Source organism: Phaseolus vulgaris, chromosome 11 (genome assembly GCF_051622355.1).
Source record: "Phaseolus vulgaris cultivar YP4 chromosome 11, ASM5162235v1, whole genome shotgun sequence".
NCBI classification, from domain to species: Eukaryota; Viridiplantae; Streptophyta; class Magnoliopsida; order Fabales; family Fabaceae; genus Phaseolus; species Phaseolus vulgaris.
The window spans coordinates 45,139,897-45,284,075 of record NC_143508.1 but is presented as its reverse complement, the minus strand read 5'-3'; the positions used below and the strand labels follow the sequence as shown (position 1 = coordinate 45,284,075).

General features: G+C 32.6%; 10 protein-coding genes and 2 pseudogenes across 18 annotated transcripts in view; 7 read left to right on the top strand and 5 right to left on the bottom strand.

The window, feature by feature from the left end:
- Nucleotides 1-5,730, bottom strand: part of LOC137824545 (putative beta-1,3-galactosyltransferase 14) — a 6,445-nt gene extending 715 nt beyond the window's left edge. Inside the window, exons 1-6 of the mRNA XM_068630213.2 lie at nucleotides 5,201-5,730; nucleotides 3,028-3,180; nucleotides 2,870-2,952; nucleotides 2,656-2,755; nucleotides 735-848; nucleotides 94-236 (exon numbers count right to left, since the gene is read on the bottom strand). Of these exons, the coding sequence (XP_068486314.1) occupies nucleotides 94-236; nucleotides 735-848; nucleotides 2,656-2,755; nucleotides 2,870-2,952; nucleotides 3,028-3,180; nucleotides 5,201-5,562 (955 nt within the window). The 5' untranslated portion in view covers nucleotides 5,563-5,730. The remainder of the gene's footprint in view (nucleotides 1-93; nucleotides 237-734; nucleotides 849-2,655; nucleotides 2,756-2,869; nucleotides 2,953-3,027; nucleotides 3,181-5,200) is intronic.
- A 12,451-nt stretch (nucleotides 5,731-18,181) lies between these two features.
- LOC137808535 (uncharacterized) lies at nucleotides 18,182-22,109 on the top strand (the record flags this gene model as incomplete). The annotated part of the gene is made up of 2 exons (XM_068609700.2): nucleotides 18,182-21,881; nucleotides 22,030-22,109. Coding segments are annotated over 2 exons (3,780 nt in total), but the record flags the coding sequence as incomplete, so codon positions are not given.
- A 3,836-nt stretch (nucleotides 22,110-25,945) lies between these two features.
- LOC137823036 (cold-responsive protein kinase 1) lies at nucleotides 25,946-30,038 on the bottom strand. 2 transcript variants are annotated; one of them, XM_068628141.2, is made up of 7 exons: nucleotides 29,848-30,038; nucleotides 29,204-29,314; nucleotides 28,761-28,876; nucleotides 28,235-28,445; nucleotides 27,913-28,150; nucleotides 27,619-27,769; nucleotides 25,946-26,747 (listed from the first exon to the last, which is right to left on the bottom strand). In XM_068628141.2, the coding sequence occupies exons 2-7, from the start codon at nucleotides 29,274-29,276 to the stop codon at nucleotides 26,367-26,369; spliced, it is 1,170 nt and encodes a 389-aa protein (XP_068484242.1). In that variant the 5' UTR covers nucleotides 29,277-29,314; nucleotides 29,848-30,038; the 3' UTR covers nucleotides 25,946-26,366. The 2 variants fall into 2 exon arrangements, with proteins under 2 accessions (XP_068484242.1, XP_090153577.1); XM_090297451.1 differs by lacking the exon at nucleotides 29,848-30,038 and having other exon boundaries at nucleotides 29,204-29,478.
- Nucleotides 30,039-42,303: 12,265 nt separating this feature from the next.
- CYP703A2 (cytochrome P450, family 703, subfamily A, polypeptide 2) lies at nucleotides 42,304-45,198 on the top strand. Its single transcript, XM_068633746.2, has 2 exons — nucleotides 42,304-43,340; nucleotides 44,401-45,198. The coding sequence occupies exons 1-2, from the start codon at nucleotides 42,411-42,413 to the stop codon at nucleotides 45,073-45,075; spliced, it is 1,605 nt and encodes a 534-aa protein (XP_068489847.1). The 5' UTR covers nucleotides 42,304-42,410; the 3' UTR covers nucleotides 45,076-45,198.
- Nucleotides 45,199-45,259: 61 nt separating this feature from the next.
- Nucleotides 45,260-49,423, bottom strand: LOC137827566 (histone-lysine N-methyltransferase, H3 lysine-79 specific-like protein). 3 transcript variants are annotated; one of them, XM_068633760.1, is made up of 6 exons: nucleotides 49,282-49,419; nucleotides 48,796-49,184; nucleotides 48,496-48,548; nucleotides 48,214-48,251; nucleotides 46,861-47,473; nucleotides 45,260-45,647 (listed from the first exon to the last, which is right to left on the bottom strand). In XM_068633760.1, the coding sequence occupies exons 2-6, from the start codon at nucleotides 49,172-49,174 to the stop codon at nucleotides 45,465-45,467; spliced, it is 1,266 nt and encodes a 421-aa protein (XP_068489861.1). In that variant the 5' UTR covers nucleotides 49,175-49,184; nucleotides 49,282-49,419; the 3' UTR covers nucleotides 45,260-45,464. The 3 variants fall into 3 exon arrangements, with proteins under 3 accessions (XP_068489861.1, XP_090153614.1, XP_090153613.1); XM_090297488.1 differs by having other exon boundaries at nucleotides 48,486-48,548; nucleotides 49,282-49,384; XM_090297487.1 differs by having other exon boundaries at nucleotides 48,486-48,548; nucleotides 48,796-49,423.
- A 10,548-nt stretch (nucleotides 49,424-59,971) lies between these two features.
- LOC150023282 (uncharacterized) lies at nucleotides 59,972-61,346 on the top strand (annotated as a pseudogene).
- Nucleotides 61,347-67,220: 5,874 nt separating this feature from the next.
- LOC137828357 (RNA-binding (RRM/RBD/RNP motifs) family protein) lies at nucleotides 67,221-71,808 on the top strand. Of its 5 annotated transcripts, XR_011083864.2 has the most exons (3): nucleotides 67,243-68,689; nucleotides 71,367-71,709; nucleotides 71,750-71,808. XR_011083864.2 is itself a non-coding variant. In XM_068634891.2 (2 exons), the coding sequence occupies exon 1, from the start codon at nucleotides 67,369-67,371 to the stop codon at nucleotides 68,683-68,685; it is 1,317 nt and encodes a 438-aa protein (XP_068490992.2). In that variant the 5' UTR covers nucleotides 67,221-67,368; the 3' UTR covers nucleotides 68,686-68,689; nucleotides 69,566-69,905. The 5 variants fall into 5 exon arrangements, 4 of the variants coding, with proteins under 4 accessions (XP_068490992.2, XP_068491042.2, XP_068491031.2 ...); XM_068634891.2 differs by lacking the exons at nucleotides 71,367-71,709; nucleotides 71,750-71,808 and adding an exon at nucleotides 69,566-69,905 and having other exon boundaries at nucleotides 67,221-68,689; XM_068634941.2 differs by lacking the exons at nucleotides 71,367-71,709; nucleotides 71,750-71,808 and adding an exon at nucleotides 70,036-70,284 and having other exon boundaries at nucleotides 67,223-68,689.
- Nucleotides 71,809-90,303: 18,495 nt separating this feature from the next.
- LOC137824846 (uncharacterized) lies at nucleotides 90,304-95,037 on the top strand. Of its 2 annotated transcripts, none has more exons than XM_068630534.2 (5): nucleotides 90,304-90,529; nucleotides 91,526-91,698; nucleotides 92,183-93,623; nucleotides 94,215-94,402; nucleotides 94,696-95,037. In XM_068630534.2, exons 2-5 carry the CDS (start codon nucleotides 91,603-91,605, stop codon nucleotides 94,894-94,896), a joined length of 1,926 nt encoding a protein of 641 aa, XP_068486635.1. In that variant the 5' UTR covers nucleotides 90,304-90,529; nucleotides 91,526-91,602; the 3' UTR covers nucleotides 94,897-95,037. The 2 variants fall into 2 exon arrangements, with proteins under 2 accessions (XP_068486635.1, XP_068486628.1); XM_068630527.2 differs by having other exon boundaries at nucleotides 90,346-90,841.
- On the bottom strand, nucleotides 94,967-98,508 carry TBL31 (trichome birefringence-like protein (DUF828)). Its single transcript, XM_068630546.2, has 5 exons — nucleotides 98,054-98,508; nucleotides 97,582-97,753; nucleotides 96,756-96,955; nucleotides 96,516-96,662; nucleotides 94,967-95,644 (listed from the first exon to the last, which is right to left on the bottom strand). The coding sequence occupies exons 1-5, from the start codon at nucleotides 98,473-98,475 to the stop codon at nucleotides 95,290-95,292; spliced, it is 1,296 nt and encodes a 431-aa protein (XP_068486647.1). The 5' UTR covers nucleotides 98,476-98,508; the 3' UTR covers nucleotides 94,967-95,289.
- A 7,139-nt stretch (nucleotides 98,509-105,647) lies between these two features.
- Nucleotides 105,648-107,253, top strand: LOC150023281 (uncharacterized; annotated as a pseudogene).
- A 6,988-nt stretch (nucleotides 107,254-114,241) lies between these two features.
- Nucleotides 114,242-119,075, top strand: MMDH1 (Lactate/malate dehydrogenase family protein). The gene is made up of 7 exons (XM_068630754.1): nucleotides 114,242-114,666; nucleotides 115,574-115,747; nucleotides 116,924-117,092; nucleotides 117,388-117,449; nucleotides 117,556-117,677; nucleotides 117,833-117,950; nucleotides 118,640-119,075. The coding sequence occupies exons 1-7, from the start codon at nucleotides 114,412-114,414 to the stop codon at nucleotides 118,775-118,777; spliced, it is 1,038 nt and encodes a 345-aa protein (XP_068486855.1). The 5' UTR covers nucleotides 114,242-114,411; the 3' UTR covers nucleotides 118,778-119,075.
- A 14,602-nt stretch (nucleotides 119,076-133,677) lies between these two features.
- On the bottom strand, nucleotides 133,678-135,437 carry LOC137828317 (VQ motif-containing protein 4). Its single transcript, XM_068634838.1, has one exon. The coding sequence runs from the start codon at nucleotides 135,264-135,266 to the stop codon at nucleotides 134,583-134,585; it is 684 nt and encodes a 227-aa protein (XP_068490939.1). The 5' UTR covers nucleotides 135,267-135,437; the 3' UTR covers nucleotides 133,678-134,582.
- Between the last annotated feature and the right edge of the window lie 8,742 nt (nucleotides 135,438-144,179).

Here is a 144,179-nt window from a genome sequence, read left to right as displayed (position 1 = left end):
ATTTCGTACTTTTAAGGTTTTCCTAGAAAATTCTGTCTAACAAAGCACCAAATACTGATGCTGTAAAATCATGGCGCAAAGAGAAACACCCACCTGAACACTTTGGAATATCCCACACAGCAACAGATGTGGCTGTACAGTCTGTGGCACAAAGTTCATGATTATTCTCATGGTTGACATTCATAGCTAGCATCCAAGCTCCAATAGTAACATCTTCATTGCTGAACATCCGGAAACTGTGAAACAATGCAAAAGCATTATATTGAAGTGGGAAAGAGGGTACGTACGTATTGAACAAGGTCCATATCATCATCACTTTTATCCATTGTAACCTCCAGTCCTTTACATTAAGATAAAATTTAAGACCTCAACCTCCAAAGTATGATATTGTTTAGATAACAAAGAGTTTAGCTCCCAATCATTGGCACCAGTGAGACAACTAACAATACTAGGCAAAGATTAGGGCAGTATCTCAACTATTTTTTTATTGAGATTAGAAACAGAAATTATCCAACCCAAGCACACAAATATCTCCAGGCATTTTGTTTTCCTAATGCATTGCATACCTGCTTATAAATGGATAGGCCCAAAAAACGTAAGTTCTATATCTAAACATCAACGAGTGTATCAAAGTATTACTTCCCACAGTGCCCAATAGATTACACGAGAGATTTGTGATTGTACTCCCCTGAAGGTTATGTGGCCATGCAAGTTCTGGAGAAAAGAATACTTGCCTGTCATTCCTAAGAGCAACCAAGCTTGAGACAACATCAGTAGAAAGAGCATAAATAGGACCATAAGCGTGAAGAAAATACTCCTTTCCAAGCAAATTCGACAATGGTTCATACCTACAAGATTTTATCAGGATGAGTACTCCATAAGAAAAAGTCAATAAAATGCTGGTTATAAGTTGAGGCCTTAACTGTAACAATGCCGAGAGCCTAGATAACACGCTACATTAGCATTACAACCCAAAAAGATAACGTTTTTGAATAGTGATCATTAGGACTAAAACAAAATTGGTAATGAAGAGTAACATTAAAAGGTGTGAAATTGTTTCAATCTCGTAATTTTATGATCATTTATTGGGGATCAAGTTTACATCCAACAACCAAGCCTTATCCCATCACGTGGGATTAAGTACAAAAAATGTCATTCCCCAACAACAGCCTCTATCATTAAACCATAAAAGAGCAATTCATTGAGCAAATATTTTATTTTAATAGAGTAGACAAAGTATAATACATATAGTTTGAAGACAGTTTTTATATTTTGGTGGATATTACTATTTAAGAAGTTTTATCTGTTGTTATAAAATGCAAATTAAAGATGAAAACAAAAAATAGTTGAATTCCACAATGATTTTAATAACATCCCGTGATTTAAATTATATATTTATTTTGATTCAACCACAGTGAATGACATACTTCCAAGTTTTGGATGAAAGTATATGTGTTTCGTTGGCATCATTCTCCAACCTGATTCTTAGAACCCCACACCCCAACAAAAGGAAGGCATGAGAAAAAGAAAAACTACAAACAAAATTGTTAAAAATTTCGGGGCTTGTTTAATTACTGCTTTTGAAAAGGTTCGTCGTCCCCATGCAGATGATTAAAACCAAGGTTATCAAATCACAATTAAAATCATGAATGTCCAAACTAACCATTATTCATAAAGTATATCACACTGTAAGATTCAAAGACAAGATGGAAAATAACTTCAAATATATCATATTAATGATGGTATCCTCCGTGTATTTTACGCTAGAAATAGAAAAAACTAAGACATAAGTCTTTATAAGTCATAGTGATTGAAGTTTCTATTTCAAAAGATTTAAAATAGTAATGGAACAACCAAATAGAGTACATAAAATGAATGATGTGAAACCCTGCTTAAAAAGAATGAAAACAGAGCAACAAAATAATCAAATAGGGTGCACTTTCAGTAGTGCTTCTTCAGTTCCTTTTGTTTATCAATTTAAATACATATACATATACATATACATACATACATATATATACATATGTGTGTGTGTATACACACACACACACACCTTTTCAGTTTCATTAATAGAAATAGTGAAAACACAAAAGTAAAAATAACTAATTGCTGAATTGTGTGGTTTGTATCTACATATGAAATTGCATTGCTTTATACATGTATCAGACAAGTCAAAGTCATTTGAAATTCATTCCATGATACATGTAACTAGCCACCCATAAAACAGCTAATTGTAAGATAACAAGCATGATTAAAACTAAAATCTACTTGCAAACTTTACATTAATTCTCTTGCAATAGTAATTGTTCATTTGTAAATCTAACAACTAAACAGTATTAATAATATATATTTCTATCTCAGGCAAATAGCCCCATCAAGTAAAGACATCAAAAGTTCTATACATTACTCTTGTTTCATCATTGGAGCATGGTAGTTGAGTCGAGATACAAGTGGTGTATCGGAGAGCTGATAGTCTGAATCGTGAATCATAAACATTAAAAAATGTAATGGTGTGTAATTTACTAATGACATATTTTTTTTATTTCTCCTGTGTAAAATTGTGCCATGCTGAAAGTGCGGAATTAGGAAAATTAATCTATACAGAATCAAACTAAAATTTTGACGATAAACTAAACTCATCAAAACAAAACTAACCATTTGAGTTTTGGATCAGTGAAAACAGGTCCTTTTTTCATACATCCTATGTATGTCTGAGGATGAGATCGTTCTTTGGCCAGTAGCAATGATAGACGATCTGACGATAAATTAAAAATATGTGCATAAATCTTTATTAGAATTGTAAAATGTCATCACATAAAGGAAGTTCTTCAACGTATTTGGCACAATAAGCATTAAAAGATAAAATCACCTGGCCTTAAATATATGTCATCATCAGCTTTGACATAAAAATCAGCATCAAAAAGGGCATAAGCTGCTTTGAAGAAAGCTAACCTGTGATGAATGAATTTTAAATTTAGCAACACGCTACAGATAAAATGCAAGAATTTAGTCATTCTCAGCACACACGTTTTGTATGGGAGCTTACTGTACTCCTCTTGGATATCCAACAAAATGAAATCATCATATTCTGCTACTTCCTTATGAAGTGCAGACATCTTTCCTCTGTTACTTGTTCTACCAATGATAAACCTAAAAGCCAACCCAGTGGCTTCTTCCAAGCTGCAAGCAACAGTCAGTTATTAAAAATGACAGTACCAACTTCCTCCACTGTCAAACCCAACTTCCCTCAAAATACCCAACCCACCAACAAAATACAATCACCTACTTTACATAACTTCAAACACTGCAATCTACAATAGATATTGAGCCGGATCTAAATCAAGCCAGATAAACACAGACGAGAACCTAGGATGACTCATGAAACATTCAATTCATACCAAAGATGTGGAACATTCAGAAACAATTCTAAAAATAAGCCTTGCAAACCAGTAATACTTTCATACAATAAAATACAGATAATCATCACCGCCATCCATTTTCACTTTCCTTTTCACCCTCTCCATTATTATACATTAATATCAATGTTGTAAAATCCAAATATAAATTATGAGTTTCACTCCAAAAAGGATCATGGTTCGTGTACATTTCCAAAACTATAGCTGTGTATACAGATACTTAAAACAGGGCTTAAATATATTAAAAGTCCCTAAAAGTATGACTTTTATGGTTTAGTCCCTGTAAGAATTTCTTAGTTTTTAATCCCTAAAATTTACAAAAATCACATGCCTCTAGTCCATGCTGAAGGACCAAAACCATATCATATTTGTTAAATTAAAAAATGAATAAAAACATTTGATGAACTAAAACAAAGAATATATCTTGAACCATTAAAAGCAGAAAAAAAATACATATTTACAATATCATATTTATTTTTTTAAAAAGAAACTTTTCTTTTATACTTCTACATTTTAGAAGAAAAAGAAATTGTAATTATTTGATGTTTATGTGTTGTTTGATGGTCGTCCTTAAGAAAGCAAAAATGTCACCCCACTCCGAATCCAAATACAAATGTTTGATATTAGACTTCACATTTCTGAATTCTTAACATTTGTGCCCCTAAACAATTTCCCTAAAGAGAATTAGTAACATCACCGTAAAAAACTTTGTTCTCTCACATCAAAACTTAAAGAAAAACAAAACAAACAACAGACAAAACCATTCACTCCTCTCAAAACCCTATGACTAAAAATAAAATACTTAAATGCAATTTTGATCCTCCATATGTTTATTTGTACAATTTTGGTCCCCGTACTTCTAATTGAGTGATTTTGTAACAAAATTTGCTATCATCAACCACATCGTACTTAATTAACAGACTGATACAAGTTAAAAATCTTTCTTTTCTCAATAAAACTATTCAAACCATGGATGACTACAATGTGGACAAGGGAGGTGAAAAAACTCCCATAATCTCTAAGATGCGTCAAGTGTTGTCTCTACATCATCAGTTAATAGCAGCAATCCCTCAATCCAAAAATGATAGTCTTTTCATACATTATTAATAACAACAATAAATATGTTACTTATTCAAACAATTTTATTATACTAATGTCATTCTTCTCAATAAAGACATTACTTTTATTCGTTGCAAAAGCAAAACATTCTCTTCAATACTTGGGAGCAAATTAAGAATAAAATAAATGAAAACTAAGAACATAAGTTCATTTGACTTTTTTTTCTAGACTAAAACCACAGACTTCCCATGTTCGACCTTAGTAGAAACAAACAACTCTTTGTCAGACTTTACTTATCTTTCGGTCGAGTATAGTCTTAGCCAAAACCCTGGGATACTGGTGAATCATATCCATGGACCAAAAAACACGACACTCATCCTGGGAAAGATGAACTAGATGTAATTGTTTGCTAATTTCATGACTGTCGAGATATGAGACAAATGGAGGCAACCAATTTTAATCAATGAAAACATTCTAACACTGAAATCGCTCAATTAAACATATACTAACAAAATTTGCATAAATGCAAAAGAACACCAAAACTGTGAACAACTACAACCACAACAACCACAACACAAAAAGCCTTATATGATTGATGAGGTGGACTAAAGGGACGAAACGGCACTATTTGGCAGAGTTAAAAAGCAAAGCTTGAGGACAAAAACTGCATTTAAGCTAAAATACACAATTGGAGAGGAGTTAGAAGAGATAAAGCGAACAAATACCGTTGAAGGCCTTGGTGATCAGAGGGAAACCACGTCTTCCTCAACGCCTCTCTTCTCCCAGCGGATCCAAACCCCGTTTGAATGCCCACAAAGCCCATGACCTTGTGCCTCTCGCCATCGCCGACACCGACAGCGGCGTTGGCATTGGCATTGGCGGCGTGTTCCCAGACGACGCGCACCGATCGGGGGTGCACGTTGATGCAGCGGTTGTGGCGAATCTGGGCGATTAAGGAGACGACGGCGAAGAGGAAGAGGATGAGGAGGGCGGAGAGGAGGAGAAGAGAGAGGGTGGATCTGCGCGTGGCGAAGGGCGAGGGGTAGCGCGCGTAGGGGAGGGCGTAGGACTTGGGGGAAGAAGGCATGGCTCAGGGAATGTTGTGAAGGTTGAAGAAGGTACGTTCATGGCACACAACAATGAATGAAGACTCATTTTGTTCTTAGAGACTAGAGACTAAGAACACTCACCATAACGCTTATGCTTCTCACTTTTTTATTTTTTTTTTCATTACACCTAAATAACTTTCCTTCCTATCAAAATTATTAAATGAATATACATAGGTAAAAATAATATACAAATTTATTATTTAAAGGTTTTATATTAAGATATTATAAAATTTTGGATTTAAAAAAAAAATCCAACTTTAGTGCTTCTTAATATGATCATACCCAGTTTTTTTTTTAATTAGAGTAGTAAAAATGGCAATAAAAAATGTTGATTAGATGCCAAGAGTTCGTTTAGAGTTTGAGAATGTTTAAAAAGCATAGGAATTTTGGAATTAAGATTACACTCAAGTCAACATATAGAACCTTACTGATAATTTAAATTAAACACTGGATGATGAGAGTAAACACATGTTAATAAAAATATAGTATTGTTTTAGATCATAAAATTGTGTTTGGTAAAAGCATTTTGGAGTTATGTTTATTCATAGTAAGATTATTTTTTGAATTCTTTTTGAAAATGTGATCATATAATTAGTTATGTAAGAATATTATAATAGTTGGACAGTAATATTACTACCACATAAAGTAGGAAGAAAAGAAGAAGAAAAATAGAAGAAAGAGTGGTTGAATTATGTTTTAATTAAATTTTTTTAAAAATTGTAAATATTGTATAATATGTAATCTTCATATGATAGTTTTATTTATTTATGAAGTAAATAGACTATAGTTCTTGTGTCCCAAAGATTACAAAAGATAAAATAAGAAACTTCCATTAAAAATTTGAGTAGGATGTTGTTAAAACTAGGTTAGTGTATAGGAGAATAACCTCTAGTAGATATGAAATATATAAAGCAATATATATTGGTTATTGGTTCGTTTGTCGTAAGAAACTACATTAATTTTGAGTTAATAAATAAAATTTAATTAGCAGATTAATGTTGCAAAGTACACTTTGAGTATTTTTTAGGTTCATAGTTATTTCTAACTAATTCATTGAGTATTATTTGACCTAATAATCTTATGATTAACTTTTTGAGTATTTTTTTTCCACAAGCTACTCTTAACTTGATAAAGTATTATTTCTTAAGTCACTCCTAACTCAATGAGTTTTCTTTTAGATCAGAGCACTCCTAGTTGGCGTTGACCCAGTTAAAGAGTATTATTTCTCAAACCACTCATGGCTCGATTAAGTATTTTTGACCAAGTCATTCCTACTGGCTAAAGAGTATTCTTTAGCAAGTCACTCCTGACTAAACGAGTATTCTTTACCAAATCATTTTTTATTATACGAGTATTCTTTATGCTTCTACTAGACACTCCTAATTACTCCATCGATTATTGTTTGTGAAATAGTTGTTGAACCAAGTGGAGTTCAATGTTTTGAAGAATCCAAATCCTTTGAAGGATGATGAAGCCTCTGCTTTGCTTGATGCTGTTGTGCTGGTTTTAGCCTTGTTCTGGAGTAGTTTAATGTTGTAATCAACACTTAGGTTAAATCTCAAAGCAATTAGCATCTCAATTTTAACAAAGCAAAATGTTTTACAAACTAAGTTGAAACAACCGATTGTTTTGTCGAAACAACCGATTGTTTACACTTAGGTGTTTTGAGAAAGTTTGAAAACTGTTTTTGAATGGTGGATTTTGTTAAGTAACAAAACAACCGATTGATTCGAAGAAACAATCGATTGTTTGTTTCAAAACCATAACAGAAAAACTATTTTCTTTGACTGAGCTTTAAATGCTTTAACTGAATACGCTCCAATCATTAAATGTTTTGACCAATCTATTTTAAATGCAATTAAGAGTTTGTTAAGATTTGATAACAAACTATATTCTTAGATATATTCTAAAAAATAGTTTTTGATATATTAAGAATCTTGAAACAAAGTTTTCATCTAAGAGTTTTTCAAATATTTCTGAGATTGCAAAAGAGCTGAGAGATTGATCAAGGTGCTGAATAGGGATTCTCTTGTATTGATTTCAGATATTCATCTGTAACAAGTGTAATCTGTGTAAACTGCTGAACAATTTTGTTTGTGTGTGTTGTTGAGATTGGTTGTGTGTTCTTGAGGTGTTCAAGATCAACAATCTTAGTGTTGGCCAAGTAGAGTGTGTTTCTTGAGGTTTTCAAGGTCATTCTCTTGGTTGTGGTGTAAGTGATCAAGTGGTGATTGCTTAGTGGATATCCTCAGGGTTTCTGAGAAGACTGAACGTAGCTCTTGTTTGGAGTGAACCAGTATAAACAACTGTGTACAATTTCTCTATCCCTATCTCTTTAATTCAGTTTGATATTTTGGAACTGGTATAAACAACCGATTGTTTTTCCAACTTTGTGCTTTTGCTATTTGTTTTGGAAAAACCGAATCTGTGATCAAGGATCTTTCAAAGAAGTTTCATTCTAAGTTTAAAAGTTTTCAAAAATCCCCCTTAAACAATTCACCCCCCCCCCTCTCGTTTAAGGCCATATATTCTAACAATTGGCATCAAGAGCTTGGTTCTTGAAAGTTATTCAAGTTGATCCAAAAATCTTTTTTCTATGGCTGGAAAACTATCTTTTGAGGAGGGTGCTTCAATCTACAAACCACCTTTATTCTGTGGATTGAATTACAAGTTTTGGGAAGCAAGAATGAAAATCTTTATTGAATCTATTGATCAAAGAATTTGGGACTCAATTGAGAATGGTCTTTACATTCCAAAGTTCAAAAAGGAAAATCCTTTCTTTACAAAACCTTTGTCCAAATGGGCAGATGATGAATGTAAGATGGCTCAGCTTGATAAGTCTGCCCAAAATATTATAGCTTCTGCACTAGAAACTAATGAATTTTTCAGAATATCAAAGTGCAAAACTGCTAAGGAAATGTGGGAGACACTCAAAGCTGCTCATGAACCAAAGGAAGCAATGACAAAGAGTCAAGCAAGAAGAAAGAAAAGGCAAAATAAGAAAAGCCTCAATCTTTGCTTAATGTCCAGAAGGGAAGATGACTCATGTAGTGTAAGTTCATCAAACTCTCCAAACTCTGAAAATTATGGTCAATTGCTTCAAGCCTTTCAAGAAACTCATGAAGAAGCCAACCGATTGGCTCTCTTGAACAATCGGTTGAAAGAAAAGAATAGATGGCTTGAAAACAGAGTAAAGGCACTGGAAGAGGATTTAGAAAACTCAAAAATGGATTTTGAAAATCTGGAAATCATTTACAAAAAGTCCTCCTGCAAGTGTGATACTCTAGTTTGTGAAAATTGCGAAAATCTTGAAAAGAAGGTCCACTATCTTGTTAAAACAGTGGATAAGCTTTCTAAAGGCCAATCTAACTTTGAGAGTGTGCTAGCATCTCAAAATTGTGTTTTTGGAAAATCTGGATTGGGTTTTAATCCACAAAACAAGCAAGATAGATTTTCAAAATCATTTTAAAAAATGCCAGAAAAACAATCGATTGGACCATCGAAACAACCGATTGTTACATGCTTCTATTGCATGAAAAGAGGTCATTCTGTGCGATTCTGTAAAATCAGAAAACATGTTGTTCCTAAAGGGCTTATGAAGTGGATTCCCAAGAAAAATAAAGCTTGTATTGATGAGTATAAACCAAATGGACCCACATTCATAAGGGGACCAAACCTATGTACTTGATAATCTTTTTGTAGGACATCTTGGAGGAAAGAAAACATCTTTGGTACTTGGACAGTGGATGCTCCAAGCATATGACAGGGGACAAATCAAAGTTCCTGAGAATATCCTTCAAGTAAGAGGGTTATGTCACCTATGGAGACAACAACAAAAGAAGAATACTTGGAAGAGGATCCATAGGAGATGAAAGAATCTTGGTGATTCATGATGTGCTCTTTGTTGAAGGCCTAAAGCATAATCTTCTGAGTATTAGCCAACTATGTGACAAGGGATATCAAGTAATGTTCAAGACAAACACATGTGAAATCTGTCTACCCAACACCAAAGAGGTAATGTTGGTAGGTAAGAGAGTTAATAATGTGTATCTTCTAGATATCTCTACACCATGTTCAATTGGATGTCTTCTATCCAAGCAAGATGAATCTTGGCTTTGGCATAGAAGAATTCCTCATATTCACATGAATCATTTGAACAAGCTAATATCAAAAGATCTTATGATTGGGCTGCCAAAACTCAAGTTTGAGAGGGATCACATTTGTGAAGCTTGCCAAAAGGGGAAACAAGTGAAGAGTTCTTTTAAAACCAAAAATCTTGTCTCTTCATTGAGACCTCTTGAACTCCTTCACATGGATCTCTTTGGACCCTCTAGAACTATGAGTCTTGGTGGAAATTATTATGCTCCTGTTATTGTTGATGATTTCTCTAGGTACATTTGGACTTTGTTCTTGGAATCAAAGAGTGATGCCTTTGCTGCATTCAAAAAGCTAGCAAGAAGGCTTCAAAACACAAAGAACAACAACATTGGCTCCATAAGAAGTGACCATGGAGGAGAATTCCAAAATGAGAAGTTTGCAAAGTTCTGTGAGAAGTTAGGAATCCTACACAATTTCTCTGCTCCAAGAACACCACAGCAGAATGGAGTTGTAGAGAGGAAGAACATATCTCTTGAAGAGCTTGCAAGGACAATGCTTAGTTAATCATCACTTCCTAAGTATTTTTGGGCAGATGCAGTGAGCACCTCTTGCTATGTAATGAATAGGGTGTTTATAAGGCCCATCTTGAAGAAAACCCCATATGAGCTGTTCAATGGAAGGAAGCCTAACATCAGTCACCTCAAAGTTTTTGGTTGTAGCTGTTTTGTTCTCATCAGTTTGGAGAAGCTAGATATCTATGCAGAAAAACAACCGGTTGATTCGCAGAAACAACCGATTGAAATTCTGCAACAGAGTGAGCTGCCCAAAGAATGGAGGATTCCTAGAGATCTGTCAGTGGATAACATCATAGGGCAGATAAAGGGAGGTGTCTCCACACGTAGCTCTATCTCAAACTACTGCAGGCACACAACTTTTGTTTCTCAAATTGAACCAAAGTCAATTGAGGAAGCTCTCAAGGATGAGAAGTGGGTTGAAGCTATGCATGAAGAGCTAAATCAATTTGAAAGAAATGAGGTATGGTTTCTTGTCCCTAAAACTAATGAAATGAATATTATTGGTTCGAAATGGGTTTTCAGGAACAAGCTAGATGAGGATGGAGTGATCACTAGAAACAAAGCAAGGCTAGTTGTCAAAGGCTACAATCAAGAGGATGGCATAGACTATGGTGAAACCTTTGCTCCTGTGGCTAGATTGGAAGCTGTGAGGCTGTTGCTGGCCTTTGCATGTATGAGTGGCTTCAAACTCTTCCAAATGGATGTAAAGAGTGCCTTCTTGAATGGCTACATCAATGAGGAAGTCTATGTAGATCAACCACCGGGTTTTGAAGATCACAAGTTTCCTAATCATGTCTTCAAGTTGAAGAAAGCTTTGTATGGTCTGAAACAAGCTCCAAGGCAGTGGTATGAGAGGCTTAGCAACTTTCTGTTATCTCATGGTTATGAAAGAGGAATGGTAGACAAGACTCTCTTCATCAAAAAGTCTAATGCAGAAATTATTCTTGTGCAAATCTATGTTGATGACATCATCTTTGGTGCTACACAAGATAGGCTATGGGAAGAATTTTTGACTGCAATGAAAGGTGAGTTTGAAATGTCTATGATGGGAGAACTATCTTTTTTTCTTGGATTGCAGGTTAAACAAACAAAGGATGGGATCTTCCTAAGTCAATCAAAGTATTGCAAGGAAATTCTCAAAAAGTTTGACATGGAGAATTGCAAAGAGGCAAGCACTCCAATGCCATCAAGCTGCTATATGGATGCAAATGTTGCTGGAAAGAGTATAGATCAAACAAAATACAGAGGTTTGATTGGATCATTGCTTTATCTAACAGCAAGTAGACCGGACAGCATGTTTGCGGTGTGTCTATGTGCAAGATATCAAGCAAATCCTAAGGAGTCACACTTCAAAGCTGCAAAAAGGATTCTGAAGTATCTCAAAGGAACATCTTCTGTAGGACTATGGTATCCTTCTCATTCTCCAATACATTTAATTGGTTATTCAGATTTTGATTTTGCAGGTTGCAAGCTAGATAGAAAAAGCACAAGTGGCACTTGTCACCTTCTTGGCTCAAGCCTAATCTCATGGCATAGCAAGAAGCAAGCATGTGTTGCTCTTTCTACTGCTGAGGCAGAATATATAGCTGCTGGTAGCTGCTGTGCACGGATCCTATGGCTCAAGCAACAACTTGCAGATTTCGGTTTACAAATCAGCAAAGTTCCTTTGATGTGTGATAACACAAGTGCAATAAATCTTACCAAAAATCAAATTCAGCACTCAAGGACAAAACATATTGAGATAAGACATCATTTCATCAGAGATCATGTGCAAAATGGGAACTGTGAAGTGAAGTTTGTGGAGACCAAACTGCAGCTAGCTGACATCTTCACAAAGCCTTTGCCAAAAGAGAGGTTTTTCTTCTTGAGAAATGAGTTAGGTATTCTTGATCTTAATAATCTCTCTTAAATTTATTTTTAATACATATTAAAGTCTATTTGTGAAGACAAATAGGGGGAGAATTATTGGTTCTTGTATATCTATGTCTTATATGCATATTTAAATCTCTGAATTTAAAATTGCTTTCTGCTGCTGATAGAAACAACCGATTGTTTATTATGCTTAATGAGTGAAATCCAACTTGCTACTGTAAGAAGCTTTGGATAGTATGAATGCTTTCTCTGCAGGAATTGCTTCAGATTTAATCAGTACAACACAAGCACCAGGGATTTGTCTTCATCAAATAGGGGGAGATTGTTGAACCAAGTGGAGTTCAATGTTTTGAAGAATCCAAATCCTTTGAAGGATGATGAAGCCTCTGCTTTGCTTGATGTTGCTGTGCTGGTTTTAGCCTTGTTCTGGAGTAGTTTAATGTTGTAATCAACAGTTAGGTTAAATCTCAAAGCAATTAGCATTTCAATTTTAACAAAGCAAAATGTTTTACAAACTAAGTTGAAACAACCGATTGTTTTGTCGAAACAACCGATTGTTTACACTTAGGTGTTTTGAGAAAGTTTGAAAACTGTTTTTGAATGGTGGATTTTGTTAAGTAACAAAACAACCGATTGATTCGAAGAAACAATCGATTGTTTGTTTTAAAACCATAACAGAAAAATTGTTTTCTTTGACTGAGCTTTAAATGCTTTAACTGAATACGCTCCAGTCATTAAATGTTTTGACCAATCTATTTTAAATGCAATTAAGAGTTTGTTAAGATTTGATAACAAACTATATTCTTAGATATATTCTAAAAAACAGTTTTTGATATATTAAGAATCTTGAAACAAAGTTTTCATCTAAGAGTTTTTCAAATATTTCTGAGATTGCAAAAGAGCTGAGAGATTGATCAAGGTGCTGAATAGGGATTCTCTTGTATTGATTTCAGATATTCATCTGTAACAAGTGTAATCTGTGTAAACTGCTGAACAATTTTGTTTGTGTGTGTTGTTGAGATTGGTTGTGTGTTCTTGAGGTGTTCAAGATCAACAATCTTAGTGTTGGCCAAGTAGAGTGTGTTTCTTGAGGTTTTCAAGGTCATTCTCTTGGTTGTGGTGTAAGTGATCAAGTGGTGATTGCTTAGTGGATATCCTCAGGGTTTCTGAGAAGACTGGACATAGCTCTTGTTTGGAGTGAACCAGTATAAACAACTGTGTACAATTTCTCTATCCCTATCTCTTTAATCCAGTTTGATATTTTGGAACTGGTATAAACAACCGATTGTTTTGTTAAAACACCCGATTGTTTTTCCAGCTTTGTGCTTTTGCTATTTGTTTTGGAAAAATTGAATCTATGATCAAGGTTCTTTCAAAGAAGTTTCATTCTAAGTTTAAAAGTTTTCAAAAATCCCCCTTAAACAATTCACCCCCCTCTCGTTTAAGGCCATATATTCTAACAATAGTCACTCACTCCTGACTAAGGTTGGAAGGTTAATTGTTTATATGATCATAAAATCATTGTGTTTGCGTATTAGGAATTGGTTTTGTCATACAACCAATACAAGGTATGGAAGTCCTCTTCTAGTACATATCATTGATTTAACTCTCTTTGAGGATATACTCAGGATCCCATCTTACCAGAAATTTCAAATTAAACCCCTTGAATCTACACACATCATCAATATTGTTAATGTCAGTGCTAGTGATCTAGAAACCCTTTGGCATTTTCGATTAGGTCATATTTCAAATAAATGTATTGGTGTTATCAAGAATAAATTTCCTTTTGTTAAATATAACAAATCTTTTGTTTGTGATGTTTGTCATTTTGGAAAGCAAAAAAGACTTTCTTTTTCTATTAGTACATCTAAATCGAAAAAATGTTTTGATTTGATTCATGTAGATATTTGGGGACCATACTCAATACCATCAATTCATGGCTATAAATATTTCTTGACCATAGTTGATGACTATTCGAGGTACACATGGATTTTTTTTTTTTTTGAAACAAAAATCTGAAGTTGTTAAGGTTTTGGAACATTTTTGTTATTTTTGTTCAAACACAGTTTGAGACAACAATAAAAATAATAAGAAGTGATAACGGAACTGAGTTTGTCATGACTAATTTTTTTGTCAGTAAATGAATAATACATCAAACATCATGTGTCAATACTCCACAACAAAATAGTATAGTTGAAAGGAAACATGGTCATTTATTAGATGTAGCAAGAGCTCTTATGCTACAATCTCATTTACCCAAAATTTATTGGTCATATTTAGTGATACAAGTTGCGCATATTATAAACATGCTTCCCACACCTGTTTTAAACTATTCTTCTCCTCGTGAAATGCTTTTCAAACTGATGAGATTTTAATGGATTAAAGGTGTTTGGTTCTTTATGTTATGCTAGCACTTTGTCAACAAATAGAAGAAAATTTGATCCAAGAGCATCAAAATGTGTTTTTATTAGTTGTCCAAGGGGGACAAAAGGATACATTTTGTTGAATATTCAATCAAGAGAAATTTTTGTGTCTAGGGATGTTGTCTTTTATGAACATGTTTTCCGTACCAAAGGGTTCAAGATACTAGTAATGAAACTAACAGTCCCAATATTGATGATCAAATTTTGTTTGCTGAAGATTAATCTTTCTTAAGTCAGCCATCACAAGTCATTCTTGCACCTTGTGATAATGCACCTTGTGATAATGTTGAAAATAGCAGTGATAATAATTGTGAGTCACAAATTGAGGTTTCAGACGTAAATTGTTCCCATATAGACCAAAACCTCAATGAAAATCATGATATAGAACAAAGTTTTGAATCAGATCCATCTGTCCGAATGAGCACAAGAATAAAAAGACCACCTGACTATTTAAAGGATTATCATTGTAATCTTAATGTTTTCAGTACATCTTCAAGAGTTAAATATCCTTTGAATTCTGTTTTTTCTTATAGCAATTTATCACCTTCTTACAAATCTTTTGTTATGTCTCTTTCTTCACATGTTGAGCCAAACACTTATTCTGAACCTGTGAAACATGACTGTTGGAGAAAAGCTATACAATGTGAGATATCTGCTTTAGAGTCAAATCAAACTTGGGAGACTGCTCTTCTGCCTAAGAACAAAGATGTCATAGGTTGCAAATGGGTATTCAAAATAAAATATAAGGCTGATGGGACAATTGAAAGGTATAAAGCAAGGTTAGTGGCAAAGGGATATACACAAACAGAAGGCATCGACTACCTTGATACTTTCTCTCCAGTAGCAAAGATGACCACCATAAGGTTGCTTCTTTCTTTAGCTTCTATTTATAATTGGGAATTGAAACAATTAGACATAAACAATGCCTTTTTACATGGAGATTTGAAAGAAGAAGCATACATGGTTGCTCCTCCTGGATTGACTTCTATTCCACTAGGAAAAGTTTGTAAACTAAAAAGGGCTTTATATGGTCTTAAGCAAGCTAGCAGAGAATGGTTTGCCAAACTGTCATCATTTTTGCTTTCTATAGGATATAGTCAATCTATGAATGATCATTCCTTGTTCATTAATTCTTCTGAAGGATCTTTTACAGCATTATTGGTATATGTGGATGATATAATATTGATAGGAAATGATAAAGAAGAGATTGCTCGAATCAAACAAGCCTTGAATCAAACATTCAAGATTAAAGATCTTGGAAATTTAAGATATTTTCTTGGTCTAGAAGTAGCAAGAAGTAAGACAGGAATAATGGTAAATCAAAGGAAATATGCATTGGAATTATTAACAGATGCAGATCTTTTAACTTGCAAACCTGCACCCACTCCTATTGATAATCATGAGAAATTCTCTTATGGAAGTGTTCCTTTCACAGATATTCAAGCCTACAGAAGATTGATTGGAAGACTTATGTATCTCACTAATACCCGACCTGACATAACATTTTTTGTGCAACAACTTTCTCAATTTCTTGCTAAGCCTACAATTGCTCACTATAATGCAGCGATTAGAATTCTCGGATATATCAAAGGGGCTCCAAGTCTTGGTCTATTTTTCTCTTCCACTATCTCTGTTCATCTGAAAGCCTTTTGTGATAGTGATTGGGGAACCTGTAGTGATTCAAGACAATCAGTGACTGGTTTTAGTGTGTATCTTGGGAATTCTCTCATATCTTGGAAATCAAATAAGCAAGGAACAATACCAAAGAGTTCTTGTGAAGCTGAATATAGGGCAATGGCCACTGTTACATGTGAAATTCAATGGCTAACTTATCTTCTTCAAGATTTCATTTCAAAGTTCCTTTTGAGCAACCATATTTTTTATACTGTGACAATGACTCAGCAAGATACATTGCAGCAAATCCAGTGTTTCACGAGCGTACAAAACATATAGAAATAGATTGTCACGTGGTCCGGAAAAAATTAAAGAAGGGTCTCATCCATTTGCTTCCCATTTCCACCACAGAGCAACTGGGTGGAAATGGGAAGCTTTAAGTCCTCAATCTTTTAAGAATATTTGTTCCAAGCTGGGTCTCATCAATATTTGCTCCTCAACTTGTGGCGGGTATTAAAGGATACGGATACTAGAGTTATAGAAAGATCCTAATATTAATTGGGTGTCTTTTCTAATTATCAGTTGTTTGTTTCTCTTTATAGAGAAGAAGAATTTGATGTCTTTTCTAATTATCAGTTGTTGTTTCTCTGTACAGAGGTGAATAACCTTTATTTTGTCTTGTGTGTTATGATTCTAGTATTTAATTATTGATTTTTTTTCCTCTTTAGTTAAACCTATAATGAGTGAGTGTACTACTTGTATATATTCAGACCATTTGTTTTTTATTTGTATATAAGAAAGAAGAGATATTCATTCTTATATCCTTTGTCTTCAGTCTTCAGGTTTACTCTTTTGTTCATCTCTGTTCTCTTTTGTTCATCTCTATTCTATTTTGTAATAACGTGTTCCCTTAATTTGCTGGATGAACACCCCGAGTGTTCTCCATAAAGCTTATTGAGATTCAGAAATTCTAGACATCTTTTGGCATAGTACAAACATGTATGCTTGTTTCTTCTTCTTGATAAGATGGAAGATAAATTGGATAAAGATAAATTGTTGTATAGTTTGAAACAATACAGTTTCAACCAATCTCCATATGCACATTATTAATTCTTTCTCCTAATTGAAAAGTGTGGCTAAGTCTGATATGGTGATTAGTTGGAACAATCGGAAAAGAACATTTTAAAAAGAACAAAAGATTCCTTGTTCTCATCACTTACTGTACCGGTCCGCACCGGACGACCGCAGGATACTCATGGTAAAATCATCACAAAACCCTGCGTCTTATACGACTCTTCGTCCTTCCATGACCTCTAGCCGGACGAACGAGTGGTTTATGTCGAATAAATCTAATTTAATCCGGAACGTGGTTACACGTGTAGAAAAGAGCAGTTATAACAACCATTGACGAAGTAAAAACACGTCCTCTAAACCACTCCCCTGGTTTTCAGGAAACCACCAGGCACGACCCAAAGACCACTAAGCATGTCTCTAACCATCAACTGATTGGCCCACATGGCCAAGGCCCAGGTCAACCTACTAAAGGGACTTCTGAAAAGGGGGGAAAGGTACGTTTTCCATACTATCAGAGAATTCTCACTTGAGCACCATCGCTGACTTGAGCGTCGGAGTGCAATCGCAGGTACCCCCGCCGGCCGACCGAAGCACGCGAAGAGAAAGAAGACTTGAAGAATAGGACAACCAAGAGTGAAGAAGACACCTTGTATCGACGTGGATCAACATTACTCAGTCCCCAATATCCATACAGGTACAATTGGCGCCCACCGTGGGGCCCGAGTAATCATTATTCCCAGACCCAAGGATCCCAACGCTTGAAGATGGACTCAACGGCAAACAACAACAATGATATCTCCGAAGAGCATAGGACCATACTCCAAACCCTCCAGATTCAGATGCAGGAGTTACTCCAAAAAGGAGTCATCGATCAACTTCGCCAGGATGAAGAAAGGAAAAGACGAGAAGAAGAGCGTCAACAACACGCAGAGGAGATAACACAATTGAAAGAACAGAACAAGAGATTGTTGGATAGACTTGAGCAATCTGAACGCGAAGGGCATTCACGTGCACCTTCTCCATCACCGTTCCAATCAGGAACAAGAACAATAGCCCAGGCTATACCTCACACGTCACTCGTTCAACACACCCGTCAGAGTGCAAAGCCAGTAACCCCAAACGAGGTAGCAAACCCGAAAGGCCATCCGTTCACTGATGACATCATAGCCACTCCTCTCCCTGACAAGTGGAGGGGCCTAACGATAAACCTTTATGACGGTTCCACAGACCCAGACGAACATCTGAATATATTTAGAACTCAAATGACCCTTTACACAACCGACCGAACGGTATGGTGTAAAGTCTTCCCCACCTCTCTCAGGGAAGGCCCCCTTGGATGGTTTTCGGACCTTCCACCCAATTCCATTGCAAGCTTCGACGCTTTGGAATTGAAGTTCACCACGCAATACGCCACAAGTAGACCTCATCGGACATCCTCCATGTCTCTTCTAAATGTCAAACAAGAAAGGGGAGAATCATTGAGAACATTCATGAACAGATTTAGCAAAGTGTGTATGAACATTCGTAATCTTAATCCAGAAATAGCCATGCATCATTTGGTCTCGGCCATACTACCAGGAAGGTTCACTGAAAGCCTTATCAAACGACCTCCGTGCAATATGGATGAATTAAGAACAAGAGCAACAAAGTTCATGCAGATAGAAGAACATATTGACTATCATCGAAAAACTTATGCTGAGAACACGGACAATAGCAAAGGAATTCGTCCCCCCACAATACCGACCGACCGAGAACGACATCGCCCCAATAGGGGACCCCGTTTCCACAACTACACTCCCTTGATTGTACCAAGGGGTAAGGTTCTCGACGAAGCACTGCAGATTGAATTGATTCCGACATTGAGGCCATCACAAACCCCTCCCAATGCCGACACCAATAAACGTTGCCAATACCATCGTAACTATGGCCACACGACCGAAGGATGCCAAGCACTGAAAGATAAAATTGAAGAGCTCGTCCAGGCCGGTCATCTGCGCAAGTTCGTGAAAACCACCATCACTGCACCCAGGTCACCCCAGCGTGATCATGATCCCCGCGAACGTTCGGGACGAAGAGACGACCGTGACAACCACTATCGTTCAAACAGAAGAAAAAGAAGCGAAAGTCCGATCAGACGAACGAGGCCTAAAAGCGAAAGCCCTGAACGTAGAAGTCGAACTAAACAAAAAGTTCGCACAGTCATCAATACAATCGCTGGACCGGTGTCGCTCGGTCAGCCCCCTCAAGAAATTAATTACATTGCAGGTGGCTTTGCGGGTGGAGGATGCTCTAATTCGGCAAGGAAAAAACATTTGAGGGCAATTCAATCCGTTCATTCGACTCCCACACAACGCCGACCGCATATACCACCAATCACTTTCACTGACGAAGACTTCACAGCAATCGATCCATCTCAAGATGACCCCATGGTAATAACTGTGGAGATAGATAAATTTGCAATTGCAAAAGTTTTGGTAGATCAGGGTAGCTCGGTCGACATCCTATATTGGGAAACGTTTAAGAAGATGAAGATTCCAGAAGCAGAGATACAACCCTACAACGAGCAGATAGTTGGTTTCTCAGGGGAAAGAGTGGATACGAAAGGATTTATCGATCTATACACCACGTTCGGGGATGATTACCTCAGCAAGACCATCAACATACGATATCTACTCGTTAATGCCAATACATCGTACAATATTTTGCTCGGTCGACCATCTATCAACAGATTGAAAGCCATTGTCTCAACTCCTCATTTAGCTATGAAGTTCCCCTCGGTCAATGGAGACATAGCAACCGTACATATAGACCAGAAGACAGCACGAGAGTGTTATGTAGCTAGCCTGAAGGTGGAGCCGACCCGAAGGCTTTATACCACGTCAGCCGAACGGACCACAGAGCGAAGAGGTCGGTCAACAGAAAGACGCTCCAGAGGAAGAGAATCTAGAAGACACTTGGTCGCTTTAGTCGATCTAGATCCTCGACTGGATGATCCCCGAATGGAAGTAGGAGAAGATCTTCAACCCATATTCCTTCGGGACAAAGACCGGAAAACATACATGGGAACATCCCTCAAACCAGACGACCGAGAGACGATCGGTAAAACATTAACAAAGAACGCTGATCTTTTCGCCTGGACGGCTGCAGACATGCCAGGGGTAAAATCAGATGTGATTACCCATCGATTGTCTGTTTATACAGAGGCCAGGCCGATCGCTCAAAAGAAAAGGAAACTAGGTGAAGAACGGCGGAAAGCCGCACGAGAAGAAACCGAGAAGCTAATTCAAGCTGGTTTTATTCAAAAGGCCCACTATACGACATGGCTAGCCAATGTAGTGATGGTAAAAAAGACGAATGGAAAATGGAGAATGTGTGTAGACTACACAGACCTTAACAAAGCGTGCCCAAAGGACTCGTATCCTCTACCTACTATCGACCGGCTGGTCGACGGTGCAGCCGGTCATCAAATCCTAAGTTTCCTTGATGCTTATTCAGGTTACAATCAAATACAAATGTACCACCGTGATCGAGAAAAAACCGCGTTTAGAACAGATTCTGATAATTTCTTCTATGAAGTCATGCCGTTCGGCCTCAAGAATGCAGGAGCCACATACCAACGACTCATGGATCACGTATTCCACGACATGATCGGTCGGAATGTAGAAGTATACGTTGACGACATCGTCGTCAAATCAGACTCTTGCGAACAACATGTTTCTGACTTAAAAGAGGTTTTTCAAGCCTTGCGTCAATACCGCATGCGTTTAAACCCGGAGAAGTGCGCGTTCGGCGTAGAAGGGGGGAAGTTCTTAGGCTTCATGCTCACACATCGGGGTATAGAGGCTAATCCAGAAAAATGCAAGGCAATCACCGAAATGCGAAGTCCCAACGGACTCAAAGAGATCCAGAGACTAGTCGGCCGTCTCACTTCGTTGTCTCGATTCGTACCTAAGCTTGCCGAACGAACGAGACCCATCATAAAACTTCTGAAGAAGACAAGTAAATTTGAATGGACAGATGAATGTGAACAAAATTTCCAACAGTTAAAAGCATTTCTGGCATCTCCACCGGTCATCCAGAAACCGAACGCACGGGAACCCATTGTGGTCTACCTCGCCGTCTCCAATGAAGCGGTGAGTTCCGCAATGGTACAAGAAATTAAAGCGGAAGAACGACCGGTATATTTTGTAAGTCGAGTCTTACATGACGCAGAAACCCGGTACCAAATGGTCGAAAAAGTTGCCTTCGCTTTGGTCATCACCGCACGACGGATGCGGATGTATTTCCAAAATCACAAGGTCATTGTTAGGACTAACTATCCCATTATGAAGATTCTCACCAAACCTGACCTCGCCGGACGAATGATAGGTTGGGCAGTCGAACTGTCAGAATTCCACATCAAATACCAACCCAGGGGAGCCATCAAGTCCCAAGCCCTCGCCGACTTCACAGCAGAACTCACTCCCTATCTGACCGAACGGACTCCCCGATGGACACTATACGTAGATGGGTCATCTAACAGTCGTTCGTCCGGAGCAGGAGTTGTACTTGAAGGACCAGGGGAGATTGTTGTCGAACAAGCCATGAAATTTGAATTTAAAACTTCCAATAATCAAGCCGAATACGAAGCTATAATCGCAGGTTTGCATCTGGCGATTGAATTGGAGGTAACAAATATAACTTGTAAAAGCGACTCCCGTCTAGTCGTCGGACAGCTTACAGGGGAGTATGAGGTAAGAGAAACATTACTCCAACAGTATTTTCATTTCGTAAAAAATCTTCTAAACAGGTTCAAAGAAATCTCCTTCCAACACGTACGGAGGGAAAATAATACTAGGGCGGATACTCTATCGAGATTGGCTACCCTAAAAAAGAAAGGCGCCCACCGGTCGGCCATACACGTGACCCTGGCTAAACCAAGTGGGCGACTGACACCCAACCTAACTGGATGACTCCCATAAAACAATATCTTACCGATGGTGTATGCGATCCACATTTGGAGAAAACGATGAAGTTACAAGCCGCCCGATACATACTGATTGGCGAAGATCTTTACAGGAGAGGGTATTCCCGTCCCCTCCTAAAATGCCTTGGTCCAGAACAAGTCACTTATGTAATGACCGAGTTACACGAAGGGATATGCGGAACCCATTCAGGAGCGCGGACTATGTCCGCCAAAATTCTAAGAGCAGGATACTACTGGCCGACCTTACAAGGAGACTGCACTGAATACGTTCAAAAGTGCGTGAAATGTCAAGAGTTCGGCACCCTATTGCACCAAAAACCAGAGCATTTGCACTACATCCTATCCCCTTGGCCGTTCGTGAAATGGGGAATGGATATTATCGGACCTTTCACACCCGGAAAAGGGCAATGCAAGTTCCTACTGGTGGGTATAGATTACTTTACCAAATGGATTGAGGCTGAACCACTAACAGCCATCACCGCCCGGAACGTACAAAGCTTTGTGTGGAAAAACATTGTCTGCAGGTTCGGCCTACCTCAGATCATTATCACAGACAACGGTCGACAGTTCACCGACCGTGGGCTAGCTGAATTCTATGAGAAACTTCACATCAAACATATAACGAGTTCGGTCGAACACCCTCAAACCAACGGTCAGGCGGAAGCCGCCAACAAAGTTATTCTCAATGAGTTAAAGAAGAGACTTGGCCCGTCCAAGGGAAATTGGACTGAAGAATTGTTAGAGGTTCTGTGGGCTTGTACTCCCCAGTCAACAACTCAAGAAACACCTTATAGCCTGACGTACGGCACAGAAGCCATGATTCCGGTCGAAATCGGCGAGCCTTCACTACGCCGACAGACGTTAGACCTAGACTTAAACAAGGAAAGTCTACTAGTCGGCCTCGACCTCATCAATGAATTAAGGGACAAATGCAAGATAAGGGAAGAAGCATGCAAGATACGAGCAGCACGAAGGTACAACTCCAAAGTGAAGCCACGAAGCTATCAGAAAGGAGATCTAGTTTGGCGCATGCGCAGCGACGCCCGAAAGGACGGAGGAAAGTTTTCAAGCAATTGGGAAGGTCCGTTCCGCATCTCCGACACAGCAACAGGAGGAGCTTATTACTTAGAATATTTGTCAGGAAAATCTGCACCGAGAACGTGGAATGCCACGCATCTCAAATTCTATTACAGTTGATGAATAAACTTAGTGCACTCTTTCCTCGCTCGGTAGTTTTATCCCTAAGGAGGGTTTTCTACCGAGAAGGTTTTAACGAGGCACTTTAAATCACCAATCTTGGTCAGAAATTCAGTTAATTCACCGTTCATTCGGTCGGAATACATAACGAAAGTTATCCGAATTATAACTTAAACGTTATTCACCAATCTTGGTCAGAAATTCAATTAATTCACCGTTCATTCGGTCGGAATACATAACGAAAGTTATCCGAATTATAACTTAAACGTTATTCACCAATCTTGGTCAGAAATTCAATTAATTCACCGTTCATTCGGTCGAAATACATAACGAAAGTTATCCGAATTATAACTTAAACGTTATTCACCAACCTTGGTCAGAAATCGAAATTATTTATGCCTCGTTCGGCATCAGAATTATTCAGAATTATTTATGCCTCGTCCGGCATCAGAATTATCTTATTACTTTAATGTAATCAGAATTATTTATGCCTCGTCCGGCATCAGAATTATCTTATTACTTTAAGGTAATCCGAATTATTTATGCCTCGTCCGGCATCCGAATTATCTATTAATTCATTAACCGTGCGTTCGGCTAGAATATATAACGAATTATAACTTCAACGTTATTCACCAACCTTGGTCAGAAATCGAAATTATTTATTAATTAACCGTTCATTCGGTCGAGATTATATAACTACGGCTATCCGAATCATATACTTCTTCAAAACCCGGATCTATGCTCACAACAATCTCTGCAACATAAACACGAAAGTAAGAAACAGATACGCTATTAGCCGAACGACCGCAAGAAGAAGGTGCTCACCTTTTAGTTCCGCCTACTGCTTGGACGACCCATAAAGAGCTATCAGTTCCCACGTAGGGAGCCTACACGGTAGTTGATTCACGACCATCAAAATTTCTTGGTCGATGGGAGACAAAGATTCCCAAAGCCGATGGTCAAGAGAGGTGGGATTCTCCGTCCAATAGAATGGAAATTTTGTGCCTCCAGCAGCATTATAGAATAGATTTCGTGCGCCAAGTGTACCGGTCCGCACCGGACGACCGCAGGATATTCATGGTAAAATCATCACAAAACCCTGCGTCTTATACGACTCTTCGTCCTTCCATGACCTCTAGCCGGACGAACGAGTGGTTTATGTCGAATAAATCTAATTTAATCCAGAACGTGGTTACACGTGTAGAAAACCCCTGCGTCTCATACGACTCTTCGTCCTTCCATGACCTCGAGCCTGGGGGGCAAGTGTACCGGTCCGCACCGGACGACCGCAGGATACTCATGGTAAAATCATCACAAAACCCTGCGTCTTATACGACTCTTCGTCCTTCCATGACCTCTAGCCGGACGAACGAGTGGTTTATGTCGAATAAATCTAATTTAATCCGGAACGTGGTTACACGTGTAGAAAAGAGCAGTTATAACAACCATTGACGAAGTAAAAACACGTCCTCTAAACCACTCCCCTGGTTTTCAGGAAACCACCAGGCACGACCCAAAGACCACTAAGCATGTCTCTAACCATCAACTGATTGGCCCACATGGCCAAGGCCCAGGTCAACCTACTAAAGGGACTTCTGAAAAGGGGGGAAAGGTACGTTTTCCATACTATCAGAGAATTCTCACTTGAGCACCATCGCTGACTTGAGCGTCGGAGTGCAATCGCAGGTACCCCCGCCGGCCGACCGAAGCACGCGAAGAGAAAGAAGACTTGAAGAATAGGACAACCAAGAGTGAAGAAGACACCTTGTATCGACGTGGATCAACATTACTCAGTCCCCAATATCCATACAGGTACAACTTACGATTAAAAGAAAAATGCATAGACAATGTTTTGCTGGATAATGGAGGAGTTTTGGTTGAAGTATATTGGCGTGGAGATCACACCACTTGTTTTGACTTAGTTCATCACCCTGCAATTATTTTAGGCATCATTTTCCAACCATGTTAATGTCCTTGAAGTTTCTCTTTCTCTTGCTGTCAAGGAAAGTCTAGCTATTCAAACTCCAAAATTTATTATGAGGATTTTCATTTTAATAAATCTAGGCACTTCAAGTCCTACATCCACGAAAAGTCAACAAAAATATTATTATTCCATATGTAATTTTTCTAGCAAAAACTGCAAACCTTCTCATGTAATTTTCCTGAAATAAATTCTTGCACAACTTTTCAAGAATAAGTTGTGAATCTGTCAAAAATTACAAATCCTCTTCTACAGCTATTCAAGTCCCATATACACTCAAGAAAAACTTATTGAATTGTGGTGACAACACTTATATGAACTCTTTATTTTGTTAGTATGTTTTTACTTTTCTTTTATTAGCTTGAGAGCTTTTAGTACTATGATCTCCTTCACCATGTGTAAATTTAGTGTACAATTACTATATTAAGTCAAGACAGGTAATGATTAGGAAACGAGTGTTGAAATTCTTAGCCATTTATATAACTAAAACGAGTTCATTTTGCATTAACTGGAATAAAGAATTTTCATTATACAAATGTTGACAGTACAACACACGAATCATGTCAGAATCAAATATTAAACTCAATTATGAGCATAATAATACAATCAGAAAGTCACAGAAAAATAATGCAAATCTACATTTGAGAAGATCCTTGAGAGGATTACAATTTGCATACTAAAGGGAAGTGTGACATACGAGCCAGCATTGTTCTTAAGCAAAGACCACCAGCATAAGAGCCACAAAAAACCAAGCCAAAAATAAACAATGCCCTGATTCAAAATACTACGGTATTATGGCCTAGATAGATCAAAAAGTTTGCCCAACCGATGGATTACAATATTGAACTCATGACAATTGATTAATATAGAATGAGAAGAAAATATTAGACAACAAATTTACACTCTGCTTTGTAGCCAAAAAAGGCAGCAAAGATTTCTTCAGAATGAGGGGGGGAATCAAGGCTACCTTGTGACAATCAAATTAATTGCTTCGATCATATATTGCTGTGAAGGTCATGGTAGCAAAAGAGCTCATGGTTTCTGAAGAAGATGACTCATCTTGCTTCCCTTCAGCCAACAAAAAATTACCTTTCTCTTCAGACTTGCCCTTTTGTTTCCCTGCACTTTTGGCTTCCACAAATTCAAATATCATGCCTGGTTTTGTCACATTCTCCTCATTCAAATCTTTTTCACCTAAAAGCATTTCAAGCACAGTGGACATAGAGGGCCGGAGGTGAGGAGAATCCTGAGTGCAAAGGAGACCAATTTTACAAAATCTGATTGCCTCCTCAATATTGAAGTCTCCATCTAGAAAAGCATCCACCAATTTTTCTGTCTCCCCACCCTCATACAAATCCCAAGCCTGTAAGACACATCGACTTTTGAGTTTCCATCCACTTAATGGTGATGATGAACATTAATATCCTCTTACTACCACTAACCCCACATCCATTTTCAATTCAAATTCAAAGATATTCATGAGAAGGATCTATAAGCTATGCTGTTTGATCCAAGCTCTTTAAACCATATAAAGTTTCAAAATTTTGAGGAAATATGATTTTTCACTCCCTATTGATCCCAGGTTAAGTATGCCTTAGTTGTACAAATTTACATTACAAGAGCTCATTCTGTTATGATGGCTACATTGCATCTATTGAAAATGTCTTATTGCAAGCATAGTAACAAGTTTCTTAGCAAACAGTCATAGTCATGTTCATGTATGCTTGCTTATTAATAACCGTGAAAATGAACAGTGAAACTATAATCTATAGAGACAGAATCAACCATGTTACTTAAACAAATATAACTTGTTTCCCGTAGAGTGTAGCAGCTCTAGGCCAAAAACCAAGAGGTTTCACCCATAAGCCCATCTTCTTAGTTGGAACTTTAATGTCAACATGTTAATCCTCTTTCTTAATGTGTATGAAATAGTTAACACGAATTAAAAAGACTACCACAAGAAAAGAGGAAATGATTTATTTTGGGATGAACACAAGGTCTGATATGGCTTCTCCTATTTTCATTTATCTTTAATTATCGACAAATTTTTTAAAGATTGTTACCAGTTAAGTTTCAGAAAGTCAAGATGGGAAACAGATGTGGCTGCTTCGCCACTGATAGAGGGAAGAAGAAAATGAAGTGCCATTGAAAGAGCATAAAAAATAAATCCTCAACTGCATCTAATTGCTTTTACCTGTTCAACATTTTTATTAAGGAAGGTAGTTACTACTTACCCTTGTGAGAAGATACTGTTCTTCATCAGGTAAACGTCTATTTGTGTTAGGCCTTCCGCTAACAATTTCTAATAATAAAACTCCAAAGCTATAAACATCTGATTTTCTAGTCACTTGATTTCGGATTGCATATTCAGGTGCTAGATAACCACTACAATACCAAATCAGGAGAACGAATAAGAACAAGATGAGGGAAAAAAATGCTAATAAACCTGAAAATTCTAAAAATCTGCAATTTCACAATATGAGCTAATTGAAAAAGTGCAGCAATTGAAGACAAACTGGTGAGCTTACGCTGTTCCAGCAACACGTGTACTGATATGGGTCAGGTTTGGTGGAATAAGCTTTGCAAGCCCAAAATCTGAAATTTTTGGCTGGAGATCTTTGTCGAGTAGTACATTGCTTGCTTTTATGTCTCTGTGGATAATTTGTGGCCGAACCTCTTCATGAAGGAATGCAAGGCCCCGGGCAACACCTACACAAATGTTCCTTCTTGTAGACCAACTGAATTGGATGCTACTGTGGCCTGAACCTGTAAACTCACAAGGATTAGTTCATAATTAAGATAGTTCTTTTAACAATCCATACTCATACCACATGACAACGATTCAATTACCAATAAGTGTTTGTGCTAGGCTGTTATTCTCGAGATAGCCATATACCAAAATCCTGTGCTTGCCTTCCACACAACATCCATGCAACTTAACCAGATTCTCGTGCTCTATACTAGAAATCACCTTGATTTCTGTCAAAAACTCTCGGACCCCTTGTCTTGATTCAGCTGATAAAACCTTTATAGCTACCTGAGAACCATTTCTCAGCTTTCCCTGAACCATGGAGAAAGCTATCAGTCACTGAAATAGAAAAGTATAGAAAGAAGCGTAACACATGCTTTTATTTAAACTCATGATAAACTTCTGCATAAGTACTTATAGAAGAAGAAAGTAAAATGCATTGAGTTTCTCCATAAGCTATAAAAGTTAAGTGCACAAGTGTTAGGTAGCTCCTGGAAAAAACTCAATTAATTTTACCTTCTTAGTTTCGTTTCCTACAAAAGCTTATTGAGAATTTATCCAATCAGAACCTTAGTAGGTCTAAGAAATCTTCATAAATTCTAGATGATACCATATTGCTGCAATCACCTTATAGACTTCTCCAAAACCTCCCTGCCCTATCTTGTTTGCAGGACTAAAACCTGCGGTGGCATTTCGCAGTTCCTTGTAAGTGTAGATATTGACATTCTGAATTTCTGAAACATCTGTTGCAGCATATACATAGTAACTTGATTAAAATACGGAACATTTTGATCATATCAATGTTTTGTACATACTGTAAAAACAAAGCATATAAAAAATTGGCTCATGCTTCTGAGTATTGTAACAGTCTCCACCTACCCAAACCCTTTTCAAAAACAAAGATTCAAGTAATAAAAAAAAAGGAGGGGGACCCTAAAACTGGATTATTATGTTTTGTAGTTTATGGAAACACCAACAAGGACCAAGTCTTGGAACAATTCAATTGAATAAATAATTTCACAAAATCAGAAGCTCATCCATGGAAGACTACATGATATATTAAAGTATACCTAAATCAACTCCGGTCAATCGAGTGTCTGAGGAAGATCCTTTCTTTCTGAAAAGATGAAAGCAACAAGTCATCAGAGTAACCCTCCTGCTCCAATTGATCAAACCTAGTGCTGTAAATGTGAAATAGATAACTGAGAATCCTCTTGAAATCTCTCAAAATCTCCAACCCCTCAAAGGGTTCCTCAGAAAACAAAAATCCTGTTCAATTTTTAGCAGCAGTTGCAGGGAACTTCTGCTACTGAGATAATATGCAATTAAAGAAATATCTTTGCATACAAACACTCCTATCAAAGAATAATGAACAACATTCAACCCTAAAAAGTAATATTAAACATTAGTTATTCTAACCAACACGAAAAACCAAGATCCAAAGTCAATCCTTTGTTTCTTTCTTTATGAAAAGTCAACCTGGCTTATTTCTTTGCGTAACAAAGTAAAATAACATTCCATAGCTATCACACTCTTCAATTGTGCTCACAAAAACTCGAAAATGATAGAAGGGTATATCCTATATGACATATGCAACAATTAAATATACGAAACTGCAACAAACTACAATCTTAACAACTCTAAGAACCAAATCTAACTTCCTTCCCACATTTCTTATCAAATGAAATTGAACTATAACCATAGATAAACCTACATGAAGAAGAAAACCAGTTTTCTCAAACCAAGTCTTTGAAGATGTGATTTATTATAGAGAGAGAGAGAGAGAGATAGAGAGAGACAGAGACAGAGAAACCATGTTTCTTCTGTGAAGTTATGAGCTTGTTTTTAAAGCATGGAAATATGAAAGTATTTAGTTGCAAAATTAGAATAATACTTAGTAAACTTGGACTTGGACTCTGTCATAAGGGTCTATATACAAAAAATTTAATTTAGTCTAATTTTATAAAATTTACTTTAAGCACTTTTCTCTCCATATTGTTATTAATTAATACTAATATAACAAATAGAAAAATAATTATGACACAATATATTGTTAATTATGTAAATATTTTTAAATATAACAAATGCATCTTTCTATTGAGAGATTAGAACTCAACCTATTTTTCTCACCTCCAAGTTTTACTAGTCAATCTTATATTTCATTAGAAGAATATTATTATATGAATGGAAATCAAATTAATGTATTTATTGATCATATTTTAATTTGTACAATAGACCCATTAGACTAGCTGAAAGGGTGTTAGAATAACTCTTTTTTCTATATTAAACTCTAGAGTTTAATTATTAGATTACAGATTCGCATTGAACATGAGGGTTAAAACTTTAAAACAATTTGTTTTTGTACAACCGAGTATCAAATACACCTAGACTTATGGTCCACCAATCCTGATTTTATCAGACATTTGATAGGTACTCAGTTTCTTGGCAAATAATTTTGGTGGCTATAATCCAGATATTATACTCAGACATCCTAAGTTGGTCTTAAGATATTAATTATTTCACTACAAGAAAATCATGAAATAGAAATCAATTTGTAGAAACTAAAATAATTAGTTGTAATAGTAACTAAATTAGAGACCATTTTAGAAACTAAAAAGAAATTTGGTTTCTAAATTAGTTTCTACTATTTTCTATTATTGTTAAATAGTTTCTAAATTGGTATCTAATTAGCAACCAAAGTTTTTGCTACCAAATTTAGAAACTAAATAATTGGTAGTTAAAACCTTAGTTGCTAATTAGATACTAATTTAGAAACTATTTAACAATAATAGAAACTAATTTAGAAACCAATTTTTTTTTTAGTTTCTAAAATGGTCTCTATTTTAGTTCTTATTGTAACTAATTATTTTGGTCTCTAAAAATTGGTTTCTATTTCATAATTTTTTTTGTAGTGTTTGTAAAACATGATTAAGACTTAACAATGTAATTAAATAAGTATTAGGTGTGGACTTAACTTAAGATAATATTTGTTTTTAAGGAAAAACTATAAATAAAAAAAGCACATGAAGAGAAGTAATGAATATCTAACATTGAACTTATAAGTTGAATATAATCACATCTTGACTGTAGTGTTAGAGTGTTTTTACATGTAATTTAACTCTTTTTTTTAAAAACAAGAAAAAGAGTGGCCGAAAGTTTGAAGAGCCTAATAAAAAATATACCATTTTGTAAAAACAGTTTTAATTAAAATATATGTTTTCAAAGTATATAGAAATTTTCGTTATAAGATGTGAAAATATTTTATTTTTTCTAAAATTTAACTTTCATTTTATGTCATAAAATGCAGAAAAGTGCCGTAGAATTTTCAAAAAAAATCTAACTTTTATCTTAACATACCATTATAATTTAGGATGGTGATATTTTGACACTTAAAAAAATAACTATTTAACAATTTAAATTGTTAATAAATTAAAATATTTTTTATTTTTAAATTAGAATACTAATACATGCTATTCAAACTGCTTTGGTTGCTGAGTTTTATGGAGTTATACATGCTATGGAGGAAACTCAAAAGATGGGACTTACTAATGTTTGGCTTGAATGTGATTCGGTCTTGGTTTGTGTTGCGTTTACTGCTAGGACTAATGTTCCGTGGATGCTTCGTAATCGATGGAATACTTGTCTTAATTACTGTGGGACAATCAGGTTTAAGGTTACTCATATTTTTCGGGAGGGGAATGCATGTGTTGATAAGTTGGCTAATTTAGGGTTCATTCATAGAGAATCATTTCATTGGTATAATAGACTTCCATCTAGTCTGTTCTTAAAATTCTTTATATATAAGTATAGTCTACCTATGTATAGTTTTTGTTAACATGTGGGTTTTGGTCTAATCCCCATATTTTTGTATTTTCTTTCTTTTTCTTTTTTTTAATAATATTTTTTTCATGTGATGGCAGATGATTATTGTTACTTGAGGTGTCAGCCTTGCTGAGATGTCAAGTTGCATAGTAATACCTAACATGAAAACTTTTATAAAAAAAAATAAAAATAGAATACTAATAAATATTATTATATTGTCAAAGTAGGTTATTGATTACGTGTTTTTTTTAGTGAGAAACTATATTTTTTCTATAATTTTTGTGACTAAGTAGACATAACTAACAATTGTTCCACATGCCCCTTTCCTTCTACATTCCTTTACCCTTATTAAGGTTTACGACTTGTAACAACACGTTTATTCCACGCATTTCTTCGATAATATATAACCAAATTTTTCTATATGTAATTTATAGAAGGGAAATTATTTTAAAAAATAAAATCAGTTTTAATAAGTTAAAATTAATTGATACAAAAAATTAAAATAACAATTTAAATAAGTAATATTAGAGAATTTATGTAGAGTTATTCCTCATTTTCTCTTCTTATTTTTATCTTAGTCTAACAGCAATACACAATTACTTTTTTCTTTTTTTTTTATCAGCAGCAATACACAATTACTTATTAGTTATTTATTTTCTTCCTAGAGTTATTTTCGGAGTGAATTGGTTTCTCCTAATATATATATATATATATATATATATATATATATAATTATAATTTAATAATGGATTATATATATATATATATATTCTAATTGTAATAATAATAATAATTATTATTATTATTATTATCAATTAAAATCACAATTGGTTTTTATTTGAATAAAATTTACAGAAATGTGGTTTTAATGTTTTTTGTTTAAATGTAAGGGGAAAAAGGTTTTCATGTGAAAAAGAACATGTATGAAAAAAAGAAAAATGTTGAAAAATTATTATAAGTTAAAATATTTTTATAAGATAAAAAAAACTACTAAATATTAGTTTATGTCTTGAACAAGCTGAAATGTAGTAAAAAAGGAATTTAAAAAAAATATCTAAATCTCAATTGTTTCAAACAAGCAGAAATATAGGAAAATTAAATTAAATGATAAATAAAAATATTATTATGCCTCTATTCCAACAATCAAAATCGATAATTGGGCACAGAAATTAATTTTGCAGATATAATTTGCAAAAAATAAATTTTATTTCTGCACAATCGTTTTTTCATAGAAATTTAACATCTTCGATCATTAAAAATATTGATTCCAGTATACTAAATTTGATAATGAAGAATTGTCAAATTCATTATTTATATTTATATATCTATACCTATATATAAAGGGATTCATGTTAAATGCTCTTAATTTTTTTTCTTATTTTATCCTTATATTAATATTTAATTTTATTATTGTATTATGGTCATTGTGTCATTTTTTTATTCTCCTCTTAATTGTTTTTAATTTTTTTCTCATTTTATCCTTATATTAATATTTAATTTTATTATTGTATTATGGTCATTGTGCCCTTTTATCTATATATAAAGGGATTCCCCTCTTAACTGCTCTTAATTTTTTTTCCTATTTTATCCTTATATTAATATTTAATTTTATTATTGTATTATGGTCATTGTGTCATTTTTTATTTTTCTCTTAATTGCTCTTAATTTTTTTCCCATTTTATCCTTATATTAATATTTAATTTTATTATTGTATTTGGTCATTGTGCCCTTTCTTATTTTTCTACAATATTTGGTATACGTAATGGAGCGGTTTTGAATTGAAAGAGAGGTGAAAAAGCGGTATTGAATTGAAAGAGGAGTGATTATGAATTGAAAGAGATAATTTATTTTGAAAATTAATTGCATAATAAGAGAGTGTATGTTGTATGAGAGAGAAATAAATTTAATAAAATATTTGAAATAAATGGAGCAACTCTTTGAATTGAAAAAGATAATTTATTTTGAAAATTAATTGCATAATGAGAGGGAGGGTTTGTTTTATGAAAGAGAAATAAATATTAAGAAATGTGAGTAGTGATTATTACTGAGCGGTTACGACTTTCTTCATTAGTTTTCACCGTCACCATTTACATCCACTTTCTTACGAATGAGTAGTTTTCACCAGTTACATTCACTCCCTTATAAGAAGTAGTTGAGCGGTTATCACTCTCTTCCACTTCCTTATAAGGAGTAGTTTTTCACCGTTGCATCCAAAGAAAAAAAAATGCTCATAAATTTTGACACATTTTGAACCCTCTTCCTTCACGCTCCATGTTCTTCTCTTACTCTCACCCATCTTAGTCCCTATTCAATCACCACTATACAACAACAATCACTTCCTCCTTTTCGCACTTCCCAAAGCGTTCGAAGCAGAGACGTGTCTCATTTTTTTAGGATTTCAACATTTTTGTTTCTATTGCTTTCTTAATTTTTTTTTTATATTCTTGTATGAATCCTAAGCCCAGCTTTGCGGACGAAGTTTTTATGTCTACGGGTGCTTTGATCTATTAGATATTACATAAGTTGGAAGTTTGGTAATTTGTATTTAGTTTATTATTTTATTTTTTTCAACTTCTTTGCCATAGAAGATGTGGATTCAATTGATATGGTGATAGATTCTACAACTTCCAACATACAACCATTTGCATTATGTTTTGACATTGTTTGCTGGTCCATTTTTTTTAAACCTTAATTTTAATCTTGATAACCTTATAAAGTTCAATATTACACCCAAGTTAAATCAAAATTTAATATTCAAAAACAATAAAATGGAAATATAAAAAAATTAACATAAAATTTTAATAAAACTATTATCCTGCATTTAGATAATTTACATATCTTCTTATATAAATTAATATTTATTAAAATTATATAAATATATAAATAATAAAAATGAAAAAATACGAATACACAGAAAGGTCGTGCCTGTGTTTCTGCTCGTTTATATAAAGGATATAACTCTTTGTAACTACTTTTTAATAACTCTTTTGTAACTACTTTTTAATAAGACTGTTTTATTATTTATCTTATATATAAAAGATAAACTTTTTCGTGTGATTTTTCAATGAAGCTTTTTACTTTCTATTAAATTAAAATATTTATGTTATTTGAGGAAATACATAATTGCATAATATATATAATAATTATTGCATAATCTCTCATCTAAAAAATAGTTATTTAATTTTCACTTTTTTCCTTACAAATACATTTATTTTTATATTTTTATATTTTAACACATACGTGAAAGCCCGTGTATTTATATTAGTATATTAAAAAATAAAAATAAAAAGATTAAATAATAAAAGTTTTGATATAGTAAGTTACTGGTGAATATAATTCGGAGAGTGTAAATAAAATTGTGGAAGAAAAGTAATAGGTTAAGAAAATAGTTATATGAGTAAAATACAACATACGTACACTAAAATTAAGAAAAATTTATTAAAATAATAATTTTGGTACTTTTTTTTTAAATGGGTAAAAAATTAAAAAATAATACTTAAATGAATAAGTACATAGAAGCATTAATTCAAACCGAAAAAGTCTTGCTCTCATCTGAAAAGTCTTGCTCTCATTTACAATTTTGATATTCACCATTATTATACTTGTTAAGAAGTCGTGCTTATATATAAACTTTTAATTTATTTTGATAGAAGTCGTACTTTTAAATATAATTTCTATTTTTTTTATATATAAAAGTTGTGTTTTTACGATTTTTAATTTTTCAAGAAGTTATGTTACCATGTACGATTTTTAATTTATTTTATAACAACTTTTAATTTATTTTTTATTGAAGTTGTGTTTTCACACATGACATCCAATTTTTAATAATATTTCTATGTAGTTATTTCTATTTTGTGTTATGGTTAATTTTAAATTTTATTTAATATTATTTATTTTAATGATAATAAGTTATTTTTAAAAAAATTATATAACATTATTTATTTTAGAAATAGTTTTTTTCCATAACTATTTAAATTATATTTCTTATGGAGAAAATAAACAATATTGAGAAAATAAGATTACACAATAACTAAAAAAATATATATTAGTGAAGACACAAATATTATAACATAGATTTTAATTGTTTATATGAACAATTTTCTTGATTATGGATTTTGTTTCAACGAAAAGAAAGTGGTTGACATTCTTGACTATTTGTGTGTCAAAAATAAAATTTAAACTTATTTAAAAAGAAAAATAATTCTCATATTGAATAAGATGAAATCAAATTTTATAAGCTTTATAATTTGTTTGTTGTCTATAAACGAGGTCAACAAATGTGTGAATGACAAGAGGTAATAATACGATTATGATTTTCGAAACGTGACGAGGAAAATGCAGCAGCACCAAGAGTATACAAATGATCGGTGGTGAGCAAGAGAAAAAGGGAAAACGATCGTGAAGAACACGGGATAAGAATGCAGAGAGATAAAGTGAAAGAGTAAAGTAGAAAGAGATATTGTATTATTATTAGTATTCCTGTTTGAATAAGGTACAAAACAGGTAATATAAAGGAAAATGAAAAGAAACAAAAAAGGCATGGGTTATAAAAGAACAAGGCCCAAAGTAAAAGGGTTACACAAAGTAAAATAGGGCCCAAGAAGAAGCCCAGCAATAAGATTAAAACCCTCCCTTAAGCTTGGAATATATATTCTTCATTCCAGTTTGGACTTAAGATTTTTGAAAACAGCAAGGGCCAGGGGTTTAGTTAGAATATTTGCAGTTTGCATGGCAAAAGAAATAGGAAGCAATTTGAGGAGACTGGTATTAAGTTTTTCTTTTACAATATGACAATCGATCTCAATGTGTTTGGTTCTCTCGTGGAAAACCTGGTTGGATGCGATTTGAATGGTTAACTGATTATCGCAATAGAAAGTGGTTGGTGAAGTGAAGACGAGACCAAGGTCTTGAAGAATGTAAGTTAACCACTGAAGCTCACAAGTAGTAGCTGCTAGAGCTCTATATTCTGCTTCAGAGGAGCTCTTAGAAATTGTTTGTTGCTTCTTGGATTTCCAGGCGATCAGAGACTCGCACAAAAAAACAGAGAAATCAGTTATAGATTTTCGAGAGTCAGGACAAGTGGCCCAATCTGAGTCACTATAATCTTTTAAATGAATAGGACTACGGCTAGAAAGAAAAATACCAAAACCAGGGTTGCTTTTGAGATACCTTAATATTTTGAAAGCAGCTTGTTGATGAAACTTGGTGGGTGCAGAGACAAATTGACTGAGATTGTTAATGTTGAAGGCAATGTCAGGTCTAGTGTTTGTAAGGTAGATTAATCGCCCAATAAGTTTGTGGTATGCTGAGGTTTCGTCTCTATTGAGAGGAATACCTTCAATTGATGAGAGGTGGGAAGAATGCGTCATAGGTGTAGGCATAGGTGCACAGTCTTGCATACCCGTTTCATGAAGAAGATTAATAGTGTATTTTCGTTGACTAAGATGAATTCTAGAATTGTTGCGGGCTACCTTGAGGCCTAAGAAGTAGGTGAGATCACCCAAATTCTTAATCTTGAAAGTCTGGTCCAACATGTTGGTTATATTAAGAATCTCGGCATGATCATTCCTAGTAAGCACAATATCATCCACATAAACAAGAATAATAGTAGTGTCAATGTCATGACGTTTTAAGAATAAAGAATGATCAGCTGAAGATAAAATGTAGTTTTGTGAAATTAAGAAAGTTGACAGTTTTTCATACCATTGCCTTCCAGCTTGCTTAAGGCCATAGAGAGACTGCTGAAGTTTACAAACATTGTTGTTAGGAAAAAGAAGTCCAAGGGGAGGCTGCATGTAAACCTCTTTATGCAAGTCTCCATGTAGGAATGCATTATTAACATCCAATTGTGTAAGAGACCAGTTATGAGCAGCATCGAGAGAAAGGATGAGACGAAGAGTAGTTAATTTTGCAACTGGTGCAAAAGTATCCAAGAAATCAAGACCTTCCAACTGAGTGTAACCTTTGGCAACCAAGCATGCCTTGTAACGACCTACAGTCCCATATGATTTGTATTTAATTTTATAAATCCATCTACAACCAATAGTCTTCTTACCAGGTGGAAGGGAAGTAAGTTGCCATGTTTGATTGGCGTCAAGAGCATCTAATTCAGCTTTCATTGCTTGCTGCCAGCAGGTTTATTTGAATGTTTCATTATAGTTGTGTGGCTCCATATGGGATGAAATAGAAAGAATCATATGCTTAAAACTAGGTGATAAAGCATGGTATGAAACCTAATTGCTAAGGGGATAGTGAGAACTTACATTGTGTACAGCTGGCAAATCAGTTTGAAAATCTTCTAAATAAGCTAGAGGTCTCCTTGATTTTATTGAACACCGAGGGGGAGGATCAACAACATTTTCAACATTGGTGGTGGCAATAGTTTTAGCAGTATAAGATGTAGTGGAAAAAGAGATATCACATTTTGAATCATAATTGGGAGGCAGAGGTAAAGACAAATTATTTGGACTCTATTGAACATCAGTAGTTAATTAATATGGAAAATTAGTTTCATGAAAAATAACATGCCTTGAAACCTCAATTTTATGATTTTTAAGATTAAGAAAAATACAACCTTTGGTGTGATGTCAGAAACCAAGGAAAACACCACGAACAAAACGTGCATCTAATTTTTTTTCTATGTGAAGTGAGAGTGTTAGAGTAGCATAAACACCAAAAAACACGTAAATTTGAAAGAGCACAAAGATTACCATTTAGTTTTTCATAAGAAGAAGAATTTTGTAAAAGGGAAGTAGGAGTACAATTAATTAAGAAAGTTGCATGTTGTACAGCAAAGTTCCAAAACAAGTGAGGTAAATGAGCTTGAAAAAGTAAGTCACGAGTCACATTTAAAAGATGTTGATGTTTGCGTTCAACATGCCATTTTGTTCAGGGGTTTCAACACAGGTGGTTTGATGAACTATACCTTTAGCAAAAAAAAAATATTTCATAGCAAATTTAGCACCATTATCAGTTCTAATAGTTTGAATAGTAGCTTTAAAGTGGTTTTCAATATAAGCAACAAAACTAACTATATGATTACGAACTTCAGATTTATTGTGCAAAAAAAATGGTCCATGTAAAGCAAGAGAAATCATCCACAATAGTTAAAAAATAACGGAAACCTTGCATAGAAATGACAAAACACGGACCCCAAATATCCATGTGAATAAACTCAAAAGATTTTGAAGAACAGGATTTGTTTAAAGTAAAAGGAAGTTTTTTCTGTTTGGCGAGATGACAAGTATCACAAACATCAAACTTCTTAGCAAAAATATAAGGGCATTTAGTGCTCAAAACCATCAATCTTTCATTTGAAACATGTCCCATTCTATGATGCCACAAATTTATGTCCTTAACAGTACAATGTAAAGCAGGAACAATATGAGGTGGAATAGTATTTTTAAAAGTAGAATGTTCAAAAACATACAATCCAGCTCTAGCATCAACTAAACCAATCCTCTTTTTGGTTTGAGTGTTCTGTATCACACAGTTTATGGATGAAAAAATTAAATTGCGGTTAAGATTAGAACACAATCTAGAGGTGAAAATCAAATTAAAAGAAATTTGGGGAATATACAAAACATTAGTAAGGTAGAATTTTAGATTAAAGACAATAGTACCAAATTTTTAGCAAAAACATTTTGGCCATTTGGTAAACTAATTTGAATAGGTGTTATACTTTTATACGTATTAAAAGCAGATAAAGAGGTGCAAACATGATATGTTGCCCCTAAATCTAAAATCCAGTAATTTCCAATTTTTTTTATACTATTGAAACCATAAATGTTACCCGTGGGAGATTGGTATGTTGCTTTGTGTGAGATAAGCAGTGAAGGATCCCACCTAGTTCACATGAGTTGGATTTGCTGGATTGCTGTAGGAATGTTGCCTGAGCAGTTCAGACAACACTTGATATTGTTGTCCAGTGAGGTGAAAATCTCTATTTTCCTGTTTCTTTTGAGAATGCTCGGAAACAACTTCATCAGTAGTAACAACATTATTAACTTGAGCAGTTTTACCATTATAGAATTTATACCCAGGAGGTATCCATGCTTTTTGTAACAAGTGTCAACCGTATGACCATTTCTACCAGTGAGTACATGTTTTTCTGTTATTTTTATAAGTTCTATTATCTTGTCCGGGAAAATCGACTTTACAAAAACACACATTCTCAATGTGGCCATTTTTTCCACAAAAAGTACAAACACCAAGAACACTATTTCGATTGGAATTAACACTACTAATATTGGTCACAGAGAAGTTGTTAGCTAGTTGACGTTCTTGCTGAGCCACCAAAGAAAAAATCTTGGGAATGGGTGGTATAGGTTCCATTAAAAGGACATGAGACTTGATGTTATGATATTGTTCATTTAACCCACACAAGAATTGCATAGCATGATCCTCACATTTTCTTTGACTAATAATCAAAGCAACAGAGTAAGTACATTTTGTTTGACATACACACACAGGATTAGGTCTGAAATTGTCTAGTTCATCCCAAATGATTCTAAGTTTAGTAAAATATTCTGTAACCGAAAAATCTCCCTGATTTAAAGTGACTACTTCAGATCCCAGGTCAGAAATTCTAGAAAGATCTCCTTGGGAATATCTAGTTTTTAAATCGATCCAGACATCTATGGTCATATCCATTCATATTATACTCTGTCTAATAGAAGTAGAGACAAAATGCACTAACCAAGAAACAACCATGTTGTTACACCTTTGCCAAGCTGAATACGTTGGATGGTTCTTGGCTGGGCAGGGATGTGAACCCAGAATGAACTCCACTTTGTTCTTCGCACTCAGTGTCGTCACCATTGATCTGCTCTAAGAATTATAGTTTGTAGAGTCGAGCACCGATGACACCCAAGGGGGCAACAAGATTTTCATTGAGATGTAGGTAAGGAAAATTATTCGTCGATTGGCTTTGTTGATCAGATTGTGTTTGTTACTGTGAATCTTCTTCTGTCATACCTAAAAAAATAAAGAAAGAAATTAGGGCAAGAAAACAAGAAATCAATTAAGAGAAAGAAATTTCAGAGTGCACATCAAAGCTCTTCAAAAAGAAGAGCTCTGATACCATAATACTATTATGATTTCTGAAACGCGATGAGGAAAAATGCAGCGACACCAAGAGTATACAAGCAATCGGTGGTGAGCAAGAGAAAAAAGGAAAAACGAACGTGAAGAACACGGGGTAAGAATGCAGAGAGATAAAATGGAAAAGTAAAGTAGAAAGAGAAATTGTATTATTATTATTATTCCTGTTTGAATAAAGTACAGAAAAGGTAATATAAAGGAAAATGAAAAGAAACAAAAGAGGCATGGGCTAAAAGAAACAAGACCCATAGTAAAAGGATTACACATAGTAAAATAGGATCCAAGAAGAAGCCCAACGATTAACAAGAGGAATAATAATTATGTGAGAACAAGGTAGTTGAAAAACTTTAAATTCTCGGTAAAAAAAAAAAAAAATTGTCTTATCTATTGTAACTGAATGTAAACAAATTCACAAATAAAAACATGATGCATAATTATAAAGTTTAATTAATAGAGGAAGAGTTTATTTTAAACTTGATAACAAATAAAAAAAATATGGTTGAAACTTTCCAGATATAATGTTAGGTAAAAGTGTGATTGTTTTAAAATTTAAGAAAAAACACCAAGGAATATGATTTTTTTTATAGTGCCTATAAATTATTATATATAACTCATGAGATAGAGAGGACAAATGAAATAAATTATCAATTAATGTTTAAGCATATTTTCATTTCCCAAAGTAGATATTACAAATATATCTATCACGAATAATATGAGTAAACTTATTGTATGTGAATGTTTTCTTAATTAAATATTTTATTATTAATTACATTATAAGATATGAGTTTTTATCTAATGATTGAGAAATTATATTAATAGATTGAGCTAAAAAATGATTTGAAATTCAATATCTAAGTTATAACATATTTTATCTCTCCAAAATATATAATTATAAAATTACGAATTTTCAAAGTACTAAAATATTATTTAACTCGAATATGTCTTGATTTCACAACCAAATGAAGATCATGCATTGCAATGATTCACAAAAGTTGAAGAAATGCAAAATTTATGTCTGTGACACAATCATCATGCACATGATGTCCTACCCAACCTACACCAATCTTTCACCTTAAAAGAAAATAGTGTTCTCAACAACAAACCAATAAAATAAAACAACAAACAAGAATACAACAAGAACACATGAAGATTGTGAACTATTAAACTACCTAACTAGTTTCATCATCTAAAATATGATATAAAAAGCTTCAAATCATGACTGAAAACAGGGCAACCATTGAATCCAATGTTTGCAAAATGCATCTCAAGATCATTGAAAACAAAGGGTGTGCTTGAGACAGAGCATTTTTTCTTAGATAAAAACACTTGACATTAGACATTAGACATTAGAAAATGGTTTTGACAACGTTTATCTCAGCCATGTTCCTAGCTGCACTAGCCTCTAAAATCATTCGACATTGGCTTGTGAGAAAATCTCTTTTTGGTCACAAGAACAAAGGGCTTCCTCCAGGCCCACCAAAGTGGCCCATTGTTGGGAACCTCCTCCAATTAGGTCAACTTCCACATAGAGACTTGGCATCTTTGTGTGAGAAATATGGACCCTTGGTGTACCTAAAATTGGGGAACATTGATGCCATAACCACCAATGATCCTAACATTATACATGAAATTCTTGTTTCCCAAGATGATGTTTTTGCCTCAAGACCAAACACTCTTGCAGCAGTTCATTTAGCATATGGGTGTGGTGATGTTGCATTGGCCCCTTTGGGTCCCCATTGGAAGAGAATGAGAAGAATTTGCATGGAACATTTGTTAACAACAAAGAGGCTTGAGTCCTTCTCCAAACACCGTTTGGAGGAAGCCCAACACCTTGTCAAGGATGTTTTGGGCCGGGCCGAATATGAGAGGCCCATTAACTTGAGGGAGGTTTTGGGTGCTTTCTCAATGAACAATGTGACTAGAATGTTGTTGGGAAAACAATATTTTGGGTCTAAATCTTCAGGCCCAGAAGAGGCTATGGAGTTCATGCACATAACCCATGAGTTGTTTTGGTTGCTGGGTGTGATATATTTGGGTGACTACTTGCCAATGTGGAGGTGGGTTGATCCTTATGGGTGTGAAAAGAAAATGAGGGAGGTGGAAAAAAGAGTGGATGATTTTCATTCCAAGATTATTGAAGAGCATAGAAGGGTTAGGGAATGTAAGAAGATGAGAAGAGAAGAGGGTGATGGAGACATGGATTTTGTGGATGTTTTACTATCTCTACCAGGTGAAGATGGAAAAGAGCACATGGATGATGTTGAAATCAAAGCCTTGATTCAGGTATCTTCATAATTAATTTTCTTTTTTATGCTTATTTTTGTTGTTGTTTATTTATAAATACACATAATGGGAAGGAAGGGATAAGATAAACTATTGTATAATAATAATGGGAACTTATCATGAACAATTTTAAATGTAGATCTTTCTAGCTATATTTCCAATCACATTGAATAAATTCTTACATACTTTATACTTTGAAACATTAAACGCATTTGATCTAGTATTTCTTTACAAAATATCATTATAACTAAATTTCAAATACACTACTAATTCTTATAAATATCAATTTATTTTATTTTAGTATCCCAATTTTTTTTTAATTGATTTTGAAAGTTCTGAATTTAAAAAAGTGTTCTTTGACATTGATAAAAATAATTAGGAATGACAAAGTGCTAGTCCACCATCATTTAGGTACGACAAGTCAATTTTATGAACTCATCAATCCAGCAGGTCGTAAACAAGGTAGGATGCGTTAGTCTGCCCTTCTTTATTTTTGACACTTCTGAAGAGGAATTTTATGCTTTTGAAATTAAAATTGGTAGTGATCAATGTTTTATATAAAACTTTATTTACATTATTTTTTTATACTTAATTTGATTCATTGAAGTATTGTTGATATTTACTTTATTTTGTTAGACATTAGACATTATTTGATTAAAATATTAAAGTTTAATTCAATTTTAGTGTTTTTTTTTTTATTATCCAAAAAGTGATATCAATAACTAAAATCAAGTGAATAGATCCAAACAAAAAAATTACAAAAAAAAAACTTTATTTTGAAAAGTAATGAATCAATCCGTCGTGACCCACCTTGTAACGGAACGAATTACTAATTTCAACCCGTATAACATTGACTCACTTGTTTTGTCATCCCTAAACATAGCATTATCTAATAACAATTATGTCATAAAATATATTGAAAAAATATACTATTGTAGTTATATTAGAGTCATTTCCTGTAAAAAGATATATGATTATAAAAAATAAACACTAAAGATACACTATCACATTAATTATTAACCAAAAATAATAAATACTTAACGTAATGAAAATTGTTTAGGACATGATAGCTGCAGCAACAGACACTTCAGCAGTAACGAACGAATGGGCCATGGCAGAGGTAATCAAACACCCAAACATTCTCCAAAAAGTCCAACAAGAACTGGACTCTGTGGTTGGCCCAAACAGAATGGTGTTAGAATCAGACTTGCCCCACCTTAATTACCTGCGCTGCGTCGTACGTGAAACCTTCCGCATGCACCCCGCAGGGCCGTTCCTCATTCCGCACGAGTCTCTCCGCGCCACCACAATCAACGGCTACCACATCCCCGCCAAGACACGTGTCTTCATCAACACCCATGGGCTGGGCCGCAACACGGAGATCTGGGACAACGTGGGGGAGTTCAGGCCCGAGAGACACTGGCCCAGTAATGGGGGCAGGGTTGAGATTAGTCATGGCGTTGACTTCAAGATTTTGCCTTTTAGTGCTGGAAAACGAAAGTGCCCTGGTGCACCCCTTGGGCTCAATTTGGTTTTGATGGCTTTGGCTACACTCTTTCACTGCTTTCAGTGGACCCCACCAAAGGGCTTAAACCCCCAAGACATTGATACTACTGAGGTTTATGGAATGACCATGCCCAAGGCTAACCCTCTCTTTGCTGTTGCTGTTCCAAGGTTGCCAAAACATTTGTATGATTCATGTAACAATGTTTCTAATTTGGAATCATTTTCTTAGCTTGGTGGAGTTGGGATAAATAAGTTTAATCAAAAGAAAAATGTATTTGTTTTATTTTATTTAGACTTTTAATTGTTGTAACTTTGTTTCTTTATATTTTATCAAGTTTTTAAATTATTTACATGGCATTGAGAGGGAGAAAGAGAGATCAAGATAACTTTGAACAGAAACAGAGAAAAAGAGATAAGAGGAAATGAAATGGAATTGAAAGTTGAGTTCAAATTACTCAGACCAAGTTTCCTATTCTACAACCAACAAACTACCAGTATTGGTTAACTTGTTCTACAGATACCTACCTCATAAGCTACTGTTTCAACAAAGAAACTATAATACATATATAAACATCCAAGTGAATGAAGCAGCATGATGAAAAGGGATTCAAGGTTCCCTTATGTATGTAGTTTGCCCTTTCTGTCTCTAGCAGCTTGGATCTGATCAGCTAGTGATACTTCTTTCTGCATTTTTTCTCTCTTGATAAGCTCTAAATCCAATTTATTCTGGGCTGGAAAAATGCAATTAAAAGTGTCTTCCTCTCTAGCTAAGTCACCATTGGTGTTCTCACTTTTGTGAATCTAAATACAAGATAAATATGGCATCATTACAAGCAAAGAGGCATAAATAAAAATAGGTTCAATTGAAAATTTGGTTCCTTACACCATCTCACATAATTTTTCATTTGTCCTTATATATGAAATAACCTCCACATTTTAGTTTCTACATTTGACATCGTTTCTTGTTTTTAGTCCCTATGTGAAAACAATTTATATTACATTTTGATCCTTATATAAAAAAATTCTGCATTTGGGTCAATGGTGTCCCTATATTAGATAAATCGTTTTTCATTTTCGTCCCTATATGAAAAAAATTCTTACATTGAAATACGCAATAGTAATAATTTGTAAAAGAAAATTCATGTAATGGCCAAAATATTTTTTCATGCAAGGACTAAAACGAAAAATGTCTTGTATAAGTTCTAAGTATATTATTTAACCATAAGAGTATAACAAGGGGCTTGGCTTATAATATTGGAATGAAAGTGTTGGAGATCCTAGACTAGAAATATGATCAAATAATAGAATATAAGTGGCTACAAACTTTACATTACTAGCCGGTTTTGTGAGATTGAACTAGGCATAGACTTACTTTCTATGATGGTATCAAAGTCTATCTTAACAAGATTTTTGATAGACCTATCGTACCACTCACTATCTGCACATATCAAATCCCATATTCAAGATATCTAATCCTAAATATGAGGGGGTTCGGAGATCTCGTATCAACAAGAAATACATGGTCAAGTAACAGTTATAGTATATAAGTAGGAATAATGGTCATCTTACTGGCCAATTTTGTAAAGATTTTGAATAATTGACTTAGGCCTAAATCCACTTTCTAAGAGACAAAATAATTAAGGTCATTATAAACAGCTACATAGCATAGATGCTTTTAAGAGCTATACTACACATCACTCTAAATGACATTTTCATACTACTTTCTAAATGGCTTATTCCTTATTTAATTGAGCTCCTCTCTCTCCCTGGTCTAAAGACCTATTACAGGATGTGTTCTAAGTTTCTACTGATAATACAGTGAAAAGTGTTTTTAATTGACAAAGCAACAAATTAAATACCGGATTTAACAACTAGAGTTTCTTATTTTTGTACTCTAACAGAAGAAACTTACAGACATTCTCCTCTATCTTTCAAATGATCTAGGATTGTGTAGCTTAGCCAATGTGTTGCATTCATATATGCGATCAATAAAAGAGGAAAAACAAAACCTTACCTTAGTTGATGGATTGCAGGGTCTGAACTCTTGAGTAACTTCCAAGGAAGCTTTGCCTTCCTTAGTATTTTCGCAGTGATGGCTCTTTATATTTCCTTTTACTTTAGCCCTCTCTTGACGCTCTTTTCTCTTTCGAGTGAGGATGACCCTTTTAATTGCTTTTATCCGAGCTGCTTTCTCTGCTTTTACCCTTGCCAACTCTTTTTTCTTTGCCTTTTCTGCAGTACGCTGAAATTGACGCAGGCGAATCATTTCTTCTTGTATCCTTTCATAGCTGTCCCAGTCAAGTTCTTGTTCCCCACTCCCTCCTTTCTTAGCTGCTTTGGCTATGTTTTCCCTCCATATTAGGATGATATTCTTTGCTCCAGTAACTGCCATCAGCTTTTCTCTTTGCTTTTCCCTGGCCAGCATAAGTTGATGGAGCTCTAACTGTTGTCTTATCTTATGGTAGCTATCCCAATCTAGCTCTTCCTGACCAATCCCTCCTTTCTTGGCTGCATTTGCAATGCTTTGTGTCCATGAAAGCAAAAAATCCTCCCTTAACCGTTTTGACTTCAGCCGCTCATGCCAAACACGTCTCAGTGAATCGCTTATCTTTGCCTTGGTTCGATAACTGCAGGAAGGTTGACACTTAATGAATATCATAGAATGCATAGCCAACGGCTACTCATTTAATATTCATTCCATAGACAAGATTAAATACAACCAAAAAAAATTTGTTGAACACTACCTACCAATGAGTGCAAAATATATTTGAGAGTGTGTACCATAAAGATATGTAACTTTCAGGTGCATTGAGACTGAAAGTATGACGATAATAATCTCAAAAAACAGTGTAGAAATCTCAGATATTACTCAGTACTTACAGGAGAGCAACATGTATGACAGAAATGAGAGTAAATAATGTAGAATGACCTCAATTGTTAGACATATGAATTCATATATTATTTAGTCAGACAAACAGAAATAAATAAGAAATCAAGACATCATATATCTTTAAACAGACATATTATAATCTAAGAAATAAACATTTTGTTTCTCTAAGCTAAGTAACATACAATTCGATGCCATTTTGACAACCTTACTGCCTATACTTTCCGACCACAATTGTGTAAGGTAGAAACTTCCACATGACCCAAGTCTTCAATCTCAATAACTTATAGTCTCCATTCTTCCCCCCTTTTCTGAATCAACAAAGGAGTAGGAATACTCTTCTTTGGTTAACTCATCCACGGTATTTTATTTCCCATTGATAAACTATAATTTTTCCATGGTTGAACATTACATTCTTCTTTGAGGAAGCATACAGAAAAACAGAAAAAATTATTAGATTACCATGACAGATATGTTTACCTATGAGGATGGGGATGTTCAGCCATCTTCTTCCTTACCTGAAATTTGGTCAAGGAGAGAAAGGAAATAAGTAAATATTAGTTACATGGTAATTGAGCTACCTAGCAACAGAAAAACTATGTTGTAAGGTGGCTAGAATTTGGTTAATTATATGAAGAAATGAAGGAACCTAAAACAAAATTATAACAGCTAAAATCACTGGAACAATAAGCTAGTCAAATTGAAAACACTTGTAAAAGGAGGAAACACTCCAAAAACTAAATGACTCTTACTTGACTTCACCTTAGGATCCCTCAAAGCCTCTACAGTTCTTTGCCTGATTCGCTCCCGGGTCTCTGCATTGTGTCCGGAATCACAATCACTTACAAAAAAACTAACCAACTACATGGTACACACAAGGCTTTAAAAGACTGTCTGCAACCACGATTTTGGCCACAACATCAAGGATTTTCAGGGTTCATGACTACAATTATGGCCACATCGACCACATTTGTCCACAATATAAAGAATCATTACAAAAACCCATTACCACAATTTAAAACCTTGGATACACACATCAATGTCAATTGAAACATAAACTACCTGCACTGTGTTTCTTTCCTTTGTTCCAAGGAACTTTCCCACTGTTTGCCAGCCCTATTCTCATTCTTCTAATCCTCTCCTTGAGCACCTCCTCACTGAGGGAGTCACCAAAGCCAACCACTTCATCCCCATTGTCCAAATAATCAGAGTGATCAACAACAGCCTCTGAGGGGTCCCCATCACCACCATTACTGAGTTGAAGCTCCTCAATGGGGAGGACCCTTTGGGAGGAACAAACAAAGGTCAACTTTGAGGGTGCAGCCCTGGGCAGAGGAAGCACTTGCAATATTGCTGGAGGGTGAAATGAACAAGTGCAATCCACCATGGTGGGTAAAAGAAGGCGTGAGTCAGTGTTGGAAATGTGGAATGAAACGAACATGGCTCTCACACTGACACAAGAAATTCAAGTTCAAAACTTTATAAGAAAAAGTCAGAAAGTTGTTAACTTTTGCATATGTTTATACAATATACAATCTAATCACATACACAACAAATGGGGTGTGTTAAATCCAAGTCAAAAAGAGAAGGAGAAAGGGAAAGAGATTAGGAGTGGAGTATGAGCGTTGAAGCTGTGGATGAGAACATGAATGAAAGGGAGATGAGAGCTCTAATCCTATCAAACCTAACCAATCAACTTTTTCAGTGGGTTTTTGCCTACAAAGGTGTCCATTTTTTTTTTTTATTTTTTTTTTTAGGGTTCATGTTTTCTAAAATAGTCAGTAGTTTGATTTGAACAATTTTGTGTTAGTTCTCAGTGCTAAATTTCATTTGAACTTTTCTAAAATTAATAAATTAAAATAATATAAAAGATTAAAAATCAAATTTCATAGTTGAATAATCAAATCTAAATTTTAAAAAATATTTCTTGTATTTCTATATTATTTTAAGAAAATGTAAACATTAAAATATAAAATAACATAAAGTACAATCGTTTTTTATTGTTAAATTTGATTTTGCATTTGTTTCTTGGATAGGTTTTCTAACATATAAGAACATAGATGATTTAAAATGTTACTATATGGTTTTCACCTAAGACAAGTTTGACTAAGTAGGTGGAGAGCATACTACACAAAAATGAAATATATAAGGTTTTAACACTAGGGTGACACTAAGTTACATGGAACATCACTCTTTAGAAGAATGGATGTCTAGTGAGAATGACGATTCTATTATCAAAATTTTAGGGAGCTTAACAATTAAATCTTTAGATTTTAAAACTCGTTTTTTTATATTCGGAAACTCTTGCTTCTTAAATTAACTTTCTACTAATTAAAACTACCTAGAAAAAAGCATTTGAGGGTTGAAACCCTATTATGCAGTCTAAGATGATGGATTGTGGAAGTTAAATGGACTGGCAGCTAAATGAATAGGAGTTTGCACCGAGAATGATAGATTTTTGTGAGGAATTGGAGTAATTTTGGTGCTAGGAAGTAGAAAGAGGTTTGACCAACTTTTTAAGGTTTACTAGACCTTGAAGGCTCTTTAACAATAGGAGATTTGAGAGATAATGAGTATCGAATTCACAGTTATTCAATATTTGAAAATATTTATAAATCTAAATATAATGTGAGTCTCACCTATTTATAGATGAAGATGGGGTAGCTTGCTCCTTGAACTATCGTAAGTTTTTTATTTTCTATAAGCAAAATTCCAAATTTTTGCTTCAATTTTAAATATCATTCAATAATTGAGTTGCAACTACTGCGAAGATCTTCATAGGAAAGACCATCCTCTTCTTTGTCATTAGACGAATAAATAGATGTTAGAAAAATCAGGAAGGCGATAACTTTGTCTAAACACTAGTGCAAAAAACGCATACTACAACGACTTTCTAGGTCGGTCAAACGAGAATCGATGTAAACAAAAATGCGGTGCATTTTGAAAATATTTGGTACAATTACACTGGTTCGATGGTCCAACAGGTAATATACTGGTCTAACACTTAATTTTTTTTAAAACTTTTTTTTTTTGTGTTAGCATGGTATATTACATCGGCTAGATAGCCCAACCGGTGTAATATATCACGCTCCCACTTAAAAAAATATAAACCTTTTCTTTTGTTTGAGCAGCATATATTACACTGATGGATGACCCAACTAGTGTAATATGTACCATTCTGAGTAAAAAAAATATATATTACACCAGTGTAATGTATATTTTTAACCTGTTTTCAAGCTCGCGCCTCACTGCTCATTCGCGCTACTACTTTTTTTACTCCATTTTGCTCTTTCGTCTTCCACCGCCGTTGTTCCTTCACGCTTTCATTCTCGCTTCTTTGCCTTCGTTTTCATTCTTGCTTCTTTGCTACTCTAGTGTGCCTCCATTTTTCTTCCTCCACCGCTGCCCTCAACTTCGTTCATCTCCTCTCCATTCACCACCCCTTCAAAAATTTCTTTCTTCTTTGCGGCCATCACTCTTGCTCTTCGGTGCCACCGTTCTTCCTCTTCAGTGCCACCGTTCTCCCTCTTCGTTTCCACCAATCCTTTCGTCGTTGTGCCTCCATTATCGCGCCACATTGCCCTTGTTTCGCAACCACAGCTCCTCCGTTCACGCTCCAAGGTGAGTTTTTTATTTTCAAATTTTGTAATTTTATTTTTAATTTTTAATTTGTAATTTTAATTTTAATATTAGTTTTAATTTTAATTTTAGTTTTAGTTTTAATTTTAATTATTAATATATTTTTAATTATTTTTATAGATAATTTTTTTCCTGCTTGCTTTCACTACCGCCACCACAGCTCATCAGTTCACACTATAAGTTAGTTTTTTTTTTTTCAAACATGTTAATTTTAAATTTAATTATCAATTTAGTTCACAATTATTTATATAGATGATTAATATTATTTGTATTTGAAATATATTATATTATGTTGAACGTCTTGGTATTGGATTCAGGGGTGATTGACCCTCGACAATTTGTTTTTTTTTTTTATCAACAATAAGGATTGAATAACAGGAACCACTTAAGGGATGGTTCAACCCTTATACATACCTATATAATAGGAACCCTCGACAATTTGTAATATGTTTTATAATGTATTATGTTTGGGATATAATGTTGCTTTAATTTTTATATGTTGAACGCTTTGGTATTGGGTACAAGGGGTGATCAACCCTCGACAATTTGTATTTTGTTTACATAAACTAAAAATTAGTTGATATTGATAGATTAGTTTTTCTATTACATAGTATTAGTCATGGATCGAAGTTGGATAAATGAGAGTCATATCAGTAGTGTATGAAAATGACGTCAAAAAATTTCTACTTTGCTCAACGGAATGTAGAAGCTGTAAATGGAATATACTTTTGCCCATGTGTTAATTGTGTGAATGGGAGATTATTAGAAATTAGGTTGATAAGAGAACATGTTCTATGTGATGGTTTCTTGAAGAATTATATAAAGTGGATATGGCATAGGGATTTTGTAGACGTAACACCTCTATCTGATAGTTAATATTCTAATATACATTTTGAAGATCACATGGAGGACATGATTCGTGATATTGGAGAAGATAGTTTCCAGCAAGCACATATGTGTGATTCATTGAAAGATGATTCTAAAACACCTCTTTATCCTGGTTGTTCAAGTTTCACACGTTTGCCAGCAATATTAAAATTAATTAATATTAAGGCAAGAAATGGGTGGACCGATAAAAGTTTCACTGAGTTGCTCAAGTTGTTGCATGAAATGCTTCCAAAAGATAATACATTGTCCACCTGTCATTATGAGGCGAAGAAGATATTGTGTCCGATGGGTATGGAGTACATGCATGTGCAAATGATTGCATATTGTATAGAATTTTTTTGAATCATTGCACAAGTGTCCAAGATGCAGGGTATCATGATACAAAGTGAAGGATGACGAGAGTGAGGAAAATTATGTGAAAAAGGGTCCTTCTGCAAAAGCATTATGGTATCTTCCAATCATTCCGCAATTTAAACGTTTGTTTGCCAATGTTAATGATGCAAAAAACCTCAGGTGGCATGCAAATGGAAAAAAATCTAATGGATTATTATGTGATAAATGCCAATGTGTAGTTTTTATGATTGAGAAAATTGAACACTTTGGAACTTAATTGTTGCTTAATGTAAGAAAATTACCCTAATATGAGAATTATTGAAACTGATTATATATTTTGAACCAAGAAACAAATGAAGAAATTTAATCTCAATTTTTGTCTAAATTGTAGATGAATATGAAGCATTGAAAGAAAGAAAGCAAAAACTTAATTAGATCACAAGAAGATTTAGCTCAAGCTTAAACTGTCCAGATTTGATTAGAGGTGCAGTACTAATCTAGCTCAGGCTAGAATTGCTAGCTCAAGCTAAAAATGCATCGAAAGATCTAACTTAAGCTAAATTGGCTCGCTTGAGCTAAAGTTCAATATATAAATTTTGGAACAAGGTGAAAACAAAAGCAGTGGAAAAATATTGAATTTTTATAGAGGGAGATTAGTGAGAGAAGAAAATGAGAACTCTATTCTAAGAGAAGAACTTGCTCTGATCAGCCCTTCTTATGCAATCCAGATCAAGAATGAAGATTGGAGGAGTTGTCATGAGTGGCTAAGTGATTTCTAACTTGGGATTGAATGTAATCTACTTTGATCAAATGTATTCTTGGTGATATATATATATATACATATATATATATATATATAATTCTTTTTTCTACTTGTTCTTGGTATTTTCGTTTCATGCGTATTGCTTGATTCTATCTGATCAATGGAGTCTTGATTTTGATCCTTAAATTTAACTGGAAAGTACTTTTAAGGATCTGAAATAGACGAAAATACTTGATAACTTGTAATGCTAGGAATAGATTCCAGGTTATTGATTGCATCATAATTTTGTTCCTAAAGTTGGATGATTTGTTAAATACCTGAGGAATCAGTGTTTGAGAAATTATCTTATGAATTTCATCTGTGAGGAATCAAGGTGAATGACTTTAAATTAAGCCTCAAGAATAAGTAGTTTTTAGTATTATGTATTGTATTATTCCAAAATACAGATGATTGAAATAGACTTAATTCAATCCCAAGTATCTTTATCTATATTTGATAAGTTATTTTTGTTTTTGGTTGAATCAAACCCTAAACCTTTGAGTTACTTGTGAAATCTTTAATTTGGTTATGAACAAGTTCTCAACAATTATTTTCTATACTTAATGAGTTTTATAATAGAACATCTTAATTAGAGTTGTTCCATGTAGGTTCAACATTCGTACTTTAAAGAGTACTATATTACATTTGATTCGGTACACTTGCCGGGAAAAATCAACATTATGACATGTTGTCGATTCACCGCAATGGAAGAAAATTGATTCTTTGTTTCCTGAGTTTAGGAGTGATCCAAGAAATCTTAGACTTAGTCTTGCAACAAATGGTATGAATCCTTACGATAATTTAAGTAGAAAACATAGTTTGTGGTCAGTGTTAGTCATTATTTATAATTTTATCATATTGGTTGTGTATGAAGAGAAAATATATGATGTTGTCTATGATGATATCAGAACCAAGACAATCTGGAAATGACATTGATGTTTACTTAAGTCCATTGATCGAATACTTGAAGCTTTTATGGGATCAAGGAGTTGAAGTATTTGATGCATATGAGAAGGTCAATTTCAATTTGCGGACATTGTTATTTTGCACCATTAAGGATTTTCCAGCATATGCGAATTTGAGCGGTTATAGTGTTAAAGGACATAGTGCTTGCTCGATATGTGAAGAGAACACAAGTTACCATCAACTGAAATATGGGAGGAAAACTTTTTACATTGGGCATCGAAGGTTTCTAAAGTGTAATCATCTTTATCGTAGGTTAAAAAAAGCTTTTAATGGATCTCAGGAGGACAAAATTGCACCTCCACCCTTCATTGACGAGGAAGTGTACAACCGATTCTGTAATGTGAATGTGACTTTTGGAAAAACATTGTGAAAAACATATGGAAGAAGAAATCTAGGGATGGCAAAGCGGGGCGGGCCATGCGGGCCGGCCCGCGGCCCGCAGGTAAAAAACGCGGGGCGGGATGACCTTTTCAACCCGCTAACCCGCATTAGCCCGCAACCCGCGCGGGCCAGTTGCGGGGCGGGGCGGGCTGGCCCGCAAACCCGCAAGAAAAAAATATTGACACTTAATAGCAACAGAGCAACCTAAACTGGGTCATGCCAATTAAATCAATTTCAAACACGATAAAGGAGCAAGACACCAGTTAGAGAAGGAGAAGTAAGCAGAGGGTATTTTAGAAGTTACCGATGACCAAACCATCAATTGAGCCAAAAGTTATCTTATTTTTATTGTATTATTTTTATGAAAAATTAATTAATTAATTGTCATTGTTTTAATATATGCAGATGACGGGGAAGATTATAATTACGAAAAAATGGATGAAGGTTCTACTAAGGTGGCATCCAATGTTATTGAAATGGAAGAATGTCAATAATGTTTATGTTTAATGCTTTTGAATTAATGTTTATGTTTAATGTTTTGGAATTAGGTATTTTTAATGTTTTGAAAGTGGAAGAATAGTGATATTTGATATTTATCTTAATGTTTTGATGTTTGACTATATTTGAAAAGGAAGGAAAAAAAATTAGGTTTGATAATAACAAATATATAGGTTTAATTTGACAATTTTTTAATAACAAAATGTAAAAAAATAAATATTTAATTTAAAAAAAAAAAGAACGCGGGCTGGCCCGCAAACCTGCGGGCCAGCTCTTATGCGGGGCGGGTCGGGAATTCTAGCCCGCAATAACTTTGCGGGGCGGGCCAACCCGTCCCGCATTTTTGCGGGCCAAACGCGGGGCGGGCCAATGCGGGGCGGGCTGGCCCGCTTTGCCATCCCTAAAGAAATCCATATTCTTTGAACTTCCATATTGGTCAAAGTTAGATGTTAGACATTGCATAAATGTAATGCATGTGAAAAAAAAATGTTTGTGATAGTATAATTCGCACGTTGTTGAATATTAAAGGAAATATGAAAGATAATATAAATGCTCGTAAAGATCTAGGTTAGATGGGTGTTCGTTTGGAGTTGCAGTCACAACCACATGGTAAACGAACATATTTGCTTCCAGCATGTCATACTTTGTCAAAATTTGAAAAGTTAAGTTTTTGCAAGTGTTTGTGGGGAGTTAAAGTACCACAAGGATACTCTTCAAATATTAAAAGTTTTGTGTCGATGCAAGATTTGAAACTTATGGGCTTAAAATCTCATGATTGTCATGTTCTCATGCAAGTCCTTCTCCAGTTGCTACTCGTGGAATTTTACCAAAAAATGTTAGACAAATTATCACTCGCCTATGCATATTCTTCAATGCTATTTGTAGAAAAATTATCGATCCTAATAGCTTAGATGAATTAGAAAATGAAGCTATCATTATATTGTATCAACTAGAGATGTATTTTCCTCCTTCATTTTTTGACATCATAGTGAAAATTAACAATGCTATCCACTCACTAACTTGTATCACTCGACTATTTAGTAAAAGAGGGAAGAATTGCAATGCACTCAAGAAAGATTTGCACTCTAAAAACAAAGTTCTACAGTTGGTAGCAACACCTCAAGTGAAATATGACAAAACTCTTACACTTGCTCACCAAAGATCCCTACAACAAAACTTAAGAAAATTTGAAGGACAAGCAAGAAAAGCTCAAAAGAAAGAACGCTAAACCAAATGGGAAAAGGATAGTGACAAAACTTTGAGAAGACAAACAAGAAAAACACTTTAAAATAATACTGAAAGAAACTTACTTAGACTTTTAACTATGAAGTTTTTTTTTCTTAGAAATTGTAAAAGCAAGAAAGATAAAATTCCACAAATATGAAAACAATTTGCCACATAAAAAGAATCATTTTTTTTGTAATTTTGAACTTGGAAAGTGAATTGCACTAACTTTGTTTTATTTTTTTGTCTTTGCTTTTGTTTTATGGATACAAAATGTCCATAATCTTGGCATGCATATTTTAATTCACTTTCAATTTTCACAAATAGATTGGGATTTAATTCATATGATCACTTGAATTCTTTGTTTGGAACTAAATCAACCACTTACTCAAACAACTTCTAATTTGATTTTAGCTCTTCACAATTAAAATCAAAATAAGTAGAGTGGATTTAAGACTCCTAGAACACTAAGAACATATGACTCAAGAAAAAGATGTAAGGAAAAAAAATTAACACAAAATAAAATTCAAAAGCGGAATTTAAAGTACTTAATGAATAAAAAGCGGAATTGTAAATGACAAGGAAAATAAAGGCGGAATTGAAATTGCTTGAAGGTAAAAGCAATAATTTAAATGTGCTAGAAATTAAAGGGTCGAAATCAACTCAAAGCAAATAAGCACAAAATAACCATGCTCTGAATACCACATTATATGAGTTGATTTTATGATTGCACATTTTAATTGGTTGCTCTTGTTGATGATTTTTTATTTTTATCAATGCAAGGTGAGAACTCAAAGAAGATCCCCATTGGACACGAACTTAACCAAGTGGTTAAATAAGTGTGAAGGTTCACTTCAGAAGGGCAAAGAGAAAAGGAAATTATAAGGTGACAATGATGCATCAGAATTAGAGACAAGGAACAAATAAAGAAGCAGAACAGAGTAAAGAACAAATTAAAGAGAAGAAGACATATATGGAAGGGAGGTGGTGCAAAATAAAGAGTAAAAAAGGAAGGGGTGAAGAAAGCTTATGGGAAGATGAAGTCACGTCACTTGGAGCAGAGGGACTCCAAGATGAGTGATGCAAGAGTCGTCATTTGAGATATTACCCACTTAAGATAAGACTCAAATAACTATAGCTGCCACTTGAGATATTACCTACCCAAGATAAGACCCAACATGAACTCACAAGTCTCACAAAATCACTTATGTAGAGTTTCTTTACTATTCAAATTCAAGTTGTCAATGCATGAGGCAAGACACCCTATTTATAGAAATGACTACCTTGGTGGGCAAGAAAGGGGAAGGGTAAAAGAGTCATATGAAGGAGGGTGGCCAAGGAGGGTTGACCAAGGTCAAAACCGCCCCTTGGCTAGGTCTTCTAGAAGGTAGGGCAATCTTCCTAATCCTAAATGCCTTGTCTTGAAAAAATGGGCTTGATACAAGCCTACTTCACTAATTACACTCCCTTTTATGCCATGTGAACTTACTCTAGCCTATTTTGCTATTTAGACCCCCAAAGTGAGTCCAATTTATTTACAAACATGTTTTTTTCTTTTAAGAAGATCATAAGAAAGAACATTTGGTGTTCAGGTCTATGCTCAACTCTTCTTTTGGTAAGGTTCGTCTGATATTTGATGGGGTCTTGACTTGATTGCTGAGATGATTGCTCACAGTGTGAATTATCTCTTGAGTCCTTCGTCATCTTCTTGGCTACTTGGATTGTATCAGTCCAGGCATGAAACAATGTGTGAAGGTAAAAGCACACGAGGTGTGAGGGTGGTTTAGAAAGACCAACATGAAGTTATCCAAGCACATTTGTATATTTTGAACAACACCGATGATGCTCTTCGTTATATAGATGCACACAAGATGTTGTTAAAGTCAATGAACCCTCGTGCAAATGAGAAATGGTTGTTGACTGAGTATAACAAGACCTTCTTGAAATGGTTTAAAGATAAAATTGGTCAAGAAGATTCTAATATTGAGGAATTGAAATGGTTAAAACAAGGACCTAACTTTGATGCAATAACATGGACTGGGTACGATATTATTATGATGTCTTTTTATAGAAAGACTGAAGATGAAAAAAGTACCATGCAGAATAGCAGTGTTACCCTTAAGGCAGAGCCTATGCACTTTACTAGTTCTAAAGACAATAATCTTATTGTGGCTACTCTAAGTTACTTTGGAGTAATTGAAGAAACGTGGGAGGTTGACTACGCCAAATTTGTAGTGCCTGTATTTAAGTGTAAATGGGTTAATTTGTAGATGATTTAAGTTTTACTTTGGTTGATCTTACAAAGAGCATGGAGGGAAGATCCTTTCATTATGGCTTACCAAGCAAAACAAGTATTTTATGTGATAGATCCTTCTAATGAAAGGTTGTCAATTGTCATACATGGGAGAACTGAACATGATGTTCATCCACATGATGACTCAAGGGTCCAATCTGTGGAGAAATCTTCATTCTCAAGACAATTACCTCCTTTGAATAACGAAAATGATGTAGATGAAGTACATGCTACAACGCATGATCACAATGAAGGAATATGGGAGAACATTTTAACACTTCCATAATAGAAATCAAGTATTTTTTTTATTAGCTTTTATATTTAAAATTAATTTGTTTTATTTAATTTAAATATATATCTTAAACTTGTTTTTATTCTTTGTAGGTCGATCACATGACTGAGTCATCAAGGAAGACTAGGGATCCAACATGACTGAGAATTCTTGTGATCAGGCGTATAGGTAGTAATAAGGTTCCAGTTCAAATAAACATTCAAACTGACAAGGTATCACACCCTAATCAGACTCAATTTGTAAGTTATTTGGGAGTCTTAGCTCGATCTAAGTTCTCTATCTTGACCCCTGACTGGAACCACGTATCAGAAGTAGACAAGAATCTCATATGGAAGGATATTTGAGTAAGTTATTTATTTAAATGTTATTAAATTATTTGTCTATTGAATTTACATACTTTAATGATTTTTTTTATTATAATTTGTAGACAAATTGAGTTTGAGACTTCGAATTTGGTTCAGAGCAAAATAATGTCTTCAGTAACTACAAAAATGGAGGCAATTCAAGATAAATTTGACAACTCATTACATCTTTGGTAAATACAAGGACAAGTCTCCTTGTGAAAATTATTCTATAGATGAAGAGACATGGTCTCAATTTGTTCAAAGTCGAATGGATCCCAAACGGGAGTTTGGTGAACATTTCATTATATATGTTATTAAATCTTATCATGGAATTCATAATTTATGTGTACGATGTACTTACAAGAAAAGAGGAAGAAATCTCAGATGATTGCACAAAAAAATGCTATCCCCAACAGACTGTCTCGGGGAGGTTATGATTTGTTTTAGAGAGAAGAATAATAGAAGAAAAGTTAAAAAGACAACAAGCAAAATTTGGTTATGCTGAACTTATCTATCCTCCATCCCCTCTTAGTCAATATGAGAAATGAAAGTTGGCTAGAACTAAACCAGGGGACTATATGACATATGAGAAATCATTAGAGATTTCTCAGCGTATTGTAAGTTCATAATTACTTGTCATATTTTTAGTGTTACAAACTTATCATTATATATTATTATATTAACACATTGTATTATTTTTTATAGAATGAGCTAGTGGAGCAAAGATCATAGGGAAGTTTTGTTCCGAAAGGTCGAGATGACATCTTGACCGTGGCCATTGGCATTGAAGAACACCCTGAGCGTGTTCGCACGACTAGTTTTGGTGTTGGTGTTAGATAATATTTAGATTAGTTTCTCGACCTAGTTTTTCTGAAAATGCCAGTTAACAGATGATGAATCAATTAGCTGCACAATTGATAGAGAGACTGGTTGGACAACTGACTAAGAGCATAAAAGAACAAGTTACTCAAGAGTTAATAGCTGAATTCGAGCAAAGATATAATCCAGTTGAACCAATGGATGTAATTTATGCTTGTGGTTGAGCTAACACCAAAAGTAGTTGTGATATGGAGGACTTTGAAGATGATAACACTGAATCCTCTTATCAGTGCAAGTTATGTGTTGATTAAAATCCTCCTCGTGTAGTGGCCATTGGCAGAGTGTATCCAGAATGTTCAACCATCCACATCGTGCCCATGCATAATGATTTTTCTTGAGTGGTGGTTGTAAAAGTTAGAGATGCATCTGTTGCAGTTTCAGTGCCCACATCAAAGGTTAATACAGTGGTGGAGAGGCATTTAGAACATTTATTGCATGGCCTACACATATGATAAAGACCATTTTAAAAAATTATCAGGTATATTTCATTAAGGGTTATTAGTGTTAAAGTGGTTTTTAGATTTATACTTTATATTTATTATTATGTTTTACAGGACTCTGCTATGAGACAAAATGAACCAATTGTGTTCCTTTAAGCCCTCAAATCCAACCACAAGTCCAACCGTATGTGAACCCAATCCAAGAGTTGGTTGGGGTTTCACATCAAATGTTTTAAAATTCTTGTATGATTCCTTGGGATGCCACATTATTTGGGGTTGATAATGGTGGTATAATATTGTACATAACCATGCAAGATGTCTTTGAAATCATCTAGGGTAATCAATTGTTGAACATTGCAGTTATTCAATTATGGATGATGTAAGTACCTTTAATAATTACATGTTATTTATTCTAATGATGTTTCATGAATCGTGTCACTCATATTTATATTAACAATGTAGGTATATAAATCAAATAATTATCAACATGGAAAATTTTGATACTTATGGTTTCCTTAAGCCCCAATCCATACAGAAGTCTGGGAATAAAAAACTTAATTGTCAGACTTACATTCAAAGATGGATTCAAACATCAAGAAAAATGTTTTATTTTGCTCCTTTTATAAATGGGTAAGTAAAACTTGTTACATTTAAAATTTACATAATTATAAAAATGACTAATGAAATGTTTTATAGTAGGTCTCACTGTCAATTGATGCTTATTTGCCCCATTGACAACTCTGTTGTCTGGTTTTGTTCACTGCATAGAAAAACCGAGTCAAGATATGAAGATTGTAGTACAAAAATATGTTATTGTAAGTCATATAATTTATTGTGAATTACTAATGATTTTTATTTTTTTCGTGCAATCAATGTATGCAGTGTCTTACGGGTATGTCCACTTCATCATCACAAACTCTAGGTTGGATTTATCCTAAGGTTATTCACTTCTTCATTAAAACTATTAAGTTTTACTTTTTTAGTTCAATTAAATTAATTGTTAATGATATTTCATTATAGTGTAATAAGCAACAAGGAAACTTTGAATTTAGTTATTATGTGATGCATTGGATGTAAATCATAGCACGTGTGAGGATTATAGACTCTGGGGAGCAGGTATTATGTGATTTTAAATGATCTAACTTCTCATTATGGATATTTAAAGTTAGTATGAACACTAATATACTCATACATTTCTCAGCTTTTTGAAGATTTCGCGCCACTAAGCACAAAAAGTCTTTGAAGAAATTCGCCAGGAATGGGTTAAGTACTTTCTACAAGTTAGAAATCAAAACATGCAATGATTTGTAACATGCAATGATTTGTAACTTTCTAACATATGTACATTTTCATTAGATGTAAATTATACAATTTTGATTAGTTTCAATAGCAATCTTTATATTTCTCTGCATATACAAATCAATATGGCTAGTATTATGGTTTTTTTATATTTATAGGTTTGTAAATTTGAGAAAAAGCATATTTTATTAAATTTATAAAAAAAACTGACACATTTTACACCGATTATGACCATAATCGGTGTAATATAGGGCTCAATTCACTAAAAAATGTGCTTTAGAGACACATATTACATCGGTTATTACCTTAACCGGTGTAATATGTGACCTCGATCATAATTCAAATTTGGCTGTATATTACAGGGATTACTCGAGCCAACCGGGTAATATAAGAGCTTAAAATGTGCAATGGGTAAGCTGACATATATGAGCTTACCCATTGGACATTTTAAGCCCCTATATTACACCGGTTGGCTCGAGTAACCTGTATAAGATGGGGCTACATATAACATCGGTGGCTTAATCGATGTTATATGTAATTCACATTTTACAATGCCCACATCTGCACCGGTGTAAAATGGCTCATAGAACTTATGTAAAATGTCATTTATGCACTAGTGAAATAACAAATCATGTAAAACACAACTGTTGTGTCTCTTAAATGATACAACACTCAACAATCTAGTTTTGTTTTTCATTTAACATGGAACAAATATAATCAGACGATAAGCGAATAGAAGTAAGCTAACATCGTACTTAACATAAGCATATATGCTTATTCTGTGTTATAGGGAATGTCCATCTATCAAAGAGATTCGTTAAAGGTATAAACTAAAATCGACATGAAAGATCTCTTGGATTTCGAGTTGTTTTTTTTCAAAAAATCCCTTACATTGAGCATTGACAACTCTAGAAAGATTGTCTACCTCGTATGAAAAAAAATTAGGCCAAGGCATACCTCCCAGGAAAAGATAACCATATTCAGTTATTAAGTAGATTACGTAAAAGAATAATAAAGCATTTAATGTTGTATGGAGTGCATTTAATGCATCATACTCAATCAAGTTCGTCAGACGCAAAAAGGACATCTAAAAAGAGTTGAAGCTATTCAATGACTATAAATAAATCCATAGAATACTTTCTTCAAAGCATATATAAAGTAACTCAAAGAGAAGAAGAAAGTGAAAGACTACAAACACTTCTAAAATTTTCGAGCCAACAAACAACTTCAAGAGAGCACTATTACTATTCATTTCAGTAAGCTAGAAGAAAGTATCAATCTTATATCCATCAACAAAAGGTCAACCTCTCTAGTTAGCAAAAGAACGTGATAATTTGATCTCCACTTAAGCAACCTCTACATCCAGGAGTGGTTGTTTTGCAAATAATACTCGGTTATTAGTTAGGAGTGGCTATTGTTCAAAGAATACTTATTTAAGCTAGAAGTCGCTTATGAAAGAATACTTGTCTAAGCTAGAAGTGGCTTGTGGAAAGAATACTTGAACGAGAGCAACAAAAAGTGACTTGTGAAAGAATATTTGAATGGGGCAACCATGAGTGGCTGCAAGTTGAAAGAATATTCGTTAAGCTATGAGTGACTTATGTTAAGAATACTCATTAAGTTAAAAGCGCATTGTGTCAAGAATACTTGTTACGCATGGAGTGTCTTGGATCAAGAATACTCAAGGGGTTATCCAGGAGTCACTTTGGTAAAAAATACTCAAGGGGTTAGCCAAAAGTGGCTATGTGCCCAAATAATTCTCACTTTGTTCTTGCAGTATTAGTATGCTTATTAGAACTCAATATGCTACTTAAGAAAGAAATAAACGTAATCTATTGTGACAAACAAATCAATATAAAAATGTTGTGTGAATTCTTTTTTTTCTGTACTTCTCTATACTACACTTTACTTGTATTTGTATCAACATAGAAGGAAAGTTGTGACATCCATAATTTTACCCATATATAATGAAATAAAAGTAAAACAAGCAATATCTAATTACAAATAACATATACTACTTTCTCATATGTGTATCTCAAAAGAAATATCCCTCTTCATAGGGATTTAATATATACATCAAAAATTTTAACAACAAAACAAAACATTCAAATAAAACTATCTCATTCTCCAGCTGCTCATTAAGGAGCTCTATTACCTGCAATCTTATCTACTCCCGTGTAAAACATGATCATCACAGATAAAGAAACAAACACAAACAAATAACAGGGTAAGCTATCTATATAAAAAGTTTTGATATAATTTAAATTTCAAATTAATAAGCATAATTCATCAATTCTCATATGATTTCTCAAACAAAAAAGTGTCTATTACATTCATAAAATTCATCTTTCATATGTGAGACTTTTACTGACTCACAACACATAGACACTTGACTCTACTTCCGGAAGACTCGTGTATTGAAATTAGCATCCAGAGACCTACACCTGTCATACTACTGATGTGAAACCCACACAACCATGCACATAATTATATCAATATCTCATCATCTCATCATCTTCATATGACAGGGTAAATCCATTTGATATGCTCTGATAAGTTCTTTCAAACCTCAGACTTAGCCAAATGGACCTCCTTCGACTCTCACCAACTGATTAACTTCATCTATGTGATTTCATTATATCAGTAGAGTCAGGATCGTCTCATTCACAGGACACTCACAAATCAATACACCCTAATAACAATCTCAACATGGTATTTCCTTTCCTGAAAATACTACGTCTTGATCACACTTGAACCTCATTACATACATCATTTAACATATCAATGCACCACTCAATCACTTCATATTTAAACTTTCTAAACAATCCAAATATATCTCAAACTTTACTTAAACACATAATTAATTCCAAATATATGCTCTTTAAATCAATCATCATCTGAAATCACACAACCACTTCTCATCAAACATCTCACTTAAGTAATTCAACAAAATATTCAAAAAGAACAGTTCAACTCATTTATATTATCATTCAAACACTTTCAATTCTCAATCACAAACACTTTCAACAAATTATTCACCTTAAAATCAATATAAAAGATTCAAAATCAACCATTCCAGTCAATATATTACTTTACTCTTCAAAAGAGACAATCCTGCAAGCAAAAACAAACGTCACCTCCACATCCAAAATCTTCTAACCTAGGGTTTTATTGAAATTAATAAGACTAGCTTCCCTGAACTTTAGCTAATGCCTCCAAATCTACCCAAAAGCTTAAAGGTAATTAACCTGCACCATAGAGTCCTAATCAAAATCTAACTATATAACTAGGACCTTGAGTTAACAAAGATTAACCCTAAAACTAAAAGAGTCACATGTAAAACTCATGTAGAGACAGCCCTATCATGTTCAAAATTTGACTCAAAGAAAAGGACCAAAAATGAACTTACTCTGTTTAGGATTTTGATCGGGCAGTTCATTGCCAGGAGTCCAATGACAAACTCCGATCGTCAAACTGATAACCGAGGATGTCAGAATCATAGAGAGAAGGAGAGGAAAGGAAAAGGGTACAAGGCAGTCGCTGCTAGGAGTCTAACGACGTACTCTGATCGTCAAACAGATGAACGAGGAGATCAGAATCTTAGAGAGAAGGGAGAGAAATGAAAATAGAAACTTTTAGAGAGATGGTGGTTATTTTAAAATGAAACCTGAATAACTGAATTTTCTATTTATATGTCATTTTCTTTTAATAATAAAATATTCAGGTATCATTTAAAATATACCACTTTTACTCTAAGGTTATTTTCTAGATCCTTACAAAAGTCGTTGAGTGAACAAGTGCAACTAAAATGTTTAAACAAGCATATTTGTTATGTACTAAAGTTGAATTTCTTACACTTTATCAAATAGATTTACTATTAATGGATTATTCATACATACATAACCTTTGTTTGATTTACTTCACAACCACTTGACATATAAAACTATCATCTTAATATTTCCCAAAACAGACAACATTTGTGAAAAGTGCCTACAAGTTTTCAAAAACACAATTCAACTTTCTCTTCTTATTTTCTTTTCTTTTCATAATATATATATACACATATATATATATTTATATATATATATTTATATATATATATATATATATTAGAATTTATGTAATTTAATATAAATAAGCTAATGTTTTTCAATGGGTAGTACTAGCCTACTACTTCAACTAATTCATTAAGTGATCAGAATTTTAAAAATAGGTTTAATTAAGTTCCAAGTCTCTCATAAATTTGAGTGTTTTCAATTGAGTTCTATTATTTATTTATTTATTATGTACTTCAATTTTTTATATTTTTAATTGAATCCTTGACGTTTAATTTTTAATTAACTGGGTGACGTGGTTGTTATCTTGTTTTGTCATTTTGCTTACTTGTCTCCCCGTGTTAATATATGTGAGGTTTTGTGGTCAATATAAAACGATATTACGATTAATGTAAAATGACAAGTAACTTTCATTGCTTTCATTGAAAACATGGTGGCTAACAAAAGGTTGTTATTCTCACTTACATCAATGGTGGTAGGGATGATTGTCCCTTAATCGTTGTACAATGATCTTATTATCCATCACATCTTTAATAAAAATAATAAAAATATTTTTTTAACAATAATATTATTTTATATTAATTATAAAATCTCACATTTTGTTAATGTTAAGATAACATAACAATCATGTCGTTAAAAAAATATTAAACAGTTGAGACTGAATTAAAAAATATAAAATTATTGAGTATTCAATAGAAAAAATAAATAATAAAAATTCAATGAAAAATACTTTAATTTATAAAAGACTTAAAATTTAAATCGATTTATCATATTTTATACTTTTGTTAGAAATCTCCATAAAAAGTTTTACATGCATTTAATTTTTATTACTATTTATTAATTTAATTAATTCTTGATGATATCTTAAATAAATACGCTAAATTTAAGATTCAAAAAAATCAAACTAAAAAAATTATGTAAATATAAAATTAAACCAAAAGCATGAACTTCTTAAAATCAAGAATCTAAGATTGTAAAAGAAATTGTTACTTTACCTAATTTGTTAGTAATATATTTGAAAGTGTTATCCAATGCATTAATATATGTGTTGAATATTTTTGAATAAAAATATTTTAAAAATCTTACATTGAACGCAACCCAAACACAGCCAGTGTCTACTGGGCCTATAAAAAGGCCCAACATTCACTACGGGTATATATTCCCAAATATCTTTTTCTTTTTTCTCTCTTCACTCAGTATCAGTCTCTCTTTCCAAGAAGAGCGCCAAATTAGGGTTAGGTTAGGGTTTAACCGTTCCTACACTCCATCTTCAATCTCTTCTAAATTCCAATCCCAATCGCAATGGATCTGACCAAGAAGCGCAAGCTTGATGAGAACGGTTTCGGTGATTCTGACCCGCTTAAACTCTCTCCCTCCGAGGCGCGTAAGCTCATCGAGCGCTTCACCCCGGAGCAGCTCCTCGACATCCTCCAGGACGCGGTGGCGCGCCACGCCGACGTGCTCGCCTCCGTGCGCGCCGTCGCGGACCCCGATGTGTCGCAGCGGAAACTTTTCGTACGCGGCCTCGGGTGGGACACTACCACCGACGGGCTACGCTCGCTTTTCTCCGCATACGGCGAGCTTGAGGAGGCTGTTGTAATCGTCGACAAGGCAACCGGCAAGTCCAAGGGCTACGGTTTCGTCACCTTCCGCCACGTGGACGGCGCGATCCTCGCCCTGCGAGAACCCAGCAAGCGCATCGACGGGCGAGTGACCGTCACGCAGCTGGCTGCCGCGGGAAACTCCGCGTCAAACGCTAACGCTGCTGATGTTGCGCTAAGGAAGATCTACGTGGCCAACGTGCCGCCGGACCTCCCGGCTGATAAGCTCCTCGCGCATTTTTCTGTGTATGGTGAGATCGAAGAGGGACCGTTAGGGTTTGATAAACAAACTGGAAAATCAAAAGGGTTTGCGCTTTTTGTTTACAAGACTCCTGAAGGGGCTCAAGCTGCGTTATTAGATCCTGTGAAAACTGTGGAAGGAAGGCAATTGAGTTGTAAATTGGCGATAACGGATGGGAAGCAGGGGAAGCGAGCCGGACCAGATTCGGGTCAGGCGCATGGGAATGTTCAGCACGGTCATGGGGATGGAGTGGGGGCTGGAATGGGGATGCCTCCTGCGGCAGGGTCTGGACCGGGCCAGTATGGCGGCCCGCAGTATGGAGGACCGGTTGCGTTGGGTTCGTATGGTGGTTTTGGTGGACAGCCTCCGTTGGGTAACCATAATCATCCTCTGAATTCGTCCAATCCCGTACCCGGTTCAATGGCCGGTGCTGGAGGATACGGTGCTGGGATGGGTGGGCCTTATGGTGGATATGGTGGGCCGGGCTCGACGGGCTTTGGTGCTGCAGGTGGGTTAGGAGGAGCTGTTGGAGGTGCCGGTGTTGGTGGTGCGCTTGGAGGAGCTGGTGGGGGTCTTAGTGGTGGTGCTGGTTCTTTGTATAGATTGCCGGGTTCTGGGGCTATGCCTGCAAGCGGTGGAGGATATCCGGAGGGTGGTCATTATGGTTTATCAGCTTCGGCTGGATACCAGAACCAGCATCATCCTCCTTCTGGTGCTTCTCCTGTGCCTAGAGTTCCACCTGGTTCGATGTATCCGAATGTGCCTCCGTACTACTAAAGAGGTAAAATTGTTTGTTCATGTTTCTGAAATTCTTTGAAGGTTGTGTGGTTGAAATGCAATTAGTTCATATGTTTTCTTTTCCGTTATATTTCTGTGTGGACTGCTTGGTTTTTAATGTGTCTATCTGTTCGGTGTGTATGTTATGAATACTGTTGGTTTTCTTTTGCCTTGTTTTAATTTTTGATTGTGTATTGTTCATGTTTTTTAGACCGAAACATACTTAAATGATTTGTGTTGTTGGGGATCATGTTGCAGATTTGTGGTTGTGAACCGAACATTGAATACTGTGATTCTCTTATGCAACACTAGCTTGCTAAATTCAATATTGATAGTTCGTGAGCTTGTGATGAGATGCATATCAATGAAATCTAGCGTGTAATTCAACTCAGCCTTCTAATTTGTTCTGTTTTATATTATTCTTTTTGTTTTTTTATTATGTTTTGATTACTATACGTGAATGAAAGTTTATTAGGTGCTGGTTTAATTTATGTTCCAAATAACTTGGATTATCATATGTGGCCTGATATTGCAGTTTGATCGTTTTGCTAGCACTCATCTTGTTTGTAGTTTTTTGTATTCTTTTGTTTGTCTTCCCCAGCTTCTCTATTAATATTATGTTGTTGCATATGTTTTGTATTTGTGTTTTCACTTTGCATTCATAATTTCGTGGTGGTTGTGTTTGTTTATTGATCTTACAAACTATATTGTTGGTTACGCATACATGGTACCTTGACATGGGCTGTTTGTTCATGTAGTTCTGACAAAAGGGTGAGCAATGATTTGTTTTTTTTTTCTTTTCTTGTTTTTATATTATAATAATGCTCTTTGGATGATGGTTGTGAAATGATGAATTGAGTTGGATGGATGTTTGATTCAGGTGTATCATCGCTTATTGGGTGCAGATGCTTTGTGCCTCTGGTGATTGCGTGAATTGCAGACTATGTACTCTGGTGTAATGAATGTGTTAGCCTGTTCTTTTACAGTCTCTTGACTTCATCTGTCCCCCTTTTAAGCCTTGATTCATATGAATGTTATTAGTTAAAACCAGTTGAGATAGACTAGTTTTGTACTTTTAGATGGATCATCTGGGCTGTTACAGCCTTTGTTTTAATTATATAGTTCTGGATTATGGTAATTTTATTAGCTGAGTTTGTACTTAGTCACATTTTCCTGTGGTTAGTTTTAACAAAAGTTGCTCAATGCTGCGGTTGTTTCAATTGTTTATGTTTACAATATTTTCTAATGCAGTGTTTTAGTCATGTTGATTTGATGCTATGGTATTCTCATAATTTACTTTATATAATGTTTGTCAGGTTGTAATAATTTACTTTATATAATGTTTGTCAGGTTGTAAGTGAAATGGCGTCAGCAAGTGTATAATTATTTTCTAACGGAGTGTTTATACTGTATATTTGATGCGTGGCTATCTAATAATTATCATTGTAAAATGCAAGTAATGTAACTATAGTGGCGTTCACAATTTCTAGTGGTATATCAATTTTCTCATCCAATAAGCAATATAGTAATATTTCTTTCTTACACTGGGGATTGTAAACATGTTCTGGTAATTTATAATAGTGACCATTTTACTCAAAAGCTATGCCTGGAATACTCGTTGTATCTTTGCAAAATAATTCTGATAATGGGAATTGGTGATGTTCTCTGAAGCATGTGTATTTCATTGTCAATGGAACCCATACTAAAACGCTTGTGGGTAAACCAATTACGTTTGCTTTATTTTAAAAAAAATTATGACTGATGAGATTAGATGTTATTTGGGATACACCAGTGTTTACTTTCAGTGCTGGTTAAATAATTTTCTTTCCAAATAAAGTAAATTTTTAGGGATTGTCTTCCCCTCTCAATATATCCGTGTTTGTTTCTCAACTTTATCAATTGCTTGTGAAATGTAAGATGCAAGTTTATTAACTTCTTATCTTATATTATATATTATATGTTTTCACGACAATATTCCAATATTTTAAATTGTTCAATAATAATAAAATCTTATCCCACCAGTTAAAGTCAATTTCATGGATCTGATGACATTAATGGACTTGGATAAAAGCCTTATTTTTATTGATATTAATATCCTTGTTTTCCTTTTACCCCATATAAGTTTATCTGGTTTTATGGTGGTATAAAAAACATAATCTTTGAGCTTGGTCGTTATTTTGTTGTCATAAGTAACCTTAAATATTTTTCTCCATTTTAGCCACTCAGCATGTATGCTGTGAGTGACATTTTCATGTTTTTTTTCCATCATTAATATTGATTCCTGTTACTTGAAATTTCTGGTATTACATCATCTCCAATTTTCATTATTGGTATTATTAAGCTTTTAATATTTTATATTCTTTAGTTAAATTAGTAACATGTTGATTTAGCTATATTTTTTTTAAATTGCTACATTTTGTATGTTTATCATTGTTATGTAGCTATACTTCTTAATTTTAACATTGTATGTTAGTGCATTTAATATTTTATCATTGTTAATATAGCTATACTTAATTTTTTTAAGATCATATATAGCTTTTTCTAATTACATCCTGCCAGTCATTAAATCTTGGTACTGTCCATATTTAACTTAAGTAGGCTTTGGATGTATCTCTACTGTTTTGTATTTCCCATTTCTGGGCACTTGAATGGAATTACTACTCTTTGTCTAATTGTATCAGGCGTGTGCTGTATGAATTTATTGTCAGGAGAGTGGCGAGTTATTTCACTAGATGGCTGTTCACTGTCAGTGGTTGCTTATACTCTTGAAATCTACTTAATTTTAATCTGTAGTTCTCTTACTCCTTTAATATTGTGCATTATCGTCTTTTCATTGTCTGGCTTTGAGTAAGTGTCTGTCAGACCACCTTGTACCCAGTGTTGGTTTGTGAAATTGCGAACTCCAAGGAATTGATGCTGTTATTTCTCATCTTATAGGATTTAGATTGTTTTTGTGGTTGATGACGAAGGCCTTAGCATCATCTTCTGTGTATTGGCATGAGATTATTGACTGCTAATGTGGAGGCTGGATGAAGAACATACTGTTTTGCACTCTTTACTTTAGCCAGATATTTTGTTTATAACGACAAAGAAGCTTGATATTGATGAACATCATTGCTTTCTTATGTTTTTGCTTCTCTTCGTAACCCAAATCCTTTTAATATATGGTTTGGCAAACAATGAATTCTTAAGTCTAACAAGATTAGAAGTGGCATAAGTTCTTTTCTTGACAAGGGTCCAGGGGTTATTGGATCAATCATTCGGGCAGGATTAACTTGCATTTTCAAGAGGTTGATTCCAGAGTTGAACCAAAAACAATGCTATCCTAAATCTACGAGGATGACATTTCTCAATTCTTAATAGCAGTTTGATCTTTTGGATATGGATTATGCATCCATTCTTTGTTTTCTCTGGAACTGAGCCTGGCTTACCCAACTATTTTGATTCTTCTATACCCTTTCCTTCCAAATTATGCTGTAGCATGCATAATTGCATATTTGTAGAATTTGTTTGATGCTTCTTTATATATTCTTACTAATTTTGTGTTGTGCTTTCTACTCTATCTTCAACCTTTTGGGTGATGGTTGCTTTGACGAATCTTGGCTGATGCTTGCTTTTTCGAATCTTATGTTGTGGTCCTTACATATCGGTACTTTATCCAAATTTTAACATTCTTTGCGTTAGATTAATAATATGCAGCTTTGAAATATAAGACAGATTATTTATGTCGAATTTCATGTTCTGTACTATTTCTTTTCCTTTAGGATACTCATACCTGATTATTCGCAGTACTTTTATTTGATTAACCGGCTTCATTTGCGTTGAATTGAAAAAACGTCTCTATCATTAATCTTGTAAACCATTGTGCAGATAATGTTATTTTTAATATTTAATTTAGTTATAGAGATATATATTGTATATTGAGTAGGAATCCCTAAACAGAAGAAAATAAGTTGTACTGTACTAATCACTGTCATTGGCTGTATTTCTGGTTAAATGTTGCTCCACTCAACATGTTGGTTGCGTACATCTGGTTGGTTGGTTGAGCGTCATGTGGCGGAGCATAACTGAGTAATTGAAGTAAGAAACAGTCAGTGGCCCCGTATCAGTATCAATCTTCAAACATTGTTCCTGTTGAAGAATTGATAATGCGTTCTCAGACTTCTGGTAGCGGAGGGCATAGTGCTGCACCTGTCCTAATTCTGACATCTGACATTTCCTTAACTTATTAATGGAATTAATGAGTATTGCCACTTTGTTTTATATCATAAAATATTATTTGAGGCCTTTTTTATATTTCATTTTAATTTATGATGCATTGTGCTTGATGTAGGCCCTACCGAATCCTGGGGAACATTACTCAACATTCTCCATGTAGGATGAAATTTAACTTTTAAATTTTAAATCCTTAATTTCAATATGGTAATTAATTTTTATTATATGTAAAGTGTATTTTAAAAGTTCTTATGAAAGTAAGCTTTGGATATTTTTTGATTTTAACGATAATTACAAATTCAATTAAAATGGTATTATATTTAAGCATGTTTAAATAATGAGAAAGGAAAGAGCGGTGAGAAATAATAAAGGAAAAGATAAAGTAATGAGAGAGAAGTGACAGAGAAAGGAGAATTTTAAGAAACTAAAGAGAGTGTGGATAAGAAACTAAAGCCTGAACGATTTTAAAAAATTGGGGGTATTTACAGAGAAAAATTAAAATTGGGTTTCTTTCGTTATGATTGTCTTGGGTTTATTCATTCGTTTCTACTCTTCAGTTTCCCCATTTTGTCTCGGTAGTGTTGAAGGCGTGGTGTATTGTTTGCTGTGTGGTTAATGTTTGTTGTTTGTCATAATGCAAAACAAAAAATTCAAATGATTACATATGTTGATGTGGATAATTATATTTTAACATTATAATTGTTAATTATATGTGAAAAAGTTTTTTTTATGTGTCTTCCAGTTGTGGTGGTTGATGTTGGTGATGGAGGACATCTAATAGAATTCTCTTCTTTCTTGTTAGTTTTGTAAATAAATTTTTAAAAAATTACAAAAAATATTACAAAGAAGTAGAATATTTTGTATAGTAGATTTCTTGTGTAAAAAGTATGAGTACAGTGGACCTTCAATTAGGGTAAATTGGATGGTTAAAATCCTAGTTCCTAAATCAATTTTATCATCCTAATTAGTCTTAATTGGAGAGTCAAAAACTCTACAAAAGAGGTCAACATATGACGAATCACCACATGGCCAAGAACAAATCTACCAAAGTTTATTACTTATAAAGGTTTGATACAAAAAATTGTTGGATGTGGAACTAGAGAATGTGTAACTGCACCTTGTACAATTTAGTTCCACATCAACAAGTATAAGGAGCTTATGCATTTTTAAATAAGACCTCTTCCTTCCTCTTAAATTTAGTTTGAATTAAACTTGAATTGACTATATTATTTTTCTTGTCTCTTTGTTTTTTAAAGTTATTAAAAATGAGAGTATTCTTCTAAATTCATTCCTTGAAAGTGAGGGTCTCTAGTGAGCCTTGGAGTGTCTTCCATGGGTTGGGTTGTTTGTTGGTAGAATAATTGTGGTTACTGAAACTAAGTAATCATATCTTCAATACTACAGTGGTTAAGTACATATGAAATGTAAAGATTTTATATTATTTTTTATTACGTCTTTCAACAATATTACATTACAATTGTTATCTGATTGTCAAATTCCTATCTCAACAAAACATTTTTTAAAATAGAAAACAAAGGTAAGAGACGAGAGAGTGAGGGAGACGTTTGGAGGTAGGAAAAAAGGCATATGAAAGTATAGGGTAAATTAAATTTAGACATGAAATTTGAAATTTTATAATTTTAAATATAAATAAAATTATTATTTCAATACTTTTAAATTTTTAGTTTTTTAACTAAAAACTAAATTTTATTTTCTTTAACTAAAACAAGAATTTTTTTTATGTCATTTATTTAAACAATATATTTTATGACAAAACGTTTTAAATTTTCCGAAAAAGTTTATTCGCCTTATTAAAATTTTTAAGCCTAACATATTATCTTATATAAATTACATTTTTTATTTGTATTATTTGTAAATAAAAACATGATTATGAACGCATACAATAATTTTTTAATACAGATCTTATCATATCATGATTCTCTCACACAATCATACCATGAAGGAATAGACACTTACCTTGATCCATGAGTGATCCTACTTGAGCAATTACTTTATCTCCTTTGTCCCAATCTATCTCTTAGCAATTCCGTTTTTGTCACACACTTTCATGATGGTTATCAGTGAGACAACTATTATTTGTAGAGAAAGAACTCTATAACCTTTGGTTCCCAATCTCCATCAGATGTAGGTTTTCCATTAGGTATATCATCAGATATATATTTCTCACATTAACCAATGGACCCTTTATTATATTATTATTAAATCATATTTGGGTCCAAAGTCCAAACTCTAAGTCATGTGAGTCACTTTATAGAAATTAATTTACATAATTTCTTACATTCTCCCACTTGACTCATATGAGTTATAATACTTTCATGATTTAATAATTACATAAATGTGCATTTAAAAGGTCTTACATAAATTGGTTCTATCATTAATCAAGATCAATGATACAAAAATAATAAGAGTCATGGCGGTTACATGTCATTTCAATCAACACATTTCCTTCCATGTACTACTATATCATTCTTTCTCCTTGATATGACTTTATAGTGAGAAATCCATAATAGGTTCAAGCATAATGTCATTTTTCATCAATAACAACATAATTTGTTTTCCACAACATAATTTACATGCATATACATAAAGTAGAAAACATAAATTTCAGAAACTTTATTTATCAATAAGCTCAGAGTGTCAAATAAGCATTAGTAACAACATTCATCATTCACTAGTAGACATAATGCCCATATTTACAACATGACCAATAAATGTTTTGGGCGGTAACCTTTTTGTTAAAGGGTCAGCAATCATAAGATCAGTGCTAATATGTTTTATTGACACTCTATGTTTCTGAACTTCTTCTTTAACGACAAAGTATTTCAATTCCATATGTTTAACACCTTTGGAATACTTGTCGTTTTTAGAAAAGAAGACAGCTGCAGGGTTATCACAATAAATTCTCAGTGGCTTGAGAATACTATCAACTATTCCAAGTCCTGAAACAAAATTCTGCAACCAATTAGCCTGAACTGTGGCCTCAAAGCATGCCACAAATTCAACCTCCATGGTGGATGCATCAATGACTGTCTGCTTCACACTTTTCCATGAAATCGCTCCTCCGGCTAAAAGATACACATAACCAAATGTAGACTTTCGTGTATCCACACAGCCAGCAAAATCTGAATATGTATATCCAATCACCTCAAGATGATTAAATCTTTTATGAGTAAGCATGTGATCCTTTGTTCCTTGCAAGTATCTTAAAACTTTCTTTGCAGCTTTCCAATGATCCAATCCTGGATTACTCTGGTATCTTCCAAGCATACCAACTGCAAAACTAATTTCTGGTCGTGTACAAGTTTGAGCATACATTAAACTCCCAACAATAGATGCATAAGGTATATTCTCCATCTGTTTCCGTTCCAAATCATTCTTTGGACATTGCATGAGACTAAATTTGTCTCCTTTCTATATTGGAACATGAGATGTTGAACATTTATCCATTATGAATCTCTCTAAAACTTTGTTCATATATGCTTTCTGAGACAAACCTAATAGTCCTTGTGATCTATCACAGAATATTTCTATTCCTATTACATAGTATGCCTCACCCATATCTTTCATCTCAAAGTTATTAGAGAGAAACTTCTTAGTCTCACTTAATAGACCAAGATCATTAGTTGCAGGCAAGATATCATCAACATACAGAATCAGGAATATAAACTTGCTCCCACTGACCTTCAGATATATACACCGATCAACGATGTTTTCCTTAAATTCAAAAGACACAATAGTATCATTGAACTTAAGATACCATTGTCTAGAAGCCTGTTTAAGCTCGTATATTGATTTCTTAAGTTTACACACCATGTGTTCCTTTCCTTCTTCAATGAACCCCACTGGTTGGTCCATATAAACATCCTCTTCTAAATCCCCATTCAGAAAGGCAGTTTTGACATCCATCTAATGCAACTCAAGATCATAATGAGCTACTAATGTCATGATAATTCTAAAGTAATCTTTCTTAGAAACAGGTGAAAATGTTTCCTTATAATCAATGCCATCCTTTTGAGTAAAACCTTTGGCAACAAGTCGGGCCTTGTAACGTTCGATATTTCCATGAGAGTCACATTTAGTCTTAAAGACCCATTTACACCCAACTCTCTTGCATCCTTTTGGAAATTCTATAAGGTCCCATACATCATTCTGTGTCATTGATTTAAGCTCATCTTTCATAGCATCTAACCACTTATCAAAATTATCATCATTGATGGCGTCTGAAATGAAACTGGATCATTATCAACACTTAAGTCATTTTCTGACTCTTGTAGATAAATCACATAATCATTCGAAATAGCAAACCTTCTTTCTCTTTGAGATCTTCTTAATACTATTTCTTGTGGTTGTTCTACTACAGGTTCATTGTTAACTTCATGATCATTAATTTGTTGTTCTTCTTCATCGTTGAGTGGTTCAACTACATTAGGAACAACAATACTTGAAGTAGAGGTACTAGTTAAAGGAACTTGTACTCTAACTTCCTTAATCTCCACATTTTGTGAAGTATCACTCCCACTGGTTTCATCATTTTCAATGAACCTTGCATTTCCAGATTCAACAATTCTTGTGCTATGGGTAGGACAGTAAAACATATACCCTTTCGAATTTGCTGGATAACCAATGAAATATCCACTAATTGTTCTTGCATCCATTTTCTTTTCTTGCAGATTGTATATTCTAACTTATGCCTGACACCCCCAAACATGCAGGTGTCTCAAACTGGGTTTCCTTCCTGTCCACAATTCAAAAGGTGTTTTTTGAACTGCCTTACTAGGAACCCTGTTCAACAAATACATGGCAGATTTTAAAGCATGCATCCACAATGAAACAGGTACAGTTGACTTACTTAACATGCTCCTAACCATATCCATTAAGGTTCGATTACGCCTTTCTGAAACACCATTTTGTTGTGGTGTACCTGACATTGTGTATTGAGTACAAATACCACGTCTCTCAAGGAACTTAGCAAACGGACCAGGGTGTTGTCCACTTTCATCATACTTTCCATAATATTCACCACCTCTAGCTGACCTGACAATTTTCACCTTTCTGTCTAATTACCTTTCCACTTCATTTATATAAACTTCTAAGGCATTCACTGCTTGCGATTTTTCATGCAGTAAATAGACATAACCATAACATGAAAAATCATCAATAAAGGTGATAAAATACCTTTCTTTATTGAAAGAACTTGCATAAAAAGGTCCACATATATCAGTGTGTATAATTTCAAGAAGCTGAGTACTTCTTGTGGCTCATTTCTTTGTGTGTTTTGTTTGTTTTCCTTTAATACAATCCACACATACATTCAAATCAGTAAAATCCAAACTTGGAAGTATTTCATTCTTTACTAATCTTTCCATCCTTTCTTTGGAAATATGTCCCAAACGTTTGTGCCACAAGAAAGCAGAACATTCATTCACCAAACTACGTTTAGTGCCAACATTATGATGCGAGGTCATAAGAGTTTCGGCATATAGATTATCGAGATTTAATCTATATAATCCATCATAAAGAGTACCAGATCCAATCAAATAGGTACACTGATATAAACTGAAACAACCATTCCCAAATTTAAAAGAGTATCCGGCAACATCAAGTTTAGACAATGAAACTAAATTCCTAGATATACTAGGTACATAAAAAGTATCCATTAAGTCTAAATAAAATCCAGTGTCGAGGATTAACCGATAAGTCCCGACTGCTTCCACTGGAACCTTCTCTCTATTTCCCATGAAGAAAAACTTTTCATTTGGCTTTATGGTTCGGGTTGAAAGGAATCCCTGCATCATATTAGAAACATGAGTTGTGCATCCAGAATCAATCCACCAAGAATTATGTGGAACTTCAATTAAGTTTGATTCAAAACATACATAATAAACATTATGCTTACCCTTCTTTTCGAACCAAGCCTTACGTTTCAGACAATCCTTTTGAAAATGTCCAGCTTTCTTGCAGAATTGACATTTGTCATTCATCTTCTGGAGCTTGGTACAGGACTCATTTATCTTCAGTGGTATTTTACCCTTTCCATGTTTCTTGAAGAATTTCTTTCCAGCTCCCTGATTGTTCACATAATGTATGGAGTGGTTTCCTCAATTCTTCAATCTAGTCTCTTCCTGAACTAACATGCTATGCAATTCATGCATATTCCATTTATCTTTCATAGTGTTATAGTTCATCTAGAAAGGACCATACTCAGACGATAAAGAGTTCAAAATGAACTGTACGAGAAAATTATCATCCACTGCCATTCCAGAGAGTTAAGTCTTGCCGCAATATTAGTCATTTTAATGACATGTTTGTGCATAGTACGAGAACCATCAAATTTCATGGTGATTAATGTACTCATTAATGTCCCAACAAGAGACTTATCAGCTGTTTGGGAGTGCTCTTCCACAAACTTCATGAATTCTTTTGCATTCTCGGTTTCGAGAAGAGCAGACTTCATATTGTTTACTATGCTCATTCACATAAACATCAGGCTAAGTCTATTTGACTTTTCCCAAGCCCTATAATGAGCTTTCTCCTCATTGCTACTATCATCAGTAATAGCAGCAGGTTTCTCGATTCGAATGGCCAAATCAAGATCCAATACACCTAAGTGAAATTGAACTTTTTCACTCCAGTCAGAAAAATTTAGACCATTAAAGATTGGAATAGACGTAGCTTGCAAATGTAAGACTACAGGAACAGATACTGCAATCACACATGCTTAACATTAATACTTCGAGTCATAAACTAAACATACAATACAGATTTAGAAAACATTATATGTATACTAATGTTCTCTTTTGGGAGATCCATTACTACACAAAACATAATGATGCTAATAGTATTAACTTTATTTGGCAAGATATATGCATTAAATAGAAACACTTGTTATCTTTGGATATACAAGTAAAACTAATAACACATACTCACTACCAACAATCATATCCATTAATTATAAGGACAACTAATCAACCTTTGGGTGATCCAAAAATGTCTTATAATAATGAATTCCATTTACCCATATTTAAATAATTTAGCATCCATTCTATAGGTAATTGAAATAAAATTTATCAGTAATCTAGAATTAAATAAAACTTAAAGATTTGATCACTTTGGTGATTACAAATCTATCATACAAATAATTCCATAAATAATATCATTAATTGAAATAAAATTCATCCATAATTTGGAATTAAATAAAACATAAAGATTTGATCACTTTGGTGATTACAAATCTATCATACAAATAATTCCAAAATCATAATTTAAAAAATTAATACATAAAGCGGAAAAATTAATTTTCCATTTATCTTCATCAGATGTAGGTTTTCCATTAGGTATATCATCAGATATATATTTCTCACATTAACCAATGGACCCTTTATTCTATTATTATTAAATCATATTTGGGCCCAAAGCCCAAACTCTAAGTCATGTGAGTCACTTTATAGAAATTAATTTACATAATTTCTTACATTATTATCATACAAATTTTATTATAATGGTTTTATAAAGTGTTCTAGTTTTAACTCTATCTTATAAAATTAATTTACAAAGTGGATTTCTATTTATATGTTATATTTTGGCATTATTATTGATAAATATGAGATTTGATTTTTCCTCCTTTACATCATTCACCTTCGAGACTTCTTACAATTATAACATGATGAATAAGTTTTTTAATGAATTTAGAATAATCTTTAATATAATCTCACCTTCAAGACTTCTTACAAGTATAACATGGTGGATGACCTAAGTATAACATGATGAATAAGTTTTTTAATGGATTTAGGATAATCTTTAATATAATCTCACAAAGTAATTTAGACTTAATTTAATCTTATAAATTAGTTTGTTATAAGGTTTTCTCTCCCTTATGTACTGTAATGTAGTCATATTTTTAGTTGATGTGAGATATCAAACACACCCATTATGTTTAGAACTGAACATCTGAAATTAAATTTGTGGTGGTTCAATAATGAGTTGTACAATTGGTCAAAAAACTTCTAAGATAAACTTTGATATCAACTTTAGAGAGTTGCATATGCTAACTCAACTCTTTAAAATAAACTTACGCGGTAAAGATTGCTTTTACTTATACAATGTAGTATTAATTGATGTGAGACTATTGGGAATTTAAATTTAACTTTACAAAATTGAATTGTAAGGTGAAATTTGTAGTCACTTTATATTATAATTATAATTTAACTATTTGATGTGAGATCTCTAACAAATATGTTAAAATTATATATTTTTATTTTAATTATTAAACATGTGGAAAGTGTGATTTGATTGTACTCTATCATGGTTTAGAGCTCATCTAGATAAGAAATTCCAAACTTTCCTTTGTGATCTGGATGACTGTCTTGCATTAGTTAGAATAATAAAATTTGATTCTTGCTTTCCTTGCTAATCTTATTCTTCTTATCTCAAGCTTATACATAGGAATTAAAACATGACTATTATGTATGTTAATAGAGAGATTAATGTAGTTGTTGATAATTTCCTTGCCAATAATGATGCTAGACAAATCTCTTTCTTTATTTTTTTTAATAACTTCCCTTCCCTTCCTTACTACTCTTCTTAAGGATATTGTAAAATGATTTATTATGTTTATCTTCCATAGTAGAGCAAATTGATCTTATAAAAGATTAAACTTATAAAATGACACACAAGTAAATTTATATCTTATTTAATGATCTTAATTTCCTTGCTAGTAAGTAATTTATTTTGGTGTGTTATATATAACTATATATATGTGTGTTATTTTTAATTAATCTTTTAATGTGTGTTACATGTAATGAATTTTACATTTGATGGAATGTTATAGCACAACTTTATAACTTAACAACTTTACTTGTTTAAAGCATTGTAGAAGTTAATTCTCATAATAAATCTCCTTTTTAGGATAGTGAAAATTATAATTATGAAATGTAAAAGAGATAAGGAGAAATAGAGATACACAAAATATTTTATACTAGTTTTTCTAACAAAGCAAACTATGTTCAGTTCTCAATCAACATATTGAGTTCCACTAAGTAGACTAATGCTAATAAGTTATAAACAAGTATTATTTTGGCTCGTAGCCACTCTTTGCTAACCTACATGAGCATTGTATTGGATTGTAGCCATTTCTGGCTAACTTGTTGATTATTTGTTAGGTTCATAGCCACTCCTAGCTAATCTATTCGAGTATTCTTTGGAACACAACCACTCTTGACTAAAACCAAGTTTTTTTTGGAATGTAGCCAATTCTAGCTAAAATGTGTATTCTTTGACACACAATCACTCCTGACGAGTATTTTTTTGGAACGTAGCCATTCTTGACTAACATGTTTAAGAGTATTATTTGAACAACAAACATTTTTATCTAATAATAGAGTATTCTTTATCAAATAACCATTTCTAGCTAAGATAAAGGATTTATCTGAATAGTGATCAACATATCAGAGGGTTGCTCACTAGAGAGGGATACCGTCTTTCGACGTATACAAGATTTATGCACTTTTTCTAGTTTGCTAAGTGAACACAAAAACTATTCTCTATGAATCTTGTTGGCGCAAAAATTTGAGCAACGTATAATGTTTTGCACTTAATTAATTTCAGAACTTAATTAAAATCATAGGTGTTGGAAATTTCCCAAACAAACTATAATGATAAGTGGTTTTTAGAGATAAAGTGAGTGAAAGATCAATAAAATTGCAAAATCATATAAACCATAATTGATTAAACACAATGTTTTTTTTATATAGAAAGTTTATATTTTACAATGTTCACATTAGAACATAAAAAAGGAAACAAAGTAAATATGTTGGGTTTTACAATCATAGAATCATTATTTTATTACATGTGTTTGAAAATGTTCTATAATAAAGAGATGAAAAGCTTAAAGATACCAAGGTCATGCATAAAAGCTTTCAATCATTAGAAAGTCAAGGGAAGAATTGCGAAATCTATAAAGATGATAAAGATTGTTTGCAAAGGATTAAAAAGAAGCAAGATTTAAGCAACAATAATATTGAAGAAATCATATAAATGATTCAAGTTGAATGTGAAGAACACACAAGAGCTACACAATTTTTCTAAGTACTCATAAGTTTGTTAAATGTTCTTTATGAATGAGATAAACCTTTGTATTTGTATTTATTCACTTTGTGAAGTAAATCTTGTGAGTTTAAACTATCCACTCTTTGAGAGTTATCTTTGCATATTTTGAGATCTCATATTTAGAGAGAAATTAAAATGGGATAATCAAGAGTGATTTGTGCACTCATAATAACCAAAAGTGATCTGTGTACTCCTTGTAATCGTTGATTGATTGTTGAAACTTCTTAAGTTGTCTTAAAGGAAGATTTGAATATAATATGTGAGTTTATTCATCAAATTAGAGCTATTCATTATTCACATTAAGAATTTAGTCTTTATGGAGGTAAATTCACAACATTGAATAATGCTACGTTGTGTCATAGAACCAGTCAAAATTCAATCCATAAGGGTCAAATTTCACTTAGTTTTTCTATTTTTTATTTTAAAAACTTTTAAAAGATTTAAAATAAATAAATATAAAATAGTAATTAAAAATAAACCGATAATAGAAAATGTTGAATATAATAATTTTTTTTAGGTTGTGTAATTTAATTTAGAATATAAATTAATATAATAATGTTTTATATACAAATTAAAAGAAACATAGAAGACAAATATAAAATTGCATTATGTTATACTTATTATTATTGATCACATAAATTTAAAATAATATTACAATTCTTTAAAAATGCAATAACAAGTATAAAATTATTAAAAATTTGTAGTAGTTTGAAATAAAAATATATATTTTACTTTTGTTTGTTTTAAAAATAAAATGAAATATTAAATATTAATAAAAAGTAGGATAAATAAAAAATATTTTAATCGTGTTTACCATGAATTAAATTATTTAATCATATTTTTTTAAGAAATAAAATTCATAAGAAGTTAAATAATTTAGTTATATTAAAATAAATATAATGATAATAACTTATATGTAAAGTATTGAAATAATATAGTAAGAATTGTGTTATAAGATGATGTTAAAATAATATTATAATATAAAAATAGTATTTTAATTTAACAATTATTTAGCCTAAAATATAGTATAAAATAAAGTGGCGTGATTAAAATTAAGGATTAATTTAAAATAAGAAAGCTAAGTTAAATTGGTGTGAATAAAATATTTGGTGTAAGGATTACCAATAAAATATCCCAGTTCATTAAATAAAAAATATCTACTTTTAATTTATTTGTATTATTATACATATATATTTTTAATAATAAAAATATTATGTTTAACATAATACAAAATAAAATAAAATAACATAAGAATCAAATAAAAACTTTAAATAATTAGAAATTAGTGAATATATCACATCACTATCATAGGAAAATAAAATAACAAAATTATAAATTATTAAAGAGATGGGTGCGTAATTAAAATAAATTAAATGACACAAATATAAATAAATAAATAGAATGTATTTGAAAATTAAATGAGATAATTACAAATGAATAAATAAAATGAATAAATAGAACCATATGAAATGACATAATATAAATAAATAAATAGGATTATTTCACAATTAGAGATTAAATAAAATAATTATAAATAAATAAACAATATCAATATGCAAGTAGAGATTAATTAAATTATATAAATATAAGTAAATAAACAATATCAATATTTAAGTGAAGATAAATTAAATTACGTAAATATAAATATATAAACAGATCAATGCATAATTGAAGATTAAATTAAATAACCACAAGTTCTTTTAGAAGGTTAAAATTTCTCACAATTCCTTATTACAAACTCTCTCCCTTTCCTTCCCCTCTCTCTAATAAACGGTGAAACAAGACAAACAAATTTGGAATATAATATTAATTTTTTTGACCGAAGAACATTTAGCTTTGATGACCAATTAATGGAGATCTCCTTGGCTCCATGAAATGTTCTTCGGTGCTAATGGAAAAGGAGATGAACTGGTTGTGGAGATGGAGTGTAATTGAGTGGGTTAGGATGCACAATAGTGGAGAATGAAGGAGATTGGTGTGCAATGAAGAGGTTAGGCCAACGTCATGCAGTTCGGCTAGATCACTCACAATTGATAACAAAAAAATATAGAGACTTTGAAGAGAAATGAAATTTTTTTTGGCAGCATTTCTATTCTCAAATTCCAGTTTGAATTTTATGTACAAGAGATCCTTTTATAGGATAAAAATCTTGCAAAGAAAGCTTCAAACCCTAACCTAGTCCTACCTTGTGGAGAAAGTTTGTCAATATTCTCTCAACTTACAAGTTGACTTGTGGCAAAGGTAACTAGTAGCCCAAGCTTCAAATACTCTCCAATGAGAGAGTGACAAGTGGCACATGGAAGATGGCGTCACCAAACCCTAATCTAACACTAACAAGGTAGGTTATTTACCTTAGCTTGGAACCAACTTTCTATCATAGGGTTAAGTTATTTAACCTAAACTATTCATAACTCAAATACAAGGTCCAAATAATTTATGAAACTTTTACGACAAGTGTATTGAGTCAAAAGTAATAGTTTGTATCTAAGGACAAATATTGAAACCACAAGGAACAATTATTTAAAATCCTAATAAATTCACTAAGTTTAATAATATGCACAACAATTTGATTTGAAAGATATTGACATGAGTTTGCATGAAAATTAAATAAAAGCAAAGTAAATGATTTGGATGAGTCAATTGGGAAAATTGGGAATGAGGTTAATCCTTCTTACTTGTTTGTAGTTTCAATGAATAAAAACATATAACATTTCATCTTGATTGACATTGATGCACATATAAAAATCATTCATAAGAATTCCTCACATATACAAAATTATTAAGAGAGTCTTCTAAATATCGATTCCTCACATATTTTTAAAAACTCCTTATCATTATGAAAAAATGTTATAAAACAATTAACCTTTCAAATCTATTCCTAGCATTCAAATATGTTAAACATTCTCATTTAGGTAAGATACTCAGAAGTACTTTCTAGTCTAATCTAAAGATCCAAATCATGAATAATTTCAAGTTTTTGAGAATAAAATGATAATACCAATCATCAATCAAGAATTAAATATTATAAATAAATATCACCTCAATACATAAGAGTTTGAACAAGTTACTCACAATCCCAAAGGAAAGAATTAGCCACTCATATTGGCCATTACAAGCATGAAAAGTAAGAAAAAATTATCCAAGGTGTTTCTCATTGGCGGCTCTGCCTCTTCTAGGGTTTTTTTCATCTCTCCATATCCTCCGAATGATGTCTACGATTATGCCTCACGCCTTCTATTTAACCTATTTAGGTTTGGACTAAGTGACATCTCGCTTAAACGAGATATTTCTTGCTTAAGCGAGTTTTACGAGAAGAAACCCAACTTCACTGGAGTGAACTCGCTTAAGCGAGCCTTGGACGAGTTTTCAATGCCCCACTTTGTCTTTTCTTTTTGTCTTCAATTTGTCCATTCTCCTTTAGCCTTTTTTTATCTCAATTTTCTCCTAGATTCCTGAAATTAACACAAATTTGGAAATGGTTCATTCATATTCATCTTATAATCCAAATATATGTAAAAAGGTTCAAATTCCTAAATTAAATGTTGAATTATAACTATTTTATCAATTAAATTCCATATGTGCCTATCTTTTTGTATGAAATATTACTAAATTATGGCACCTATAATCATCAAGCAAAGTAAATGAATATAAATAAATCATATTTGAGTTCAAATATCAAAACAACTTTATTTACTAAACAACAGATTAAATTGATATAATCAACTTTTAGGATAACAACTGAAACAATGAAATGACAATTTATCAAGGAATTTCTTCTTAAATTCTCACAGGTAAGTGTTTATCTCAATTTTCACTGAATCCTAACAAATCACAGTTGTTTTTCATTTCACCTTCACATCACAATCACATTAGAATCATGAATCTTAAGCTCTTCTACATGGTTATAATCAATTTAAACAAAGGTTGGATATTTGGACTTGAGTTTCTAATTAATAAAAATGCCTTAATCATTTTTCATGCTCTTTTATGATGTAACATAAAATAAAAAATAAAGCAATCACAACTATTAATTCATCAATGAAACTCTCAAATTGTTTAAGATCACACACACTTACCTGACTTAATTAGCCTAATTCCTTATTGTTTGTCATTCTCTGATCTAACTAGTCATCTTGTTTAATTTTCATGTACCACAATCTCAACTAAATTGGAATATGGATTCAACACATTTTCTTTTCCAACCCATGTCTATATCATTTCATTGTTCTAATCTTAAACACAAAGTCTAGTTAATAATTTCCCCACAATTTAAATTAATATTCCAGTTCTCACAAGAATATTTAAGAACAAAATAAAACTAGAAAAATAACTCAACAAATAAAATATAAATATAAATATAAGCAAATTAAAAAACTAAAAAAATAAGCAAATTATACAAATTGAAAAGAAATAACTGTAAAGATAAAACCATGTTTTGTGCTCAATCATCTCTTCTTAGCAACTCATCCAACTATGTGTTGAAATCCTCATCTACAACTTTAGATGATTCTGCTTCATGTGTTGGACCTTCTCCTCGGGTCATGCAATATACGATTCAAACTATTCCGAGGTCATTAAACCTGGTTTTACCACACAACATATAACTTAAACAAAACACAAAAAAACAAAATATAGTAATTAAAATATTGGGTTGTCTCCTAGCAAGTGCTTGTTTAATGTCATATATCTTGACGCATATTTCTTTATAGCTACTTTAACAAATCACTATGATGAGCCTTTCAATTTCACCACCTAAATAGGGCTTCAACCTTTGACCATTGACTACCCAACTTTTGTGTGACACTGGGTCCTCCAACTCCACTATTCCATAGGATTTAACAAGTGTTCTTCTAGGTCATGGTTGTCCTTCATAAGCCATGTTACTTTCATATTGAATTATCTCAATGTGAGGGGTAAACATATTTGAAGATTATTTTCTAACTTCTTGCATTTATGAATAACAATAATAACGGAAATTCACAAAGTTATTTCATTTCCAACATTTGTGTTATATTGTTACTTTCTTGCTTCACTGATTTGTCTAACATTCACCTCTCAATTTAAATAGCTAGTAATAATATTATTATTTATAGTTTCTATTTATAAATATTACATGCAAAAGCTCCCTTTTACGTATCACTTTATTTTTTAAGATAATTATGCTGTGATATGATTAATTCCTTGTGGATATGACAACTCTCAATTATACCACAATTGACTCGATCCGTTTGCCGAGTAAAAAGAGTGGGATTTAACTGACCTAAAATTGATTAGTCCACCACCAAGAAGCAATAGGTTCTAATGCGTGTATGCATGGATTGTATGAGACAAATAATTATACTTAATCTATGAGTTCATCTGAGTCTAAGATCATTCAATTAAAGTAAAGCTTGAATCGTCTAATTTGAACAATATATTGAAACAACATGACAAATTACTATATCATCTAATGAGTTAGAAGTGCTTACCTATCTGACACATGTTTGCAAGATGATTCTTCATTAATAGATGATGTGTTGTTCATTCTAGTGTTCTTTCCAGTTTGCTTTGTTGCTTATTTTTCTTAATATTCCCTTGCTTTTCTGTTATAGGAATATAGAACTTTTTGCTATAGGTAGTTGCAGCCATCCATTTCTCATTATCCTAGTATTTTTGAAAGCTGAAAAAGAAGAACTTTGTCTCTTGGTACCCATACTTGGTTGAGTCCTTTTTTGTTAGACTTTCTCAAGGAATCTCTTTTATGAGTACCTTTAGAAATTGGGGGTTATCGATTCAATTTTGAAATAGGAATTTATACTTTCATAATCAAATATTATTTTTAAGAGATTTCTTGAATTTTCTTAATCAAAGCATTTATATCAATAACCTTTTTAGGTTTAGTTTCTTCTTCATTTGAGTAGTTTAAGATTTGATCAAAAGGGTTCTTCATTTGAGTAGTTTAAGATTTGATCTTAAAGGTCTTTTTTAAGTGTGACTACATCTTTGTTGGTTCTTTCTAATTTTGTATTAACGATCTCAAGGTTTTCTTTTAAATTTAGATGTTCCTTATTTAGTCTATGATTACTATTACTTAATTTTGTATATTTATCATGGTTATTCAGGTTTTCTTTCTGTCAAAACTCAATATCCTTGCAAGTATTTCTAAATTTCTTTTTTTAGATATTTATATGCATATATGAACTGGATATTAGTAATAATGGCTTGTTGGTAAGCTTTTCAAAGAGAATATAAATCAAGAAGGTTTATCTCTTTATTAGAGTCGTCAACTCAAGAGCTTCTTGATGAATCTGCTACAATTTTATCACACATATCTTCATCAGATTCTTCTAGTGCCAATTTGTCAACAATAAGATAGATGTGGTCAATCTCAGTGTCATATGAGTTTGAATCTATTTTTTATCCTCTATCTCAACAATGATCTCCCGCATTTCTTTAGCACTAGTTATGGTGATCATTTTGATCAAACTCTTCTTCAGACAATGCACATATTATGATATGTCTTGCCCTGACATTGAGTTGGTATCTGTCTATTTGCTAATCTTTTCAGGTTCTCCTGGAAACAACTCTCCAAATGAATCAAATAGAGTTGGAATGCCTTCTTCAATGATAGCCAACAAATGTTCATCCATGTAGTTCAGAAAATTGACCATCCTTTCTTTCCACAACTCATACTTTTGTCCTTTGAAAAGAGGTGGTATGTCTATGATTTTTATCTCGAATTCCATTGAATGTACCAAGGATCTTACCTCAAGTCCATTTAAGAACTAGCCCATAAGATTAGCTCTAATACCAATTAAAGGTTCAATTAACTTTAAAAAGGACAAAAAGTTGAATGGAGCCTAAACTCAATTATTTATGACATAACAATGAGTTTTATGAATTAAAATAAAAAAAATATAGCTTTTAAAAAAAAAATACAATAATACCACGTGCCATCGACTATATGAATTTTTTATTTTATAATATATAATATGAAATATAATAACCATGAAATAATAGATATAAATTATTTCTAAATTAGACCTTAAATAAATGAATTTTAAGGTTGGATTAACCCAAAACAAAAGAATAAAGTGTGTAAAAAAATTGGCAATCTAAATTAAATTTGTGAATTTTTAAATATGACTACTAAATTTAGAAAATAAAATTCCGGAAATTGCAACTTAGTCTATTTTTAATTATCAATATTTAAAAGAATATATTAAATTTTAGTTTAAAATAAATTTGAAAAAAACAATAAAAGTAATAAGTTAAGAAAAAGAAATTAGAAAAAAAAAAACAGTAGAGGAATATTACCTGAACAAACGTCCTCCGTAGTTTATGAGAGAAGATAATAACAATAAACAAATTGATTCTGTTTCTGAGCGAAGGTTTCTTTCTTTCTTAAAACCCTCTGATTCCACTCCTCACCCTCAAATTCAGAACCCTTTCTCACTTTGCCTTTCAGTTCTGTTTGGCCTGTCACCGGCTGCTCACGTTGCCGGTTGCTGATCACCGTTTCTTTGTATGCTCCTTATTATCCCATAATTTACTTCAACTGAATTCTGGCCATGCTTCTTTGATCATACCCCGTATGCTTGTTTCCTCTGAAAATTGATCAGGGCCTTTCTGGATGCTTTCAAGTTTTCATCTTTTGCATACCCTTTTTGTTTTTACTGTCACTCAATGTTCTGCAGCCACATATACATCTTTTGATCACCTTTGTGCTGCATAGTAAGATAAGAATATGTGCGTCATGCATGTTTAGAACTTGTTTATGTATTACTGTATTGGTTCTGATAGCTCCATCACCATAATATGAGGAAGTTAGAGTTGGGTAATTCCTGAACTATTAACTATTCTTATTCTTCTTCTTCTTATTGTTGTTGTTTATGTTATTATTATTGTTTTGTTATTGTTATTGCTGTCTTGTGTTGTTATTGGTATTCCATCCACAATTAAAGCACGGTAAGTGTTGAATTGTGTATTTTCTGTAACATTGTTTAGTTACGATGACTACTGAAATTCAGGGGGTCCTATTCGTGACTTCTTTAAATTTAATTCGAGTTGATTCTAGAAGATATGTTTATATGCTAGAATGAGCCAGAAAAGATTCTGTGAAAATTTGAAATTTGGAGGAATTGTATTGGTACCTGTTTAATTGCCTTAGTGATTTTTTATTGTTATTAAGCAAAAGCGGTGAGAGTATTTCCTTTTAAGGATAAAGCTTTTTGTTTCACTTATGTATTATTATTGCTGAATATTTTTTGGTTCAAAGGGAGGAGTTGACTTGGACAAGGGTTTATAACAATTCACATACTGCTCAAACCATGGTATTATTGCTGAATTTTGAAGAGTGGGATTGATTTTTTATTTTTTTTTTATGATAGGCATTAAAACTTAAGGAGAAACATATAGTGTGTATATTTTCATGTGAAAGACAGTTTTGTTTGACATATTACCTTTTTGTGTGTAACTCTTTGTTTAATATGTGTGAGATCCTCTTCCACTGTTGTTGCAGTTTTATCTAGGATTGAAATGGTATTTTCACGAACCTGAGGATTGAAATCTCTGGTCCTGGCACAGTTTTACAAGTTCATGATGGATTTGAGGTTTAAAAATAATAACTGGGTTGGGAATATTTACCAGAAGTTTGAAGCAGTGTGCCTGGAGGTGGATGATATTGTAGGCCAGGTACTATTTCATTATTGCTTTTCTACTTTTCCATTTGTTTGTCTTCCCTCCTCACCTTTGCCTTATTTTGTAATTTATATTTTAATAAAACCACAAAAACAGAAGACTTTATTTTTTTTAAAATTTTGTTTATAAATTTTTTGAATGAACCTGTTTTTTGGAACAATATTGGTTTAAAGAATTCAATTCTTTTATGAATAGTTTTGAGGTTACATTTATGGATTTGTGAAGTGTAATCTATAGACTCTGATAGGGTTTTGAAATTATTGCTTTTCAATTATCATAACATTAAAGCATTGCTATCCACGGGTAGTTTAAAGAACTTCCTTTTTCTGGTAGGCAAAACTTCAATTATTCAATTACAGATTCCCACTTGTTGCTTTGATCCTTGTTCAGTTTCTTGTACTTGTATAACATGTTTGAGGTTGGTTACATTACAATCTTTAAGTTCCTTTGTTTTTTCCTCTTTATTTGTTGTATTCAGGATGCTGTAAAATATCTTGAGAATCAGGTCCAGAATGTTGGAGATAGTGTGAAAAAGTTTTATTCTGGAGTTGTACATGAACTACTTCCCTTTAATTCATTGGCCAGTTCAAAATATGAAGATCATCTTTTGGTAGCTGAGACAAATAACATTGACTTTTCAGTTGAGTCAGTTGCTTGTTGTAAAGATAATAATAAAAAAAGGGATAAGAAAAATCCCATCAATAATTGTTATTTGGCACTGATGGATTCCAATGCCATTGATATTGCTGATTACAAGCAAGCTGGTGTTCTTGCAAATGAAGAGAGTGATGAATCGTGCTCAGTTTCCCTGGAGTTGGAAGATTTTTGCATCACTCAGGAAGAAGTTGGCAGTGACTCAAGAGGAACTTCTGAGTCAAAGAAAGAAAACTTCCACACCAGCTTTGAAGAGATTGCTGTTGAGTCTGTTCCTAAACCAATGGTCTTCATGTCTGTTGGAGATACAGAATCCCTGGAATTCCTTATACACAGTGAATCTTCTTCTGATACTTTTGGCAGTGGATGCGAAGTTTCAATCAGAAAAAAGGTTAACATAGATGTGAATCCTGGGAAAAACTCATGTTTGATTGCTGAAGAAAATGTTATGAATTCATCCACTTCCCATGTGTTGTGTTCCCAGTCTCTTGATGATTCTAATGCCATTGATACTGCTGATATTCAGAAAGGTGGTGTTCATATCAGGCACGCAAGTGAAGTTAGTGATGAATCTTGCTTAGTTTCCCTAGACGTGGTAGATTCTCACATTTCTCAGGAAGAGGTTGATGATGACTCCCGAAGAACTTCTGTGTCTACAAAAGAAACCATCCATACAAGCATTGAAGAAGTTGCTCTTGAGTCTGTTCCTAAACCATTGAACATGATGTCTATTGGAGATAAAGAATCTCTGGAATTCCCTATACATAGTGAACCTTGTTCTGATTCTTTTGACTACAAAGTTTCAATCAGAACAAAGGATAACAGAGCTGTGAATCCACGTCAAAATTCATGTTTGATCGTTGAAGAAAAGGCTAGAAATTCATCCATGTCCGAAGTGTTGAGTTCCCAGTCTCTCGATAAGGAAGAATCAATTAATGTCTCCTTGTTTAGTAAATCGTCTAATGCTGACCAGAACACACATGGTATACTAGCTGAAGTTTCACCTGATGTTTCAGTGTCAAGTGAAAGGCCTTTTTCATGGACAGAACCTTCATGCTCGAGTAGTTTCTTAACTTTGGGCAGTCTGTATTCAAAGCAGCTTAATGAATCCTGCAAAAGCAATCCAGGTGATGCTATACTGTGTATTTCAGATGGTTTCAAGGTTCATACATGTTCTGAATGTTCCACCCATCTAGCTGGTCTAGTCACGGAACCTCAGGGTTGTCTCGTGTTCTCTGGTTACTGTCAATCTATGGAATCAGAAGGTTGGTTGCTATCTTCAAATTTCTATTTATGAGAATTTTTTCTTTCATTTCTAGTATATTTCATGATCAATGAAATAATGTCAGGATAATTCATGTAGACTTGGGAATGGCATACATGTTCTTCTCAATACAGCGCTATAAGAGGCTTGTCAGTTCAGATATAGTTCAATTAAACGATCGTGTCAAATAATATATCGACTAAAATTTGAACTCCAGATAAAATAAAATAAAAATATCTGAATAACTTGCTTCACTATATGACCTTTTGGCTTTATGTTATGCACAGTTAAAGCCATCTGTGCTGTATTATCTGTGCAAACCTGTTGTTTTTGCAAGTAGTATGGTTTATCCACACTCATGTTATATAGTGTATCCACACCTTACCATTTTCATTAGTTTTTTTTCCAGTATTTCATTTTGTGTAAAATTCAAATAAAGTGATGTAGATAAAAAAAATTATCCGGTATATTACGTGAAAAAAAATAACAATAGGAACAAATTTTGCACTTACGAATCTTATAATTAATTATTACATGTTTCATTTCATTTAAGTATATTGTCTCCTGTCTAACGTGACTTTTGCTTGTTCAGATAAATCACCGGTGAGTTCGATTGAATCCTGCATGGAAGTCATTCAATTGAATGATGATCTGAAGCTTGAGAAAAGATGTGTAAATGTGGATGATGGTGAACTCCATGCAGTCAAAAGATGTGTAAATGTGGATGATGGTGAACTCCATGCAGTCGCTTTTAGAACTCGAAAGCTTAGATCATATAAGGTACTCTCCTTGGCCTCTCTAATTGTGTTTTAATGTGTAAAGTTATTTAGTAAGTAGATATTGTATTTTTGTGTTTTGTGCTTTGTACAATTTAATACTTACCAAGTAACACCAGTGCTAATCTGCTACTCTATAAAAACTATAATTATAATAGAAGAAAATGCAGTTGCTTTGATATATCTCCCTTGATTCTTTGTGTTTTACATAAAATGGGTAGGGTAGGAAGAGGAAATGAAGTTTATTTTTGGAACTAAGTTATTGCATGTATCATTATGATCTTCTTTCTCATGCAGAAAAGAATCCAAGATGCATTTACTTCGAAGAAGAGGTTATCCAAGGAGTATGAACAGTTAGCAATATGGTATGGAGACTGTGATATTGAGCCTAGCCAAGATTTTTCAGAAACTTTATTCCCATTAAGCACCCGAACGAATATGGAATCAAAGAATGTTGAAGAGCAGTATGATTCAGAATCTGAGTGGGAGCTGTTGTAAATACAGTTAGACTGCATTTAAACAATGATAGACCAATTGCTTTGGCTCTTTATTTTTTGCATATTCAAGGTGGAAATGCATACTGAAACTTACATTATTTAGTTCCATAAAGAAATGGTAATAATGAATTATTTGTGATCATAATTTTTTCTCATTGGTTATTTTAAAAGCGCCTTTTATTTTATTTTCTTCCTCAAGCTGCATACCTGAAAAATGTTTTACTTGGTGTATAAATGGTATCTACTTCATACTAATAGTTAGTTAAATGGTATCTACATCTGTTTACAAAAAGTGTTTGTTTCTGAAAAAGAAAATGAATGATGAGCATGAAAAAAATGTGTGCCCCCCATTTGAGAGATGCTTGTGCTTTCTTTCATGGCTTCTCTGTTCATGTCAAGAGAAGTTTTGATAACCCTTAAATAGATATGCATATAGGATTTCATTCCATGCATCTGGGACTCCAGGTAGGCACCAGTGAATGCAATCAGCAAAATCTTTTGGGTTGGCTCTTTGTTCTTTGGTCAATAACTTGCCCTTTCTCTCCCCATAAACTGATGTGTGAGCATCTTTTCTATACTCTGATAATTGGGTGATATTCAAAAGGGTGACATCTATTTTCAGCACCTTTAGTGCATCATGTATTATCTTCATAATTTCAAGATTTGAGCCCGTTCCCCAATATGGACCTTGGATTGGGTATGACTCATTGAAGCAGTTTTCATTGCTTCCAGGTTTCCATTCCCAGCTCCTGAAGAATGAAAATCAGTAGTCATTTTTGGGAAGTGTCCAAATACAAATGAAGGAACATGAATTGAATGAGTTAAAGCATGTCTGCTTCAACAATTTCTCCTATTTACATCATTCATTTTAGTTCACTTTTGCATTCCAAACAAAATACTAGCATGCTTGATTTCTATTTTCAAAATTAGGATAAAAAAATAGGAAAGAATGATCTTTGGGTTTCTAGAACACTTGTTTTAAAAATGATTTTCCATAGATTTTGAATGAAAATTTAAAATCCTAGTAGCATGAAATTATCTTAGAAAACAATTTTTGGAGCCAAAAAAGTGAAAGGAATCACACATGTCATGTGTCTCTTAGAAAACAATTTTTTCACAAAAAGAGTATAAAAGTATTACATTATTTTCATCTCTTATCTTTCGTTTTTACAAATTTGTATAGGAAACAGCAAAAATATTTTTTTTTCATCTTAACTCTTTTCGGGACATCTCTAACAAGAAACAAAAACGACTGATAAAAAGATGGATCTTTAATCACTTATGAAAACAATGCATTTTCTTGAACTTAGAAGGCAAAGCATTGTTAAAGGATCATAACTGAGTTCTTAACTTATTGTTGTGAATCTTATAATCTGCATTAGATTTGAGAACTCCAATAAATTTTCACTCCAGTTTTGAAGCTCTTGACAGAGTTCATAAGGTAGAAAAACATTTTTTTTATCCTTAGGACACTTCTAAAGAACCTTTATTTAAGAATTGTTAAGCAATATCATTTGATGTGCTAAAGAATTAAGCTCTACTTTATTTATATCATAGAAAAATAAAAATGATGATTCAAACTGTACAATTTTTTACAGAGAAAAATGTTTGAGAACTCACCACAGATGTGTTGGAGACATACTCATGAAAAACACCTTTTGAGTCAGTGGTTTGATGTTTGATTCTAACCAACTAGCCCATGTTTCCAAAGCCAACTTGTATGCTGTGGTAACTTCATATTCTTTGACAAGATGTGGCGATCCATATCTTAAACAAAAAATGTTTCAAACCTTTTCAGTAAAGGAAGAATGATGTTACTGCTATGAACATTGAACTACACTTAGCATTTTGGACACTCACGTAGCATTGATCAAAGGTTTGTGCATCCACCAAACATAGCTCTCGAACACCAGAATGTCCACTCCTTTCCAATGTTTGCCATGGTTATTTATTGAGTCTAGTCTCACCATTCGTTTGTGTACCGTGTGATTTGTTGCATGATCTGAAATGGATTCCACAATGAATGGAGCCCAGTAGTACTCAATCGATGCATTGAACTCCTACAGAAAACAAAGCTACAGAACATCTTAGAAAACTGGGTTTGGTGAGAATGAAACCCCAAATTCATTTTTTGAATAATTAAGGATTAGACTTATTACTTCCTAGTAATTGGTCCCTAAAATTTACAGATTTTGACATCATTAGTTCTTGAACATTTAACATATTGATGTCGGAAAAGTACTAATATGACCCACATTCATGATTTCCAGGTACTAGGGTAAGATTTTCCCATTTGTATGAATTGATGTGTCCTACCAAATTTCTTAGGAACTTTGGATCTGCTCCAATCTCATGGTTATTTTTTTTTTTTTGACAAAAATGGGGTAATTTTTTCCTTTATTAATAAAATGGGGGGTATTTTTTAAAGTCGGAAAAGTTGCGACAAGATGACAGATTTTATTGTGAAGAAGTCGTGCTAATGTAACACGAATTTAGTTTAAAATAATTACATTGAAGTCGTGTCATGTGACACGACTTTTATTTTATTTTTAAAAAAATCCCATTTTAGTAATAAGGTAAAAAAAAAATTGACACAGTTTCATAAAAAATCAATTTCATCATAAGATATAGTAATACTATGTACAAGTTTGGTGTTTATATACATGAGAGACATGTGTTTATATACCTCAATTTTGAAGATCTTCATTGGTGGAATTCTTTGGAGGGATTTCTTTCCTTCAGGAATAACAGATTGTACCAAACAGATCATGGACTCAAATTGGCCTCTTTGTAATGAGTCTCCAATAAACATTATTCTCTTGTTCCTCAAAATGTCCAATAACTTCAAAGCGTTAAATCTGAAGTCAAGAAACACAGAACAACAGAGTAAACCTCACTGTTCCAATGTCACAAAAGTGAATGATTTTTTTTTAACAACGATGCACTGTTCACTCTATTACTCTAGAAACATGAAATACTTTTCTGCTTATGCTTCTGAGAAGCTAGTAGGAGAAGAAAAAAAAAAATTTTGTCAGTAAAATACATTTTAATTTCATAAATATGGATTGTCAGTGTAAAAAGATTTACATCATAAAATAGGAAAGAAAGGCACATAGAAAGTTAGAATGTGCATATAGAAGGGTGGCAATTGGCAAAACCTTGGGAGGTTGCATCCATTAGGCTGCCACCTCCAGTTCTTGTAGAAAGAATCAGGTCTGCCATTCTTGTGGCATGTGGTTTGCTTGACCAAGTAAGGGCAACTCTCTTCTTCATAGTGAGGATAGGACACATTGTCCCACACCCAAGTCCCTTCAAACACATTGCAATTATCCTCAATGCGATCCTCTGGCAAAACTGCAACAGGTAATCTGGTTTTTCCTCCTTGTGGCATGCCATAGATTCTCAAAACATAGCTCTGGTTGATCTTCAAACTATCTAGGACTAATCTTGCAGCTCCTAAGATCAGAATTGAGTACAACGCAATTGGGAAGAGGGATTGGATCCTTCGATCTATCAAGAGCTGCATTGACAAAGGGTGGTTCAAGGAATTGAGAACTGTTCTTACTTTTGTTACAAACATTTTCCCACTAGTTCCTGATTTCGTAGTTTGCTTGGGTTTAAAGCACTTTATAAAACACCCTTTACAACAAACGGTTGGTGGGATCAAAGTTTAGGTGCTGAAAATATTAAGATTGAAGGAACATATGTACTCACACTTAGGCATTGTCAAATGTCACATACGTGTGTCGAACAATTTACCTTTCCTTTTATTCAAAAAAGTGTATATCAAGTTCACCAACTCAAATACCCCTACAATAATTTAACTATGCAGGAGCAATCATTCATTATAACTATTAAATTAAAAAAATTAAAGTATATAAAATAAAAAGAAAGATGATTTTTTTAAACTTAATTAGATGCATTTTGACAAACTTTATGATGGTATACTAATTGTTTTTATTGGAAAAGATCACGACTCTCCCAAGGTAAAAAAAATGGTACTTTTAAAAATCGAATTTATACTTCTAAGGATTATTGATGCTCAAATTATTGATGAATACACGTTGCCATAAAAAAGATGACACCCTATAATAGAATACAACATAAATCATTATGACAAAAAAATAAAGATGTAAGAATTAATGTTCCAACCAAAAAAAATATGTAACCGAACAAAGTATTGTAAGTCAATGTAGTATAACCTCTTTGTCTTGCAAAATCAACTCCATCGAAAACGAAATTTTAGATTTAGCAAGATTAGTAACAAACTACAAACGTATAACTCTAACAATGATGTTCCAATTCTCTTTTGCAGGAGTAACATCGATAACATAATGTATCTGATTATGAACTTGCAATTTGGACATGATCTTTTGTTACGTAAACCACAATGTAAATGTCAATGTGAATATGACAACAAAAGAAACAACCGAAAATACCACACTATAGTATACACCAAAGAAAAAACCCAGAACTTCTAAATTATCTGAAGTTTGATGAACATACCTATCAACATTATATATATATATATATATAAAAGTAACTTTTAATATTTTCTTTAAAATTTCACATTACAAATTTTTAAAATTTAAATTAAATTTAAACATTAACTGAATAATTAAATGCATAGTATGCAGAATATCTTTAACAATGCAACCTATTAACATGAAAAATATGTTCTCACCGAAATGTTATCCTTGATTTTAGCATAGTTTTGGAAACATTGGAAGTCAATTTGCACTCGTCTCTAAATTTACATAAAATAGAAAAAATGAATTTTAAATGATAAAAGGAATATTTATGAAGCATAACATAAATAACATAAAATTATTAAAAAATAACAGAAAGAATTTTAATATTAATTAGAATATCGAATTTAATATTAATTAATGAGGTAAACAACTAAATTATGTATTAATTATTTTATAACAAATAATAAATAATAACAATTATAAATAAATCATAAATATAAAAAAAATACCTCTCATTTACCTTTTTGAGGTGTGGTACGGTACATAGTTCTTGTTGCTGCTAAGTAGTGTATTCTATTATAAAAAAAATAACATTGCACATGTGAGTGTTAAAAAATCAATCCCTTTTCTATGCTTTTAGATAGCGAGGAGGACTTACAAAATCTATTAACACTATTTTTGCAAAGTCAAACATAAAAACCTATAACATAGGCTTTACAGACGCGTCAAAGTAGACACGGTTTCTGTAGCAATACATACTTGTAACCTTTTTAAAGACAATTATAGGTATATTTACAAAGCAAATGTTGGATTCATAATATACAACTTTATATGAAAAAGAAGAGGTTTGAATATTAAAAACAACATAATTACAAAATACAACCTCGCCTTACCTTTTTTCTACAAAACATGTAAGAAAAAAAATACCACTAAACGTGATGAATGAATGATGAACACATACTATTGTACTATTATAATAAACAAAAAATTGTTAAGTTAAATACTGTAATATAACATTGTACTTCGCAAACCACCATTCCTTAACTGTTCACACCACTAATAGAACCCTCATATCAATCAGGCTCATCCCAATATGAGGCTCAAAAATTAATTTGTCACATTCACGAAGTTTATGGCAATCACAAAATTCTTTCCATCCACAGCCAAATTTAATAGATGCTTTCGGACGTGGGCGTATCAGAATTTTGCACTTGACTTGCCTCTTATGTCCATGAAGGACAATATACTTTAACTTGCTACCCCAAATGTAGTTGGCAAAATCAAGAGGTAGATCCTAAAAACAGACAAATAAGGATATAAATAAATTAATAGAGTAATAAATTAAAGTTAACAAATAGTGTAAAAAATGTCATACAAAATTACTAGATGGCTTGAATGGCACATATATTTTAATAGTAAAATGAACCTTCGGACCATGAATGAGAGGGCACCGATTCTGGATATGATCATAAAATTTGTATATAGATAAAGGGCTCGATTTTCCCTTAAACAAAGTAATATTAAAAAAGTTGTTTCCTACATAACGAAAAAATACAAAATGATTGCCTTCAAGACCATAAAATTTACGGAATTCAAATCATCCTCCACAGATCTCAGGAATGCACAAATCCATATTGTATTTAACAACATGTCTATGACATTTATTATCCACCAAGAACCAATTTGTACCAAGTTCAGAGGCAAACTCTAAAAGCACGATTAAAAAAAGCATGATCCTATTTGAAAAGAAAGAACATGTTAGATTTTGGTGAGTAATAATGTAAAATAAACCAAATATAGAAAACAACATACCTCGTTTAAAATGCTCTTGGTCTAGAAACTTCCCTATGTTTCCATTGTCAAAATCTCATCCAAATTTTGTAAATTTGGAATTTGTGGTACTATCGAAAGATTAGTCATAAGCATAACAAAAAGGAAAATGGTAAATCATAATAATAAATATAATGGATATATCTATGATAGATAGACATATACATAAGATATACATAAGACATAATAGATATGTATAATATATAATATATATAATACATAATTATAAAAGATATTAACTTAAATAAAGATATTAAGATATTCATATTAAGATATTATTATCATTACAATTATTATTATTATTGAAAGTTGGTAATAAGGAATTAAAAATTAAATATATTTTCTTATTATCATTATTATTATTATTGATAGTTGATAATTTAAAATAAAGAAATCAAGATATTCAGATATTCAGATTAGGATATTATTATGAAGACATCAATGGAGTTTTTTTTTGTTGAATGCAAACGACGACAGATATACTCCGATATACATAATAAATATTAAAGTTAATGTCTTTTATTGTCATTTCACAATAAAGATTAAAGTTATTATTTTATTATAATAATTATAAATATATTATTATATTATTGTTATCATTGAAAACAACAACAAAAATATTATGAAGAGGAAATACGCTTCCATAAGTTCATGATGAAGTTCATCATGGGGAATGACAAAAATGAAGACGTCAATGGAGTTTTCTTGAAAAATGTAAACGGCAAAGTCAGAGTGCATGAGAAATGTGAGAGAGAGTATAGTTATGTTAGATGGTAATAAATAATAGTATAATAAATACTAACACAAATATAAAGATGTCAAATTAGTTTTTTCTGGGACAATGAAAAACAGGCCACGTTTCAAAATACCTTAAAATAGATGGAAAACAAAAAATCTTTCAAAGTTGGATCAAATGTGAAATGAACATGAAAGAAGAAAACATTTCACACACTAAACTAAAAAAAGTGTATTTCAGAACTTCAAAAAAATAATAAGAATGTGAAAAATGATAGCAAAAAAATACACTTTATTGTCAAATAGGCAATAACAAAAGAGGACACATGTACTCAAAAGATATAATTTAATTTCAGTAAATGCCTTAAAAGAGTTAGAAAGCAAAAACATCTTTAAAAGTTGGATCAAAACTGAAATGACATAAAAGAAAACAATATATCACAATGAAAACCATAAAAATGTATTTCGGAACATCAAAGAAATCAAAAGAATGTGGAAAATGAAATGATGCAGTTAGTAAAAAAATACACTTTATTGGCGTATTAAATAAACAAACCCCAAACCCTAATTACAAATTTAGAAGATTATTTTACTTTGAAAGAGAAATATAAAAAAGCTAATAACCCAGATTAAAAGATGAAGAGATAAAAAAAAAAAAGAGTGCAAGGATTGCTTCAGGTACAAAAGTGACGATAAAACACTTTACTTGAAGATTAAATGGAGGAATCATGGAAAAAGATGAACTATAAAATAACAGAAAGGGAACAAAATAGAACCTATTCCATTGCATGCCATTGATTATGAACGAAAGCAAAATTTCTGGAGGTGGTTTGCCATAAAAGAAGAACGCAGCAACCAAAAATGATAGAAATGCAGCAAAAGAACATAATAGGTAAAGATTTTCTGCAAAAGTGAGCCTTTAAAAACGGTTTGAAATGCTATATGCAAGAGTAGTGATTATAAATTTCAAGATGAGACATTTATAATCAAAATAATGAAAATGAAAAACTTCTATTAAAACGAGAAATTTTTTTAATTTCCGCTTCATTTATTAACAATTTTGAAGTGCTCATTTATTAACAATTTTACGAAAAAGTAAAATTTTGTATAATTTGTATTAAGTTCATTTATAATTAAAATTAAAAATTATTCAATTCTATTGAATTTTATTAATTGTTCATGAATGAAATAACTGCATTTTCGTTATCATTTACTTGTGATGTTTACTCTCCTTTAATATGTAATTTTTATTTTTGTTTTTAATTTATTAACCGAAATTTAGTATTTATATTCAGAGCTCCAATTTTTAATGGAGAGAAGTCATTAAATTTTAATTAAATGCACAACACTTTTGAAATGAAATTAAAATAGAATTAACAAAATACAACTTACATATTAAACGAAAATTACATTACATTTAATTTATATTTCCATTCTACAACATTTGAATGAAAAAAATCCTAAATGAAGCCAATTTGAATTGTAAAACCAAATTTGTTTCTTTGCCAAAGCCAATACTCTAAGATGGGGTGCTTATTCTGCTAACATGCAATTTGAAATAATAATATGTTTTTTTGTATGGAAACAAGCATATGGAGTTGAACACAACCAATTATGCCAACTAATGATAAATATAAAATTAATCAATAAAACCAACATAGAAGTATAATAAAACTGATACAGTAACAACTAAATATAACCACAAATATTAATCATATAGGTAAACATTTACTTATATGATTTGTCCATAACCACAATGACCCGAATGTGATTCGAGGGCTTCTCACTATCACATTCAAAATACAGTTTGTTACCTTCTCGAAGAACATGTAATGCACAAAATTCCATCCAACCACTACCCAATTCTACACATCCCATTTCTCATTAATCGATTAAAACATCGCATGTGAACTCCTTTGAAGGACCATGCAAAACAACAATACATAACATCAGTGAGCGAATAAATGTGTCAAATGCAGGAGGACGTTCTTATACAAATTGCCAATTAAAGAATTCTAATTAAGAAATGGCCACATTATAAACATGATGCAAATAAACCATATCAATAAATTTGTTAGCAACATAACTATCACCAGGTAAGGTCCATGACATTGGTAGATAGTAGTTGTTATTGTGAAATGACATAATAGTCCTTCAGATAGCGGTAGAGAACGATTAATGGTATCCATAAAAGCTACCACAAAAGATTGTGGTGAATTTCCTTTGTAAAAAGTAATATGAAAGTAATTCACTAGAACAAAATTCTTCAATAACGACACCCTTTAAAGACGATTTAGTGATAACCATCGTTAAAAACGACGCGGTGGCATTCCTGTAATTTTTTTAAAATTTTTTCAGACTTTTAACGACGGTTCGCGCCAGAACCGTCGTTAAAACCAGACCCTAAACATACAACGACGGTTCGCCCCAAGAACCGTCGTTAAAAGTGCAGTTTCAAAGACGGTCGTCGTTAAAAGTGGTTTTTTCCCCCTCTTTCTCACACTCTCTCACATTCTTTCACACTCTTTCTCACAAACTCTTCTCCGCAACCCTCACACACGCAGACGCCCGCAACCGCACGATTCCGCAACGCCTGCGACGACCGTCGCGCCCGCGACTCCGCACCGCGCGATTTCACAGCGCCCGCGACCCCCCCTCGCGACTCCGCACCGCGCCGCGCCGACTCCGCACTGCGCCGCGCGACTCTGCAGTCCCCCGCGCGATTCCGCAGCGCCCGCGACTCTACACCGCGTCGCGTGCCCCTGCCGCGACCGGGCGCCACGCCCTGATGCGACCGCGACGACCGTGACCGCTCGCGATCCACTGTCGTGACCGCACCGTCCGCGCTCCTACCGCGACCGCCCGACGGACACCACCTTGACCGTTCCATCAACTGCCGGCCGACTCTGCCGTTGCACCTGCGATCGCCATCCACGACTATGTGACGACCGACCTGTGTCGCGACGCACGTCCGTGAGCACCGACTCCTTGCTGCAACCGCTTGTCGTGACCGCCCATCCTTTTGAGGTTAGTGTATTCTTATTTATTATCACCTATATTTTGAAAGTATTCGTTTTGAGTTTGATATTAATTGTTTATATTGAACACATTGGTTCTGAGTCCGGAGGTGTTCGACCTTCGGCAATTTTCAGTCATTATATATTGTTTTGACATATTGAACACACTAGTTCTGAGTCCGGAGGTGTCCGACCTTCAGCAATTTTCAGTCATTATATATTGTTTTGACATATTGAACGCACTGGTTCTGAGTCCGAAGGTGTCCGACCTTTGGCAATTTTCAGTCATTATATATTGTTTTGACATATTGAACGCACTGGTTCTGAGTCCGGAGGTGTTCGACCTTCGGCACTTTTGTTTTATTTTTTCATGATTACATATTGAAAGTATTGGTTCTTAGTTTAGCAGTTCTATGGATCGGAGTTGGATTAATACATCACGAATAAGTGATACTTACGAAAAAGGGGTGGAAGAGTTCATACAATTCGCAGAACATAATGTCGTTAGTTATAAGAATGGAGTAAGGATAAGGTGCCCTTGTATCAATTGTTTAAATGGAAGGATATTGACTGTTTTTGAAATTAGAGAACATCTTTTGTGTGATGGATTTTTGAAAAGTTATACAACATGGACGTGGCATGGTGAATTGTTAGACTTGCCAAGTGTGCACGGAGGTTCGGAGGAAGTTCATTTCTAAATGGATGATAGATTAGAAGACATGATTCGTGATGTGGGAGCAAAATCATTTGCTAATGTAGTTTTTGAAAATATGTCTAATGATGCAGAGACTCCTTTGTATCCTGGTTCAACTAACTTCACACGATTATCAGCAGTGTTAAGGTTGATGAATTTGAAGGCAATGAATGGATGGACCAACAAAAGTTTTACAGAATTGCTTCAATTGCTTAAGGACATGCTTCCAGAAGGAAATACCTTGCCCAATCGAAATTATGAGGCGAAAAAAATACTTTGTCCAATGGGTATGGAGTATAGAAAAATACATTCATGTCCTAACGATTGTATTTTATACAGAAATGAGTATGAAGATTTAAGAGGATGTCCCATGTGTGTTATGTCACGCTATAAGGTTAAGGTTGGTCAGAATGATGAAATTGACAAAGGAAGGTCCTCCTGCTAAGGTTGTTTGGTATCTTCCGATAATTCCAAGGCTTAAGCGTTTGTTTGCAAATGTATATGACACTAAAAACCTTAGGTGGCATGCAAATAATAGAAAATGTGATGGATTATTTCGTCATCCTGCTGATTCTTTGCACTGGAAGAATATTGATAAAGAATTTCCTGAATTTGGAAAAGAATCAAGAAACTTAAGACTTGGATTGGCAACTGATGGAATGAATCCCTTTGGAAATTTAAGTAGTAATCATAGTTCATGGCCCGTTTTGTTAGTGATTTACAACTTACCTCCTGCGTTGTGTATGAAGCGCAAATACATGATGTTATCTATGATGATCTCTGGTCCAAAACAACCTGGAAATGACATAGATGTTTATCTTAATCCATTGATTGAAGATTTGAAATTATTGTGGAATGAAGGGGTTGATGTGTTTGACGCGTTTAAAAATGAATCTTTCCGATTGCATGCGATGTTGTTTTGTACTATCAATGACTTTCCTGCATATGGGAACTTGTCAGGTTATAGTGTGAAAGGCCATAGAGCATGTCCAATATGTCAAGACAAGACATCTTATGAGCAGTTGAAACATGGAAGAAAAACCGTGTATCTTGGGCATCATAGATTTCTAAAGAAATATCATCCGTATCGTCGATTGAAAAAAAGCTTTTAATGGATACCAAGAACATGACATTTGTCCCACTCCCTTAAGTGGTGTTGAAATTTATGAAAAAATAAAAAATGTTAATGTGACTTTTGGAAAAATGAAGAAGAAGCAAACGGTGAGTGAAATATGGAAGAAGAGATCAATCTTTTTTGATCTTTCGTATTGGTGTAAGTTGGATGTTAGACACTGTCTAGATGTAATGCACGTAGAGAAGAATGTGTGTGACAGTCTAATAGGAACACTTCTGAACATTAAAGGGAAAACAAAGGATGGTGTGAATGCATATTTGGATTTGATTGAAATGAATATACGAGAGGAATTTACACCGAGAGAAGTTGGTAAACGTACATACTTGCCTGCAGCGTGTTACACTTTGTCAAAGAAAGAGAAAACAAGTTTTTGTGAATGTCTTAAAGGTGTTAAGGTACCATAAGGCTACTCTTCAAATGTGAAGAGTCTTGTATCTATGAATGATTTGAAACTAATTGGCTTAAAGTCACATGATTGTCACGTTCTAATGCAACAATTATTACCAGTGGCTATTCGTGGAATCTTGCCCAAAAATGTTAGGCATACAATCACTCGACTATGTTCATTTTTCAATTCCATATGTAGTAAAGAGATTGACTCTCAGAAGTTGGATGAACTTGAAGAAGAAATAATTGTTATCTTGTGTCAACTCGAGATGTTTTTTCCTCCATCTTTTTTTGATATTATGGTACACTTGGTTGTTCATCTTGTAAGAGAAATCAGATTGTGTGGGCCAGTTTATATGCGATGGATGTATCCAGTTGAACGATACATGAAGATTTTGAAGGGATATGTGAAGAATCAATGTCGTCCAGAAGCTTCCATTATTGAAAGATACATTTCAGAAGAATCTATTGAGTTTTGTTCCGAGTACATGTCAAAAGCCAAATGTATAGAAGTTCCTGAAAAAGGTTGGCACTCTCGTAGATTCATAAGTAAATCTTCAAGAGGTGTACATGTTATAAGAAAATCTAGAGAAGAGGTTCTGCAAGCACACTTGTATATCTTGAATAACACTGATGAGGTGTTACCATACTTAGATACACACAAAGACATTGTCAAATATAAAAATCCAAGACAATCAGAAAAATGGGTGTTAATTGAGCATAACAAAACTTTCATGTCATGGTTTAAGCAACAAATAATGAATGATCCATCAACATCTGAAACATTAACATGGCTTGCAAACGGTCTCAAATTTGATGTTTTATGTTGTTCTGGCTATGAAGTAAATGGTTGTTTGTTTTACATAAAGTCTCGAGATGATAGGAGTACAGTGCAAAATAGCGGAGTCACCTTGGAGGCAGAGTCTATGCAGTTTTCAACTGCAAAGGATCAAAATCCTATTGTGGGATCAATGCCTTATTATGGTGTCATAATAGAGATTTGGGAAGTTAATTATACCAAGTTTACTGTACCTGTTTTCAAATGCAAGTGGGTTGACAATAAGACTGGTGTCAAAGTTGATGAATCAGGAATGAATTTGGTTGACTTTCGAAAGATAGGTTATCATGACGAACCATTTATAATGGCACATCAAGCTTCCCAAGTTTTCTATATCCAAGATCCTACGTCTGACCACTGGTCTGTTGTGCTACATGGAAAAAAACAACATAATGACCCAGAAGATACAAACAATGACATTTGTGAGATTGAATCACTTACAAGAACGACCATCAATAAAGAGTACGAGGATGTTGTTGATGTTGTACATGCAACTCGAAATGATCATGATGAAGGAATATATATTTGTATGTACATGTGATTCATGTTTAGTTTTACAATATATTTCATTTTCATTATATTTCATATTCTTGATGCTTATTATATTTTTTTGATAACAAGAACATGGCAGATGATAAAGTTTCCCATTCAAAAACTGGTAGAGGACCTACAAGATTAAAGAATATGTTTAATAAGATAACTAAAGATGACAAAATACCTTTGTCTATTGATATCCACACTGGTGTGCCCACTGGGCAACATGCAAAGAAATATAGGAGTTATCTCGGAGTACTATCTCGTGAAAGGATCTCTATCTTAACTCAGTCTTGGGATCACGTGACTGACCACGAGAAAAACATGATTTGGCAAGATATTCTGGTATGTAACTGTTTTTACTTTGCTCAATCTAAAGTTCTTTTATACTTTGCTTTTGTTTATGAACTAATTCTTTCAAACAATGTAGACGCATTACAACATCCCGAATGTGGAAACCTTGAAAGCGAAGGTTCTTTCAGATGTGGGTGTCAAGTTTCGTCAGTTCAAATCAAAATTGACAACAGATTATATATATGGGAAAAGGAAAGAAGAAAATCCTTGTGCAAAATATGCATCCATTGATGAAGAAACTTGGCAGCAGTTTGTCAATATTCGACAAACTGAAAAATGGCAGGTTAGTATCACTTTTATATTTGAATATAGTTTATATTAACGTATTACTAAATTTTGAGTGTTATGATAGGAGGTTCGGAACAAAGCAAAAGCCAATCAGGCACATAATGATACCCCACACTTATTGTCTCGTGGTGGTTATAAGTTGCTAGAGCAGAAGATGCTTGAAGAAAATATTAAAGCACGTTCTACTTCCATTGAGGAAATGAATAGTGTAGATTCTTTAAGACCTCCATCCCCACCACTCCGACATGAGATGTGGAAAGGTGCCCGTATAAACACATTAGGGACATGGAGTTCTAAGTCTATAGAACAAACAATTGAACGCATTGTAAGTTTGACAATTTCTTTTCAATGTGTTATTTTAAATTCTATGTGTTATTTTAAATTCAATGTGTTGAAGTTTGTCAATTTCTTTTCATTTGTTTTAGGATTCTCTTAATGAGCAATCAACACATGGGACTTTTAAATCATGTGGTCGCAATGATATTCTTAATGTTGCTCTCGAACGACCTGAACACCCTGGACGTGTTCGTGTAGCTGGATATGGGGTTGGGATTCGGTCATACTTTGGACCTCCATCACACAGCAAGGAACAATTGTCCAATGAACCTAGCCAAGAGTATTTACTACAACTACGTGAGCAGTTAAAGGCTGAGGTAGCTCAAGAGCTTAAAGAAAGCTTCATGGAGGAGTTTAGTGCGCGAATGGAAATGGAGTTCAAAAAGCGGTGGGAGGGTTTAGGACACTCATAACAACCACCTACTATGGTAGAAGATGAACCACCTCCGCCTCCTATTAAGAAAGTCAGCACTAAAGGGAGTTGTTCGACAGTTGATCTATCAGGGGATGACTTTGGCTCAACTAGCCAATGCGAATTATATGTTGAGTGTAATTCTTTGACCCGATTCGTTGCCTTGGGTAAGTGTTATGAAGGGGTCACAATGTTACACAATGTGCCTCTTCCTTCTAATTTCATGAAGGTCACGGTGGAAAAGGTTCTTTATGGTGATCTTGCAGTTCCTGTGCCGACATCAGAGGTGACAATTGTGGCAGAGGCATTACATACTTTCGTTGCCTGGCCTAGACATCTCGTCAGACCTATAGACTCTATGGTATATATTTGCACTAATATTAATAGAATTATATATCAGATATATTACATTCTAACTAATTTAAGTGTTTTTTTTTTGTTTTGATGAGTAGCAGGAACCTAAGACAAATGTGCCTCTGGGAAAGAAGAAAATAGTCTCCATTGATGATCCTCTAGCGACATTGGTGGAAGTTGCTACAACTTTAGATACAACCGTTTTAGAGGTTCCATGGGATGCCAATGTTTTTGGAAGGCATAGTAATCTACCGTTGTACGTTCACATGTCTGATTTGTTGGACCTTGCATCCGGAGATCAAGAGATTAACATAACAGTTCTGCAATTATGGATGATGTAAGTTCAAATTTTAAAATCTTTATACTTTTGATTTATTAAATATATTAGTACTAACTTATTGAAATTTAGGTATCTTTCTGGATTATGCTTTGATGAGGGGAAACACAATATATATGGGTTTTTAGACCCTCAAATCACTCAATCAATTGGAAACAAGAAGTCGAAAACACAAACATACATCACCACTGCCTTAAAGAATGGTGGAAAACACATTTATTTTGCTCCGTACATCCATGAGTAAGTTCTTATTTATTAAATAAGTTTTAATAATTTATTGAAATAAGAGAAACTAATTAACTGATTTGTTATACAGGCGTCATTGGAACTATTGATCATATCTGTTCAAGATCATACCGCTGCATGGTTTTGCTCCTTGCATAAAAAACCTCCTGTCTATTTTAAAAACATTATAGATAGGTACGACAGTTTCATTTAACATTTATTATTACTTATATATTATATAATGTTATGTATTTTAACATGAAATCTTATTATTTTAGTGCTTACTCTGGATATAATATGTTGTGTGGGAGGAGAACTTCAAACGCACAAAAACTCACTTGGATGTACCTTAAGGTATTTAAAGTATATTTGTTTACTTAATTTAATGTGTTTTACTCATTCATTTAATACATTTATTTTCACATGCAGTCCAACAGGCAACCTGAAAATTATGATTGCGGTTATTATGTTATGTAGTGGATGTTGACTATTTTGCAAGCTGAAATTAAGAAAGGTTGGGATAAGGTAATACCTCAATACAATAAACACTTTAAAATTTGAGATTTATTATTCATGCACTAATTCAAAATATTTCAAATGTCACAATTGTTCAACGACCAACACCCGCTAGATTTAGAAGCATTGAAGTATGTGAGAACAACATGGTCAAAGTATTTTGTAACCATGTATAACACTCTAGTATAGATAAATCATTACAATGAAATTTTTTTTTTATATATTACCAAACTTTTTTTATATAATGTTATAATTTGTTGTATTTAATTTTTATATTTAAATTATGATTTGAAATGTTTTTATTTTCTGGAATTGAAAACTTTAAGCAGGTTATTTGAGATTTTTTTAATTTTTTTTAATCAAGACATATAACGACAGTTCCACTTGGAACCGCCTTTAAAAGCCATACTTATAACGACGGTTCCTATAGGAACCGTCTTTAAAAGTGCCTTCAATTTTTTAAATTAAAAAATCGCAACCCATCTTTAACGACGGTTGTGGGAATCGTCGTTATAAATTGGAGTTTTAATGACGGTTATGGGAACCGTCGTGAAAAAACCATACCTTTAAACGACGTTGGTAATAACGACGGTTCCGGAACCGTCTTTAAATGTTGATTTTAACCGTCATTAATTTACCTTTTTGTACTGGTGATTCCCACCAACGTAACGAAAATTTATACAATGATGATCTTCAAATTCATAAGACTATACTAAATTTGACCACCCATCGTTAATAACCGGACACAACAAATTCATGTTGTAGTTGACATAATGTACTGCATCATTACTGTCTTGAAGAATCCACAACTCACGAAGTTCGGTTGCAAACTCTATGATAAAAGCACGATCCACAAAAACAATATCCTTTAAAAATAAATTAATAAAAGTCTATGATTTTAACGTTGAAAATATTTCAAAGAATAGTAACATTGTTAACTTAAAACCTATACAAAACATACCTCCCCGAAAATGTTCATGGAGCAAAAATTCTCTTGGTTGACCTTCTTATTATTTCATCCCACTCTAAATCTGAATCTGATTCCGACATGTTTTGGAGGGAATGGAGAAGATAAGGGTTTTGGAGAAGTAGGAACTGAAGAGGTTGAGGGGAAGGGGGTGTATATCACACGAACGTGGCTTCGTGTGGTTATGCCATTTGTCAGCCTTTCATTGGTTCCTTCCTTGAGATATTTCTACATTTGGTAAATTTTGTTTTTGATTTTTTGTTGGTTGATTTATCTGTGATTGACACATGGCAAATGTTACCCTGTGAGTGAGTTTCATTTGTATTATTTATAGATTAGACATAATATAAGACTACACATTATTATATCGTCTGTTAGACGAATAACTTGCATCTTACATGATTTGTTATTGATTTAAACATCATCTTTCAGATAAAGCATGATAATATTTTTATATATTTTTTTTAGTACTTAATTAAAATCATAGGCTGTTTGAATTTTTTTCTAACAAATTCAAACTCATGTCCTATTTTTATATGCATGGTTTAATCATTTACTACTTTCATGTTAACATTATCTGAAAGTCGTTGTTTAATGATTATTAATATATAGTATTATATGTGTGATTCCATTACTATTTTCATGTTACATCCTATGATAGCATCATCTAATCATTGTATATACTTTAGATTATTTGATAGTTTTTTTTTGTGTAAGTTCCTCATATTGTCTTCAAGCATAATTTTTTTTTCTCTAACATATATTTAGAGAGATTATGATTAACTCATCAAAATTTGAAGGTATTTATTATCTATTAAAATCACTTGTTTTCTTGATAAAAAAATTATATTAATAAATAACAATTACACTATCTATAAAAAAAAACCATTTATTCACTTATCATAATCTATATGCCTTAAAAAAAACATAAATATCTAATATTATTAATACCACTAATATATCTTTTCGTTAATTTTTAATCTTTTAATTAGATTGTTTTATCCTTTAATAAATGAAATATATTTTTTTTATTTAAAAAATGTACAATAGAACAACCGCTCTATACTAAAAAAATACATAATTTCTTATTTAAAAATAACTATCATAAATACTTTAATATCATTCTTAAAAAAATGAATATATTTCCAAAGTGTATTATTTTAATATTTTAATACCATTACTATAAAATATATACTTTTGAAACTATATTATTTTAATGTAACAAAAACATAGACACAATGTGGGATTATTAGGTAAAGAGTTTAATTTTCATATATTGTAAAAACTTTAAATAATTATTTAAATATTTATAAAATAATTACTATGAATGGTAACAAATTTATGGGACAAGGCATGTCTTAAAATATATTCTTATTTATATTATTTTAAATTTAATCAAGTTTTTGTGCAAAATCATCGCATTTAATACAAATACATTATCAGTTTTTATAAAAGGGAATATTCCTATTAGGTATGAGATAAACTAAAGTTCTTTCATGTGGTTGATGAATTTGTATCGATGAACTTCTTCATCCAAAGTAGAAAATGACGCGAATAAGTTTCTTTATTTTTGCAAAACAATTATTAAATTTTTTAAAGAAATTAGATCTATGTTTTCTTATAGTTTGATATCCAAATTCATCCATATGCTTAACTGAAAATACTCTAATTAAGAGAATATTTTCTAATTTGAAATAATGTCTTAATTACAAATATATCCATCGGTAGTTCACATATTCCAAAATAAAATTATTACTTTTAATTTTTTTTTTTAAAAATATTATAACTCAAATTTACTAGATTTGTAAAGATTAAATACGCAATAATTATATTTTTATTATTTTTATAGAAACTAGATTTATAACTGTGTTATTATGCCTCTTATTTCAGAGGATAAGTTATAATTTTTAAATAGTATTATTTCGTGTGGACCCGAAAAAGTTGCAGATGCTGGCTCAGACTCACTCACTGAGTCACACTCTCACCATAAATTGTGACCCTTCTCACGCCAACCCTTTGTTCCTTTTTCTCTCTCGTTTTTCTCACAAAGTTTAGTCTCGGAGCCAACTTCAAAGAGAGAGAACAATGATGAAGCCATCCATGCTCAGATCCCTCCACTCCGCCGCCACCCGCGGAGCCTCCAACATCTCCCGCCGTGGCTACGCTTCTGAGCCGGGGCCGGAACGCAAGGTCGCCGTTCTCGGCGCTGCCGGTGGGATCGGACAGCCCCTATCCCTTCTAATGAAGCTCAACCCTCTCGTTTCTAGCCTCTCCCTCTACGATATCGCCGGCACCCCCGGCGTCGCGGCCGACGTTAGCCACATTAACACCAGATCTAAGGTACCCCCGATCCACCCTCTTAGCCCGATTGTGTTATTATGTTGTTTTTTTTTTTTCAAAATTATAGACTTTGCTGTGTTTTTGTGAGGTACCCTTTAGAGGGTCGTTGTAAAGTTACAAGCTTTCTGTAGTGCGGTCTTTTTTGTCCCCTTTTGCGGGGTTCTTGCAAGGATTGAAGCTTTAATGTGATTTTATGTACGGTAGCGTGTCCTCTTTGTTGAGATTTTGTTAAGGTGCTATATTTAGTGTTTTTTTGGTGTTTTTACAGAGGGATCGGGAACCCTGTAGGGTTAATTCGCCCTCTATTTTTATTAAGTTTTGATTATAGTTATTTATTTTTAAATTTTGTGATTAAGCCTATTTTGTGGATTAGATCATCTATAGTTTTTTTCTGAAACTGTTGATCTCGAGCCCCTTTCTGGGGCATAATGTTGTGGTATTATAATTCGATCCGTTTCGCTGAGATGTACTAATCTACTATCTTTTTGCGTGTGTGGGGGGGGAGGGTTCAGAAGGGAAGTTTTACTGTAGTTTGATGTTAATATCACAGTGAATTGAGTTTTTTTTTTGTTAGGTACATGGATCTACCCTTTTGTAAGCTTTTTTGGCAAGTGTATATTTACTGTGTTTTTGTTTTGATGTTAATAGCAGGAGTTGCACTAATACACCCTTTGGGCTTAATTTTTCCAAAAATGTAAACTTTACTGCAGTTTAATGTTGAGCTGTTTTCATGTTGTGCATTGATCTAGCTTTCTTTTGGGATTTTTGCAATAATGCATGCTATATTGTAGTTTTATGTTTCAGTATAATTGCTTGAGCTCTTTTGCAACTATGTGCAATTTTTATTGTAGTGTAATGTTGTAGTGCTAATGATCGAGCTTTTATTTATTTTTTAATTGGATTACAGGTTGTGGGGTACCAAGGTGAAGAAGAGCTTGGCAAAGCTTTGGAAGGTGCAGATGTTGTTATAATTCCTGCTGGTGTGCCCAGAAAGCCTGGAATGACTCGGGATGATCTTTTTAATATCAATGCTGGCATTGTTAAGGCACTTTGCACTGCTATTTCTAAATACTGCCCCCATGTGAGTGCCTATTTCCTTGAGTTGTTTTTTCAGTTATTTTGGTTGTTAGTTGATGTTGCTTGCCGCTGTTAGTGTTGTCTTGCTGAATTTGTCTCCGGAAAACATATATAACGGTTTTGGAAAATTTCATTAAGTTTGGTTTTGGGTGATTATTCATTTTCTTTTTTTAGTCACTATGGGTAACACTGTTTATCAGTGGCTATATTGTTCCAATAAAAATGTTTTGGGAATTGAATTGATATTAATATTTGTTATTCTTAAGAAAATAGAGTTTAATTCAAACTCACAAAACTGGCTTGTAAGACGAGATTTAAATTTGTACCAACTTAAATACTATAATTTGATCATATCTTTAGTTGATGTGGGATATTCATAACTTGATAGGTCTAACAAATTTGATTAGGATAGACTTTGAAGGATTCTGATACCATTTTATGAAAGTGACATTTAAGCATAACATAACCTACAAAACAAGCTTGTAAGATGATGTTTGCTCCCACTTATACATTATAAGTTTGTTATATTTCTAGTTGACGTGAGATTTTTAACATCTTAGAAAGTAGAGTTTAACTCTAACGTAACCCTACTAAATAGGCATCTAAGGTGATGTTTGCACCTGCCTATACATTTACAAGTTGGCCATGTCTCTAGTTGATTTGATATTTTCAAGATTCTAGAAAGTAAAGTTTAATTCTAACTCAACCCTACAAAACTAGTTGGTAAGGTGAAGTTTGCACCTATATATATATATATTATAATTTGGTCATATTTTTAGTCGATGTGGATTGGACATCTCATACATTGAAATAGAGGGGAACCCAACAATGGAACGATAGTTCCGACAAACTTAACTAGAATAAACTCTGAATAACTTTGATATCATTTTGAGTAAGTGGACTTTAAGCCACCGGCATAATGTGAGGTTAACACTCATTTATATATTATAATTTGACCATATGTGTGGTTGATATGTGATTTTCAACCATTATATGGTTATAATGGTTGATAGTACTATTGACTGGTTGATACATGAATTATTTTCCTAACCTCTAGAAGTATTTAGTAAATCAAAAGTGTAATTGTGTGCATGTCCTGTTTTATATTACATATGATGGCTTGTAGTCTTTTATAGTATGATTTTGATCCGGTACTGATTATTTTTATCTTTGGAATCAGGCTCTTGTTAACATGATAAGCAATCCTGTGAACTCCACTGTTCCTATTGCTGCTGAAATTTTCAAGAAGGCTGGAACATATGATGAGAAGAGATTGTTTGGGGTAACCACCCTTGATGTTGTCAGGGCAAAAACTTTCTATGCTGGGAAAGCCAATGTTCCAGTTGATGGTAAGTCTACAGTAACAAACTTAACAATTGCTTTAAGGTCTTGCTTGGATAGTGTTTTATTTAGTGACCTACTGATGGAACAAATGAGGCAGATTGTTTGATGTCAGATTTCATTGTCATGTTTGTGTGAAGAAAATTCCAACTACATCCAAGAAAAATAAACTGAAAGTGTTTTTTCGCAAGTGGGTAGGGGTGGATGGAAGGGTTAAAATTGGATAATGTACTTTTTCTTTTGAAGAAAAAATTGTATTTAGTTGTAATAACATTTGATTTGGGTTTGTTTATGTTTCTGCAGGTGTCAATGTACCTGTTGTGGGTGGCCATGCAGGAATTACTATTCTACCCTTATTTTCTCAAGTACCTTCCTGCTCTATTAATCTAATTTTCCTCCCTGAAATCTAATGTGTTTGCCTAGCTTGATACGTATGTACTGAATCCTTCTAACTGTTCTTCACTTGTATAGGCTACACCAAAAGCCAATCTTGATGATGATATCATCAAGGCTCTTACAAAGAGGACTCAAGAGGGAGGAACTGAAGTTGTGGAAGCTAAGGCTGGAAAGGGTTCTGCAACCTTGTCAATGGCGTAAGTCTGGCATTAACTAATTATTAATCTTTTTATTCAGTTTATTCAGAGAAGATCATTGATACACTAAGGCAAGAGTGTGGTCCAGCGGTAAAATTTGTCATGTATTGATGTAATATCTAATCCTGCTTTTTTAATTTATTATGTTCTTGCAGCTATGCTGGTGCCCTATTCGCTGATGCCTGTCTCAAGGGCCTCAACGGGGTCCCAGATGTTGTTGAGTGCTCATTTGTGCAATCCACTGTCACTGAACTTCCTTTCTTTGCTTCCAAGGTCACTGAACTGCAACCATTTTATTGTGTTTCAAATTTTACTTCTCTCTGCTTAAAAGGGGCTGTTCCATTTTAGAAAACTACATATCTTTGTGTAGAATTGGTGAAAACAAAATATACAACAATAAAAGTAGAAATAAGGTGGCATTTTATAAATATAAGTGTGAACAGATTGTTTCCTCAAACCAAACAGTCCCTAAGATTCCTATATTTTCACCATGCATATGGCCTACTTGCTTGTTAGACTGGTTAGTTTGTGTCTCCAATTGAACTGGTCAAAATCTGGAAAAACTGGTTCAATGTTGGTCAACAAATAAAAAAGAAGGTCTTTTAAAGTGTTATTTATTACCTTTTTCCTTAAAAATAAAGAATGTTAAGTATTTTGTTATTTTCTTTTAAAAAAGTTAGAACATTAAACCTAAATATGACCATTTATTTGATTTTGTGTAGATTTTTTTTTGAATATTAAAAATTTATATAGTTACTTTTAGTTTCTATTATTATCAAGTTAACATGTTACACTGGTTCAACCGTAGTTCATGGTTCGACCACCGGTTCAATCAATGAGTGAACTTTTGAACTGGTGTTTTGTCCGGTTTAGTGACCGATCCGGTGCCTTGCCCGGAGAGATGGTTATCCATGTTGGTTGCTGCCTATTGCTACTGACACCATGGTGAAAATGTGTTGCAGGTGAGGCTTGGGAAGAATGGTGTGGAGGAAGTTCTTGGCTTGGGAGCTCTCTCTGATTTTGAGCAACAAGGCCTAGAGAGCCTTAAGGGTGAACTCAAATCATCAATTGAGAAGGGAATCAAATTTGCAAACCAGTAATTGAACACGTGACATGCATGTCTGGTAGGTAACTGGATATTCCTTTAAGAACCAAATCAAATTTTGCAATCTCAGAACCATTGTTGTATTGTTGCCGGCAGTGGTGGCGGCTTTGTTGTTTTGTTTAGAGTAGGTATAGGCCATGGTTTAATAATTCAAGTCTGAGAGCATTTTGTTAAGGGATTGATCAATCTTAAAACCAGTTTTAGGTGTTGGCCATTCAATTAATAATTCTCCCTTTTAACTGTGGTTTCACATAATGTAATTGCAGGGTGTTATACCCTTTTTACTTGTTTCACTCATTGTTTTAGTTGTGAAAGCTTTTTCAACCTTCTTCTGTGTTGATCTCAGTAGATGAAACTTGGTCTTTCTTGAAGTTTGATTACTGCACATTTTGACATGTTTTTTCTTATATGGTTAAAATTCAATAAAAACTATAAAATTATATAGGTGATTTTTAAATAACAAGTGAGATTCTCATTATTTTAATGTATACAACACAATCATTAATACACTTTACCAGTTGTAGGTTTTTTTGAAGGATAATGAGTATTATTTCCATAATATTTTTTCTATTAAATCAGTTAGCTTTTAAAATTTATTTTAACTCTAGTATATGAATGTATTCCATTTTAATTTCTTTTATTTCTTTTCAACTTGGCGAAAATATGCGAGATAATAAAAATTGAGTTAAAATACATGCAAATACAATAATAATTGGTTGTACATAAATATGAAATGCATGGAGGAGAGAAAAATTAGCAAGAGGAGGAAAACTACTTGAAAATAGTCACAATTTGTTTTTAATTTTTTCTTTCATTTCTCCTTTACCCTAAATACCAATATTATTTCTTTTCTTTATCCATATTTATCCATCCGATATTTTGATATATTCCTCTTGTAATAAAAGAATTTTTTACATCTACAACAAAATATTAATATTTATAATAAAAGAATTTCTAATATTTATAATAAAAGAATTTAAAGAAATGAAAAAAATATTTGTAATAAAAGAATTTAAAGAAATGAAAAAATATCCGTAATGAAAAACAAAATATTAATATTTATAATAAAAGAATTTAAAGAAATGAAAAAATATTCTTAATGAAAAAAATATTTGTAATAAAAGAATTTAAAGAAATGAAAAAATATCCGTAATGAAAAACAAAATATTAATATTTATAATAAAAGAATTTAAAGAAATGAAAAAATATTCTTAATGAAAAACAAAATATTAATATTTGTAATAAAAGAATTTAAAGAAATGAAAAAAATATTTGTAATAAAAGAATTTAAAGAAATGAAAAAATATTCTTAATGGAAATATAAATATAAACAAAATGTAAAATGTTAAAATAATTTTTAAAATTAAAAAATTAAAAAAATATCCTTAATAAAAATATAAACAAAATGTAAAATGTTAAAATAATTTTTAAAATTAGTAAAAATATAAACAAAAAGTAAAATATTAAAATAATTTTTAAAATTAAAAAAATTAAAAAAATTAAAATATTAATATTTAGTGGGATGTATATACTTAACTTCCTTTTTAGATTTGTATATATACTTCTACTCTCTATCTAATCTTTACCGGTTTTCTTATCTTTAAATTTGGTTAAAATATATTTTTAGTTTTTAAAAAAGCGACTGAATTTTGATCGAGTTATATAAAAATTACAACAGGTACTTTTAGTCATTTTAAAATGTGTCGAGTACAGTTTTAATTCCTGTAAAATACTTTGTTTTGATTTTCATTACTCTAAATTTTAAAAGTACTAATTTTAGTTCCTAATATTGATTATAGGATAAATAAATAACATATATTTTACATGTAGTAAGAGTTTTTTTTTAAAAGTGTTACACATTAAAATTATATCACAATACTAATATATATCAGTTGAATTTTTATTTACATGCTAACAGTTAATAATGTCACAATACTCTAGATAAAATGAGTGGTTTTCAATTCAGTTCTAAAGGGAGTAAACACAATGTTTTTTTACTAACAAAGTTAAAATATGCATTTTATGTACATAAGAATAACAATGGGTGAGTATCACTTTGATTATACTCATTTTTTTTAGAGTACCATCTTTATCTATAATCAGAACTATACCACTTCCATATTGTTCTAAATATTAATTGATATTTTTCTTAAAAAAATCACAATAAGAAAAATGTTACTAAATAATAATTATACATAACTGAACTTTATGATAACTACAACACTTATTATTTTTATGCAATATTGACTGGAAAATGTATCAAGAATTTGAGTAAACTTGTTGAATATCATGAGTTGAATGTTGAAAGAAATAATGAAAAAATATGTAATGAAGGAAAAATTATTCAAATGAAACAAATTAAGAACTAAAGAATAAAATATGTTTTTTAATTACTTAATAAACTAATGGCTTGCATTATTAAAGTCAAATATTTTCAAGTGACAAAATAAATAAAAAATAAAAAAATAAAAAAAAGTATAAATGATCAAATGTGTATATAAAAAAGATTTAGATAAAAGTTGAGGTTTACATTTTGTAAACTATAATATACCATTTGGAGAAAATCACATAAAGATAAAGAAAAAAACTGTGTAATTGAGGTTGTGATGAGAAAGAAAATACTTTGGAGATTTGAGTGAATTTGATGAATCTTAAATGAGTTGAATAATTGAAAATTTGAGTGAATTTGATGAATCTTAAATGAGTCGAATAATTGAAAGAGACAGTTAATAATTACGGAACAAAAGAAAAGTTATTCAAATGAAATAAATATCAATAAAAAAATAAAAATAAGTTTTTTTAGGTTATTTTGATAAACTAAAATATTTTAATAATTTAATGAAGATGGATATGATAATGAAGATAAGATGGTATACTCATCTCCATAATCAATTTAAAAAATCATGTATTACTCATACTTATAGTCGTATCCGATTAATGTTTAAGATGAGTTTGAACAATACTATGAAAACAAATTTGTTTTCCATCCACGTAAACTAATAACATATTCAACTCTTCAAGATTTAGTATGTTTAGATTTTCTTTAAGTCAAGTTGAATGCTAATTATTTATTAAAAAAGAGTTTATATTCAATGTTTTGGGAAGAGAAAAATAAGGAAAATAAATAACATATGTTTGGTTTATAGATGTCTAACAAATGGAAATTGAAAAAAATAAAAAAATATCATCATAAATAATTTTTTTTTGTCATCCATTCATCCATTACATTTTAACCAATGTTTTTGAAACATTGATTACCATTACCTTATTATGTGTGACGATTGCTTAATTGTTAAACAAACATGTTTACGAACTCCACCAAAAACCATCATGAGATGTGAAATTTTCCTTGAATAAGTTTTGCTTTGGACCAACTCATGAAATGCTCAAACATTCCTTTTCTGCAAGAAATAACCTATTTGTGCAGGGTGGTAGTAGGAGAAGCATGTTTCCACTTTGTACTAGGCACTAGCTATTAGAGACTGTGAAATTCCTATATCTTTTTATAAACTTTGATAAGAAGCTTTGTGGAGACATACACGAAGACAACTTTTCATGCATATTTGTTGCAAACGATCAAGAGTCTATGAATGTCTCCAACATTTGATATTTATGAAAAAATTAGTAATGTAAGGGGCTTGATTATGTGCATATAGAAATTGTCATATTCATATTGGTAAGCAAACCTGGTTCTAATTGTGGTGATGGAGAGATCAAGAAGTTCATGTTCCTCCATGGAAATTGCTTCTATTATTCTTTTGTAGTAAATAACTTCATCATTTGGTATCAAGAGCTTTGGTCTTCAAGAGATAAGTGTCCAGTTCTTGAATTTTCCCATTGTTCTTAATTATTTTTGCTTGTTCTTGTATTGTTCTTCATTTGTACTAATTGCTTTTGAGTTTGTAATGTTTATTTCTTGTTTTTTTGTTCAACTCATTTAATTCCTTCCTTAACCAATCCTTGTGTTTGTTTTAGGATTCTATACATGGTTTGTCCTGTCAAATTAGTAGGAGCTTGTGATTTTGATTAAAATTTTTGTTTAGAGTCATGTTTAGTTCCTTTAAACATTCCTCAAAGTTATTATATATATTTTTTGTTTATTTTACTTACGTAGGAAAAATAAAATTTGAGAACCAAATATCTTTGTTTCATGTATTTGAGTTTATGTTTGTTACTAAATCATTAACAAATTTTTAAAGTAAGGTTCCTAATTGTTATGTATTAATGGAGACATATATGATTCCTTTTCTTGATGTTCTTGATTGAATCTACTTATTAGAACATGATGAACACATTGCTTGTTGAATTTGAAATTGAATTAGTATAATCATTGAGTTGCTTCTAGAATTATAAGTAAAAAATAAAAGGATAGTCTAAAAACATAGAAAAAAAGCAAATGAAAGAAAAGAAAAACAAATCAATCAAGAAAAAAAAGTGGAAAGGTTGAGACTCATACCTACTAATGGCAAAGAAAAACAAGCAACTAATACAATACAATGTTTTTTTTATGCAAACTTTCATACTTAGTTAATCTTTTGAATTAAATTCATGTCTTGTAACAAGCATTTTAGAGCATAAAAATTGTTTAATTTCAAACTAAATTTTCAACTTGTGTTGTGTTTGTGTTTTCACTCAACTTGCATTTTATTTTGTTTTGTTAATCAATTCTAGAACTTTCAATCATGAATTTCCTTTTTTGTGATAGCATTTAAATTTACCTTTAATTCTAGTTTGTCTTTCTTTGGAATTCTTTGAAGTATTGTCATCATCTCTATTCTCTTTGATTTTAACCAATTCTAATTCAACTTTTCTTGATTTTAGTTCTTTAAATTCTTGGAGTTATGTTAGTTCTATACGCTCTATTTTTTGAAACCTTTCTTATACAAATTTGAATTTTATCAATCAAACATAGTTCTATTAGTAATCAATTTACATAGGAAAGTATATTTCTTCCTTGAAATATTTAAGCGTATGTATAAAAAAAATTTGTACTGTATTTCAAATCAATTTCACAAGCACATTCCATTCTCAGTTTCAATTATTTCTTTTGATTTAAATCATTCTCAATTAATTTGTGGTATAAAAAGGAGTATAGAAAACATATAACACTCATTTGAGCATATATTGAATGTAAAATACTGAGTTTGAGAACTTCATTTTGAAGATCGTTCAACACGATTTCTGTAATTGTATGACTTGATCTTCGTCTGATGCGTTCCAGAGCTTTTTATCATCTGTCACTACAAAAAATTATGTATAAAGTGACGGTTTTAATATGGCGGTTACTAATAACCGCCACAATTTGCCGTATAATACGACATTTTACGAACCACCAGAATTATCCTTTAAATTGTGTCATTTTTAAGTGTCGCAATTATCCTTCATAATGAAATTCCCATTCCCGCGTTTGCTTTCCCTCCCTACACCATTTCTCTTTATTCTATTTTTTTTTTCTAAAACTGGTTGGAAACGTGCTTTCACAACCACTGTTACCTCCCACTCTCTTCCCCTTCTCTGCTAACTCACTCTCTTCCCCCTCTCTGCTAACGCGACCGCCAGAAACCCTTACACGACCTTGACGAAACCATAACACCATCTTCAAGAAACCCTAACGCTCATTCCTCTGTCCGCCATTGCCGCCTCCGCACAAGATTGTTTCAGGTTTGTGCTCGCGCGCCCTAACCCTTTGTCTTGGAAATTTTTTCGAAATCTAACTTTTGATTTTTGTTCATTGATTGTGCAACACGTACTCGCGACCTTCACTAACCCTTCCTCGGACGTTCACGAAACCCTAATGCTCACTCCTCAGTCCGCCATTGCCGCCTACGCACAAGGTTGTTTCAGGTTTGTGCTCGCGCGCCCTAAACCTCCATCTTCTGAAATCTATTGTGCTTTTGCTTTGTAGAGTGAATCAGAGTTTTGAATTTGATGTGCTTTTTGTTTGTAGATCGTAATCATGTTTTCATTGATTTTTTAAGAAATAGAAGGTGATTACTATTTGCTTTAATGGGTTGGGAGAAATGTATGACAATAACATTAAGAGTTACTAGAATGAAAGAGGTGTGTAATTTGTGAAAGGGCAAAGCAGATGATGGTAACGAAAATGAAGTATTGTTGAAATGTCTCTGTCTTTGTTTTTCCCTGTGACAACTGGTTGGATATACATCAACCAAGCGTAATTTCAGATATTAAAGTTATAAGATATGATGTTATTGGGGAAAAGTATTATTCGGAAAAAATAATATATATAACTATCTAAAAATTTGTCTGGCAGTGACTTAATTTAGTTTGAAATAGACTGCTATTTTTTAGTTTGACACTGATGAGAGGCACTGATGAGTGATGATGATTGGTTAGATTTGTAATAAAGTCTATACCTCCCCTGCATGTGAGATAGGCCCCATAGGGCATGTGCCTTGTTCTTCACCAAAATTGGCTTACGGATCATATGGGTTTTCGATATAATGCAGAATTGTCAAGCACTCTAAATATAATTGTCTAGTTACACAAAAAGGTTTTCGATTAGAGGACCACAATTGAGTTTACTAATGATAAAATTTAGACTCTAAATTATTGGGTGTTGAATCCTATGCCCTATATCAGCAACTACAAGTAGGAGTCCTAAAGCAATCCAAATGTCTTATATAAGATGGAGGGTTCTAGTTGAAACTAGAGCTGAAGATGGTGTGACTGTAAGCTTTGTTGCAGTAGAAAAGTGTAAGGAGGTTTAAGTGGTAATGGTTTAAGGAAACCTGGTGTAGGGGCTCATATTTCAGTGTTAAGGGTGTTGCTGAGATTCTGCAGAAGTAGTAGGAAAGGTAGCACGAGGATTGCCTTTTGTTGGCTGAGGTAATCTGAACCCAGTTTTAGTAGCACCCAAAGTCGTGGCTTTTGCTGGCTGTTGGGTGATGGAGTAACTTCTTTGTAGGGAATGGCTCTTGCCTTGGCCTATGAGAATGTGCTATAGAAGCTGTGAAATTAGAAACACTGATGTAAGAGGGGCAGAGTGGCTTGGTGGACCTTAGTAGGATCGTTTTTTATGCAGTAATGGTGTTGAGTGCCCTGGTTGTGGAGATGGCCTCGTGATAGAATGCTCTGCTCATGGTGTTCTAGAGTGAGGTGAGGTGGATGGTATGGTTTATGTGCAAGCTAATTTTGAATCTTGGGAGGTTATGGACAGGTAAGGAAGAGATATAAGTAGGAAGGTTCTGGAAGGAGGTGGAAGGCCTACTTTTTGTTCTGGTTAATCAAGGTGCCAAAGATGGAGCAAAAACAGTTTGTTGGTATGGACAATTTTGTTGGTTGCTGGTTCTCTTAGCTACTACGTTGGTTATCAAGCTAGCCAAAAATGGAGCAATAATCCGTGTAGTGCTTTTGAAGCTAGGAAAAGCCAGAGCACTCTTACATGCCTCCTGTCTTTGGTGCTAGGAGAAAAGTTGTTGTGGAGGAGGGGTTTGGTGCCTTAAGGACCTGAAGTTTCTCTCGTTTACTGAGGGGCCTTTAAGGAGACTTTCTGGCGTTTTAAGTTGTGTAGGTGCAAGGCAGGGGGCTCTATTTCTGGAGCTATTATGATGTTCATGACTTTTATGCAGATTTTGTGATGCTTCGGTGGTGGAAGGAAGTTGAAGGAATGATGTCAATGGCTTAATATGGTAGCTTGGGATGAAGAAGGAATAATGCTTGGGTATGGTAGTAGTAGAGTTTATTCTTGGAATCACTGGGAGCATATTTGCCAAGCTGCCAATCTCTCTACTTATATAGCAACAACCATGACAAATTAAAAGGTTTATAACCACTGCTTAGGCTTATGTCATGCAAATTTTTGCAGCAATCTTGGTGTGCTGGTTTTACCTGTTTAGGGTGTTCTGGTGCTTGGCAGCTTTTGAGGTGTAAACCTTACCATGAGCCAAAGTAATATGCTAAAGCTGCAAAATTTAAGAAGTGAGGTAATGTCTATCTAGACCGCTTCAAGGAGTGTTAGTGGAGTTTTACAACATCTTTTTCTAAAGGAGAATGGGATGGGCTTGTGATAGGGATTTACAGCTATGGCCCACAAGTGTAAAGGTGTTTTCGTCTTAGGTGGAGTAATGAGGTGAAGGATGGTAATCGTAGGAAGAATCACCCTGTTGGTTAGGTTGGAATGTATTGGTTAGTGATTAACTTAGCTTTAGAATAGACTGTTATTTTTTAGTTTGACTCTGTCCTATCTTTGTTAAACAATTTAAAGGGTGATTTTAGTCAACTTTCTTAAAAAAACAAATAAATTTTTAAAAAAATATGTATTTCTAAAATTTAAATTACATTATGAATCATGGTTCCTCTAGTGGTGGGTCTTCAACAAATGTTGAAGAAAAGGTAGACCAGATGGCAACTGAACTTGCAACTATAAAGAGCCAAATGCATACTCTACTAGCCTACATTGCTTCTAGACCAGACGTGCCGGAACATTTAGCTGCAATGGCAGCAAATTTTGTACAACCATCTATTAATGAGGTATAAATTATATACTTCAAATTTTATTCTAATACTGTTTTCATTTCTTTTTTTTTAAAATTGTCAGTTAACTATAAACATATTTTAACTTATTTCAGGCACCGGATGTTGGAAGTGATGCTCCATCACCAAACCAGAATATAAGATCAAGTGGAGGCAGTAAGACAAATTAGGATTGGAGTTTTAGTTCTAATATGTTTAGAAAGTGAAACAATTTATATTTTGACAATTTAATTTACTTGTTTGGATTAGTTTGACATTTTCAACTTTGTTCTTTAAATGAATGAATGAAGTCATCTTTTCATTATTATATTTCTCAATTTTAATTATATTATGAAATTAATTTATATTATAATTTAATTATATTATGAAACTTAATTGTGTATTGAAATTTAATTATAATATAAAATTAAATAATATTATGAAATTGATTTATAATATGAAATTTAATTATAATATTAAATTTAATTGTAATATGAAATTTAATTATAATATGAAATTAAATTATAAAACAGAATTAAATAAAATATTATAAATATTAAAAATAAAATTAAATATTTAATATTTAAATTATGACAGTCATAAAGGTTATCATAAACGCCATACTATACCGTATTAACTGGCGTTTATAACTGCCACAATTTATGTTGGAATTGGTTTACCAGTTTGAAAATTACGACATTTATAACTGACGTAAATTACACGCTTAAAACTGTCATATTATACAATGCATAATATGGCGTCTGCTACAACGATTCTCATTTGACTGCCACATTAAACTTTGTGGCGGCAAGAATGTTGGCGTTATGGGGTAACGCCACATATGTAAAATGTGGTGGTTATAAATGCCAGGTTATACGAAAATAACCGCCACCACATACACGTTTTTTTTTTTGTAGTGTGTCAATTATGTTAGCTTTCTCTAACATTATATAACAAGCTTGGTCCATTGATTTCTTTTGTAGACATCGTCTACCTTCTTAATGAGACCTTAATATAGCTCTTTCAAAGATTGAACATCATCTGGAGAATTCCTTGAGACATTGTCTGTCATTTCCAACTAGTATTATATTCACTCTTGTCATCATTTGTTACTTTGTGTAACATCATCTTTCACTTTTCTAAGACAATTGTCATATGTATTTATTGCATCATATGTGTTTTGGTAACTTTTGCATTCTTAACATTAGAGATAATCTTTTATATATTTTTGTTATCATTAAAACATGTTTGGAGTCTTTTATCACGAGATTGTCTAAGATTGATTATATTGTCTATAATCTTAACAATTTCTACTTTGCTGATATCTTGCTCGTCTTGAGTGTGTACTTGTTAACATTGTACTTTTGAATACTTTCTATTCTTGTATAAATTCGAACCTTGTAGCTTGAATAATCTATAATTGATGTTTGCACAAATCTCACACGGTTCTTCCCTATTTTCGTATTAGACGCTCAAAGAGGAAACTTCTGATTTGAAGATTTCTACGTGTCTTGAGTGTTTATTCTTTAATGTTGGTCTTCAAAATCATTCTATATTTGTAAATCTTTAATATTTGAAACTTGATTTTTCTTTCTTCACTATCTGCGCAAATCACGTATTGTAGCTCCTTCGTTTTCAAGTTAGATGATCAAAAAGGAAACTTTGACTTTGAATTATTTTGCATGTCTCAAGTGAGGTAAGTAATTTCTAGAAACAATTTGAACACCATAATAAATACTGATCATGATTTAAACAAATAGGTATCAATGAATCAAATTCTTTAAATTTTAGAATCATAAATTATAAAAACCTTCTATAACAAAAATTTCATTATTAGTGATATATTTTTTAAAAACTTTCCAAGTTTATATAAGTTTTAAACGTTTCAGACTTTAACCAAGTTTTCTTTTGTCAAAATATAATTTAAAAAAATGAACTAATACCAAGTTGAATATACCTCTATTTTTTGAAAACCTTCTATCTAAACATGGTAAACTTGAAATTTCTAATATTGATTTCTTTTGTATCGCTTAGGTGTATCAGTACATACACAAATTTATAATCATCATAAAATATATATTTCATTAAAAAACCATTAAGACAATCAATATATACAATTTTTGAATTGCTCTATTTTACCTTCAAAATACAAAAACTTTCTAAAATTAATTTATCAATTTATTTGAATGAAAACTATGATTTGTATGAGTTAATGTTATCAAATGATGTTCGAAAATAATCAAGTAAGGTCAGAAAAAATTTTAAGAACAGATCGAGTTTAGACACTCTATAATATGTTAGAATGTCTAACGAGTAGAAAATGAAGTGACTATCTAATATGCAGAAAATTAAGTGACTATCTAACGAGTTCATGGTAATTGTTTGTCTAACTCATCTTGTAATCTGGAATCGTCTAGCCTGTTGAGCGTCAAGAGATTGTCTAACTAGACGTATAACACATCTTTATACTGTGAGACCATCTAGCAGTCTTTGCATAATTAGACAGTCTAACACTTCTATTGTAAATTGACTTCATTTCCATGAACATAGAGACTGTCTAGTAAGCTTAACTCTGAGAGATCGTCTAACAATTTTAATACTGCAAGATTGTCTGACAAGTTTAATCTTAATAGATCGTCTAATGTTTTTGGCTAAGTCTACACAATAATAGCTTTGTTAAAAAAAAATCTTAGCACACCTTATGATATTTTTTTATCATGAAAACTCATACACTCTTTTATCATAAGACTGTTTAATAGGTATTAGATTGTCCAACCGGTAATATACCAGTTAGCGTCTTAATAGTATTAAGATAATTTCAATGGATTGAAATGATATTTTAAAATATTCTTAACAAAGGTCTTTAAAGACTGGAGTGAATATTTTAATTGGTTATGTCATCAAATCAATTTGTTAAAATTACTTAAAACCTCAAGTAATTATGTAGAAATATTTTAATTTGTTATAACTAATTTTTAGTAGATAAAAATCTCTTAGATTTTAAGGATGTTGCTATATGTTATATGTTATGTTTTTAACAAATTGAAAACTTTAACTAATCCATTATTCTTACCTTAAATAAAATCAATCTTATAATCCATTAAAATTGATAAATTAGTTTTTATAAAGAGTTTTTCTGTGAGGTTTTAAAAAACAAGAGAAAACTATTGAAGAACTTCCACATAGAAACATTTGTAATATTTGAGAGAGAAGCTTTTCTATGCAATTTTTTTTATCAATTATAGCTTCTCTTGAATATATATCACTAAAGGTATTTCAAAAAATCAAGAGAAAACTATTGAAGAACTTCCACATAGAAACATTTGTAATATTTGAGAGAGAAGCTTTTCTATGCAATTTTTTTTTATCAATTCTAGCTTCTCTTGAATATATATCACTAAAGGTATTTCAAAAAACCTTTTCAAACTCAAATTTAAATCTCAATTAAATACATTTTTGTTTTCATAAAATATCTTTTGCAAAGATATATCAATTAAGTTCATTGTGCTTTAGATAATGTTTTCAAAACATTAAAGCACTACATTGTGATTAAATATGATTTGTATAACTCATCATAATCAAAACACTGTTTAGAACACATTGAATAGTCATTTAAGCACATGTAAAAACTGAAATGATTAAGTATGGAAACTTCTCTGACACTTGTTCGTCCAACATATGATCTTCTTCTGTCATGTTCATTCGATCATCGTCTGGTCTATTAAGGCTCATGCTTTACTGTGTGTAGCTCGTTGATCAACATCGTCTGATGCATTTACCTTTGAGCACTTCGTGTTTAGATTGCACCTAAACTTAAGTATGATGCTTGATCCATTGAGTTATGTTTTCAGACTTCGTCTGCCTTGAGATCTATACAACCTGTTGCATCTAAGATATTCTCAAGGTTTGATTAGCCTTTTGATATCATCAAAACGTATTTGAAAGTTTCACTGATGGGATAATCTAAGATTGAATTGTATCAAGAAAGATCAACATCAACATAAAATTACTCAAGACACGAAAGAGGTATTCGTAACAAACATTTTCTTTTGGAGTCTCTAATGCCAAAATGATGAAGTGCACAACGAGAATTGTGTAGTCTTTAAGTATTGCATTTAACTAGCTTCAACGATCATCATTTCTGAAGACTATATGAAGGAATGAAGTTGAAGAAGATATAAGAAGTGAAGAACGATGAGGAAAGAAAATCAATTCTGATAAGATATAAGATTCACATATACTGCATATAAAGTATCTAATCATTCGGGTTGTGAGCTATCTATTGTAAATTATTCACTTTATGAAGTATACCTAATGAGTTTTTACGGTTCTCTCTTTGATATTGTTTTTCTAAGACTGGTGTACCTGAAAAGGTCAGGATACTTGTTTCCAAAAGTGTGCTAAAACTTGTTGCAACCTGTAATTGAATTTCAATATGTTATTTTGTATTCTTGAGATATCTTAATCAATTGAAATCTTAAAGAATTTCATTCTAAATATATTTTTTTAAGAAAATTTTGAAAATTCAATTATTCTTTTTTAAATTTGGTCTATCTTTTTAACAATATAAACACATAGGTAAAATGTTAAAAGAAATAGTGAAGTTAGTATTCAAGTTGGAATTGACATACTTAACGTTGAATATGTGTCATACACGGCAAAATCAAGAGTTAAAATTTCTAACACGGTAAAATTTATGAAATTGCATATCAACAAATAATTAGATAAAAGTGTAGAAAAATTGCATAATATATCAAATTAAAGTATTTATATAAAAGTAAAATGATAGTGGTCCCATTTCTTAGTTTTGGAGATTTGTGAAGATGTTGACAGATCTTTACAACAATGGAGGACTAAAGTGCAATAAACTCACATATTAAGGATTAAAAATATAAAAAACATGAGCAACATTTGGACGGAGAATCCAACCATTTTTGGAAGCATTACATTATAAAATTCTCCAAAAATGTGTTGTAAAGATAATAAAATAATGGGAATTTTTCTTTTCTTAAAATAGTTTAATAAAATCCTTAAACCCCTCCTAAATTTCATTATGCTTCATCATGAGGTCTTACTAGACCACCTAATTAGCTTCCCTATTTGTCAAAAAAGTGATCACAAACCGTGGAACTAGATGTCCTAATTGAATAAAAAGTGGTAGAAAAAATTTAGAAAACTTATTCTTGTCCATTTTTTGTTCATTGCATTGGCACAGTTGGGTCCAACCTAGATGTACCTAAATGACAAAACAAAGTCTAAAAGGTTGAAGAAAAGAAAAAGGTATTCATCTCATATTCTCTAATCTTGTTATTTATATATGGAATATTGTTTACAACCCAAGTTACTTTCTCTAAGAATGATGATCATGTCAAAAGTTCCACTTTCTCTTTCTCCATCTTTAGACCTTCTATTGTAAGTTTCTCATTCCTACTTCATTTCTAGGTTTCTCACTACAACTTCAAAATTTAAACCAACAAAATAGAAAATTAATAAAATATGGTGGAATAGCAAATTGCTTTCTAAATTTTTTATTTCAACTCTTCTTATTTGGTTTACAAGGATAATTGACAAGTTAAGAGAGGTGGAACAAATTTACTTTAATATTTGGAGAATGATATCTTGACACCAGTTTTATTTAAAAAATGATTGTTTTTTATTATTAGAGTGTCAAATATACTTTATTCTTAGTTTTATCTTGTAAGAGAAATTTATACGAATTTTAAAAATGTATGTTTTACATACTTTCACCTCTAAAATAAAAAAACAAAAAATCGTATAAATTGTGTGAATTTACATATATACCCTCCAAATTATAAAACAAAAGAATGATGATCCTTTAAACATAGTAAGAGAGTTTAAGATGTATAACGTAACATAATTGATTCCGAATATAACATAAGTCTTTTAGATTTTCTTAGTCATTTTAAAAATATTATTATAAAGAGTTATTTAGAATTTGCTTAAAATTCCTTCTCCACAAGTTCATAAAAAAATAAGAAAATAAAATAAAATTTACTTCTATATATGTCTGAGTAAATTATTATTCTTATTAAGTAATTTTATTCTAACATCATCTTTGAATAGTCTTTTGCTGATTTTATTACATGCATTTTGTGGTAATCAATTTTGTACAAATAACATTGTCAATTTGAAAATTCTTTTGGATAGTCACAAACTCACTACTGATAGAAGCTCATCAAATTTCACTGAGTCATAGATATCTCTTTTTCTTTTGCTGCGTTATTTTGTTTCATCTTTCTCCCCTTTGTTGCAATTTTGATGGGATTGAAACAACTTACAACCTTATTATCACTCACTTGAGTCCTTGTTTAATTGCTGCCATGCGAATTTTCTTTTATACTTCTCATAAATGTCTAGTATTAGTCATGCAGAGCAGAAGATGCAGAACCAGAACACCCATTGAAGAAAAAATCTTACCAATTAGATTTCTGCATAGTTTCATCAGTAATAAGGAGAATTAATGAAGAAAGTTTTAGTGATCACTGATCAGTACCTACATACATACTCACTAAGATGTAACAATTATTACAGACAAGGTACTGTCACTATCCATGATTTTATTTTGTCACTTGAAAACAAAAGAAAAAAAGCAAGAAAAAAAGGTCTCTACTTTGCTACTTTGATCTGAAAGGGATCATGAGACCTAGTACATTAACATGAATTTCCATCCAATAAGAGTGAGACAAGGAAAACCAAACCCCAAAACACATCACGGTGTGTCGTGTGAGTCTCTCAGAAACTATTAATTCAGACTAAAATGTTGCATAATTACTAAGTAGAGGGACCCTTTCAACCTTCAACCTTCATGGAGTTGACCCACCCACCTTCCCTTTGGGTACATCTATCTTTGATGAGAGGTATAGTGGGATACAGTAAAGTCCTTAGTAGAGACACTGTTATGCACCAAAAATATCTCCCAAAAAACTTGTCTCTTCATAACTTAGTCTTTGGTGGTTGGTGTGAAATTGAATCTACACACATGATCATAAACTTGGACTCGCGATTATTTCCTTTTGATGTGGTTTAGTAACAAACGTTGGAACATGAGGAGACAAATTTAGAATTAAAAAAAAAGGAAGAAAAGAAGAAAAAGTCATCTAATTGAGAGGAGAAAGAGATAGTAATAGCAGCAAAATCTAAGGTGGAAGGAAGACAAAGAGGGCATCGTCATCTTCATTTCATGGAAGGAAGGAAACAAAGTGTACAATTTGAGTAAGCTATGTACCTTTCAAATGATAAATCATAGCTTGAAGATGATGATGATGATACACAGAAATCTACTTTTCAGTTTGGGTTGATTTTTCTCAAGGTAACTGAGAAACTCTAGGTGAAGTGACAGGGAACAATGGCAAGAGTTGAGGCTGAAATTCTCTTAGAGTTGACATGGGAGAGGGATGCAGGTAGAACCCTTTTTCAGCTATGGCTTTCTCTTCCTCTGAGGAGGAGCTTCCAAGTGAAGGTGAAGACTTGTCAAAAGGGTCATCATTCAATGGAGTGACAGGGCTGAGAGTGAGGGAGGGGAAGTCAAGCAAGCTTGGGGAGAGGATCTCTGCCTTGTGGGGTGAGGAGGAGAAGCCTGAGCTGTGTGCAAAATTGGGGACCAAGGTGTTGATCATGAGGGTGTTCTTGAGGTTGTTGTTCCTCCTTTCATAGAGCTTGAACCCTTGCTGCTTGTTTGGTGTTGTTTTCATGGGAGGGATGTTGAAGGTCTTGGAAGATGGTGGTGGAATTGGATCTTGTGGCTTGGTGGAGTCTGCTGAGCCAGTGAGCATTTGAACTACCTGTTTGAAAGAGGAAGTGTCAGCTTGAACAAAGGTGGTGGGGTAAGGGGTGCAGTCAGATCTGGGGAAGGATTTTGGTGTGGTGGGGATTTGGATTCCAATGCTATTATTACTGGTGCTGTTGATGCAGTTGTTGCTGAGATTGGTCCTTGGTGAGTTCATGGAAGGTGGGGTTTCTGTGTCTTGGAGCCTCAAGCTGATTTCCATTGATTGGAGGAGGGTGAAGTGATGAAGGTGTGAAGAGAGATCAAAAGGGTGAGGGTTGGTTTGGACTTTGGATGAACATTGAAGAAGAAGAAGAGAGATAGTAAATGGAAGAGTGAAAAAGAAGACTTGTTGGTTGGTTTTGATTACTTTTCCTGTTTTGTTTAGTTGAAACTTTCTTCTTTCTTCACACTATTCTTTTATTATTATTATTTTTTATCATTTTCTTATGCTGATGATGACATATTCTTTGTCTATAGAGAAGTGTAAGTAATTTAACTTTGGTCTTTTGGTGGGGCTTGGAAGTGTGGTTGAAGAGAGAAACAAATGGCTTTGGGATCAATAAATAAAGATAGAAAAACAGAAAAAGGAAGATTAAAAAGTCTTGTTTACAGCTGGTCCATACAAATTATGAATTTTAATTATATAAACTAAACTTTATTCTCCCTCCATTTTTAAAATACACTATATTTTTTTTATAAAATTAAGATAACAAATAAATAACTCTTTTACTAAATTATTTTTTACTGTTAGATGAAAAGTTGATGTGCCCTTTCTTGTTTAAAAAAAGTAGCTTTTACAAACAGTGTTTTCTTTCTTACACAAGAGTATTTGCTTGTTCAAAATTCCTTTCATGTTTAACAAATTATCAATTTTATTGTTTAACCAAACAAAGAAATTATTAAAAAATAATTAATCTTGAACGAGAAAAATACTTTTAAGAGATAATTAATAATAATAATAATAAAAATTAGTATTAAATTATGTTTTCATTAAAAATGTAAATATAGATATACTTTACCACATTTGTTTTCACTAGTAAATAACAGCACAATTGTTTTCTCTTATAAATATAAACATAACTTTATGAGTAATGCAGAAAATAGTAGTTTAAATGTTCAATTATTGTCTAAGCATATTTTTAGAAAAATATTTGCATTTAATTTTTAAAAATATTTCTAACATACTAAATATTTTTAAAAAATTAATTTTATTAAAAATAAAAATATAATATAATTTTGATGAACTAAGGATAAAATATAATCAATATAAAAAACGAAAAAAACTAATTAAAGTATAATTGAATCCTCTCTATTGTTTTTTATATCTGTTTTCACATTTTTTTTAATTGTTTGTTGTATTAATTAGTTTTTTTAAATATCTTCAATTAATTAATAAATAAATATTTAGTAAAAAAATATTAAATATTGAAAGATGATAAGTAACAATTAGATAAAAGTAAAATAAAAAATAATTTGGAAGAATTTTACAAAATATTAACAAATTTAATATCTGAAACTAAAATAAGTATATGAGAAAATAAAATAATTTTGTTGGCATGAAAATAGTGCGAAATTGCATGATGTGTGAATGGTTGATTGGGTTGTGTGTTACATCTGTGATGCATGCTTATGCAACAAAAGAATCTGTGATGTTAGAATTAGGAATTTTTGGGCACAAGCATCGATCAGTGCGACACCACTAGCAAAGTGCTGAATGATTATTATACTATGGGAGTTAAATAAAATATGAGAGTGGGGGTTTGACTTTTGAGACTCAATTCTACTATTCATCATGATGGGATTGGTAAAGAATGATTTTGTTCACTTACGTTTAATACAGTATGAACTCGGACGACATTTGTAAAACACTCCGATATATATTCGAGAAGTGGCGAATTCAAAAGATATTTGTTAAATTTATGAAAATTTTAACATGATTTTAATATAATTTTAAAAAAAATATATTAATTTTTTAAAAATTCAAATTTATTATATAAATTTTAATATGGTTCTAACATAATTTTAAAAAAAATATATTAATTTTTTAAAAACTCAAATTTATTATATAAATTTTAATTATGATTATAAAAATAAGAAACAAATTCTTTTGAATTGTTCATAAAAAATATCTTTCTGCTCCAAAAAAAAATCTGAAACATACTTGTGTACATAAATATCTATTATCAATTTATATAATTTATAATTATATAATATATAGATTCACATTTTATAGATTATACGTATCTCTGTGTCTGTATAAGTGTCCGTATAAGTGTCTATGCTACATAGGTCATATTGTTTAGAAATTGAGACCAATGACAATTTATTTATTTTTTATTTTTTCAACTTATTCAAATATTTTTTAAAGATAAAATTGTTGGAGATCCCACATCGACCAGAGATTAGAGCCTTTCATTGTATATAAGTGGGTGCAAACCTTAACCTCATGAGTCGGTTTTATGGGGTTGAGTTAGGCTTAAAATCCACTTTCGTAATAGAAACTGTGATAGAACATTGATTTAATAATATTATTTTTCAAATTACAATTTATGAGAAAAGTTATTAAAATGTAAATCTTCATGATAAAATAATTTTAAAATTATATTATGTCACGTTATATATGGTTACACATTTTAGAGGTGAAGTTTATTATTATGTAGTTGTGAAAATAAGATTTTTTTAATAATAAATGTATTACATTACGTATATTGTGGTGTGTTGTGTGCACTTTCTAGAGTGCAATTTGCACGAACCAATGTCGTTCGGTTATGACCAAATCCAACTCTGACATGCACAACACGGCTATCACCTAACATGGACTTTAACATGATGGTTATGTATTCTTTGACTAATGATTAAGAGTTTTTATCATTTTAAACGTACACAAAATTTAGGAGAAAAATATTGACATGAATTTAAGATAATTGACCATGAATAATTCATAATATGATGAAAAAAATATGAGTATTAAATAAGGGTAAATAAATGGATAAGTTAAACTGAATTATTACCATAAACAAATTGTATTTTCCAGCAGAAGATATCTCTTTGTAGTATTTCAAAAAGTTTTCATGTAAATACATATTATCTACTAATTGTCAAAGGTTTAAAATATGTATGTATTCTTACACATAAGTAATTATTCATAAATAACTAAAATATAAAAAATTATTATTAAATAAAAATTAATTTTAAAGATCAAAATAATTAATTATTATATTCACTAAATTATAAATCATTTTATAAACTATTTTTTTTTATATTTATAGTAGTTTATATTATTAATAAAAATTTATAAAGTAATTTTTAAATTAATAATTAATCGTTAGTTATCAAAGTTTTAGCTACTAACTATTTTATATTCTAAATTAGTTTCTATTAGTCTTTTAGAGACTATTTTATAATTTAAAATATTAATAGCTAAAAATTTGATAATTAATTTAAAAATTATTTTATAAATTTTTATTAATAATAGAAAACACTTTAGATATCAATAATATTTAGTTTATAAAATAATATATAATTTAGTCAATATAATGACTAATAATTTTTTTCTTCTAAAATTTTATTGTTATTTAATGATTTTCTTGTATTGATAAATAATTATTCTTAAGTAATTAATGTCGATAAATTGATCCGGAATTCTATTATTCTTAAGTTACCTACGAATATTTTTCCATGGGCAATATTACATTACGAATCCATGGCAATGAATATTAGGAGTGGCAAAGCGGGCAAAAAGCGGGTTGGGTTGGCCCGCTCCGCATAGAATCTGTGGGCTGATTTTTGTAGCTCGCCTCGTATAAGGGTTTGTCCGTGAGCTTGCGGGCCAGCCCACAGAATTTTTTTTTTTAAAAAAAATTAAATAAAATTTTTGAAATTTTATTATTTAGATGCATTAGGTAAATTGTTTCATAATATTATTTTCATGAGACATGCATAGTAAGATGTTATTAAAATTTTCGAAATGTGAAATATGAGGCTACATGAAGAAAATATAGAGGTGCAGAAAAAAAATGTATACATTTTAAAGTTATGCGGGCCAATCCGCCCCGCCCGGCACTTGACCCGCGCGGGCTACAGTTTATGTGGGGCGGACCTAAGCGGGCCAGCGGGTTGAAATAAGCAACCTGTCCCGCGTTTTTTTTCAGCGAGCCGCGGAACAGTCTGCATGACCTATCCCACTTTGCCACTCCTAATGAATATATATGTAATGAAACTATTTGTGTTACTTTAGTAAAATTTGTATATATTGGCAAATAATTTTTGTAAGACTTTACAAGTGTAAATCGTTGATAAAAATATTGGTAATTTATACATTTATTAAATAATAATATTTTTTATTTCATATTATTTTTTTTATTCTTCAATGATGAATACAATCTAACAATATTTAAATATATAAAGAGTATGTCAATCACACAAAAAAAATTTTGATTGTGTATTAAATTTTTTTTATGGAAACATTTCTAAGCAAGTCCTGAAAGGAAAATTCTTAAACTTTTAAGTTTCTTGAAAGAAACTCATATTTTTCTTCTCTTCAAGGAGGGTTCCTTGAAGAAGAAAAGAGAAGATTACTCCCTTGTTAATGACCTCAAAAGAACAAGTTCATATGTGCTATATCAAATCTTCATTTAATTTCAAGGTGAGTTTTGCAAGAGACAATGAGCTTTATATATAAATGTCTAGCCCTCTTGCACTCCATATACAATGGATGTGGGACATAAAACACAAAAACAAGAGTGAACAAGGAACACCCCAAATTAGCCTATTTTAGGCTTATTCCATGTGACGTGGGACTACTATGCACCCTCTCTTGTGTTGACTAAGGTTTGGAGGTGTTTGGTCATCCTTCCTTATGAAATAAAGAAGTTGTATTCGGAAATGGAAGTAAAGGTGTGATAGAGTTAAAACCATAAACAACCTCAAAAGGAGAAAAATTACTTGTCTTATGGATTACTCAGTTATAAACAAACTCTACATGAGGAAGATGTTCATCTCAATACTTGTTCCCCTTTAATATGACCCTCAATAAATTGGGTAGTAACCTATTCACTACCTCAATTTACCCATCAATTTGAGGGTGACATATGGTAAAGAACAAGAGTTTGGTTACAAGTCTTTCCAAAAGAATACTCCAAAAATGAATTAGGAACTTAATATTCCTATCTGACATTATAGCCTTGGGTAGACCATGCAGTCCGACAACTTCCTTAAAAAAAGTATTGAGATATGGCTAGCATCATCTACTTTGTGACATGGTATAAAATGAGTTATTTTACTAAAACAATCCACTACCACAAAGATAGAATCGTAGCCATTTTGGTTCTTGGGAGACTAAGTACAAAATCCATACTAATGTCAACCCAAGGGGTGCTAGCTATGGGGAGGGTTGTGTAGAGCCCATGAGACATTACTTTAGCTTGAAGACAAACTAGAGCAAAACCTTCGAACATCTACTCTCATGTGTAACCAATAAAATTTGTTTTTCAAGAAAGTAAGAGTTTTTATCAACTCATAAATGGCCCACGAGACCTCCCTCGTGACTTTTTTTTATGAGAAGCTTGCTAATGGATCCTAGGAGTATACCCATTTTATAAAGATACCCTCAGAAATGTGACCCATTAATATGCTTCTTGAGACATGGTGCAAATGTGGATGCAAAGTTGATGTCATTCCTTTATGTTATCAAAGCCTAAGATTTGAGAGCTTAGAGAGATGAGTAATGCGTGTCTTCTAGATAAGGCATCAACTTCTAAATTATTTTTCCCTTTCTTTATAATAACATAAGGGAATTGTTCCAAAAGTTTAAGCCCCTTACCATGTCTTTTATTTAATTTCCCTTGTCCTCAAAGATACTTAAATGACCCAAGACCAATGTGTATGATAAATTCCTTGGTCACTAAATAGTGCTCCCATGTTTTGAGGGTCCTTATTAGAGCATAGAGTTTTTTTGTCATAGGTGGGATAGTTCAAGGTGTGTCCATTAAGAGGTACATCATTCTAAATAAGTTCATTAAGAGGAGTGACAAGTGTAGAGAGGTCCTTGACAAATCTTCTATAGAAGTTAATGAAAGCTTAAGACTTTTACCACATTTTTAGGTGTGGGCCATTCTTGGATAACCTTTATTTTATCAGGGTCTACATGAACACCATCTTTTCCAACTTTGAAACCAAGCAAGACCACTTTTTCCTTACAAAAGGTACATTTTTATAAGTTGACAAAGAGGTGTTATTCCCTAAGAATAAATAAGACTTGTTTAAGATTACCTATGTGTTCATCTAGACTTCTACTACAAATTAAAATGTCATCAAAGAAGACAAAAACAAATCTTCCTATTCAATCCCCATGTACACGATTCATTGATCTTATAAAAGGGCTAAGAGCATTGGTTAAGTCAAAAGGCATGACTAACCATTCATATAGTTCAAACTTGGTCTTAAGATCAATTTTCCATTCATATCCTTATTTAATTTCTTATTTAAGGGTAACCATTTTCAAGATCAATATTGGAAAATATATTCACTTTATATAACTCATCTAACCTAGTGATTAGGTTCTTATATTTTAGAGTCAGGTTGTTGATGGTCCTACAATCTGTACACATTCTTCATGACCCATCTTCTTAAGGACAAAAACAAATATAATCTAACTGATGGATTTGATGCCTATATTTTACAATGATGTTGTTGATGGCCTTACCAATTCTCCATGACCCATCCTTTTTAGGGACTAACAATGGGACATCACAAGGACTGTGAATCTTCTGTATCTAACCCATCTTCAGCAAGTCATTCACTTAATTCTCTATCTCTTTAGTCTTTTAAGGGTTAGCCCAATAAGTTGGCCTACTGGGTAGATTGGCTTTGGGAATTAAGTTAATTTGATGTTCTATTCCCCTCGAAGGTGGGAGTCCATGAGTAACTTGCTATGGAAATAAATAATCATTTTAAAAAATTTGTACCTCATGTGCAAGAGACTCAAGGTCATGACTCGTGGCAACAAGTGTCTCTTTGCAATAGAGAATGAAAATAGGTTGTTCAACCTCAAAGAGATCTTTTATTATTTTTATTGAACAAATTCTCTGGATAGGACACAAACCTACAAACTAAATTCTTTCCCACCTTTTATTTATGCGTGAAAGTATTTTACTTTTCTTTTTCTCTCTGTTTTCTCCTCTTCTAACTTTTTTTTTTTCATTTTTATTTGGTCTTCTCTCACTTGTTGGGGGTGTGATAGGACACAAGACTATCTTTTTGCCCTTCTGAGTGAAACTTATTTAGTTGGTGATGAAATCATGGATATATTGCTTATCAAATTGCCATGGCCTTCCAAGTAAGACATGTCTAGCTTCCATAGGAACTATGTCACACACAAATTTAGCTTTGTAATTGCCTAATGGAAATTGGAATACTTTCTTGTTCATTAACTACCATCCCACTGTCATCTTTGATTCAGTTTATAAGGTTTAGGATGGGGTGTAGTAGTTAAGGCTAACTTGTCTACCAACCTTGAGCTACAACAATTACAATAAGAACCACTATCCACAATAAAAAAAAAATATATTTTCAAAGACTTTACATTTAATATGGAATAGGTTCTCTCTTTAAGATTATTCAAGCTTAATATATTTGCCTTCAAGAAGCCTTCTCACCACCATCAACAAGTCTTCCTTCACAAGGTAAGGCTTCCTCTTTAGAACTAGAGTTTCATCCTCACCAAGTGAAGATTGAGATTCTTCTTGGCTTTCAATCTCTTAGTCTTTCAAAACCATGATTTTCTTATTGGGACACTCAAGCATAATGTCCTCTACCAAGAGATCGAAAGCACTAGATATATCTCGCTCTAGTTTCTTTAGATGGTTATTTTTCTATATTTTCGTTTTTCTTTTTCCTTTTGTTTTTCCTTTTTCTCTTTCCCTTCCTTTCAATTTGGATTCAAAACACATTCCTTTTCTAGTTGGATATTCTTTCTCCAGTTATGTTCATCATCTTCCATGTGTTAGACGCTCAATAAGGAAATATTGGTTTTAATGAAATTTGTGCGTCTTTAACATGTATTTTCTCTTTAAATAACTTTATTTATATGTATGAACTTTTTTTTGTTGAGGTTCGAATATCACTAAACTTGGATGTTTCAATTTCTGCATTATTCATTTTCTTCTTCATGTCAGATGCTCAAACAAGAAAGTTCTGATATAAAACTTTGATAAGTCATGTCACTTGTATATGCTTTAATTCTTATTTCTCTTTGTGTATATTTGTTCGCAACCGCTTGATATTACTTTGATATTCATCCGCGGGAATCTCGCTTCTTAGCTTCATCTCTTTTCTATTAGACGTTGAAAATGGAAAATTTAACTCTCAATTCTACTCACGTCTTAGTGTGCCATTGATAATATATTGGAACAATATCAATATTAGTGAACATAATAATTAACAATTTAACTCATGGGTATCACTGAAACAATATCTTTATAATATTTTTGAATTATTGAGACTTTCTTTTCTCAAATATTTCTCCTTGAATGAAGTTTCAAATTTTTTCCAAGTTAATATAAATTCTGAATGTTGTAGTGTAATGACATTTAACTCGGGTAGGTTCCACCAAATATATATGAAAAAATATTTTATATAAAAAATATTTATGCAATGTTTTTCGAAGACATTTTAGTGAAATATTGTTCACTCAACAACTTGCTAATATATTCTTAAACTTAATTCTAATTACACAACTATATTCGGAAAAAATTTATAATCAATATGGAAATTATTTTTCATTCACAAAACATTAAAGCATAACATATTTAAGATTTTTAGATTTATCTATATTACGTTCTCAAATACGAAAACTTTCCCATTTAACCATTAATCTTATTTGAAAATAACGTTTTATATAATTTAGAAATATCAAATAAGATTCGAAAACATAAGAACAATGTCATAAAATATACTAAGAATGCAAACGTTTAATATGGACACTTCCCTGACATAGTGCTTCATCTGACGAGTAAAAGATATTTGTATCGTCTGATATGTTCAATCTTCAGTGTTCGTCTAATGGCTTGTAAGTAAATGTTTTGATATCGTCTGCTTTGTGATATCCAAAGAGTTCGTCTGACAAGATCTTCTA

Coding starts and splice junctions, on each gene's coding strand:
- CYP703A2 (XM_068633746.2), top strand. CDS start 42,411: ATGGTTTTGACAACGTTTATCTCAGCCATGTTCCTAGCTGCACTAGCC. Junction 43,341..44,400: donor AAATCAAAGCCTTGATTCAG/GTATCTTCATAA, acceptor AAAATTGTTTAG/GACATGATAGCTGCAGCAAC.
- MMDH1 (XM_068630754.1), top strand. CDS start 114,412: ATGATGAAGCCATCCATGCTCAGATCCCTCCACTCCGCCGCCACCCGC. Junction 114,667..115,573: donor ACATTAACACCAGATCTAAG/GTACCCCCGATC, acceptor ATTGGATTACAG/GTTGTGGGGTACCAAGGTGA. Junction 117,450..117,555: donor TTCTACCCTTATTTTCTCAA/GTACCTTCCTGC, acceptor TCACTTGTATAG/GCTACACCAAAAGCCAATCT.
- LOC137828317 (XM_068634838.1), bottom strand. CDS start 135,266: ATGGAAATCAGCTTGAGGCTCCAAGACACAGAAACCCCACCTTCCATG.
- LOC137824846 (XM_068630534.2), top strand. CDS start 91,603: ATGATGGATTTGAGGTTTAAAAATAATAACTGGGTTGGGAATATTTAC. Junction 91,699..92,182: donor TGGATGATATTGTAGGCCAG/GTACTATTTCAT, acceptor TGTTGTATTCAG/GATGCTGTAAAATATCTTGA. Junction 94,403..94,695: donor GAAAGCTTAGATCATATAAG/GTACTCTCCTTG, acceptor TTTCTCATGCAG/AAAAGAATCCAAGATGCATT.
- LOC137827566 (XM_068633760.1), bottom strand. CDS start 49,174: ATGTTCGTTTCATTCCACATTTCCAACACTGACTCACGCCTTCTTTTA. Junction 47,474..48,213: donor GAACATCCCCATCCTCATAG/GTAAACATATCT, acceptor ACCTTCCTGCAG/TTATCGAACCAAGGCAAAGA. Junction 45,648..46,860: donor CCTGCAATCCATCAACTAAG/GTAAGGTTTTGT, acceptor TCTTGTATTTAG/ATTCACAAAAGTGAGAACAC.
- LOC137828357 (XM_068634921.2), top strand. CDS start 67,369: ATGGATCTGACCAAGAAGCGCAAGCTTGATGAGAACGGTTTCGGTGAT.
- LOC137823036 (XM_068628141.2), bottom strand. CDS start 29,276: ATGACTTGTTGCTTTCATCTTTTCAGAAAGAAAGGATCTTCCTCAGAC. Junction 28,877..29,203: donor ATTGACCGGAGTTGATTTAG/GTATACTTTAAT, acceptor ATGCTGCAACAG/ATGTTTCAGAAATTCAGAAT. Junction 28,446..28,760: donor GTTTTGGAGAAGTCTATAAG/GTGATTGCAGCA, acceptor TCCATGGTTCAG/GGAAAGCTGAGAAATGGTTC.
- TBL31 (XM_068630546.2), bottom strand. CDS start 98,475: ATGTTTGTAACAAAAGTAAGAACAGTTCTCAATTCCTTGAACCACCCT. Junction 97,754..98,053: donor AATGGATGCAACCTCCCAAG/GTTTTGCCAATT, acceptor TCTTGACTTCAG/ATTTAACGCTTTGAAGTTAT. Junction 96,956..97,581: donor TGAAGATCTTCAAAATTGAG/GTATATAAACAC, acceptor TGTTTTCTGTAG/GAGTTCAATGCATCGATTGA.